The sequence below is a fragment of the Lycorma delicatula genome, chromosome 4 (genome assembly GCF_047948215.1).
Source record: "Lycorma delicatula isolate Av1 chromosome 4, ASM4794821v1, whole genome shotgun sequence".
NCBI classification, from domain to species: domain Eukaryota; kingdom Metazoa; phylum Arthropoda; class Insecta; order Hemiptera; family Fulgoridae; genus Lycorma; species Lycorma delicatula.
Genome location: NC_134458.1, coordinates 60512488 through 60655600, shown reverse-complemented (window position 1 = coordinate 60655600; position 143113 = coordinate 60512488). Strand labels below are relative to the sequence as shown.

At 30.8% G+C, this 143113-nt stretch overlaps 1 protein-coding gene across 10 annotated transcripts; it reads right to left on the bottom strand.

Annotated features, from left to right (window-relative positions):
* Positions 1-21840: 21840 nt before the first annotated feature.
* Positions 21841-115869, bottom strand: LOC142323445 (SAGA-associated factor 11 homolog). 10 transcript variants are annotated; one of them, XM_075363064.1, is made up of 4 exons: positions 115536-115699; positions 70906-71414; positions 31648-31757; positions 21841-24888 (listed from the first exon to the last, which is right to left on the bottom strand). In XM_075363064.1, the coding sequence occupies exons 2-4, from the start codon at positions 71303-71305 to the stop codon at positions 23524-23526; spliced, it is 1875 nt and encodes a 624-aa protein (XP_075219179.1). In that variant the 5' UTR covers positions 71306-71414; positions 115536-115699; the 3' UTR covers positions 21841-23523. The 10 variants fall into 10 exon arrangements, with proteins under 10 accessions (XP_075219179.1, XP_075219186.1, XP_075219180.1 ...); XM_075363071.1 differs by lacking the exons at positions 21841-24888; positions 31648-31757; positions 70906-71414; positions 115536-115699 and adding exons at positions 92465-93192; positions 95720-96003; positions 107559-107688; positions 115796-115869; XM_075363065.1 differs by lacking the exons at positions 21841-24888; positions 31648-31757; positions 70906-71414 and adding exons at positions 92465-93192; positions 95720-96003; positions 107559-107688 and having other exon boundaries at positions 115536-115693.
* Positions 115870-143113: the final 27244 nt, after the last annotated feature.

Below are 143113 nucleotides of genomic sequence, written 5' to 3'. Positions count from 1 at the left end.
GGTAATTGCACTTATTCTTGGTCTGCAACTTGGTTACACAAAGTACTGTTTTTTTTGTGTGAATGGGATAGTAGGGACAGAAAAAACCATTTCATTAGAAAAGAGAGGTCTAAATGCAAATCATTCATTCCTGATCAGAAAAATGTGAAACATGACCCATTGCGTAATCCTAAAAATGTGTATCTACCTCCGTTACATATCAAACCAGGATTAATGAAGAATTTTGTTAAGGCCATGGACAATACTCCAAGTTTTATGCACTTAATACAGAAGTTTCCTAAAATCAGTGATGTAAAAATTACATTTTTGTTAAGGCCATGGACAATACTCCAGGTTTTATGCACTTAATACAGAAGTTTCCTAAAATCAGTGATGTAAAAATTAAAGAAGGAATATTTGTGGGCCCACAAATACGATCACTAATGCATGATGAAAAGTTTGGGGAACTATTGAATCTACTGGAGAAAGCAGCTTGGCAAGCATTCAAAAATATTACTCAGAGTTTTTTTGGGAAATCGAAAGGTGGAAAATTACTGTGATATTGTCTACTAACTTATAACATCATAAAAAATTTGGGTTCTAATATGTCCCTAAAAGTACACTTCCTGCACTTGTACCTAGATTTCTTCCTGGAAAATCTTGGCGCAGTGAGCGACGGGAACACTTTCATCAGGAGATTTCAGCTATGGAAAAAAGGTATCAAGGCAAATGGAATCGTAATATGCTGGCCAATTGTTGGACCATCAAGTGGGATGCTCCACAGGTCAGGTTATGCATAACCACAGGTCAGAATGTAGCAGAAAATTGTCATTTCTATTTCTTACTTTCTAGACGAGTCAGATGTTTGAATATTGTGTAGTTAAGAATGCAGAAAGCATTAAAATGTTTGAAATTATAAATGCCTTTCTCTCAGAAACCTTGTGTGATGGGGGAAAAACCAATATCATATTTGATTTCAGGGGAAAAATTAGTCACAAAATCACACATTTTTCTTCCTGAAACAAAAAAAAAAGTTCTTTTTTGTTCCCCAGTGTTATTTGATTTCTGAACTTGAAGTGTATTTCATAATTTCTGTGGTATATAAATAATTAACAAAAATACTTATGACTGTAAGAGTCTTCAGACCGTATGTCTTAATAGTTATGCAATTATGCTTACATATGTTGTTATCTTTATTATGAACAATTTATTTTCTTGGACATCTATAACTGGAGTTCAAGAATTTTTATGGTACAGAAATAATTGTTAAGGAGAATTGATAGTATTTGTGGCATGTTATCATAATGCAGGTTATGTTTCAAATTACTGGGTTTTCCCTTTCCCTTGTATCTATGGACATTAAATCAGTATTTTTGTAAAATGTAATATAAAAAGGGCAGTTTCTAAATTTCTTACATTTAACACCCAGAATTCTGTATAAAACATTCAGCTATGTCTGATTAAGATACGATCATTTGAAAGTACACCTAAGTAAACAAATTAACAGAAGACATTGATTCTGAAACATCAGTAAATAAATAAAGTGTTATTATTTCAAGGAATATTTAACAGATGAATAAACAAATTATTCTGTTATAAGCATTATTTATATTTCTTTATTGATTAATGTAGAAATTGCAATGAAATTTTTTATTATGGTGTTGAACCGGTTTATAAAAAATTAATAGTTTATTAAACCATATTTTTGATCTATTATTAGAATCGGTGTAGAGCTGGCATGTCATCTATCTAAAATGATTGGTGTAATGTAATTAAATATAATAAATAAATATAGACATAATAAATAAAATATATAAGTAAACAGAAAACATCCTGTTGCCTGTTTTATATAAATAATAGTGGGAGTTTATTTCTGTGGCTGATGATATTATTTTGATATAGATATTATTTTCCGTGGCTGACGGGAGTTTTCTGTGGCGGATTCTTTTGTTTTATAATTGAACTCATATCTGTATTTGCTATGACTTAAAGCTCCATACATACATACTCATTTACATTTTAAGCTGTATGCACTCATTTCCTAATTAAATATGCATTTGCAAAATTATTTACAATAATAAGTAATTGAATATTTACATAAAAAGCAAAAACTTAATTAAATACTTGATGTATAATTAAGTGTGCAAAATTAAATTTTTATATCTGTTTTTCCATTTAATTTGTAATTTCTCTCTGAAAAGCATTTTAATTTTTTTAAATTTTGTATGAGCGTGTTATATTTTTTATATCGGTAAAATATTTTTCCAAACTATTTTCTGCTTTTGCTTCATTATAGAAGCACTTCATTACTGAGTTATATTCAGTATTTTTACTGTAACATTATATTTGAAATATTCCTATCTGATGGCTTAAGAGCATTCTTGATGTTGATATATTACCAGTGAAATGCTAGATTCTACTTAAATATTTAAAAAAAATCTTTCTTTATTTAGTGATACTAGTAGAGGTCCGGTTTTAGACAAATTTTCATAACTTGAATCGATCTACTTTTTCATTAAATTTCTCTAATGTTTGTGCGCTACTATCTTAATGTTTATTGTCACTATGTCCTTCTTTGAATGAGTAAGTTGCACATCTAATTTAACAAAAAATTAAAAAAAGACATAGTTGATGGTTTTTGTTTGAGTGTAAGATAATTTATTAATAGATTCTGAAGAACCAAAAGTGTTGAAATTTTTAGATAATATTTTATGCTAGTTTTTAAAAATTGTGTTTGTTATTTTGAAGCCTTAAGAACAAAAAGTAATTTTCTTACCACTATTTTTATTCTTTGCAGTCTGTAAATTTATTCTTTTAAAAGTCTTTACTGACTTGCTATAGATTATCTTAGATTATTTTTTACTTTGGATATTGTACAAAATAAATCCTTTCAGTTACTGTGTGCTGTTTTATATTATGACAAGCTGTAATAAGAATTAAAATGGATAGAAATCTACATTGAAGGTACACCTGCAGACTCTAAAAATGTTAAATATATAAAAAAATATGTTCGATAATTTTAAAAATCTATAGTTTTAATTTTTATCCTGATTTATTTTGGTTGTTTTCAATGAAATGTGACTTACTGTTTGTCTTCAGAAATTAATTATTCAAATAGCCTTCCTTATCTTTCTTAGGCAGATTATAAAGTTCAAAATTAAACTGCATACAAATCACTAACTGTAGGTAGGAAATCCAAATTTTTTTTTGAAAATGAAAGTTTTACTTGTTTCTCATACTGTGAACATAAATTCGTGGTTTACTGCACAAACTGTACTTCTACAAGTACATTAAATGGTTAAAATCGATGTATACAACCATGTGTACTGTAGAAAGGATACATCTGCTGTTGTAGTTTCCTTTCTACAGTAAAGTGAATGCTTTGATAATAGAGTGGACTATTGTCTGCATGCACTAGTTTTATTTATATTGAAAGGTCTTATTTATGAGTATATGTTCATTTGTTCTGTACTAATTTGTAATTGTTTCTTGTTATTTAATACAGTTTAACAGTATTTTTATTTTATTAATTTTTTCTCTATTATAATTTAAAAATTATAATCACGATCATCTGATCGTGACAATTGGAGTACACTGGTCTGCAAAATGTAAAACACGTGTTGTAAATATGGACAAAACATAAAATAAATTAAAAACACCATAACTAAACAAAACATGATTCTATATTGCAAGTAGAGCGGTGCATTTATTTTGTTAAGACTTACTTAATTATAGTAATTTTAACTTTGAAGGTTAATAGTCTTTTTAACTTAAATCCTTCCATTTTGATTAAATTAATTCATCTTTGATAATATTATTATTGGAATAATACAAACATAATATTTAAAAAAAATCTAGGATAACTCATAAAACTTACACACAGTTCTGGAAAATTTATTCCTGAAGAAGAAGTACCCAACAAATACAGCTGTAAAGAAAACTGTTTAACACAGTTCAGTCAAGAGGAAAAGTAAGAATGTTTTACAAATTTTAGCTAATGAAGTCTAAGGATGAACATGATTTGTTGTTGCAAGGTCTTATGCAGTGTTTGGAATCAAAACAACATAAAGAAGGTAACAAGAAACCAAACCTGGTATCACTATAATATTATGGGACATCCAGGAAATTGTTATGTAAAAATGGATTTTTATTAGAATATGGAATTTCAAAAAAAAAAATCTGAACATCTTATTGCTTTACTTAAAGAGTATAAGTCTTCTTCTTGTAATGTAAGAGGTAAGAATAATAGTGGAAATGCTATTGCTATTAATGTTGTACTTGCTGTAGCCATGCACACTGAATAATTTCTTCAAAACAATCACAGTATAGATTAAAGGATTATAAATACCTTGATTTATCAATGTAAATCTAAGTAATGTATGAATTATTTAAATTTAAACATCCAGATTATAAAATAAATTATAATTTTGGTATTATTTTAAACAAAAATATGATAAGATTTGTAGATTACAAACAAATACTTGCATAAAATGTGAAGAACTGAATGTAAAAATAAAAAAATGGTCATTTATAGAATAGGCTAGGGAAACAACAAGGTATGTACATCTACTCCCTCTGTACCTAGCTCTTATGGACTTTACCAAAGGTTATTTTCAGTTCCTCGACAATGACATCTTTCAGTTAAGCCTCAGCCAGGATGCCACCGATGTGAATGCCACAAGTGACATTCCCATCAGTGTACTACTAACATAAACTCCAAACAGAACACATCTAGTCAAGTCTCAAACAAGACTGAATGACTTTCTAAGAACGAAGAAACTGAACTGTACCTATCCAAATGGTAAAAATGAGTTTAACACACACTGAATCATAAAACACAACACAAAAACACTAACAAAACATAACAGTAACATAAAACATAACTAACGAAAAACAGAAAAATGTATAACCAAATGGAAACAAAACCAGCAACAGTTTAGCAAACCATAAAACCAAACATAAACACAAAGAAGAAAAGTCCAAGCAGAACATCATACCCCTTCAGTGTTCCTTTCTTTTGCCAAATATGTATTAAAACTTTCTATGATCATCCACTTCTTCAATTAACACTGAGATCAAGTGTTGACCTGATAATATTAAGTCGACAAATGGTCTCCAGTGCATTAAGTCATACCTAGCACATTTGTATATCACATGATAAGCATCGTCCAATAATCTGTATTGTGGACACATACCAGAGTCTACCAGGCCGAATTCCGGTAGTCTGTCCCAAAAAGCACCATGCCCTGAAAGAAATTGTGTCACGTACTTGTTTGGGTGTACCCTAGAGGTGTTCCACAAATCAACATTAGGGAAAAGATCATGCGTATAACGCCCACACTCATTTGGCCTGCCACAGGGCAATACCATGCTGTTCTATCTCCTTTATTTTCTCCAAAGTCAATAAACCTGACTTCTTTGACTTTCACCCGTCAGTAAAAGTCACTCATGGAGATATTATGAATTTTAATAACTTGTGGAATCAAAACTATAAAAAAATGTCGTAGTGTACAATCTTATGGAAAACAAGTGAACCATTCTGAAAAAGAAAATTTTCAAATATCTACATTCCATTATACATGAAATGTTATAAATCAAGTAATAAATGATAAATTCAGCGGTACTCTAGTGTAAAAGGTTCATTGGAGGTATAATGTTTTATGAATTAAAGTTAAGAAACACAAAAAGATCATTGGATTTACCCAAATCAAGAGTATAAAAGCAAAACGCCAATTACGAAAAGTAAAATGAATGACATTCAGAAAACCTTGTTTTATAAACCTGATACACATATGCAATTTTGAATTAACATTTTGGAAAAAAGACGATGGACAAGACTAAAAATTGTTCATTATTTGTATTTTAATAGTGTTATAGTGTTAGACACTGCTGGAAAGAGGTGTTCAAGAAGACAAAAAGTGTAGGTGTAAGAAGACAAAAGAAAGTGTAATATCTTTTATTACACTGATAAACATCATTTTTGTTTCCTAACATGCGATACATGATTTTAATGTTTTTTGATGCTGAAAACGAATATGAACTCAGAATTTTTCTATTACCCACCATTTTTGAAAAATTTTTAAATTTTAATTAAATGATTTTTTTTCATGTAGCATTTTAAGCTCCTATATTGTATTTTGTTAGCTCATTTTTTATTGTTTAACTTTGTTAACATAATTTGTAAGCTATAAACAAACAACACTAGACAAAGAATTAAATCATATAGTCACAGATTATGACATATCTAATACTGAAGAGTGAGCCTCCTCATGGACAAGATTAATCATGTCTGTGCAGGTCAGAACATGTAGCTGAAAATACAGTTGTGTTGTTTGTATTAAACACTGGATTTAGGAATGAATTAATTTTGTTCAGTCTTATTGCTGTCTTAAGTTTATTAACAGTACAGTGTCATAATGCCTCAATGTGTAAATGATGTGGATGCCTTTTGTTATGTACGTGGTGAATTTACTGTAAAATCAAATAGAAAAACATTACACCTTTAATTAGAAAAGCATATTATTTGTACTTTCAGTGTAAAGTTGGTGATCAGGATAAGATGTGGGCTCCTCATATAGTATGTACTAATTGTTCTGTATATTTAAGAGGATGGCTGAAAGGTACATGGAAGGCTTTGCCATTTGGTGTACCTATGGTTTGGCGTGAACCAAAGGATCATGTAACTGATTGTTACTTTAGTTTAACAAGTGTGTCTGGAATTTCTAAAAAATCTTGCAAATGGAACAGTTGAGCTAGGGATAAACATTATTTTCCCAAAAAAATGGAAGAAATGAGACAACTTAACTCCAAACGGGAAAAATATTATTCATGAGCCCTTAGTAGAACCCAAAAAACATTTTTACCCCCTCTCCATGTCAAGCTAGGACTAATGAAAATTTTATGACTAATAAAAGGAATGAAGCAGGATAGTCCTGGATTTTTGTACATCAGGCAGAAATTTCCAAATGTGAGTGAAGGAAAAGTTAAAGGAGTATTTGTTGGTTCTTAAATAAGAGAGTTGGTCAAAGATGATGTATATTTAACTCGATGTTAAATAATGTAGAAAGTACAGCTTGGGCATCATTTAAAGACGTTTGCAAAAACTTTCTCGGCAAACAAAAATCCAACAATTACCATGATATTGTTAATCAACTTCTTACTTCACACAGAGCTATGGGAAGTAATATGTCCTTGAAAATACATTTCCTACACTCGCATCTGGATTTTTTCCCAGACAACCTTGGAGACGTAAGTGATAAACATGATGAATGTTTTCACCAAGACAATTTGGTGATGGAAAGCTGCTATAAAGGGAAATGGAATACTAACACGCTAGCCGATTCTGTTACACATTAATTCAGAATGTGCCTGAAGCTATTTATAAAAGAAAAGCATCAGCAAAATCATTCTAACACAGGTATGGCCATGCAAAATTATAAATTTTGCAGATTTTAACTATATTTTCCCATAATTTTTTTTAAAGCATAATTTATTTAAAACTAAGGGTGATTGAAAAATTGTATTTATAGATCTGTAATATACATAAAAAAGCAATTCAAGAAATGGCATCACACTCAAAGAAACATTAAAAAAAATTTGTTTTGCCTATCAGTGTATTATTTTACTTGTGTTGTAGTGGAAAATGATAATGAAGAAGACTAAAAAACTGTCTGTTACTTTAATAGTACTTCGTATTTTACATTTAAAAGTAAAGTGATATAATACATGGTATGTATGCTAACTGATAAAAACTGATTGTTGTCATGTTTTTATGTTTGATTTCTGCAGAAAGAGCATTTCTACATAATATGTAATATTTAATTATAATTAAGTAAAAGTATTTTGTTAATGTTATGATTACCTACTATTTTCTATACCAATCAGGAATGTTTGTATGAAGCAATATGTTTTTAAACAAAATACAACTAAAGTTATTATGTTTTTGCATCTTGTGTAAAGTCATTGCCCTTCTGTGGTTAGCTGTTTGTATAGTACCAAAATTTTATTTTCTTTACAATAATATTACCTAATGCAAAATTACACCTAGAGAGCAAACTCTGAAAATATTTATATTTCGTGTTTAAACCTTTATTTCTTTTTTTCAATTAATTGACATTTCAGTCATACCATCATCATCATCATTTCTAACTTAAGACAGTTGAAGTAAAAGAAGAAGGTACATGTAAGTTTTTATACTTTAACACTTTTATATTTGTAAAAAAAATTTGCCATTAAATAGAAAGTGTAGCCGAGTCACATGTTTTCCCACTTTGTCACAGTTTATCACAGCTATGAATATGCAACTGACATATAGTCTGCCTTTACTCAATTAAAATATTATCAGGATATTAAATAAGAATTTCCACAGAATATTTTAAAAATAACAAATTTTAATATTGCTCATTCGTTACAGCAGTTAGATTATTATAAAATATTAGTGTTTCACATTATAATGTGTGTATGATTTTAACTTCAGTGCATTGTAAATTAACAGAAAAATATTACATTTTCTGTTTCTAAATATTACAAAAATTAAAATTTACATGTATTACCTATTTTAATATTAACACTAGCCTTGAATATAATTTAGGGTTTCCTCATTTATAACTACAGTGTATTAACCGATCTAATTGTAAGCATTTTGTGTACATTAGTTGTTTTAGCAAATTATATTAAGCAGTTTACTTTCACAAAATATATACATTTTGATATATTGCTCATATTACAAGTTATGATTTTTTCTTAAATTAAAATACTTGTGTTTTGTTATAATTTCTTTATCTATTAATTATCTTGGAATTGCCATATTACTTTTATTGTGATACGCTTACTATGCTCAATTTTATGTTAGTTCTGGCTGAAGCAACCCTCTATAAAAACACTATTTTTAATTTTGAGTGGTATTGAACACTGTTATTAATTTCCGATGGCATGTAATTACCTGCTACAGAAACTAGCTGCACATAGCATCGTTTAACTTCAGTGATCCACAGGATATGGGATATTAAACCTAGCATTTGCCATCAGCTTTAAACCTTATTTCACATCTGTTAATTATTGTACTACTGAGACATTCCAGGTGTGCAGAACCATCAGATATGAGACTGTGTGGTTAACTATCTTACCCAGTAGACAAAATATATCATATTTGGTTTAGCTGTTAACTAATGTGAGTCAACAATCTGTGTATGTTATGTATTTAAACTGATCCATTCATTATAAATGTTTAACTACTTAGCTTGATTTTTCAATCTTTCATCAACACATGGATATTAAAATAAAATTTGACATACAGACACAACTTTTTTGTGATAAAAAAATAGTACAGTATCCTCATTTATCTATGTATGTCATTTTATAACTGAAATCTTAAAAAGATAGCAACTGAGAGGAGTTCTTGACAGTGTGAGAGGATTTCTTGACAGTGATCTTGAAAATCATTAACTATATTTAAAAATCTTCAAAAAAAATTATTGATAGGATTAAAAATCTTAAAAAAGTTATTACAATTTTTTATAATTAAAAAACTTTGGCATTATCTGATGAAAGTCTTGCAAACTTTTAATGCTTGTATGAGAGTGAGTAAAAAATTATCTACACTTTTGCCATAAAACTTCAAGGTTGTCATACTCAGGTACAAGTTATGAGAGCGAGTCAAAAATTATCTACACTTTTGCCATAACACTTCAAGGTTGTCATACTGCCTTCTGTGCATGCATGCTTATAGTTGATACAATTTCAGTCACATGTGCAAATTTGATTTCATCACATCAATTGCTTTCTGGCTATTGTACTGTAAACATGTCTGCTCTGCTAGCAGTTTGCACCAAGGAGGAACAACAAACAGTGATCCGATTTCTCTGTTTGAAGGGTGTGAAAGGGGCTGAAATTCATCACACACTTTTATCACAATATGAGAACAGTGCATTATCACATAAAAGTGTTTTTTATGGATCAAAATTTTAAAAGTGGCCGGACAAGTATGACACATGAAGAAGGAGCAGGACACCTGTCAACCTCCATCATGGATGACAAGATTCAGCAAGCTTGAGGGATAGTTCTGGTGAAGAGGCACGTTACCGTCAGTGAGGTAGTGTATTCTTTGAACATCAGTCACATTTCTAACTATCAAATTATCCACAAAAAGCTCAGCTTCCATAAATTCTATGTGCAGTGAGTACCAAGCCAAATGTGGTTCATCACTATGAGCCAGAATCGAAACGTCATAGTATGGAAAGGAAACATCCGGGAACTCTGATGAAGAAAAAATTCAAGGCTGAGTCATTAGCAGGAAAGGTTATATAAACCTTTTTTTTGGGGTCACAAAAGGGCCTATACTGCAAGATTTCATGGAAAAAGAGACTACAATTAACAGTGCGAGTTACAGTGAAATGTTTGAAAACAAGCTGAAGCCAGCAATTCACAATAAACACTGAGATCTATTGGAAAGTTGTTGTTTTATGACAGTACTCACTTGTAGAAGGCTTATCACAAACCATGTTCAATGTTCAAACCATCAACATGTTGAATTTTGAGATACTGGAACACCCTCCCTACAGCCCAGATCATGCTCCCTTTATCTGTCATCTGTTTGGGTGACTCAAGGATGCTTTGTGAGGTTGTCAATTTTCCACAGATTTAGATGTGCAGGAAGCGATGCAAAAGTGGCTTTGTACCAAAAGTGGCAAACCAGAAACCTTCTTCTTGGAAGGAATATGCAAGATTGTGAACCTCTGGACCAATCATATTGACAAGGGAGGTGATTATGTAGAAGTACATATTGAACCCCTATCTTTCTGTAAATAGATTGTAGTACGAAAAGTGTTGATAATTTTTAATTTGCCTTGTATTTCATGAGATAGCTGAAATGATATTTATTTCTTATGCTAGCATACTGTTATATGTTCATCAGGGAATATTAAATTTCAGAGACTCATTTTAGAAAGAAACATGAAAAAAATTCCTTTGAATTTAGTAGTGGTGACAATTTTTTCAAAATAACAGTTTAGATAGCTTGTTTTAAAAATTGTATGATGAGTATACTGTGATCTCAGGTTTCATATCTTAGGTTGACATTACTGAACATGATAGCATCGCTTTAATTAAATTAAATTTTTTGAAGATTTGGAGGTCTGGTTTTACCCAGTAGGCACTTCAGTTGATAGTTCAGCTTTACTCTTTCATGGAGTTCTTTTACACTAAAATGCCCACAGAAGGGCAGTACACTACTGAAGTCTAATGCAGTATACAGGGTACATTGCCAACTGTAGTTCTGTGCGCAATAGCAGAAGAGCTGCTACAAGGGGCCAGCATGGTTTCACTGATGGGAACCAGAGTGTCAGCTGACCTGATTGCCATGGCACTTGCGTAAGGAAAAAGTAGTTAAGAGAAAGATAAGTAGAAGAAAGAGGAAGGTTCATTCAGATTAATCCAAAGAAGTAAGGCAAATTAATCTGCAGTAGTTCTATCTCCAATCAGGTTGGCTTATTGTCATCCCCAGGCCCTAGCATTATGTGAATGAAATATCTGGTTTAAAAATATTAGCTTTTTTCAGGGTTTCTTTCTAAAATCTGAAGTCATCCAGAAATATAAAGAAGAAATTATAAGTCATCTCTTGAATTTCATAGAGCTGTGTGCAGACCTAGCCTAAGGCAGTTTACACCCTGGCAAAATAATGCTGATGCCTTCCTTCCTGGGAACCAATGTTCCAAGGTTTTTTTTTAAATTAAACTTAAGTTAATTTATATTTAAAAGTGTATACTTCTTTTAATTGAGGTTATTTTTAATTTATTGAAATATTAATTCTGATTCACACTCAATATCTATAATTAATCTTTTATTTTAAAGATCTACTCTCTGATCTATTTTTAATACTCTATTGATTCATATACAATGACTACGCAAGTAATTCTTATTTCTACTAAAAACAATCAATAATTAAGAAAAATTTAAATACCAGTTACTGAAAAGGTCTGAGAAAATTTATTAAAATTTCTAAATATGTTTTTTAGAGAAATTCTTTATTCTGGAATACTATAGAAGCTATTATGCAATATACCTGATGTTTTCATACAGATAAAAACTTGAATTTATATCAAAATTATGTGAACTTAAGTTTTTAACATGCTTGAAGTTATAAAAATAAAAATATAACTAAATAATTTTAGATACTTTACAAAAAAAGTACATTTAGCTATTTTTTTGTTTTAAATTTTCTTGTTGCTTAATGAGCTTAATTGAATTAGTTTTAATTTTGAATGGGTGTTGAATTAACGTAGATGATAGAAAATAAGTGTTGTTGAGACAAGGAATTGGTCTGTGGATGCAGCTTTGAGTTGTTAAATCTAGAACTGTTCAGACTCATAGCATAAGAAGGTTTCAACCTGAAGTGATAGTTGCATGAAATACACTTGAATAATAAACACTTTTTAAATTCTAATAATGTTTTTGATAGAGGTATGGTTAGAGAAAATGAAAATGGTAGGATTTGGAATGATACATGGGTCAACAAAATTAAGGAATTTGAAAGCTGTTTGTAAACTGATAACTGATTTTTATGTTATTTTGTGTGCTGATTTCAAATATGGCCACCGTTTTTTTCTATCATGTAAGAACTTTTTACAATACTAAAAAAAGAAAATGGAAAAATGGCATATTGTATATGTATTCCTTTGGAAAACTTATTTATAAAAAAATAATAGGACTTTAAGAAAGAATTTTTGCACATTTTCTTACCTCTACGAATACTTGTACTGCCTTTTTCTTTTCCTTTCAACGCTTCTCATGCCACATTTTTTGTTGTAGTAAGCTAGCAGATTGTTTCTATGGATGTACTAACAGTAGTCTCCAATCATGCTCACATTCCACCTTCCCTGATATCTGCGTTCCATTTCCTTTATTATCTTGGTGAAATCTTTCACCCTGTTGTTCACTTACAGCACCAGGATTTTCAGGGAAGTAATCAGTATGAGAATACAGGAAATGTATCTTCAAGCTCATCGAACAACCCAAGTCTTGGATTTCCATTAGCATGTTTTCCACTATACACTTAAAATTTGGGTCCTTATTGTTCCAACAAATTTCTTTATTACTTCTTTAAATGCTTTCCATTGTTCTTTTTCAATATCCTCCATTTTGGTCTGAAAGATTTCATCTTTAAAAAGTTTACAAATATCTGGACCAGTGAAAATGCCTTCTTTCACTTTGGCTTCTGACAGTTGAGGAAACTTACGGCATATGTATTTATAACACTCTCCTTCTTTAGATAGAGCCTTTACAAATCATTTCATCAATCCCAGTCTGATGTGAAGAGGAGGTAGGAGGCCTTTCTGTGGATCAACCAAACTTTACCATATTACATTTTACTCCCAGGTTCTAATAATACCCTACGTGGCCATTCTTTTCTGGTGCAGTGTTCTTTCTTGTCCTGGCTGTCCCATTCACACAAGAAGCAGGGATATTTGGTTTATCCTCCTTGCTGCCCAAGAAACATACATTTAGGTCACCACATATTATCTATTCATGATCGCCATATTTCAGTTTAGACAGAAGTAATTCTAAATTCTTGTAGCATTCTTTCAGATACAGGGAATGTCCTACTGACACTGAAGCTTATTCATTGCTTTTATGATGAATAATAGCTTTGAGACTTCTTTTGGATGAGTCAATAAACAGCCTTTATTCATTCACATCATACTTTATCTTCAACTGCTCCATTACACCAGGAACATTGTTATAATAAATTAATCTTCCATCTTCAGAAAAGTACAGAATAAAGAAGTCTCTGTTTCTGTTCCATGAGAAAGAAGTGCCAGGGGCCAATAAGTTTTTTTTTAAATCTAGATCCTAAAAGTTTTGCTGAATTTTTAAGAAGACTTAAATCTCTGACCATGTCATTCAGTTCATGGTGTGAAAAAAGTTGTAGTTCAGCTACCAGAAATAAAATCGACATCATCTCATTACGATTGTCATCATCCTGCGACTCTGTTTCGGAGTTGTTCAGTATATCTTCTAGTTTTTCTGGAACTGAAGGTACAGGTACACCAGAGCCGTGAGGTACAGCGCATATTGCCGAATAACAATTTGGATACACAATTTCTTTCTTATTTTTTAGACTGAACCCTTGTACATTACAAGAACAAAAGTAGCAATCATCACTGTGATTTTGTGGTTCTCTCCAGTCTATTGGTTCTCCAAACCGAAAATACTTTTTTTTTACCTTTTGTCCATTTGTGTAGTTCTTCCACACAAGTAGAACAAATGTTTTATCTTGGTCACCAAGTTTTATCCCAAAATTGGCATAGTACACTTTTTTAACAAAGTCTGTAATACTCTTTGCTGTTTCTTCACCACAAACTCCTCTTAGTTAAACAGAAGGTACAGATGAATTAACACAACCCCTTGAAGCCATTTCAAAATATAAAGACACAAGGACAGCACAAATAAAATAACTTCAAAAAATGAAAGAAAATTAAAACATTATAGAAGGTCTAGAAAACTATTTAACACTAGCAAAACCTTTTAACACAATGTTCTAATTGCAACTGATTTATTTTTTTTCAGTTGAGTGGAGGGAAGTAAGAATGCGTGAGTCATCATCTTAGCTAATAGCTTGACAAAAATTACTCATGCAGTCATTCTAATCATATTTCATCATCTTATTAGTTACTCATCTTACTGTATCTAACCAAAATTATGAACACTACTTGAATTCATTCCATATAACCAATCTAATAGTAAAGTATCAAAAAAAATTAACACATGCCTAATTTTTTATTCAATGTTTTATAAATAAAATATACTGATTATCAATTTTGAGAATATTAAAAAAATTGATTTAGTGAAAAAATGGTACGTGATGGAATTTTTTTGACTACTTTTCCTGAAACCAGCATACAAAATCTATAAGAATCAGTTATTAGTTCTCAAACAACTTTTCCATGGTTGACCTATGTAATTAATCAGAGCATTTTTTGATTTTTGCCAAAATTTGACAACTCATTACAATGAAAATTATTTGTGCATTTTAATAATTTACACTGAGCAATAGGTATATGAACTGGTGTAAAGTAGCTACTGCCTCAAATCCTATATGAGATTTTTTATAACTGGTAGAAGCTAATAAAGAAGAATGTCCTGCATTTCCTAAGGTGACTGTCTCACTCATCGTACCCTAAGGACCAGGGTGGCTACATATTCTTGGTTGACATGCAAACTATAAGCTTTTATCATTTTGTTAACTTTTCAGTTTAAAATTATAAGAAGGTTGTTTAAGTTAGAATAAAAGGAATAATTAATTCTTTTTTTGTGGAATGTTTAAAATTGTTTACTTATTATTTTTATAGATTCTGATAAACTGAACGGTTATAAAAGACTTATAGAAGAAGTTTTGGAGGGTAATGTTTTCCCAATAATTAAGTGAGAACTTGTATAAATTGTCATTGTAATCCTTTTTATTTATTATAGAAATTACTGTATATTTATTTATTGGAATGCAGGAAATGTGTAAATGAAGAACTTTCTGATTTGGCAGGTCTACTAAATAGTTTTATACAAAGAAAGCTATTCATAACATGTTTTGTTCAAGATTTAAAAAAAATACACTTCTTGGTTTAACACGTGTAATATGAGATAGCAGCTGCGGGACATGAATCTTGGATTTATGTTTATCAATACTTTTTTTACCTTGAAATTTTTAATTTCTCAATCCTTTCTCCTAAATAAACACTGGCCATGAAGATGTTCAGCTGATGATTTCTTCTCACAAATTCAAAATTACTTGAAATGAAGATTTGAAAAGGAAAGGATTTTGTCCTTTTTCTTTCAATATTCTCTTCTGTGTTGAAGTAGTCAGTATAATGTATTATTTCATGTCAAAAAAAAAATTATTTGTTGGATTACACTGTTTCAGTCATTTTTATGATCTATACAAGTAAAGCACCTAATGTTCAAAGGCAACAGAGTTGTTTATTTGAAAGTAATGATGTTCAAGTAAAAATCATAAATATATAGTCAGTCACTTTGGTGAATAGAGTAAATGTGTTACTTGTATGGCTATAATTTCGTGAGGGTGTTAATTTTGATTTCATTTTATTTAGATACTGTGTTCTGATATGCAACAGTATGTTTTGGTCTTGGTAAGAGGATCCTTACAAATGGATCATAAACTGGATCCTTTACAACTTGATAATTCTACAAAACCTGGGACATCTTGTGCAGCAATATTCTGAAGTTAAAAAGTAGAAAGCTATGAAAAAAAGGTAGTGAACAAAACCATGTTTATTAAAATGTTTCCCATTGATCACTGAAATTGATAATACAAGATGTAATTTCCCTGCAAGTTGAGATTTATTTTTGGATGTGACCACAGCAATTATGCCACTTGTGTTGTTAAAGAAAGCATCAACAAACTGCTTCTTTCACATTCCCTGTTATGCCTGATGGGATCTTGTTATATTGAAAATGTCTATACTGTTTACAGAATTGATTTTTGTTTATAACAGGTCATATACAATTTTTTGATAATTGCATGTAATATAAAAACAGTATTACTGGCATATCAAAAGAGCAGTATTGGCATTTCTTTCAAAATCTGTAACATTTTATTCATTTAGTTATGATCATCGCTTAAGTTGTTTATTGTGATAACACTGAATTCTTCACTATTAGACTATTATGGTGTTATATAATCCTTTGTTACAGCTAACTGATATATTCTTTTGTAGTGGTGTTGCCTGTACACAGACTTTGATTACACTATGTGATTGCTAAGCTTACTTTTAAAGTTTAATTTTTATTGAATAGTTCCCTATATTTTATATAAATTTACTTAGAGATGTAAAACAAAACTTTACTTTTATGCAAGTGCATAAAATTTGAATAAATTTTTATAATTTACACCCTTCTATTTCATTTCATGAACTAATACTGGCATAAAAAGTATTATTAATATAAATATGTTGCTCCGGTAATTATATGAAACTTAATGAGTATATTAACATTCATTTTGTATTTAACCCAGATCTATTACATCTTTCTCATAATATCTTATCTTACCTTCAAAATATGAAAAATCAGAATTAAAAGATATAGTATTGACAAAGTTGCATTCATTATGGGTTACTGTAATAATATTTCATTACAAATAATTTTTTTCTAAATTAAATTAAGCAGAATTTTGTTTCAAGGTGGGAATTGCTTTAAAAGTAGTTTTTACAATCTAATTATAGAATTACCTAAATCCTTAGTTTAGAAAACTTGTGGGAGAGCAAGTTTTGTACTGTAGGGTTTTGGACTTTATGATTTCAAAGTACTTAGTTACACATTTTAAATTATCTGCTCAACATACACATACAACTGATACACAAAAAATTACTGTTGTAGAAAAATTTGAAAGCTGAAAAGAAAATTGTGGTTCAAAAAATAAATAAGGAGTAAAATCATTACAGAAATAATCAGTGAAACAGTATGTAATACTAATGGACAACTTAATATTTGTGCACAACTGCTAGGATACAAACTTAATGTAATAATAGCTGACTACTAGTTAGTTAATCTCAGTTAAGAATTATCTGGTTATAAAAAAAATATTAGAGAGGAGACTGATTTTACCCTATATCCATCTTTGGTTAATCTTTGTAGGCATGCTTATAAAATGAAATTTTTTAATAAAATTACTGATTTCTTTAAGCTAATATTATTTTGTTGTTTGTATTATTTTACATACTCTAAATCAGTCAATGTTCTGTGTTTATTGACAGAAACAAAACATATATTTTTCTCTTCAGTATGTTTCTCATACTGAAGAAACATACTGAGAAACATACTTTATTGCACTCATGCTTTATTGCATGAGTGCAATAAATGATTATAGATATCAGTTTGATATTATTTATGTGCTTAACATTAGTATAAAATGTTGTCAATCCTTATCAAATTTCTGTATCCCAGTTTACCCAGTAAGTGTAAATAAGATGGAATGCACTGCTTTATTTTTGTTTTTTGTCTTTACGTAAGTTTTTTCTTATGAACTCATATTCAAGTGTAATTTTATAATGCTGATTAATATTATAGTTATGCAATTATTCATTTACTTATTCTTAACTAAAAGTAATTTATTTTATATTTTTAATTGATTCATGTAATATTTCAAAGATGTATAGACATCCAATGCGGTTTTCTTGATTCAGGGCACATATTTACATTCCTTCATTTCATTTGGTGAGTGTGCTTATAGCTTGTTATATCTCGGGGTTGTCAGAGCGGAATTTGTTATTAACTAGAATGGTGGTGAGGACAATAATGAGGAGCTGTTAACAGAAAAATATAACTGGGTTCTGACCAACCTCCCACATGCAAAGGGAAGTTAGCTGTGATGCATTATTTTTATGTGTAGTAATTTATTTACTTTCATTTACTTTTAGTGAGTACAGGCTAAAGGCCTGTTACAGTTATCTTTTTTGTAATAAAAGAAATGAAAAAATTGTGTAGTTATAAAAAAATACAAAATTCGATCAAAATTCAGACCCAGAACCTTTTGATTTGTATTTATATGTTTTTTTAACTTTTAAAATAAATTCTAAAATAAATAATTTCTATTATTTTCCAAAAAATTAGGTTTATTATTTTTGTTAGGCTAGTTTGATACTTGTTATCTATAATTTAAGTTCAGTTTGTCTGTTACTGGGATAATTGCTACAGTTGTAGGTGAGCAATTGTGAAATAAAAACGGCTCCTGAAAATTGCGTAGAACAGATGTTCTCAAGAATAGATATCCTATGCCATGCGTGCTAGTTAGTCAAGGAGTGAAATTTTCATTCTCAAAAATGTTACTGACATTCAGCAGTCCTAAAAGTATAAAGGTATAAGCAATACCTTCACTGCTTTATGTTCTAGTACTGAATATCATTACTCTCAAGAAAAGGCCTTTTGTACCTCAAATGTTATATATCTGTTAAAGCTATGTTCAACCAATACTGTAGAACAATGTATTACTGTATACTTTTTTTTAGTTTTGTTCTTTTTTTTAAATAAGACCGGACCATAAATCATTATTTTTATGGGATAATAAACTGTTTATTTAAAAAATATCATAAGAGCTTCACGTCTTTATTTTAGTAGTCTGTGATCACTGAATATTTCATATCTTAAATGTAGATTGAAATGTACGCAATTATATTGTCTTTGATATTGATATGAGTAATAGTAAAATTATAAGTATTTCTTTTTTATTGATGCTGAAGTTTATGAAGTTATTAATTATTATCAGTGTAAGAAATCAAAGTTTAGTTTAATATAGTATTCAAAATTATTATTTTTGGAAACCAGACATTGTTTTGGCTTGTACAACATTAGACTGTTGTAGCCATTAACGTCAGTGATTGTTATAAATAATATGTTAGCATGATACACAGGAAATGTAAAATGTCTGTATTAAAACTTGAATGTAATACGATACATAATAATATATATATCAATGTGTAATAAACATTAATAAAACATTCCAAATTTAAAAAATATTATTATCACTAAATGAGAAATTAGAATGACTTAATGTTTCCTTTTTTAATAAGACATTTTAATGATAAAATATTGGTTTTGATTTATAAAAAGCTTATTTCGTTATTTAAAAATAAAATGATAAATGATTTTTTTTTAAGTATATTCTAATTATAGGTGCATTACTTCAATATTATATAAAATTTGCTCATTTAGCTTGTGTTAGTAAACAATGAAGGCAATCATGCTTGTTGAATATTGTTTCTTATGTTACGGATACTACTTTGTATCAAAACTGAAAATGTTGGGTATCAATGCCATGAGGTGGTATTGTGTGGTGCTATATCATAAATTATAGTATTAACTCTATTTATAATTATATTCTATGAAAAAAGAAGCTCTATTTTGTTAAAAAAAATAATTTTTAAGCTAATTATTTAAAATTTTGCTTAATATAAGTATATTAATTTTGTTTTAATGTCCCAGAAATTCAGTACAAATAAAATTCAATTACACATCATTAAGAGAAAGGAATAAAACGCTTTTGTAATCTTGATAAATATCTTACATCTTATATAACCGAGTGCAATGTTTATGCAGTAGCACTTCTGACAGGTTATCTGAAGTGATGGAGTGAATTTTTTTTATATCTGAAAGGCTGTAATTAGTATAATAGGTTTTGAACAATAATGAGATCATTTTTTTGAAAATGTGGTTTGTAAAAGAACCTGCATTTGTTTTAAAGTGTAAAAATATTCCTACTCATCATGTAGGTCATTCTGTTTGTTTTATTAAACTAAGTAAATATTTTCTGAAATTATATATTTTTGTTAGTCAAAAATTGGAAATTTGAAAGCGATCATAAGAATCTGAATTTGGGAAAAGATTTATTTACAGTAAGTACTGTACAAATACTGGTTACAGGTGACCAGACACATGTCACAAGTTGTTTCCAAACATTACATAACTGTTCTCACAAGTAGCAAGCATCCTGTATCAGGCTTACTAGGAAAAGTGAAGTGGTTTCTCATTGCCTTCTTCACTGAACTGAATATATTATATCAGCATACCGGTTGGGCTTGGGATGCTATATTCATTATACAGTCACAACGGGTGTATAGTGAATTTAATTTCTCTTAGAGAAAGAAACTCTGAGCAAAGCCTAACAATGCATATATATGTACATAGTTTATAATCTACATCAGCAGAATTCGTGTGTTGTAAAAAAAAAGATGAAATATGGCATCATAATATATCCTTTTTTAAGATTATTTCTTAAGAATATTTGCTCATGAATAATTAGTCTATGCTTTATGAAGAAAAAAATATGAACACCTGTAGATATACTTTCTGGTTGTTAGTCTGGTGTTAGTTAATATTTTCTGGTTGTTCGAGACTCAAACTGCTGTTTAATTTCTCTCTATTTCTGTCATTAAATTCAATTAATGTAACTCAAGTTTACATTAGCAAGTTAAATTATACTTAAATTTATGTAATATATATAGTGAGTCAGATTAAAAGGGACAGCTGATTTTTAATTATTTTATAAATAAAACCCTAAAGTTTTGGTGTTTGATTTTTCAGTTAAATCAAAGGTATCATTTTAAAATAATTCATGTTGTGATATTATTATCATAAAGTAATTGTACACTAAACACAAAAAACCACATATAAACATTAGTTGTGTGTGATGCAGTTTTCTAGGACTGAAAATTTCTAATTATTATTGTTGCATATTTTTATTTGATGTAATAGCAATGACTACTATTTTAAATATAGGAACATATATAATCTTACTGGTGAAACCAGATCATATTCAAAAATTAATTTTTTATATAATTTTGAGAATGCTTATGTTAAAATAATTAATTTTTATATGGGATCTCATATGCCCAGGTTTCCCAGAGATAATTACAGATTTTTTGCTTTTCTTTGGCCTTTTATCATTGTTCCAAAAAATACAAATTTAGTAATAAATAGATATTTTGATTTCCTCTTGAACTACCGGAAAAGCTGACTGAAATTTGTTATGCTTGATTCATTAACTTGTGATCTATTCCATTTGTTTAGCATTGTTTTAAAATATATATATAACATGGAAATTAATGAATTGACTAAACATAAATTACAAGGAAGATTTTTTAATTTTTTATGAGGAACACTTCTTTGGAGACATCACCCATAAATACTGTATACTGATAAAAATTATATCGAGACCAAAAATAAATATTTATAATTAAGAATGATCATAATCCTTTATCGATTTCTCCCTCTTCCTAGAAAATTTAACCAGTCAGTAGAAAAAGCCGTTGCAAAGAGCAAAGGAAGTTTGCTCTTTGCAACGGCTACATTTTAAAGGCGAGAAGCAAAAAGAGTTCAAAGTAAATAATGACTATAAAAAGAAAGAAACTCAAGTGAACATCTGCAAAGAAGGAGCAAGGTAAGCTGGTCTGAAGACAAAATGCAATTCATTTTATTTATTTTTGTGTTTTGCAGAGTTAAGATGATGTTTCTGTAATAAGAATTTTTAATATATATGTATATATCTTCTATCTGAATGTGGATCCATTAAAAACAGAAAATGGTTTTTAAGCTAATATAATTTGTTTTGTATCTATAAAATTTTACACGTTTATAAGTTAGTCGATTCTTCCATAAATATAAACTTTCAAATTATTTTGATTTATCCTCACTATATTTTTGTCTATGATAATCGGTGATGAAATCGATTTAACAACGATAAACATTTGAAACGACAAACCGACTTGAATTTTATATATATAGTGCCTTTTTAAAAATTTACAAAAAAAAAATTCAGTTGCATTTGTGATCGATCATCTTCGGTGACTGTTACTGCTCTTCTCTTCCTGGCAGTCAGCTTATGTTATTCCCGGTATTTTCTTTTTTACAGGCACACATAAATTTAGAATAAGTTCGAAAAATGTGTTGGACTTGAATAGTGTCTTGTCTCATTTAACATACTGATGTGTGTTTGTCTATTTAGTGTATATGTACTTTTAGAATATCAAGGGTTTTGTTAATGTCGTTAGATTTATAATTTGTCTGCCAGACGGCCATTGTTGACTACGTCACTACGAAGGGTTTTAAAATCGTGCATCGATCTTTGAATCCGCGTTCTTTTTTATCGTTCTTAAAAGAACGATCAGAAAAGAATTGATGCAGATCTGATGTACAACATCATGCGGGTCGGAGAGGCCCGGTTTGTACAATCCATCCGCAACGGCGATATCTTTTTCCGGTGAACCTGTTTTGTGTGTAATCATTTCGCTTGTTTGTCGTTCTGAAGGCCACTTCGCATCCAGATTTTTTGAATTTGTGATTATTTTCTGCGAATCTGTGCGCGATGTAGTTTTTGTTTTTTGTATACGAGTATGTAGATGAGTATGATGTTATATACGTTTATGTGCATTAGTGTCGAGTTCTACGCGGTCGTCGGATGACACGAGTGTGCCGAGAAATCCGCGGATCATACTTCTAAAAGACGGCCACAAGAGCGTCTGAAAACCTTCTTAATTAAGTATTGAAAGCGTTATAGTTATAAAATCTTATTCGGTTTGTGGTTTAAAAGGTTTGAGGGTTAATAAAAGCTAATCTGCTAATTAAAAAAGTAAAATATAACGAATAGTTATTGGCATCTAGTTTACATGAAAGGTCATGTCTACTTTATTAACTTCTAAAGAACGCATCGTTTAATTAAATGCTATATTTTGAAACCGGTGTATTTTAATAATTGCGATCATACTATATCCGGTTTAAATTAATATTTTAGTTTTAAAAATGCAATTTTAAAAATATATGGCGTACAAAAATTAGTCCTGTTGCTATTTACAAAGATGACTATACTTACGGTATGATAAACATACTAATCACTTACACTCGGTTTGTTAAATGTAGACAAATCTTCCTTTTTCTTCAAATCACTTCGTTCGTTTTAAGATACAAATTTTTATGACCTTCTTTAAGAAGCCCGAACCGTTGTCATTTTTAATAATTCTACATAGTTTTTTTTTCAAAAGCACACTTGAATCATGTCCATAACATAAATGACATTTCTGAACCGTATCTGTAACTATTTATTATAACCGGAAGCGATACCACAATCAAACATGTACCGCTCGGTCGTATTATTTTGCTGTCGGCCGTCGTGTTGCAGCACGTATAAGATGCTTCAGCGAGTTTAGGGTAGTAATCGTTCCAAAACTTTGTAGCTTTATAATTAAAGGTGGAAGGATTACTCATCTCGATATTCTTATCGATAAGGAGAACACGCTGAGTTTCTGGTGTGAAGGGATCCCATTGAACATTCCTACCTCTATCGGCGGGATTTGAAAATTTTGAAAAATTTCCCCATAAACTCATTACGATGTCCGTTAGCTTTCTGTCTGCGTTATTCCATGTTATCGGAGAAGCAAACGATGTCCAGTAAGGCATACCCCAAATAAAGGGTAATTCTAACATGTGCGGTACGTTCATCCAGTCTTCGAGTTTTATAAGATCATTTAGTTCAGTTTTTAATTTGTAATCGAAACGGTACAGGAAAGCGGCTTTGGATTTACTCACGTACGTCGCATGTAGAAACGAACCGGCCGCGTAGTACTTTTCTGTTGAAAATTCTAAATATTTCTTCTTGAGTTCGGATGCATCTTCGTTCAATAAGGGAGGGCCGTAGAAAAAAATCACCGAATTGAATAGTAGATCGTAATTTAGGGTACACTGTACCGTTGAATTGCTCGTGATTTCAAAAATCGTATCGGCAGACATCTCTTCCATAATCTGGCTTTCAAATAGTTGTCGGTTAAAATCTTTATCTGTCATTTCCGCAAAAGTCAATGCTCTTTCCATATCCGTAAAGCCGGTCATGAAATCTACCTTATTATATTTATCCGACATTAACAGTTCTAGCGGATCTCCCGGTAAAAATGATGCCGAAGAGTCGTTCACGAACGGAGCGTCGATTATTGGACCCCAGTTCGCCAAGTTGGTCGTTTCTTTTAATAAATCTTTTTCCGGAATTTCTCGAAGACAGTTTAAGAGTTCGACGGTCGGTTTGAGTTTACAATTAAATTTTTCCGCTATTTCTTTTAAATAATTATCTTTTTGCGGATTCCGAATCACACCTTGCGTCAATGCGCTTCCACTCATCGCTATGGCTCTAGTAAATTTTTTATTGGATAAAGGTGAAAGCATGTGGAGCGCGACGCTTTCTGCACCGGCACTGTGTCCACCTAAAACGATATCTTCTTTTGACCCTCCGAATAAATCTATTTTATCTATTACCCAATCTATTGCAGCCACTTGATCTAGCATTCCGAAATTTCCTGGCGCAAAACCGTCTAGAGTAGTAAAGAACCCGAAGACGTTGAGTCGGTATGAACTTGTCACGACGATCACCTGAAAAATTAACAAACAACTTATTTTCTGCATAATTAAAACATTAATAATTATTTATATAAGCTGTAAAATTAGCATCGCTTAAGGAAGCTTAAAAAGGGTAGCATCATTAAAAGGTTAATTCACGGTAAAAAAAAAAATGTACTCGTACAATATAATAGGAAGTATTTTTATGTAATGTTAGCCGATACTTACATTTTTTATGGAAGACAAGAGGTCATAACAAGAGTGCAAACGAAAAAAATAGAGGGAAAGTTTTAGGGTAATGAAAACCGTAACGATTTAGGTCAAATAATTTGTGTGATCGAACGCATTCACAATTTAAATATTTTACGTCTACATTGTTTTTCTGTATTTAAAGAATCTTGTACAAGGACGGTATTACAGTATACTAAAAAAATATAAATGATTTTATATGATCGTAATTAAAATATTTTTTACTTCATCGGTTTTAATTTTATGATTTTTAACGGGAGGTCATTCGTAGTTGTTATCGTTACTCTTTATTCAGAAGGAGAGTAAAAATGAATAATGATAATTATAAAAGATTATATAAAAATTGTAAGAGAGAGAGAGAGAGAGAGAGAGAGAGAGAGAGAGAGAGAGAGAGAGAGAGTGAGAGAAACATCAATTTTGATTTTGCCGCTCCATTGAAATCGGTTAAATCCTGCCATTGTTTGTACGCGGTTTTAGTTCTGTCTTTAAGTGCATACAGAGATGATGGCTTAAATCTTGATATTTGTTTAAGAAAAGCACCAGTAAAATTTTTCTGATTGGGTAAGCCATAAAAAAAAAAATAAATAAATAAATTAGAGGTTCGGTTATATCCGATCCCTTCCGCAACTTAAAAGCGGGCTTGACGCACGGTCCTCCATTACCCGAGTCAACTTGTTTTTGTCGCTATTACTCCTGGATCAATCATGTTAAAATTTTGGAGTTAAATAATATCTACATTCACGATTTCGAATATTTTTACCCGATCACGACAAATTTTTTATTTAAAAAAGTACACTTGCTTTCTTAATACTGTTACTTTTGGAAAAATGGAAAGTGGAATTATTTTACTTCCGCAAGTAAATTTACTTCTGGAAATGGAATTACGCTTCCAGAAGATGTTTATGGAGCTATTGTATAATTCCTCTTTCATGGTGTTATAAGTGGCACTGTTGTCATTAGCGCTCGTTTCTGAGCTGTTAGTAAAGTTATTAGGGTAGTAAACCCCTTTAGTATGCGATCGAATGTTATTCGAGCCTGTGTTTTTTAGTTTATTATGTTGCTTTTGTAGAGAAATAATTTTATATTTTCGAATTTGTCAAGCTAGGATTTTTTTTTGCCCGCACAGAAAAGCCAAAAGGGCTTCTGTGTGTTGGGAAATCGTCTCGTAAAATCGTATATCCGATTTCTAGGAAGTGATTTTCAAAGGCTGTTCTATCGTGTGCCACGCTCGTCTGTATTCTTTGTATCTGTGGATCAATGTTCGTCCAGCCTTCCCGGTGTAGTATTCAGTGCAGTGGTTTGGAGTTTAATTTGTATACTCGCCAGTTGACTCTTTTTAAAAGTTTTGTAGTAAAATTTCCTACATTTGGTTTTGAAAACTACATAGCTTTATATTTTTCTATTTTTCATTTCATTTTGAGTTTTTTGTAATATTTATACATGTGCGTGAGTGTAATTTATATTCCCTTACGTGTTATTTGTTGAATTCATCGTTTAGTTTTCAAAACTTGAAAGATATATCCTCTAGATCGTACGACGGGCGATATAAGAGAAATGTATTACTAACATCGGCCAAACATTGTAACATCGACGTTACAAGCAATTAATGGCAAATATGCTGCTGAAAGAACGACTCCCATGTTCTTAAAAAGCGAGTCATTTTTTAATTCTGTTTAAATAAACTTACCCGCATTTCATAGAAAAAACCAAATGTTTCTTTTTAAACTTCAATTATTTGCTCGATGTCCATCTAATCTCCGATCTTCGTATTTTAATCTACATAAATAATATATGCCCGTTACTTACAACTAAAGAACTATGGAAAATTTCACCATTTGTAATAAACTGGAAAATTCTAATTTACTTCATATTTTTTAGCGGTAGAAGAGAAAACGAAAAATTACGTTCGATAAGGTGATTTAGATAAGGGCTTATGTTTTTGTGGCGTTCGTGTTGGTAAGAAGAAAACATTACACACTTGTAAAAATAAAGAATATTTCGTATTTTCTGTTATGTATATCACGTGAAATATTCTGTCACGATTTTTTTACATTTTCTATCTGCTGTGTATGTGCGCACACACACACACACAAACTCAAACATACACACACACCAAATCGATGCATATGGCTTCGTGTCCGTCTGTGAGATTCGTGTTTTAGATATACCGTGTCGTGTAATTTCATTTATTTGATATTTTCTTCTGTAATTCACTACTTAAAATGCTTGCGTAACAGTGAAACATAAGACAATAAACCTAATTATTTCACGGTAAAATATTGGCCGTCCGTCTTAGGAATAAACGTTACAGCTTATGGAACACTAGTAAACAGGAAAGCGATGCTTGTATGAGTTGAGGACAAAGAGGTTAACCGCGTCACAACTACTGGACTCGGCAAAACGGAATTATTGGGATTTTTAACTATATTTGTGAGTAAAAAGCAATACTTAAGCCGTTTACCGTGAGGCAATTGCTCCAGATTTCTGATCTGAGCAGATTTTTGAACACGGCCTATCGTTTGGCATACGATTTTCATTCGTACATTAAAATATAAGCTCTATTACGTTGAAGTATTTACTTTTTTCTGGATCGCTAATACTATATGAGTGATGAAAAGCGTGCTTTTAAGTAAATGGATTTAGTCACCTGTTATTTCTTTGAACGGTCGCGTTAAATTAATTTAATTACGTTACAATAATTTAGTAAGAAAATATAATCGAAATAAATAGTGATATTCCTGGAACGTCTTGCCACGTTTTATTTTGCTTCAGATAACTTCGTATTTTGCAGACACTCTGCCTGTTTTCTCTCAATTGTAATCGAAAATAGATTTGGAAGATGGAACTAGGTTATCGATTTTAGGAACACGAAATGGAGATTATTGCGCGATTAAAAAGGACGCGATTAAAAAAATGAATAAAAAGTGAATTTTTACAGTTTAACGACAATTCTATTCACTTAATTTAATATAAATTAGTTCAAAATTTAACTCTTTTCACGGTCAGAACGAGTAAATGATACCGTGAGTCGATAAATATGAACGAATAGTCTTTTCCTGCTGCCACGGACTATCAGGTTTTCTATTTGAGCGTTCTCAGACGAATTCGTTAGGTTACGGCATGCAAATTAGAGATAAAAACTGAACTTTACATTAACTTCGAAATCTATAACGTGTGCCTTTCTCGTTTATAGCTATCTGTAGGAACAGAACGGCAGGTCGAACGCCCTGAATTATTATCAGAATATCTGATGTATTGTTTTCTTTTATCGCGAACTTCTTTTACTTTTATGAGAATTCCTACGTGGGTTTTTATTCAAGCAGTATGAGAAGCTGTGAATCCGATTATAGCCTTTCTTCTATAAATATATGGAAGTCGCACACCATATGTATGTCGAGTATTGAAACGTTACACGTTACTCGACATCAACATGTATTTTAAACGATTGTAAAACTTATCGTAAATTTAATAAACGCTGAACGACAAGTAACACGAAATTCGTTTAGCAAAACATCCTTGCTAAGGGCGTTTGTCACTGGATACATAGACACTGCGTACGGTTGCCGGATTAAGGTTCTTTTCGCGGGTTTAAAAAACAGGAAATCAAATCCTCATTGAGAAAGTTACAGACGGTGATCGAACGAAAGCTCTCGTAATATCGATACGTAAGGCGTTAAAATAAATACAGAGTTATTGGGATAATATGGTGTAACCGATTATTCGTTTCAAAATCTAAAAAAAGAGAAAAATATTCTACCTGCAATTTTAAGGTGACACAAAAACCCTACAGAACCAAATACGATCGGTACTGGATTTACGTTAGGGTTACGTTTCTTTTATCAATCCAATTGATAAAAATTATGATATTATTTTATATTATGATGTCTTTGTTATTAAATTTACTACGTCGAAATATAAGTAATTTGTTGTTTCAATTATTTAAATTGCTTTCCTTTTGTTCGTGGACGAGACAATAAATTAAAATCTTTTGAGTAATTATACCCCAATAAAATGAAGTCGGCAATTTAAGTTTTAAGTTTACAACTCGATACTTTGTGAAAGTAATAAAAAAAAAACACAAAAAAAGTTTAATACTTTTCTTACACCACAAAAACGTTATCAATTTTTCTTCGCCTCAAAAAAACTTAACTAAGAAAATTGCTTTCACACAATTGGGATTGTTATGTCCCATGAAACGAATTAGAATCATTTTTATTCTTAACATTATGTAAACAAGGACACAGGGACATATTCGGGGTAGAATGAGATGTTAAAGTTAGATAAAGTGTTGGAAGGAAAATACATTTGTGTGTGTAAGGGAGGCCAACACCGCGGTATCCTGCTACACCACAACGGTCACGAACGTCTTAAGCTCTGCTTTGCAGTGAATCTAATCATTGCAAGTAAATAAATAATTTATGTAAAATTTATTTATTTATAATGTATTTAAATAATATATATATATATATATATATATATATATAATTGTAGTCCTCTTAAGATGATACCTTATTTAAGATGAAGGATTAAATTAACATCCCTTAAAAAGAGTATATTTTACACCAAATATCGTCATTTCTTATACATTTAAATTTTTTGGGTTAAAGATAAAACATTAACGCTGTGATTCTTCTTCAGAGCCGTTCGAATGTAAACTATGGCTGCTTTGGCGAGGATAAGTCGAACTTTTTTCAGAGGTCGCATAAAGTGGGTGAGTTAATCGATATCTTGATCGTATTCGAGGTTGCTTTTTAGTACGGGTTTGTAAACAGACGTTGCGAGCAGGTGATTTATTTATTTATGGAATAATTCCATGGATCTGCGCAAATTAACGATAATATATACGTTAAAGAAAAAATCAGAGTATTAGAAAATTTATTACGTTATTCCAAATGTAGCCGTCTTCAGTGAATTCCGAGTTGTTCGAAAGCCGCACTTCATAAAAGTCTTTAAACATTAGCTTTTTAAATGTTTTATTCCGTATAGTTTTTATTCAGAGACGAATTAAATTGAAATCTTTTAATTTTCTTGGTTGAGGTTAAATCGCGATCGTTATTCATCGCCCGGTTAATTTTACATAAATTTTAAAGGCTCGAATGACAAAAATATACAATGACTATAGCATAGTTGTCATTCTTCCATGTACGATAGCCTAATAGATCAATGGTGGTGGTGATGGTGATGGTGATGATGATTTGAATCGGTTAATAATATTCTAAATGAAAACCGTTGTAAATTTTACGGACTTTAGTATTCACGCGCAAACGTAAGGAAAGCTCGAAATGGAAAATGAAATTTGAAAAGAGATTGTTCGAGTGATCCGAAACCTTCGCAGGATAATCCACTCGGGTAAAAGGTATTTTTAAAAGATGTAAATATATATATATATATATATATATATAAAGTACTAATACACGCAAAAAATATTGGTATGTTGAAACCTAATTTTGTATTTTACGGGAGAAATTAGGAGGCCAAAGTTTGGGTTTGCTCAATAAGCACCATAATTTCTACGCCTATTGTCCGACCACTGAGAAGGAATTGGTCCTTAGGCGGCCTCCTTTGGTAAATTACAACAAGAATGGACTCGCTGTACGGATCCCGGTACACTTAGCACGGACTTAACGAGAACAGACGTATACCCACTATATCCACCCAACTGAAAACGGGAAAAGAGATCGGGAATAAGAAAAAGGAGTAAGGGTGGAGAAAGGTCAATCTATCTTCGGAGCTATAATTGGAGGATGATCCGGATGGAGAAGCGAACTGCTCGTAGAGAGTTGTGGAAACCGGACGGTAGGATCAGATTTTCTCCTTCGTATCTGTTATGTTTATAGATATCGATGGTGTTTTCGTTTAACGGCGACGGAATTATTGCAAAAGTAATCCGTCTCTATGTTTTCATATTTAAGATACCGTCTGACTCGCTTCGTACCTTACGATTCGACGCATAAACCGACATCTGGCGTAGAGAGAAAACTTTAGTATAATTAATTTCGATCGTACAGTTTCTCACAGTCTGTTGGATTCATTCTTTGTTATCAGAAGTGAGAGAAGCGACGGATAGATAAAGATCCGATGTGAATACGTTACTCTGTAAAATTCCGTGTTAGCATATGGCGATTTTAAGAGGTGCACTTTAATTTCTTTCAGATAAATCTTCCGCCATTATTTTCGATCTAGATAATTTTTATATCCTAGGCACGATGTTTCAAAACAAACACTCGTTCGGCGTCTGTTTGTCGGTAGAAAAATTAGTAAATGCCATATCAATCGGTTCTTAAAGTATCGCATTTCGCAAACGCAAATCGAGTGATACATTTGTATTCGCGCATATATTTATACAGATATTTTTACCGAATTAAATCCGCTTAAATATCGATTTTAATGTAAAAATCTATTTCGATGTAAGTTGTTTTTATAAGAAATCGCTGATAAACTCGGTATTGGATCTTTTTGGTCGTCAAAATATTTATTATTTGTAATTACTATAATCAAACACTGTTTTCGTATATCTATTTATCATGGATTAATAATCTTTACCTTTTGTTTGACGGCGAAAACAGATGCATCCCATAAACTCGCAGCTCCTACACTGAAATTGCCGGAATGAAACCATATCATGACAGGCCAACCCTCTGACGGCGGATTACCTGTTTAAAAGAAAACATATACAGCAGTAAATATAAAGTAGACCTATTAATCGATTGTTCTTTAAACTAACCTAAAGGAATACGACAAAAAATATTATATCCCCCGATTCGGATATCCTTAATAAAAACTAAAGCTTTTTAAATAAGGTAAACATTCGCTAACTTATCTTATTACTTATCACGACTCAAGGAGTGTAGGTACTTTACAGAAGGTAGACGCTCAAAATTTTTGCAGAAGTTCACAATTATCTTTGCGGATGTTTTTGAAGCCTCATCACTGGAGTAAGACGAATTAATTTCTGTTATCTAAGCGATTGATTCCATCGGTCTAATTCATCCGCAAACATTGAAGAAAAAATGCTTTTGAATAAAAATGCATTGAATAAAAAAATGCTTTTTATCTGCCTTTTAACCTCAACGTTTCTACGTTTTGACACGAACCAAATCCTAAAATATATTCTGTCAACCGCCTAATAACTAAAGATTTCTCGTTTTTCTAGCGTTATTCGAGTGTTTTTAGACAAACTGTTATCCGGTTATCAGGTTTTTCTACCAAACGGCTATTTTAGCCAGAATTGATTACTTATAAGTAATTTAGTATTCATTTTTTTTTTGTCTTCAGTCATTTGACTGGTTTGATGCAGCTCTCCAAGATTCCCTATCTAGTGCTAGTCGTTTCTAATATTCATAAGTACCCTTTGTCCGGCTATTTAAACCGATTCGAATTTCCACCTGAGTGAAAGGCACAAAAGATAATAATCGATCTTTTCTAGTTGTCGATTCTGAATCGACCCGGATGCCACACGTCGAATGTACCGTAACCAGGGATGTTTTGTTTACAGTTTGTTTCGACACCACACACAATTTCATTAATTATGTAATTTTGGCCTGGAGTCGTTTACCTTGTTTAGGAGGTATTTTTAATATACGGAGATACCGATGGCGGGTAAGGATCCCGCCATCGGTTAAATTTCACGAGAACTCGTGAAATTTAACCGATAATAATAATTATCACAAAAGAATTATCGAGCTTAGAATCAGATCCCTTTTTGTATTTGTATTTTGTAGGCGGTAGTCTATGAAGTCTATGAAGAATAAATATCTATTCGCTTTGCAAATCGACATTCAAACATTGAATACAGTATCAGAGCGTAGTAATAAGTAATACAAGTTGAGCACAATATCTTTACCGATGAGCATGAAGCTCGACCGGTCGATTCATGAGAACGGTAAAAGATACCACTAATTTAATTTAATTTATTTTTGAAATTTTTATTCAAAGAAGAAGTACTATAAAAAAATGCTTTTTATCTGCCTTTTAACCTCAACGTTTTTACGTTTTGACACGAACCAAATCCTAAAATATATTCTGTCAACCGCCTAATAACTAAAGATTTCTAGTTTTTCTAGCGTTATTCGAGTGTTTTTAGACAAACTGTTATCCGGTTATCAGGTTTTTCTACCAAACGGCTATTTTAGCCAGAATTGATTACTTATAAGTAATTTAGTATTCATTTTTTTTTTGTCTTCAGTCATTTGACTGGTTTGATGCAGCTCTCCAAGATTCCCTATCTAGTGCTAGTCGTTTCTAATATTCATAATAGTATAGTATTAGTAATACTACTTCATAATAGTATAGTAATAATAATACTAGTAATAATAATAGTATAGTAATAATAATACTACTTCATAATAGTATAGTATTCATAATATTCTAATAGTCGTTTCTAGTATTCATAATAAAAAAAAAAATAAATATTCACATAACTACATAATTAGTGTAACCGTTATTACGAAGTGTATAAACTGGTATCTGAAATAAAATTATTTAAAAGAAATGTTACATTACTGCTGCAGATACGAAAAAGTACAGTGATATGGCGTAAAACATACATTACAAAGGTTATACTGTGGACGCTGCTTTTAGGTCGGTTTGTAGCCTAATAATTTTTTTGCGGAAATTCTGCCCATCACGGGCTCTTACGCGAAACATTTCGTCACATTTTTTTTACAAATATTAATTAATCTACGACATTATAACGATTTCTTATTAACGTTCAAATTTTTTTTCTCTGCTTGTCGAAACGAAAAAACAGTTTCGTTTAATCTGTTCCTGATTGAAGTAACTATTTCTTGAAAAACGATCTACAACTGAAAAATTGTTAGTCCAAAACGCCCGGATTTTCCGAGGACTGAAAAACGTGAGCTATTAGGCGGTTACAGGGTATTTTTTTTCGATTCCCTTTTTACGTATTTTATACGGAAATAAGTTAATTATCTTAAAAAAAGGTTTGGTTAGAAGTAAGTTAAAAAGGGTACTTTTTTTAATTTTTCTGCAACTTTGAAAAAATATCTCAGTGATGAATTGAAAATACGTTGGTCAACAAAAAAAGTGATTTAAGAATAAAACGGAAAGACCGCTCTCGGTTTTTTATCCGTAAAAAATCTAGACCTAGCATAATTGGGTAAAAAGAAATAAAATATAATAAATTACGGGTAAAATTATTAGAACCGTACCCGTTTAATATTGTAAATTCGTCGCGCAGTAAATCTAAAGAAGTTTAAGAAATACTATTAGCGAATTCAACAGTCTTTATTGTTTTAATATTTTTTTCTCACTTCCCACCGTTTGGGGTCGGCCTTCCTAATAGGAACGGTTTTTTTTTCTTTTAATATATTTTTAAAATTTATTTTTTGAAGTAAATTACATTATCTTTAATAACCAACGTTTTGATGGTGGCATAACGCATCGAGAATTTTCTGCGTGTTAATAATGTTTTTTGCCGGTTATTAAAAAACTTTAACGTATTACCGTTATAGCGTACATCTTGTATCTATATTATTTTGTATTTTACTACGCGTATTTTGTAATGATTTATTATACGTACTATTGTAAATAGTAAATGCAATATTTAACGTTTAATTGGAATTATATGTATAAATAAATAATCCGCACTGCCGAATGACAATCAAACCCTTTACGGTAGATTTTTAAACCGTCTAAAAAGTATCTTTCTGCAAAAAGGAAATGTTCTGGCTGATCTCCGGGCTTTCTTCGTGTAGTCGAACTGAAGATTTTACGGTCTTGATTAAAACTTTAGACTTAACTTTAAACTTTAAAACTTTAGTCGATCCCAGAGAGCTTTGCTCGGAGACAATTTCGTCGCATACTGAGGTATAATTTAAAAAATGCCAGGCTCAATTTTTTGTTAGAAGCGAATGGGAAAAACATAAAAAAATGAGGGGTTTCTAAATGACGTTTTTTTACTTGAACCGCACTATATCTCGGAAATTAATCATCATCGAGATATCTCTTAGTGCTATTATTCTGTCGGTTAATACCGCTTGAAATAAGGATTAAACGTTTGTTGAAATTCTTTTCTATAGTTTCAAAGGTATGACTGGTGAATGGAAAAACACTTCGTTTTCTACGATGACTGTTTACTCTCTTCTCCGGGATGGTTTCTATAGAATGAATTCATTTAAAATTACAATCGAAAGTCGATTTTTCACCTCTAAGGATCGGTTTAACAATTTAGAAATGCATTTTCATGGAGATAAGCTTTGCGAGTTTCTTGTGCTCTATTAAACCCCAATAGGCTTACTTGATAATCAGTTAGATACAATTATTTCTGTATACCCAGAGTACAAATTTGTACGTGCGGTTACCAATACATAACCGCTGTTGCAAGGTTATTCTACCCTGTGTTTAAATGTAAAACGGTTTAATCGTGTTTAATTGCTGACATGTACTTACCCTTTATAAACGTGTGCTTGTAGGCGTAAATAAGACACGCATACTGTTGAGTGTTTATTATTAAACGGAGTAACGTTATTAGAAGCACACGATTAGGTTCGACCGATCTATTTTCCCCGGTCGACGATGGCGATAAAGACCAGTTTAGTAAAATCTATTCGAAGTTAGTTACGTATACAATTACACCGTAACCTCGGTAGTTCTTTACTTTTCATTTAATTCACCGAGGGCTATCGTAATTACAAGTGAAAAGTCGTTAAGTTTTATCGACTAGTTACCGCATGTATAACGGCAATAAAATTCATACGCGTTTCATTAAATATCTTAATTTATAACGATACATTAATACTGACCTTCTTTCACGAATATTTTACGATATCATAAACGAATACTGTTAAATATTTTTTAAGGAACATAATTTTAAGAAATAATTTTTCGTACATGTGACAAAGAAAGATCGTAATATTTTGTGAAACGATTCCGCTGAAAATTAAAAATAAATTTTCATTTTTATATTTTGCTTCTTTATTGTTTAAAAAAAAGTTAATTATTTTACAAACGGTTTAAAATATTCTGATTTTTTATAAACGAAAATAATTTTTTGTTAAGTCGTTCAAATTAAATGGCCAGCCAATTTTTAAAATTACATGAAATATACAGGTGTGAGTTTGAGAAAAATTGAATAAGTTTACCCTAAAGTATAAGAAATTTTCTATAATATTGAGGATTTTAAAAAAGCTGCAATTTTGCGTTAATTGTCGGTTGAATACATTTATTTTATACTTACAAAGAGCTAGAATAGATCTTTGCAGGAAAAAGATGCAAAAATTTCCTTAAATCCTTACCGATAGCTTTGAAGTAATCGTAGTGCCTGTAGAAATATTTTAGGTAGTTTTCTTACGCAAATTATTTTACAACACTATTCGTAGTTAAGAATATGGACTCAGTCGCTGAAACATTTGTGAACCCTACTTGATTTTACAGAACATTCACTTTAACATTAATAAAATACAGTATCTGTTGTTATTACCTCCGCTTATAGTCGACTCGTCTAAACTATATGCATGATTCCGGGGACGGGTGAAATTGTCGATTAAAGAAACTTGAATCCGTTTCGTTAACTCTATAGTTCGGGAGGAAAATTAGATTTTGATTTAGAATCGTTAAAGCGGTCGACGTTAATTAGTCGATAGTGTGTGGGTTAAAGCGGTCGACGTTAATTAGTCGATATGTGTGGTACTACCTTTCTCATCGCCATCCTTTTCGTTATAGGTGATTCCTTCTTCTCTGTTTTCGGTCGTGCAATGCAGGCCGAGCCTGACAAGATTTGTACATCCCGGAAGGTCACCGGAGAGGTGATACAAGGCTTCTGATTTCTCCTGACACACGAACCCCTTTTTTTTGACCGAAGCGTGTTATGTTTTTCTTTACTTTCCTTATAAACTGTTTCGCTCGTCGTAGATAAATCTAAAACGGCTCTGAGAAAATTCGAAAGACCAGTCCTAGGAAAGATCGCGTTCGCAACCTTGCTTCTACAGATGGTGTATTTTTTCATAAAAATTCCGATTTTATTAGTTTTAAAATTTTATTTTTAGAAAGCCGTTTTTTCATGGTATAACTTTCCTGTTTTTTTTTTTAAATCGAATATCTTATGAAATCGTACGTAAAAATTACTTTAATTTGAATTTCTGGTTTAAATACTCAAAAATATTTATTTATTTGATGAAAGTTTTATAAGTAAATAAGTTATTATAGTACAGACGTTTTTAGCTTATGACAAAAGAACGAGGTGAGAAACTCGGTCGATAACTATGACTGAATTACCGCCTAATTAAAATTTTCTCATTTTTGTTTTTCGTATATCAGTAAAATACGAAAAAAATGTCTTTACTAAATCACGCTTTTTTTCTTGCCTAAAATATACCTTAAAAATAAATTTAATCCATCTCGGTCAAGATGATCTGCTGCTGATGTTCTAAAATCCAAAAGAGTTTTGAGTACAGCGACTTTCCAATACGACTATATAAAAAAAAAAAAAAAAACTTTATAATGTAGTTCTTTAATTTTTTACGAAATAAAAGTAGGTTTTTAAATTTATGTAAACATTCTTAAATTTTCATCTTAAATTTTCTTGTTTCATAAACTAAGAGATTTTGACTTTTGGTACAAAAGAAATACACAGAAAAATATGGTATTATTGCAATTAAAGAAATTAGGCACGTACAAGATACTGGGCTATATAGTGTTATATAACGCTATCTAGCAGACGCAAAGAGAACGAAAATAGAGTACTTCGTTAATAATTAATTGATACGTCTTCGAAAATTATAAATATTACAATTTTAAGTACCTTTCATTCATCAGAAAAAACATAGTTGAAATGTGAAAAGAGACGCCATTAAACGATCGATTTATTCCATTTTTAATGCTGTTTCGTAAAAATTCATATACATGTTTTGTATAAATATATGCGGTTCATGCAAACGTGAAATGAATTGCCTTATTATACCAACATCTAGTCGTCATTTATTCGGGCAAGAATGGCGGTATTCGGATATAACTAAATTTTTAGGAAATGTAGGAAAATTTTTGATATTTCAAGTGGGAGTTTCTTCCAACGGTAAACAATTTTTTGGTTTTAACTCGTTACTTAGATTGACGATATTATTTTTAGAAAGATAATAAACGTATGATAATTAAAAATAGATTTACATTCAATTTTTTACCAACGTCTGACCAAATCGTCTCTAAATTTAACTAGATGGTAATTAAAATAGGTAATTTTGTAAAAATATTCTAACCTTTATTAGGTTAAATATACTTTTTATAATTTAAAATAGGAAAAGATAAAAAGGCTTTTAGAAAAAAAATTAACCGATTTTTTTAAACGAATAAATAATATTGCCTTTTTTATATTTTTTGGTTTTTTAAAGTTCGTTGTAGCATCTCAAGCTCTTTTTGCTTTAAAGTTCAGTTCTCGATTTGAATTTTCTGATAAAATACGAGATGATCCATGAACGAACCGAAAAATTGCTCAAACGCTCTCTTAAGTATGAAAGCAGGTCTTATCATTCGAGCAGGAATTCCGTATTGTTTTCTTCGTTGGGATTTCGGTAAAATTATTGCAAGTCCTCATTAAATAATTCCTCGATATATTTTGAAGTTAAATCTAGGAAGTTCCGCAAATAGGGGTTTGCGGAACCTTAACGTATCCTTATTCACGATATTTTTTGGAAAAGCTCATGTTATAACAAAACGATGTAAAAAAAATTAGGTTAAACGAGGTCAAACTGTGCGTGAAGCGGTGAATAGCTTGCGTTATTTTTTATGAATAATAAAAACAACTTTGACGTATACGGAATAAAATGAATTCCTCTTCGGTGCAAATTCGATGTATGGATGCTAGGTTGTACAACCGAGATCACTGACAACGGTATTTCTCAGAGCTTAAAATTTCCCTACACGAAAAATGTACGCGCGTCCGCTGGTTATTTTTAGTTATTTCCATCTTATTCATATCTGAAATAATTTTAGAAGAAATAAGAAAACGTTTTAAATTTGCGTGCGAATATTTAAGCCTAATAATTGGAAAGGGTTAGTTAACATCGAGTACATTTATTTAGTAATATACGGTAAATGTTAATTCTTTTTAATGGCGAAGGAAACAAAATAATCTTTTTCGAACCAAAGTATTTATCCGTTTCGAAAATTTAAAAGTTAACACGCTAATGATTGCAGTTCTTTAAAATAACATTTATTTGAAATCATACTTAAAAAATTAAGTTTTCGATTCGTTCAAGATAAAACTGTTGAAAGTTTAGTCGATAAAACATCATTTACTAAAATAATCGTTTAATTTTCCTAGTATATTTATGATTTAATGTAATTAATTAGCATGCAAATTTAAAAAAAAAATCCCTTATCTTCCCCGAAGGGAGTTTAAATGACACATCGAATTATAGAGGGATTATTACTTTCAGTAATACTACAGCTAAACCTTTTTGTGACCTATTGTCGAATAGATTACTTTTGGTTCGAGAAAAAAGTATTTTAAAAGAATCAGTAAAGTTTTACTCTGCAATAGACAATACATTCGGTTTTATGAGAACGAGTAATTTAAACTAAATTTTAGGTGAAACGGTGAAAGGTCTTTCATTCTTCAAAAATTTATCTGCTTTGACAGAGTGTACGAATCGGCATCGTTTTACAAGATTTATACATTAGGGATTTCGTCAAAGGGTTACTTCAGCAATTAAAAAATTATATGAAGAAATGGTTATGGTTGTCTGGAGAAGGGAAGGATTGTAGGGAGTTTTCGATTCGTTCCATGTCCAGCAGGATCGTTTTTTAAGTACCTTTTTATTCTCATTATTTATTAATGATATTTGTGTTCGTTTCGATGGAGGAATACGAGATGTAATAATTAAATCGCTCGTATCTGTGGACGATTTATTGTTACGGAATTTCAAAAAATTATAGATGCTTTTAAACGGTTTTAAAATAACTGGAATCTATCTATGAACTGGAAGTTAATATTGCTCTTTTTTTCAACTTAATTATTGTATTTTTTATTTTTAAATAAAGTCTCTATTAATATTATTATCATTACTGTTATTATTAAAGATTAGTTTACTATCGTTTGTGCCGTTTGAAATTTGAAAAAAAATTAATTTTCATACTTATTTATTTCATAGGAGAGAAGGAGCATTAGATTCAAAACATGAATAGCAAATTCTTTTAAATTTACCAAAAGTTATTCCTTAGGTATCATTTATAGATGACATTTTGATTTTTTGAATTATCTATCGTAGATCAAAAGTTATAGGTATTTTTTTATCGCACGCGCGTGTTGAAACGGTGCTGCCGGGTACGTCATATCTCTCCGCATAGGTAGTACGAGGGCTATTCAGAAAATAAGGAACGTTTTGGAATTTTAAAAAACCAAGTACAAGAAAAACTTTTTATTATATACATGTGAAAGAGGGACTAAAATACTACTTTTCAACATAATCACCATACAAATTCAGGCACTTATCATAGCGGTGGACAAGCTTTGAAATTTCTGTGTCATAGAATTCTGCCGCCTGTGATCTCAACCACTCAGTGACGCACCCATCTTGCACAAAATTTGTGGTAGCCTAGCTTCTGCGAAACAATTTCAAACAATAAAGTCCGTGAAACTTGTGGGAAACATAGAGAAAGCTCAGTTATTGTGAAACGGCGGTTTTCACGAATCTTTTCGTCAACTTTGGAGACCAGATCGTCAGTCACAATGCTCGGGACGTCCACTCTTCTCTTTATCGTGAACGTTTGTTCGGCCATTTTTAAACTGAATGCACCACTTCCTGACAGAGCTTTTACTCATTACGATGTTCCCGTACACTTCACACAGTTCCCGATGAATTTCTATTGGTTTGAAGTTTTTTACCAACAAAAAACGAATCACAGACCGCACCTCACAACTGGCGGGATTTTCGATTGCAGCACACATTTCAAATTTGTATATTAAAAAAACGGGCAGATGTTCCCGTTGTCACGGCTGGACGCTGACTGAGGTGCCGAGCACGTGCACACCAATATACACGCGATTGGCGTGCGCCTGGCGGCGTCAGGTGGAAACGTTCCTTACTTCCTGAATAGCCCTCGTATATACAGCGCTACTGTTTATTATGCTAGCTCGTTTACTTTTGATCTGATCCGAATCTGTCTATACATTTTTTGTGTAGAATTTTCCTCTACATTTTTGAAAAATTAAATTTTTTCTGTAAAATCAATATTTAACAACCTACAGCTAAAATAGCGGGGAAAAAACACGGATCTTAAATTTTATTTTGTTTATAAACAGATGTCGGAATGGTAGTGAGGCTCTCGACTTTTAGTAAGTTAATTGAGTCATGCTTGGGACTTTTTCCACTTGGTTTTACCCCTATATTCTTGTTTTGAATCTAATGCTTCTACTCTACAGAGAAATTTGATTTAATGTCGCGCAGAAAATTTTTTTCCATACAAAATCAATCTGTTTTTGAGACGTGAATTTTGTTTAGAAAAAGAAATGCTCAGAACGATAGAAGATTAAGCTTTTACCGAATTTAGGTTTAACTGTCTCGAGGCCAGTCCCTGTGTGGTGCAGGGACTGGCCTTGAGACAGTTGAATGAAGATGAATGTGGTATTCATCTTCATTCAACTCTATTACCAGGTAAATCTTTAAGATCCCTATAACGCCCACCTTTAAAAGTGAGTATAATTTGTACTCTACTCGTACCTGCCTCTCTCTTTTCACTTCTACTGATCCTACTAGCACCGTTTCAATCGACTTTACCCATCTCTCATGATATGGTCTGGCCGATTAACTTTCCTATTCTAAACCTTTCTGATTTAGCTTTGTTCATTCTCTTCCTTACTTATTCATTTTTCAGATATCTCCAGCCTTTATTTTTCCAATCGTCAATTTTTTTTTTATATTCCAAATTCTGAAGTACACTCCAACCGTAACATTTCAAACGCTTCTTCGAGTCGGACTCCATTTTGCCACGTAATAACTATTTATTTCTGTTTAATGCTCGCTTGTATTTAAAATGGAACCTACATATCTATACTGTTTTATTCGTTCAATTTTTCCTTCTTTTGTTAAGATATTCATCGGCTTATTATCGTTTATCTCCATTACATCTACTTAACGTTAATTGTCATTCCGTATTCTATCATATTCTTTTCTAATTTTGAAATTATCTGTTGAATACCCTGTGCTTCTTCTCGTAAAAATATCCACGTCATATGCGATCCTTAGACAATTTCTTCTTTTTCCTACACTGTTTCCTTTATCTTCTTCTGGAGCATTTTTAATCATACGTTCAACATACAAATTAAACAAGGTATCATCACCGTTATCTTGCTACTCTTCCTGGGTCAAACTGTATCCGTTATTTTTTAAAGTTGTTTTCTGATCTCGTATAATTCTTTAATTAATTTTGTATTTTTCTGATCTGTTGTTTGGTTTCGTAATCTTCCTTTGCTTAATCTCGCTTGACATGATCGAATGGATTTCCGTATCTTTAAAACAAGCGCATTCCTTAATCTTTTCTCACTAATAGTTTTTATTAGCTCGATCGCATCTCTTGTCCTCTTTCCCTTCTTGAATCCACATTGTTCTTCTGCGATAGTTCTAACATTCTTTTTTATTCGGCTTTCCGTTTAGAATTTTCAGAAGTACCTTTGATGAATGCAAAATTATACCGATGTTTGTGATTTTGACGTTTTCCTGCATCGTGCTTTTGGAATTAGCATCACGACCCGTAATCGTTAAAAGAAATTTGTTATCAAAATATTTTACGATCTTTTTTTTTTAATAAACTTATTAGAAATAGTAAGTTCGTAAATATTAACTTTTAAGAAAATAATTTAAATGCCGCCAGTATCGAAGGTACATTCGCATGGGCTTTATACTCAACTTTGTATTATTACATAGTGAGCTCGAATATATGCAGCTAAATTGCATACGAGTGGAATAAAAGTTGCCGTTTATCGGTAACTATCCGATTATTCTACATAAGTTTTCGTTTTCCACGTATGGCTTAAATCAGGTTATACCGGAATTCTTAATTTTTCCTTCAAAGATTTATTACAACGGCCTTCTTTGTCGTGAAACTAGGGTAAGCTTTTAAAAGAGTTAATGAAAACTTCTCATTCGTTTTTAGTAATGCATACATTTTATACTAAAATAATTAGCTTATTTATCGAATACCGCGGAAAAGTCTGGAATGAAAAATAATGATAGCGTACCCTATTTCATACATAGTTTTAATCTGAACACGCAAATATTTCGATTGTGGATAATAAAGCATAAGAGTAAACGAGGGGGGGGGAGGAAGAAAAGAAAGGCAGGATGTAAAAAGAGAGGGTAGGACAAAGAGAATAATCGAGTGAAAAGTGATATCATGAGGGTGCGGGGTATCTCGCTAGCTTGTCTCCTCGACCGCCCCTAAAACTTAATTCTAGACTCTGCGACTCATTCCTTCGTATCATGCGATCCATTTCAGTTCTTTTTTCGCTCTTGTATATTAGAAGTCAGCGATTTCCTTTTCCTATGGAATATTTACATTAATTGTGCAATATCTCTCAGATACGGAGGAGTATCTATCATACATGTAGGAATATTTAATGTACTTTTTTGTAATCGCTAGTAAATAAATAAAATTATTTATTTCCGTTTTCGATTATATAACTTATATTATTTACATTAATTTAAGCTTAAATTAATGATGTAAGAGAAAAGTAGTCTGAATTTAAATTACCTTCAAAACTTCAGAAAAATTACTCTATTTAAACTATAATCTAATGTACGCACACGAGTCAAAAGGCTTTCTACCTCCGTATTTATAATACGCCTGATTGGTTAACGATTTATCAAACTATTTTTATACGATTAAATATGTTAGTAATAGGCGATATATATACAAAGATGTGTATGAGTGCTTATCGATACCGGCCGGTGAGAGTTTTTTATTAAACACAAAAAAATAGTCGATGACTCGCGCTCTTGTATCGATCGATACATGATAGATTCAGTTATTAAAACTTTTATCGTTGAATCAATGGTATTTCATACTAGGGTGATCGATCGTAAATCATATTTAACGCATAACATCCGTTAAATTGAAATATATTATACCGTATATAGGCAAAACCGATCTAAATGCGGACTATTCTGAATATATAGATTATATGTAGGTCGGATAAGTAAATTAAAAAAATTATCTGGAATATAAGTGTATTTAAAAAATAAATATCGAGGTTTTAAAGCTATGTGATCTGAATAATAATTATCACATTAAAGAGCCCCGACTACATTAAAAAATTTTCGTTGAAGGACAAAATCTTTTTATCGATGTAAGACCTGGTGAGAACTTAATCATTAGACAACATTAAATGCCTACTGTTTCTATAACATGAAAAATGTATTTAAACAAATTAAAACTGTCAGAAAGTTGATTGGGCGTCCATTATTAATTAAATACTGCATAACGACATTTAGTCCTTTATTTCCATATTTATTTTCTTTTTTTTTAGTTCGATTTATTGTCGTTTTTAGTTCACTTTATTTATTTTTTTGGCAGTCATGTTTTTAATTTTTACAATTGTTTTTAATATTTCCGTATGCGACTTTTCTCAGGAGTAAGAAGACATTTTATCTGTTACACTGGATAAATCCGGTTAGATCGTGGAAACAATTTTAAGGATATTAACGAATACGGTAATGTATGTTTAGATAGAATGACGGCTTACGTTAAAATTTGCTTATTATAACTTATTCGGTGCAAATAGCGAATGGAGTTACGGGTGATATTCGAGTCAACAATCTTTCCATAAGTTTCCCAAAAAAATAGTTGTCAAATTTTTTGACGGTGAACTCGGTTACGAGCTGCCGATCGGTAAAGAAAACTTTAACAAACCCGGAGAAATCTATCGAAGGTAAGGGCGATGCAAGGTCGACTGTTTTCGCTGAATAACGTGAAACTTTTGTTCGATTACGTTGTTCAGAAGAAAGTTTATTCAGGGACAAATTTAACGTTTCGATTATCCAGCGAATTTGATGCGATAATTTAAAACGAGTTTAATTACAAATATCATAGTTTAATTACTTATTTTGCACATCAAAATTTTATTTTCAAGCAAACTCTGCAGACCGATTTAAAAATACTTTTTAACATTTTTCTCTTTGTGGTCTATCAAATTTTCAAATTTCAGTATACATTTTTAGCGGTTTTCAATCTATTTAATAGATGATACATAAGGTACGTAAATATTTCATTCGTTTATGTGTGCATACTTTAAGCCACACTCGGTTGGTTTTACATGTTTTGCGGATAATTTATGAGTTCGTATAACCCGTAAACCCCATTCCAACTATAATTCGAGTTATCGGGAGCTTAATGCTTAAAAAAATACTACGGTTATCGACTCTTTACTCTACCGATGTTGTCGATATCGAATCGATAGCGATCAATAAATTTAATGAATTTGAAAAATATCAATACCGCAAAAAACTAATAATCGTACAAAATTTTACAAGATTTAAAAAATCTATAATCGTAATAGATTTTCAATTTGAAAATATTTGAATTCATATTAGTTCGATTAATTTGCGATAAGCGATCGATTTCTAATTCAAACTTTTCGATCTATAGATTCCTGAATGAAAATAAGTGTACAGTATGTTTGCTCGAGATACGACTGAAGAAAAAGAAATTTACAGAAAGGTGGTTAAAATAATATCCGGTTTTTACATTTTTTCTAGAAGCACGCAAAACAAAAGTTAACGTCACTACACGGAATAAATTACCCTACGCTTTCAATATTTTTATATTTTAAATGATCTCAGTAGCTACTTTAAGGTCAAAGAGAATAAGTGTCCACTGGATTTTATCGATTGTTTTTTTACGAAAAAATCGAAGCCTCAAAAAAAATAGTGTACCGCCTCAAATTTCGCAACTTTACCGCTTCACAGAACAATAATCTGTACGAAAAGTAGAGGATACGATGATGGTTCAAACATAAACAAAGATTCGTTTTAATGAGAATTTTATGAAAAAAACAATGAAATCTGTTGTCTATTACTTTTCAACTAGTCACCGCTCTATAATGCGTAGGATTACATTATTTTATAAAATATTTAAATAAAATCAGTTGAAAGCATATAGCATTTTTCTGAGGGTGAGTCTGAATTAATTTCTGGGTTTAATATTAAGTATAGATCTCTTAGATTTTCTTTATTTTTTAACCGAGTTGGGTAGCATATCTGTATTGGGATTTCTCCCCGGTTTCAAAATTCTGGTTTCAGAAAAGTCTTTCAGTCGCTTCTTAAACGGGGTCCAATTAGCTTTGAGTACCTCGTGATCGTTTTTTAATTTATCATCCCCAAACATTTCTTCAACGTAGGACTAAGTGATTATCGTCACGGTTATCATCTCATTTTCCAACATTTTTATTTCGGATTTCCATAAATTTTTAAAATTCAATCAATTTTTACGAGTTCCTCAAATATAAAAAAAATAAAAAATCAAGGTTATATAAATGAGAAAATATTAATCGCTATTATCGCATTATAAATATTTAATATTTAAAAAAAAAGAATAATCGTCGAGGTATTAAACGGATAAAATCAAAGAGCGAAATAGAATAGGATACAAATGAATTAATCGAGAATGAAAACGTTGTTATTGATGGATGAAAGAAAATTATTAAAAAACAAAGATTCTTTTAAGTCAAACCGGTAAGGAGAGTATTTAGAGCAGCATATAACAGAGCTCAAAAAAAATTTTTGATTCGCCTCAGTAAGATGACAAAGTAATTATTTAAGGCGTGGCTAAGTGGACACTACCCGATTAAAATTTATAACGTTCTCTGATGTAACAAAGTTTTTTTAATCTTCGGCAGAAAAATTAAAGATTTTTATCTACGAATACAGTTTTACAGATTACGGTACATTTTTTAAAAGACTTTCACTGAAGAACTCTTACTAAAAAGGTATGTTTGTAACTTTTCACCTCGTCAAGGAAGGATATTTTACCGAATTAAGGAGTAGAATTCTAAAACAGAAACGGTCCTTAGAAAAGGCAGGTGTTCCTATGAACCGACCGACGGACGAAGTGAGTTACTTAACAAAAAATCAGTCGAATTAATTTTTTCTAGCAACCGTTTTTTATCATCCTTTTCTATTGCGAATATGCGACTGATAGATCTAAATTAATGGAGATAGATTAGATATAAAAATCGGTACGCGTTTCGGCTAATTTAACTGTCATTATAATCTAAATTACGAAATTTACGCGGTTATGATATTACAATACAACTTAAACTATAAAAATTACAAGTTCTCCACCGGGAAACCCGGTTCGATAAACTTCATTTCGGTCGAGGTCTCGTTTACGAAACGTAACTATGGCTTCGTATGAGAATCTACTGTTCCGATTATCGTTAACCTTTGGGCACATTTATTATTGCCGAGATGAAAATTTAAACGGGTAAAGACAATCGTTTTGCGTTTACTGAACTCTGTATGAAATAATTTTGTTATCCCGTCGGTAAGAAATCAATGTTTTTCGTTATTATTTCTTATTTTTTTCTGGATAACTTCTTCTTTTAATAGAAAACATTTCTGAATTCTATCATGTTTTCGGTTATAACCTACGCTAAACGGTCGTTTAAATAAATACTAAATGCGTATGTCGTTCTTGATTTTTACTTTTTACAAACAGTTCTTAGTTATTTTAAACTGATCATCCGCTTTTAAAGTGAACATGTCAGATTTCAAAAGGAATAAAAACTGCAGTTTTTACGACTGTATTTGTACTACAAAACATATTTTTTCCAGAAATGCAATATTTTTTGTTTATTTCATAAATATATTCAGAATTTTTAAAAATATCTCCTTTAACATTTTGACTGAAAAAAAGAAATTACGAAGTTAACTTAATTAAAAAATTATACTTTCGTTTTATCAGATTATTCCAGTACAATAATTATTAGTTTCTGAGTCGATAGGTGGTGGTAAGTGATTATTCTCATGAGTGTTAAAAAGTCGATCTGCTCAGAGGGCTTCACGGCATTAATTTGTGAGTGGTAGAGGACACGACGGACACGAATCGGTGACTCAGGTTGAAAAGTAACTGTGATGCGGGTAGTGCCGTGGTGGCAACGAGTTGGGAGGACTAGAAGGGTGCGGTAAGTTAGAGTGTGGAATGTTGCGTGTACCCCGTCTTTGTCTATTTGCGCGCGACCTCCAACACTTAACGTCGGCCAATAGTACTTTGCACTGGTAATGAATTTGTGTTTCTATCGATCGATTAGTGTGCTTGTAATCGATAAATTTTCTTTTCAAATTATTATGAACATTTTATTTCGGTCTATTTGGGACAGTTAAATAAACTGTTAAAACTGAAATTCTTTTTACCGTCTATAAAAATTGGCTATTTTGACGTTTACATACTTTATTTAACAAAAACTACTTAATACTTAATTTACTTAATTTAAAAGTAGTAAGTTTGATGATGTACAGCATTAAACAATGTTATCTCGCTGTAAAAGAAAAAATAAATTAAGAGAAATTAATTTGAACGAAACGGTCCCGTGATCTCGGCTTCTTGTTTGAGGGTACAATCGTCTTATATTGCTTTCCGGTAAAACGGCCGCACTTCTTTGCATTATGCTGGACGCTAGTGCTTTTCAGTTTACTTTAAGCGACTGATTCCTAACGACCAGCGGAAGTTCCCGTCCGTTTTAATGGAAATTCTTTTTCCTTGAAAATCAATCTCGGTGAACTCAATGCACCGGTTCTAAATTTCAATCAGTTGCCCATCTCCCGCCTGCGGAAGAGGCTTTAAAGCCTCGCGATGGAAGCGTGGCAGCAAGAATGGCGCGCCACGACTAAGGGAAGGTCCTTGTATAGATTTATACAGGATCTGGGGGATGGTATCTCCATCGTTTTTAAGGGCAACGGGAGCCCGAGTGCTCTCCAACCATATAAATTTAAATCAATATTTGTCTTGGTTCCGTCCGGCAGTTGATGAACTGTGCGTCTGCGGGGAGGTCTAGTCTAACGGACACATAATGTTCGACTGCCCAGCTCTTGGGGGGGCCAGAACTCAGGCCACCCTGGAACTTAAAGATCAAGGGGAAAATTGGCCACTCACAAGCAGCGAGTCAATGTGGTGAGAGCCGTATTGTCGGACCGTGTAGGAGTTCCTTGATACGGTTGATTTGTTCAACCGTCATCAGTAGTTTGCCTAAGGGAAAAGACTCCTACCGCGCTGCTGTAGGAAGCTAACCGAGAGATATGGCTGGCTACCAGCCAGATTAAGGCTCCAAGCGCTTTAATGGTGGACAGGTACTTGCTGGCATTCAGCGGCCTAAGTGGAAGCGAATTGCTGTCTTTGACGAGATAAATTTAATTATTGATAGTCAGTCATATATGTTTTAGTAGTTGACGGGGTGCGCCTACCCATTTTAGTGATATATGACAAGTGGCGGTGGGACGCGCAAGCGAGTGTATGGTATCACGCTTATTCCGCTCACGCTTTTAGGTTAGCTATAGGAGCCAGTTAGGACACTGGTCGCTAAACTGTTTCGACGCTCAGTAGCCATTTGTGGCACAGACATTCGGTCTTATGCTTTAGGGCGACCGAATGGAGTGGTGGCGGGAGAAATGCCAAGCAAACCAACCAATCTTTCCTTGAAAATCGTTTTTCCATTCTGTCGATAACTGAAACGATCTACGTATCGTAATCGTGTTCTTAAAACGTTTAGGTTGGTGTAAAAAGATGTCCTATCTCTACCGAGAGCCGAAATATCAATGTTTTTTTAAATGGGTCCTATAATGAAATCGACCATGGGAAAAAAGTTTGAAAACTCTTAGACGACAGATTTATTGTTAAAAAATACTTTAAACACTACTTTTTTATACGGTATAATCTCTTCACGAAGTTACGGAATATTAAAATTATACTAACAAAAACAGATAATTCTTACGCGTAATTTGTCCTAATTATTGTAGGTTTTCTGTAAGTAAATTGAAAATCTCAAGAAAACGTAGAAAAGAACAATTTTTAATACAAGATAAATTTCAATCTTTCCGTCGAATAGTTCGTAAGGTATACTTTTTAAAGAGAAATTGTTCTTTCGCGACATTTATTTAAGTAATATTTTTTAGAAATTTTAAAAATGAATTCATCACAGGAAATTTGAAGGCTTTTACACAAGTAATCTCAGGTATGGGAATTGATCGCGTGCTCGACCAGGATTTGAAACCGGAATCTTACGATAGAAAGTCAGAGACGGTGGCACTCCGACAGCTACGGTATAACACTTCCTTTTTTATCTCTGCAATACTTATATACGAGAAAATTGTAGAAACGAAACGGAACGCAAGGATAGCGGGATATTTATGCATCTTCCTACTAATCGCAAAACCTGGATAAGTCCTTTGCTGCTGTATCATTCTTTTATCGGGCGGGTAATTATTTATATAATGGCGGTTATATTTATTTTGTTTTATTAATGGGCGGAATTATTTGCTGCGTTTCGATCCTTTAGACCGGGAAGATATTGTTTGGCCGGGGCTGACTTCGGGAGACTAGCCGCGTTTGAGCTTCGTTCTCCCGGCGTGATTCCCCTTCAGTCCGTCCCCTGAAGTCCTTTCGGTGCCAGAGTCTTCTGACTCTAGGTAATTGTAACGACAAATGTTTGGTTACCATTGGATCTAGCTCGGTAGAAGAATAGTTTATTTGCCCGGCTAAAATTGGAGTACCAAAGTATATTCGTTTATATTTGCGCTACATTTTTGCTTAAAAAAAAAAAAAAATCAAAAGACGAGTATGTTGTTTCAATGAGCCGAATAAGAATAGGTGGAGGATAACTGAAAGCAATCGTTTATAACTCCGAGGCGAAATTAACCAGAAAGATTTGCTCTTAATTGTTAATTTGCCCATATGAAGACGATGAAGTTCATTAATAAACAAATAGGAAAAATTACCGAAGAGATAAAGATTGTTCAGGAATTGTAATAGGAACTGCAACGCTGTGATCGGAGAAAGACAATAGAAGAAGTAGTGGAAAAGTATAGACTGGGCACATAAAATGAAAGAGACTTAGGCATTTTTGTAAAGAAAATTAAATTTTCATAACAAAACTTGTTTTTAAAACGATAAAAGAAGACAGTACACGAGGAAATCTCCAGAAGAAGAAAACAGATATCAAATTTACTATATTAACTGCAGGAGACGGATTAAGAAATGAGATTAATAAGGCGCATCAGTACCAGGAGCCGGCATTGATAGCGATCGTATACTTCTGGCAGCAGGAATAGAATTAATATTAAAGCTTAAAAGAGAAAAAAGTAGCTAAACGGAATCTGAAAAAAAACAAATATTGGAAAAAGAGTATTACAAGAGAAGGTAGCTTAAGAATTGAAGAGAAGAAATTCAGAAAGTAATAGTGCAAATGACTCTCGGCCGAATATGAAAGATGCTACAAAAATAGTAGCCCCCTGCTGAACAAACAACTGTCATGAAGAAGTTTCTCTATTTTTCTTTTTGAGATGGTTATTCTGGCCTTCTACCAATCTTTCTTTGTTCTTTCGCACTTTCTGTTGATCTCATTTTTTAATTTGTTATTTATCGATTCGATGTTTCAATTTCATAGGACAGAACTGATTGATAAACGACAACGGCGGCTGAGTTAAAAATGTCTACGCAGATGTAAATAAGATATCTTTTTATATCATTTAATTCAATAATTTTCAGAATTAAATGCAGAATTTTTAGATCAAATTGGGAAGAAACCAGTCTTGTACGGGTTACTTAATAATTTTTCTCTTATTATGTTTAGTGACTGATCAACAAGAAATTTTTTATTCCTTAAGTAACAAGTCGTGTTAACTTATTAAAATTATTTACATTCTTACGGTTTCAAGTTCATATGGTTGACGTTTAATTAGCCTTTTAAAAAAAATCGAAGTTTTTTTGTCGATCGTATACGTTAATTTTTGTAAATTTATTAATCGGAGCGGCTGAGAATTATAGCCTTCATGGTTACTTTTTTATATTTCACAGAAATAAAAAGATAAATTTAGCGACTTTTGAATCTGTTTTCAAATGTTTTTCGTTACATTTTGAATTTTTGAAAAACGGTTTTGTAACTCGGACTGGAAGCACACAAAATAAAAGAATATATTTGTCCGAAAGTTGTGTTTTCTCGGAAACATTCACTCGATTTTAATAATTTAAAATAAAATTTTTATCGACGACGTTCGTCTGCAAACTAGTTCTAATTAACCCGTTTAGTTTTCTAATCGATCCAGTAAGATAACACTTGGGTAGCAGTAATTTTTTCGAGTTAAATGGTGGTGCAAGTACAGTATAAAAGCTACTCCGTCTTAGTCATTAGGTGAATTCTCTATATAAATATACATTACTTTGGTCGACACGAAGTGCTTTTCCTCATTTATATTTACTTATATCTCGGTAATTATTCAATTTTACAAACACAAATACGCGCGTGCATGTGTAGCCTCAAACTACTCTATGTATACAGAACATATATATATAATATATACACACCCACGCATCCACACTTAAGTACCACACGATTAAATTACTCACATAGCAATTAGTTACGCCACCGGTAATGGAGTCTTATAATTTTACCATTTGTTGTACTTGCATTAATAAGAATGTAATTAATCGAATCCTAAACAGATTATAAGTGATAAACCAGTTTAAACTGAATTAAAGACCGCTAAGACAGATTTTGCAGGCTAAGCACGAATATTTTCTTTAACAATTCAAACGTTTTTCAAAAACGAATGTAATACATTTATTTTCGTGAATACTAGTATGTTATTATCCCGTACTTTAAACACTTACATCAATATTCATAAAATTACTGAAATAATCACTTTTTTCAATTTGAAATGCTACTCATTATTGGTCGCCATTTAGGCATATTATTGGGTTCTTATTACGAAAATATATTAAAAAAAATTTGTTCTGAAGAAAGCCTATTCAAAGTTGTTTTGACGAACTCCATCATGCTTACATTTACACTTATGAACTTCTTTAGGGAACCTCTACGAGGTTGCAAAACATCTGAAACTACTTTTTTTAATCGACCGTTTTCAAGAAATCTTCATTTTCGTTATTATCAAGATAATAGAACACATCAGGTAAGACTAACAGGAGTATCTAAAATTCATTGACATTTAACTGTCGTTAATTAAAGTGTTTCGGGAGAACGAATTTTTACATCCATTTTCAAATGTTTTTCATAACGTTATGAATTTTCGGAAAAGTGTTTGGCTGATTAGTAACTGGGATCGAAAGCACGCAAAAGTTAAAAGAATACAAATGAAAGATGAGTTTTCTCGGAAATATTCAACCGATTTTCACCGAATAAAAATAAAAATTTAATTTTTAGCATATTTGGTTCGTAACATGAATGTCATTTAAAACCATTGACTTTTTAAGATAAATCTAATGAAATTTCTCAAATACAGATTTTTTCAGTTGCCAGTGGCGGAGGTGCTGTTACCATGGCATCAGATGATGTCACCGGGTTTTTTTTTAAGTTGGCAAGGCAGGTATTTAGAATGAGTCGAAAAGTGTGTTCGACTTCGATCATGTCTGTTCATTTACTATGCCTCCATCATGTATTATTGTGTGCTTATATGTTTTATAATGTTTGAACGTGTTAAGATGCGATCTTTTTTGTGTTCGTGTAGAATATCAAAATCATAGTAATGTCATTTATGGACGGGTCCAGGGAGGGGGTCTCTGTCAAGACGAGAATGGCGTACGAAAGGAGCTCTGTAGCCCTGGGATAGGGCCCGGGGATCTCCTGAGTCGGCTTTGGGGTTCGCCTGGGCCGAACTGGCCCCGGGAGTCCAGGGGGAGGAGCCCCGACCGGATATTTATATATAAAATCATACAGTGTGTATGTATATATTCACACGACGATGGAATTACTCGTATATAAATATTCGCATGGTGACAGACATTCGCTTGTACCAAACTCGTCTTTGTATATTAAACGGCCTTAATTTCGAACAACATCACCGATCCGTTCCCTGTATTCTGTTATGATTTTTTAAAACTCGGGTTCCGCTGTAGCTCGACTTCGTCTACGTTCAGGTCTAAAGGTACTTTAATTAAACATATTTAAATCGTACGATACATGAAATCGAGGTATATAATTTTTCGTTTTTCGATAGTTAGATCCGTTCACGATTTAAATTATTTATATAACGACCAGTAACTTTATAGTTAAAGTAAAGACTCATCTTTCGTCGACTTTATCTTCTCTCTACACTCTTATATTCATTTCTTAACTATATAATACGTAGATTGATTCCATCATTCCTTCCTACGTGCTCTTTACTACTTTTAATATCTACATCCCCACCCACCGGGTTAGTCTAGTGTTGAACGCGTCTTCGCAAATCAGCTGATTTCGAAGTCGACAAAACCGATTTCGAAGTTGAATACTAGATCGTGGATACCAGTGTTCTTTGGTAGTTGGGTTTCAATTAAACACACATTTCAAACATGGTCGACCTAAGACTGTACAAGACTACACTTCACTTACACTCATACATATCATCCTCATTCATCCTCTGAAATAATTAATACCTGACGGTGCTTCCCGGAGGCTAAACAGGAAAAAATCTACACCCCAATTTTAGGTAGATTTCTTATGAAATCTGTAAATTGTAATGGGTACTACGATGTGACTTCCGGGAAATTTCGACATATCTTTGCGTTTCACATCCCCCACACCCCAAAACCACCGTCAGCTCAAAATTTTATTTATAAATAATATATATATATATATATATATATATATATATATATATATATATATATATATATTCATTTTCTTGTGGACACGATAACTGCCGTAATATTGCGCCAATCCCTTTCAAATTATTTTCTAAAAATAACTCGACCCAAAATCTCGGTCGAGTTCGTTAACGGCCAAAATCGGATAATGGGAGTGGAAATGGGGAAGCTTTTTCGAAATAAAATAAAATATCGCTATAACCTTGTTAAGTAAAATATCGAATTCGTTTAGAGTTCTTGCTATTCTTTGGACAAGAGCCTAAAACTTATCTAAGTAAATTTTTTGATATCACCAACAATTCGCCCAGGGGGTGGAAAAAATTGGGTTTCGAAGAAAAAAAAAATATCATACCTCCCTTAATAGGCAAAGTATCGAATCGGTTTAAAGTGGTCGTTGGTCCTCTAAACATTACCTAAAAGGTTTGTCTGAAACAAGTTTTGATACGACCAACCCTTACGGTAAGGTATGACCAAAATGTTGCTGAAATTATAAGATGGGGCTTGTCTTACGCTAAACAGGTGAAACTTCTTTTCACATTCAACCATTGTTGTATTGAGTAAATTTGAAGTTTTTCTTAACTTTGTGGTGAAAATCTTTCTTATCCCCTACTTAGCACCGGTGAACTCTACCTCCGCCTTCCGGCGTGCTGAAAGGGATTTTTTTTTCAGGGCGAAAAACAGTTTCGTGTTATCATCGCCCGAACACGATATATTTATTGTACAAAATAAATGTTAAAAAACTGGACAATTAAAAATTAATTAAAAACTAGAAACTCCGAAACGCAAAAATACGATTTCAAAGTAAAAAGCCTGTAAGGCATGCTAAAAGCGAAATAACACAAAGATATATCACATTATATATATCAAAACAATAAAATCGCCATTTGCATTACAGCATATGGCATGAATATATGGAATACACTACAGTAATTTATATATTTGAATATTAACGGACAGCCCTAAGAAATCGTACAACAAGATAACAACATTTCATTATCCCCTAGAATAGTTTGCATGTTAGTCCCCTTTAAACATGCTATGCAATGCCGTGTAACAGATACAATCCACAAGGGTATGGTGCACCGTTAGTTGGCAGTCGCAGCGAGCACAAACTGGTGCATCTATTTGAATCATCAGATATCCTTGAGTGAACCTAGTGCGTCCTATTCGCCAACGGCAGATAATAACCTCCACTGGACGGTTATTTCTGCACGAGAAGGTCCACGGTAACACAGTGTTCTTAACTGGACGAAGTTTATTGTTCACGGTAGCATCCCACTCACTTTGCCACTCATCATTAACTACCCTCTTCAGGAAACAGACAAGATCGTTAGAAGCAACGCAAGTGTTAAAAGGAGGCTGAAAACAAGCCTCTTTTGCCGTACGATCTGCACGCTCATTGCCTGAAATTCCTGTATGCTGGAGATCCAGCAGAAGTGCACTGTTGTATTACGTCTAGTCACTTGCGTACTAATACACTGAATTTCACAGACAACAGGGTGCCTGGAGTATACGTCACTAATTGCCTGTGAGGCACTTATGGAATCTGAGCAGACGGACATGTCGAAATTTTGGGCTAACCAAATATACAGCCTTATTAATGGCATACAGTTCTGCAACGAAAATATTGGTGATGCTGAGAAGGCCAGAAATGTATGTTCTGTTGCCAATCACAAAACCACAACCAACAGAATTAACTTTCTAGAGTCGTCCGTATAAACTATAACAACAGGATTGATGCTATTTGTGATACTAAAATTAATTTTGCTAAATAACCGGATTTGTGTTCTTTTGATTATACTGACAAAGATCAAAGCAGTAATTAACGAGAGAAGGTTGCCAAGGGGGCAAATAACATGGAGCAACATCAAGCGCTGGAGGTAATTGTTTATTTAGAGCTAAGAAAAGGCGGTGAGCTCTGATGCCTAGTGAAACAGAAGATCTCAGCTGTTCTTGGTATCGAATCAGATGTTGATTAGAGAACACCGCATGGAACGTTGTATGATTTCGTTGTCCTTTAATACGAGCTACATAAGTGCAGATCATTTGATTCCATCTATTCGAAAGTGGTTGCTTTCCGCACTCCACCAGTAGATTTATCACAGGGCTTGAACGAAAAGTAACTGTAGAAAGACGGATGAATAGATATGGACAGAATCTAGCATTCTTAGATCGGCGGACCGAGTGGATGAATAAGTCATACAGCCGTAGTTCAAGCGGTAACGGACTAGAGTTCGATAGAAGCGCAACATGCATACTCGGCCGGCTCCCCATCGAGTATTAGATAAAACTCTCAGCATGTCCAACATTTTTAAACATTTTACCTTCAGATTATTTAAATGTGTTACCCCCGTTAGTCGTTGGTCAGACTACATTCCTAAAATTTTAATCCGTGCGCTTGCCTCAACTGGTTTACCGTGTAAAAACACTTTGAGGGTTAGCATCTCCCCTCAAGCGTGAAAAACAAATTAATTTCGTTTTAAAAGATTAATTACAAATTATAATAAATTGTTTTTTTTTTTTTAATCTATATTTTCTTTCGGAACAAAAGTACGACCTTTTATGTAATATATATTATATTATAATATATTTATTAAGAATAGTTTATTCGCTTGAAAACTGTTAAAATTTAAATGAATCGGTGTGATTAGAGACAACTTGAGTCACTTAGTGAACATTTTACAGGAAAAGAAAAAAATGTTTTGTTTCAAATCCATAAAGGAAAATACATTTTTTAAATGTAACATAGCAAAGAATGATCTCTCAACCATATGGTGAAGAGTTTTTAGACCGAAATGTTTTGATAGTTTTGTCAAAAAAAAGCACAACGATTCCAAAAAAAAACACCCAAAAATCATAGAGACAACAGTCTCTGTAGAGTTCGAAGCGAGCAGTATTTCTTATCTCTAATGATTTTATTAGTCATTCAAGTGCCCCTTACTGTTATCGTTTTATCGACCTGTTGATTCGTTTCGATTTGTTCTATTTGTGTTGCTGAATAAACGGATTACTATGTCTTTATTTACTAATTGTGCAGAATGGAAAAAGGAAGTTACATAAATTGATAGAGGTAAACATAACCTTATTTGCGACGGTTGTAACCGTTTTGTGTATATTTCGTAAACGGATTTTTCTAGAAGGGTCATTACGTTATTGCAATCCCACTCGAAGGGAATAAAATTTTTCAACACAGCCTGTGACAGCATTTTACTCAGCATAAACCTATTCACAATATGAAGGAAATTATTGGACAACTACAGACCGAAATCACCGATCTTTAAAAACACAATTTCGACCCTTGCCTTAATATGCGAGTCTCTCGAGATGTCTGAAACATTATACATGAGGTTATGAAGCTTCAGGAAAGATCTCTTAACGTCATATTATCCGGTGCGCCTGTGAAATCGACTCCCACTGAGGATATTACATCCATAAAGAATTTAATTGATGAAGTTGTCCCGGGTCAGAATTTAGTTAGATATTTCGGTAGACTGAGCGTGGTGATAAGCATAGATTTGTCAATATTTGTATTGAAGATTTAGAAATGGCGAAAATATTTTTCAAAAACTTCAAGGAATTTAAAAAGAGAGGTTTCTACGTTTTCAATGATCAAATTATTTCTCAACGGCAGTATCTTACCAGTCTGCCACAAAAATTGCAGACTCGATCGGGTAGCGGTGAAAAGAATTTATTAAGAATTCTAAAAGTATTCCTCGTATTTTATCTCATTCAAAAATTAAATAGGTGTAACGGGGAAGTTACTACAAACTACGTTTTTCTACACAAATATGTGTTCTCTTCATGCTAAATACAATGAACTTCTGATTTCAATCTAATCAGTAAGACTGATTATTATACTGATAACCGAATCATGGCTTAATGTAGATATCCTGACTACGGCTTGTTTCGAGTCGACTGCGCCAACAGACGGGGAGGAGAAATCTGTGTTTATAATAATTACGGTTTCGAGAGGCAAGGAGGAAACGTTCACCTCAATTTAATGCTATCACGGTTTAGCAATATCGATGTCATTGTCTTTCACTACGTGATTGCCTGTAAGGAATTTTATCTCTGTTGTATTTACCGTTCACCGACCACTTCTCTCTATGACGATCATGATCTATTTGATTTTATGAACTCCATTGCTATAAAAGACGTTTTTTTGTTTGGTGATTTCCATTTTCCATATATCTAGTAGAACAATTATAATGCAGTAAACTGCATGCAGATCATCTTCGAATTTATTTTTTGGTGCAACTGTGGATCTCGGTTTTTCGTAACTTGCAATACAGGGAACCAGTGTACTAATCAATGAACCAGTCATCTTGCTTTGCCTTGAATTAACGAATAATAAACCACATTAACATGGTTGAAATTTACGTCTGTTAGACTGAGCGATCACATTGTCATCGTGGCTCATTTTCAGACTGTTGTTCCCCTATCGGTATCTGCGACCAGCCGATCATGGCTTAATTAAAAAGAGGATATTATGTTACCAAAAATAAGATATTGAAAGAGACAGACTTCAATTTTCTAACAGACATAATTAATGATGAGTTGGCCTGGTCTAATGTCAATTAGATTATTAATAACTGCATTTCTGTCCGTATTCCCATGACAAATAATAGAGTGAAATTTAAACAGGCGTGGATGAATGCTCAGTTCATTGATATTGTAAAAAAAGAAAAAAGAATTTAGGTTAAAACCGACCGAATATCTAAAAATAAAATTAATATATATTATTAAATTTGAAATTCACGGAAAGCTTTCCTGTTAAACTTTAAAATAATCATAAAATTTGAAATAAATTTAAAATAAACGCGTAAGCGGGTTAAAGTATAGTATGATACAAATAAAAAAAATAATTTATTGAAACTCTGCGTAGTTTAATTAAAAAAATAATTAAAACACATGAAATTAAAAAAACGTAAAATACGTATTAAGAAACTGATATTAAATCAGTAAGTTATTTAACAACCGTCCCGGTGGCATAGGCATTAGCGTGCTCGCCTGCTACACCGAAGGTCGCAGGTTCGTTTCCGGCCTGGGTTGGGAAATTTATCACGCTTCATTTCCTGCGCAGTCGCTAATGACCTTGCTGGTCAATACGTCTTAAAAAAAGTTATTGCATGAAAAAAATTTGAAAACAAGTGCTATGCGTTAATAAAACACAAAATATTATGTACAGGTAAGATTTGTTTGGTTTTACTAAAATTTGAATATCATTCATTAATTTTTATACTGCTTTATTTAAAAAAAATAAAGTAATGCATTTTTGCATAAGAGTAATTTTAAAAGTAATTTTTTAAACATTATATATATAATGTTTAAAAAAATTTTTGATTCATCATTAGGAACATCAGGAGATTTAGTAGGATAGAAAAATTTATTGTTATGTTGTGATAATTTTTCCAAGCGTTAGGATGTTGCCAAGACGTGAATTTTCGAAAATACGAATTATACCTTGTAATCTATGGTTCAAAAGAATGTATTCTTTTATGTGTGCGTTCAAATTCTTAATCTCTTCTCAGAGCAGTTCTACTTGACCGATTGTCTAATTATTATTGTCATAATTATTTTCTTCTTATTTTTGAAGAAACAAACTTGAAAAGTCACGTTTTAAAAATATTCTATTGAATATTTGAGAGGGAGCATATACTCAATTCAATACTCTTTTACTCTGAAGATTGTTACTATAAGCCGGTAAATATTATTCTGCCGACAAGTACTCGTGTCTGATGAAAGTGAATATCAGGCCTTTTTCGGTTTTATTACAGTTTATTTATAAAGGGTTTTAGAGAAAATAAGTTATTAAATTCTCATTTCAAAAAATGTTTGAAATAAGCTATTTGACAGTCAAAAACTATTTTTGGAAGGAAATTTTTTTTTATCGATCGATCGATTAAAAATTTATTTCCATTTGGTGATAATGGTGAAGTCGGTACTTTGGCTTAGGTTTAAAGCGAGTCTACTTTATTCTTCGTGGATCAGATTATTTTGATACATAATTGTACCTACACAATTTGTTTACTTTTTCTAAGTTTATGTTTACTTTTCTTACGAGAACTTCCCAATATTTTTCACTACAAAGTATTGCACCATCATCAGTAAAATATATAATTTCATCGTTATCTAATATTTTGAAGAATCAATAATGTATATTATAAATAAAATCGGTCCAAGTGCTGTACCCTGATGAACACTTTTTTTATTGAGCTTTTTGAAATATAAAGTTATTAAACTAACTTTAGATTTTACGCTTCAAATACAGATGTAATCAACAAATTTTATAAATCATCAAAAAGTAAAATATTATACTGCATTTTTTGTTATAGACTCGATCTCTATGCGGTGTCAGTCATTTAGGAACCTCGGTCGAAACGGAGATTCCGATACCAAGCCCGAACAAACAGGATGATAATGTAATAATATCGGTATTTTCATTACCTGATGAGGAAAATCGTATAGAAAAGTTAATCCTCATTTCGTTTAATCTGTAACAGAAAACCAATAGAAATATTCGGTTAAGTCACCTGAAACGGCAAAGTTCTACCGGAATGAAAGTCAGTTGCAACCAGTAAATGAACTAAATATTGAAATATTTTTTATTGTTATTTATATTTTGAATAAAATAATGCGATAAATCAATTGTACAGAAAACATTCTGTATCAATATCGACTTATGTATTGATAAGCTTCAGCGTTCGGACAAGTTCAATAAAGAACAAGAACTTGAGATCGGGGCTATTTCAACGTGTAGTGAGGGGGCAAACGGAGGGGAAATTCGCAAAAGAAGAGATATATTAGCGGATAAATAAATTCTTGCCGTACGAATTACGGCGAATGGGTAAGAAGTTACGAGAAGCGGCACAGCGATGTATTCCTTTTTGGTTTTTCCGATGAACGGCCGGATCGCGGTTCGTATCTTGTCGGTGAAAAAAAAGCCGGTTTGAATATGACAATGCGATTTCAGAAAGTAACGAGTACGAACATAAGGATCTAACTAGTATTTTTACATAACGAATATTTACATAAAAATAACCTAGAAAAGTGACACAACGTGAAATATAATTACAAAATTATTCATCATAGATTTATAATTTATAATCTTATTAGATTAACTATTTATACGTTACATTATTAGCTGCTGATAGTATAACGCGTTAAAGAGAAAGAGAGATTCATCGCAGTAGAACTCTAAGGTAAAATCTTGATATTGGTGAATACAAACATAGATGCACAGAAAAATGTCTAAAAGTATAAGGGGAAAAGCCCTCATAAATTCATCAATAATTTTCGGATTTCCTGAATATATAGATAACTACTTATACGTTTACATGAAATAGAGGAGAAAACTATAACAGGAATTACAGCTAGAAAAGTTCATGTTTGTAAACGTGCCACCTTTGTTGAAAAGAATAGGCACTTGTTCTAAAAAAAAAAAAAAAAAATATACACCTCTATCGAATAGTCAACAGAACTAACTGTTTTCGTGTAATCGATACAATACTTCGACTAAAGAGAAAGCGTTTTATTACTTTGTGGATGAGTTTTTAAATAATACTAACTTTTAAAAAAATTTAGTTATTTGACGTTCAGAAACGAATATGGGGCTGACGTTTTAACAAACGTTTGGTACTCTTTCGGAATATCCCCCTTGTAACTTTTCTATTTTGTTTTTGAACGAAATATGACGAATCGTACGTGTATCAACACAACCTACGCTCGCTTCGCTGTCTAACCACGCCTAATCATCATCATTGTTGTATATAATTTGTTTTTAAAAAAATTTTTTTTTTTTTTAACGTTAATTAGACGAGGTTAGCGAGCGTAGTTTATGTTTGGTTAGGTTATGTTGATATCAGCATCACGTTGGGTAAGGGAGTGGTCTTTTAGTGGGACCCACTGCAGTATGCGGTGAACCCCATACACCCAGTATGAACGGGCTACTGGGTGTTTGGTTGGCGCAAGTTTTCCCACTTCCGACGTAAAACAAAAAAAAGAAAAAAAAAGGTTATGTTGATATATGTACGATTCATCTTACATGGTTAAAAAAAATAGTTTTTAATGCTTTTGTGTTAACTGGTTATTTTAAATAAATTAATTTACATTCATTTTTAATGGATTATGTTATTGCACAATATTACAAATACAGTATATATCGTTAAAAAATATATAAAACTTTTTGAGGGGGGAAATTCTGAAAGAATGCCCGTTTAAAGTACGTCGGACTAATTTTTGTTCGATTAGCCTGATCGATTCGGAGAAAACTCGGACGGATTGGGTCGTAGTTGAAGTCGGAAAAAATACGATCCCGATTTGCTGATATATGATTTCTGATTTTTTTTTTAAAGGCGTCGGTAAAGGAAACGAATAAATCTCTAGTCAGAACGGAAGAAAGATTTAGGGACCGTCGGATCGAAAGAATAGAACCGGTCTCGGAATCACAGTTTTTAAAGTAAATTAAAATTTTATTTTAGGAGTGGAGACGTATTTATTCGACGAGCATATAAAGAATTATATCCGGGTGAAATTTAAAAGGAAAGCGCTTCATCGTCATCAAATCGTCGTTGTCCAGATAGGGAGGGAGATTTTACTCCGTATAATACGACGGAAGATGAAAACATCGATCATTTTATCTAGGGCCAATTTCGTGTTGATTTAATCAGGAAGCAATTCCTTTCTACAAATAAATTAAAAATAATGTTTAATTTTAAAGGCTATTCTTTACTTGTTTTATATGTACAATTTATTATCTAATAATTAGTATTACTGCTTATGTAATGAAATTTAAATCGTTGTTTTCTATTTCTGTTTTGTTAGGGAAATTCCTTGTTTACTATGTTTAGCATAAGAGCTATCCTAGCTGTTGTTTGCAGTAGTGTGATTTTATTGCAGCGTGTGCGATTGTGTTAATACAGCAAGGTATTGGGCAACCCACCGGGTTGGTCTAGTGGTGAACGCGTCTTCCCAAATCAGCTGTTTTGGAAGTCGAGAGTTCCAGCGTTCAAGTCCTAGTAAAGCCAGTTATTTTTACATGGATTTGAATACTAGATCGTGGATACCGGTGTTCTTTGGTGGTTGGGTTTCAATTAACCACACATCTCAGAAACGGTCGACCTTTCTTTTTTTCCTGTTTACCCTTCGGTAATTACCTTTCAGATAATACTTCAGAGGATGAATGAGGATGATATTATGAGTGTAAATGAAGTGTAGTCTTGCAGTCTCAGTTTGACCATTCCTGAGATGTGTGGTTAATTAAGACCCAACCACCAAAGAACACCGGTATCCACGATCTAGTATTCAAATCCGTGTAAAAATAACTGACTTTACTTGGACTTGAACGCTGGAACTCTCGACTTCCAAATCAGCTGATTTGGGAAGATGTGTTCTACACTAGACCAACTCGGTGGGTTTCATTGTCTAACCTTATTTAAATGGTTAGATACTGATATAAATAAACAACTTATCTAACTTTTTTATTCAGCCGAAAGATGTTTTATAACACATTAAAACGTGTTAACGCAATGAATATTATTTTTATTCGAATTCAGATCTTCTTCATTCATGACCATTGCTTACGCACAAATGAATTCTGTAGCATTAAGTTAAAAACTATACTTATTTATAAAAACTAATTATCGCGAAATTAGTTATAATAATTAGATAATTAACAGATAATTACAGCTTATACTTTTCTCTTTTTTCATATTTAGCGCTTCGCTGAAATATCTACTTCATCAGAACGGATAAAACTATATGGCTAGATTAAAAACATATCTTAAAAACTTAAAAAAAAAAATATGCCGAGATATGTTTACCATCTCGGTCGCTAATGTAAAATGAACTATTCTGCAAACAAAACTATCGTTTGTCGGTACCATAATTTAAATAAATTAGTAAATCTAATTTTAAATCTAATCTGAATATTTTTAATTAAATTCAAATTCTGAATATTTTAAATCCGATCATAATATACAAGTTTTACTTTTCATTAATTAAATTATCATTGCTATCTTCTTAATAATGTATAACTTTTCAAGAGGAATTAAATTTATTATTATTTATTTCCAACATTTCCATGTTGCCTATATTTAAAAAAAAATGTATGCTTATTACCTTTAATGTGATCATAATGATTAAATTACTAATTATTATATTTGTATGTTTGTAATTACATTTTAATGAAAGAGTTGTTAAATTTCTGTTTGTAATTCCTGTAAAGAGTATTTTTTCAATTGTTGCTCTCCACATTGCATTTTATAAACTTTGATTGTTATTAATTATTTTATATGATCATTTTATCGTTTGTTTTAAAGAAAATTCTATAATTAACTGGTTTCTTTAATAATTTTTTAATTAAATTAAGACCGAGCGTATATCTAAAACCAGAATTATCGGTAGCAACAATTATTAATAAATGATACACTCGTACTGCCCCCCAAAAAAAAAAAATTGCAACATATTCTGTTATTAACAGAACCATAAACTATGTAACAAATATTATCGGGTTAAATAAAGAATATGATTTAATAAAATACATGGGGCTGAAAAAGGTTCATCATAAAAGAATAAGGCACGAATTAAAAAAAAAATAAAAATAAAAAAAGACTTACAGTTATATTGTTTATTTGTCAAATTCTCCATCTCAAGTAGTTTTGTTACATAATCAATAAATTTCAATATGCGCGCCCTTCGTCGCTCGGCAAATATCCAATCGATATTCAGTTTCTGCCCGTACACGATGGTATGATTGTAGTTTCTTCTTAATTCTTTCCTTTAATGTTTCAAATCACATAATTTTGGCGAGTAAAAATTTTTGCGAGGGATTTAAATTTGTTGTTATTTATTTCTTATAAGCCCGCAAGAAAAAATCACAAACGGTTAGATCCAGACTCTTTGGAGGCCAGGATATATGGCCTTTTTGGCCATATCCTTCTCGGTCTGTCTGCAAATTTCTAATTCGAAGCCCGGCTGATGAATGCAATAAAGTGTGGGGGTACACCGGCTTGATGGAATGATAGTTAATGTAATGTACGTTGAACTAAAATTATTCAATTCAGTTCGGCAGAGCACAAAACATTGTTTTTTTTATCAAAAAACATAATAAACAAAGAAACAGACTAAGCGACTATATAAAAACTGATACAGCAGTTAAAATGACTATTACACAAATTTTTCGGGTTGATGCTACCGATTAATTTCTGAAAATGTCCTTGATGCCTTGATCTAAGCTACTGAATCCCATCAAAGGAGTTCGGTAGCTCATATTATAATGATCCTGGACAAAGAACATCGATAAATTATTTAGCAAATGTCAATTCAAACACAATAAAATAAATAAATTTATAAGATTGAATGAGACAGAAAATAATAAGTTTTTTATTCAACCCGTTTTCAGAAATATTCACAAACATATGTATGTATGTATGTATATGATAAAAAAATTTAATTACACTGATCATATATCTGAAAATAAACACGCATTTTCAAATATAAATAACATGCAAACATTATAAATAAATAACAGATTTAATTCTTTACTCTTGAGAAAATACGTAAAATAATTTTAAAATTTAGATTTACAAATATGTTAACATTTTAATACCGATATGAATATTTCTATTATTTGCCACAGATTGTAATTACTGGAGAATAACTAACTAATTTTACATCAGTAACTAAGGGGGTAAACATACCTCTCTAAATTTTAATTTTGTACCAGAAAGATACGTTTCTAATCTACTGTATGTACTTTTATACATTTTTATGAAGCGGAGATTTCTGCAGAACGCTGAACGTGAAAAAAAAAGAAGTGAGTAAATTGAGAATTTTGTTTTAATAAATAGTTATATTCGGTTGCATGGGTGCAATTCACTAGACTAATTATTAATTATTCTTATATAAAAACAACATAAATGAGCTAAAAAAAACAAAAAAAAGAAAAAAACAGTGTATCATTTGTTATTATACAGCTTTGTATGAAATTAGTAAGAAAGACGCGTAATAAAAACCGGTTGTGATAGAATAAAAAGATTCCAAAAAAAATTGAGAATAAATACAACGCGCATCGTGTAAAATTACTACTCTTCATGGAATACAAAAACTTTACAATAGGTTTTTAGTTTATTTAAAATTTTTAGGAACTAACTTTCTTGCTTAACATAAATTCCTTTAAATTAATTTAAAGGAATTTTATTGAAATTGGACGGGTCTATTTTATGGGACTCTGTAATTAAGGAGGGCTGATTTATAATTTCATAACAATGGTAAACGCGTAATAGTTCATTTCTTTCACGAACGGGACGCTTCGAGAACAAAACTGTTTGGAACAAATAACCCATAGAACTACTCTATGTAACCCGCAGAAGAGATAGAACTGATGGTGTCCCTCAATTCCTTAAAACACTCTTTGGTAGAAAATTATTTAAGTTTAAAGTTATTCGGTAAGCTTTGATAGGCGGCAATTAAAATATTTAAATTTTTGTAGGTGGGTCACTGTAGAAAATCGATCCGAAAGGGATGCCAAATTACAAATACTTCCGACTTCAATAAGACAAATTACTTACAACTTGCATATGTTAACGTATAATTCTGAATGTATTTTTTCACAAGATGGGCATACCGGATCAAATTTTTATTAATAAACTTCTAAAATTTCGTCAAATAATTCCGACGATTCTCATTCACTGAAGAAACACTTGGAATTGAGAACAGTCCATTTAATTTTTACTTTTTTAAACAAAAAGAATCGTTCTACATTTTAAATAACTTAAAACTATGTTCGACACCTTTGTAGACTGGTTATAGTAATTTCAGGTTAGAAGCTGTTTGTTATCGGGTACAATTAGTTTTCACTAACAAAAAGTGTTCCTTTGAAGCAAAATAGACCTCGATGTTCATCGAATTGAAAATTAATACTGTCATCTATCCTTCCGTGACAAAAAAGATGTTTCTCTAGTTACATTAATTACTTTTTAATCAAATTTATTTAATTTGTTTTTTTTTTTTTAATAATCAAAAATACTTTTTATAACTAATGTTGATACGAAACAAAAACCAGTTATTTTATAATTCATTTAATAAAATTTAAAACCCATTTAATCAAAAATATATTGTTAATCGATTACTTATTAAAGCTTAAAATATTTATAAAACAGTATTATATTACAATAATAATATTTCGCGGTAATATTTGCGATATCTTAAAACCTGTGTATCAATCCTTCCTTACAGTATGTTAATCCGGCTGTAGAAAATTAAGTCAGTTGGAAATTAACTTATAGTAAACAGCATAATTCTTTTTTAACATGTTATGTAGATGTATGCAATTTTAAGCGGTTAATAATAATAATAATAATAATACACACACACACACACACACACACACACACACACACACACACACACACACACACACACACACACACACATATATATATATATATAAAATTAAATAGTACGTAGTTGCTTACAGATATTTATTTTTTCTAAATATGAGTAAAAACGTTTTACGTACACCGTAAAATTTTCTATTATTTTTAAAATTAAAAAAATGAAATGTCATACGACAGAAGTTTTAACATTTTAGGACTAGTCAGGTCACTTAATTTTTTTTTATTATCCTATAATCTTAATTATTTTTACTTTAATTATTTTATTATAATTAAGGTTCGACACAACAATTTCCTAGTTCATTTTCATTGAACGATTTAATTTTCAGAACGCTTTTTGGACGGATCTCCAGAAGAAAAAACTTTCCGAGAAGCTCTACGCCCGGCGTCAGAATATTTCCTCGGATACATTTAACTTCAGTTATGTCGGTACCATTTATACATTTACACGACTGATCCGAGTATAAATACGCTACCAAATATTAACAAAAAAAAGTAATAATAACACTAATAATAGTAACAATTCGATTCCTTTGGCTTATGCTGTAAAATTAAAAGTCTCAGAAAAAAATTTCTCTACATGACAAACATTTTTAAGAATATTTTCACTAGAAAAATCGTTAATTTTTTAAAATTTTACAAAATTATTATACTTATCGTTATTATTAATGATAATATTCGATCAAAAATTGTTTTTTAATATCAAAATCATCGAGTACACCCCATGTGCCATGTAGAATAAATTAATAATCTTGGAGTGTTTACAAGAGAAAGAAAAATTAAAACGTCGTTTAAAAAAATGTATAAAATTTAGAAAATGCGGATTAAAAAAAGGTAATAACATTTGTAACTGAATTAATTAAAAAAATAAATAACAGATCAAATTATGTTTACGATATGGAAAAGCTAATTAAAAAAAAAAAAAACCATCTTTTTTTTACCGATAATTCATCGCATCTCGTAAAAAATTTAAAATTATCATTTAAGAAAATTAAATGATCATTTTATAAGTGAATTTTAAAAATTTAGTTGTGTGTCATGTAGAGGCGGGTGTGTGTGACCGCGCGCACTCATTTCCGTTTTGAGTTGACAGAAAAAAAGAAAATTTTTTTTATAGAAAATTAGTGAAAGCGTTTCGATACAGCATTAATCTACGAGCGTGGTGTTTCCCGTAACGATAAATTAAACGCGCTTTAAAGGAACGATTCGGTCGGTACGGGGGGTTAACTGAACCTGTACGAAGTCCGAAGTATTATGTAGTTGCTCGTATCTTACAATTTTCAGCCAGCCGCTTTCTTCTTACCTGTTTTATATGGGTATACATATGAGTACATGTTTTTCCCTTTATTTTTATTCGAATCTGATCGACGGTTACGATCGTACCCTCAAAGGAGGGTTATCTGACCCTTCTTTTTAACGACTTTAAAGGATTAATCAATTTTTGTTATAATTATAATATATATGTAATGCAGTAAATTCGTGAAGAATTGAGGATGTTAAGAAATTCTTTAAGTACTGAAACGACGTGTTTAAGAAATAAATAAGTAAAAATAAAAACATGCACAAAAATTAACAAAAAAATGTTAAAAAGTAGAATTGCCCCATGTTTTTACATTTTGGGAAAAATTAAATTTCTTAGGAGTAAAAATAAACTAATTAAAATAAATATATATTCAATTCGTTTAATTTAAAATGTTTATAACCACTCAAAGAAAAAAAAATATATATTTTTTGAAAGTGTTCGGAATCAAAATTAGTTTTACACAGTTCATCTTACTAAACTGAAGTTTTACTATTTTCAATAAGAAATTTGTAATCGGCCGGTTCTTTACAACTTAACTACTCATATATCTGATGTAGGAAACGTAAAACATTTTGTTGTACATAATTTTTACAATTTTACAAATGACTGGTGAATAAATAGGATTAAATAAAATTAATATTTTGATACGTTCACATTTTACTCGTAAAGAAATTCATTAGTTACAATTACAAAAAAATGACTGAATTTACGACCGAGTTAAATTACTTAACTGAAAGTTTCCTGAATTTAATTCAAGCATCTACAGTAAATATTATTAACGTTATCGTAAACTTTTAAACGAATCATTAAAACTTTTACCTCCGTCTCGCTAAGGTTCGTTTTATTCACTAGAGATATAGAAAAATATTGTTATTACCCATCTCGTTTTTTAAATTACGCGAGTTTTGCATTTTTTTTCATATTATTTAGTGCTGTGATAATTTTGGTGAGTTCCTTTAAAGATACATGCTTCAAACTCGTGTACATATATATAAAACATGCATACGGTGCGTGAATACGTGCATTAGGTGTACTGTTCATGTAAATTAAAAAATGAAGTCTATGAAATAAGATCCGAAATAATTTCTAATTTGGTCCGACAAACTTACTGAAGATTTTATGCGTCGACAGTAAATAAGTTCATAAAAATTTCATCGAATCAAGAAGCGTATTTTTTCTTGATTCGATTCATTTTTTTAGGGTTAATGTCAGACAGACTACTCTTAAATAAAATTATTTTTTATTATTAGTGTTTCAAAGCGACCGATAAAGTGCGATTTCTTATGTATTTCATTATTTACAGACCGTCGGGTAAGTAGATGTTAAGATAAAGACAATCTTCTGTTATCTCCAGATCCGTATCGGCAAACAGTTTATCGGCTAACTTTAGCCGATCGTGTCGATGAAGTTCCTCTCGATCTTGCATGCAGGAGGGTCCGAATAGAGATCCGTTCTTTACACCCGTCCAGCTGACGGGCGGATCGGTGACCGGTGGGGCGAATCTTTTATCTCCTGTCGGACTGTGAGCGAAAGGGATGCCCAGATATAGCGTAGAACGTTGAGCGCGTGTGACGGTCACTTCTTTGCCGGATATTTTGCCCTGATCTCGCACTGTGACCGTCGGAGCATCCCTGGAGGTTCGTGCACCCAAGCGACCGCCCAGACACCAGGCGACGGTGATTAACGGCCACAGCCAACGACGCATACTCGGCCTCGTGTGACCCACGGTGCTCTGCCGGTGGCGGCGTTAGCGGGCGCCCTGCGCGCATCCTGGCCGGCGCACACCTATCCCCACCGAACGCTTACCGCCATACCTGAAAATAAATGAAAAATTTCATTGTTAGTTCTCACTATTCGACCGCATCCGATCAAAATAATATTTGCTCTCGTGCTCTCGAACGCTTTTCTTTACCCCTTTCTCTTCGCTCTCTCATTCACTCGCTCAATCTCTCTCTCTCTCTCTTTCTCTCTCGTTCTGTCTTTCTATTTTCTAAATCGCTTACAGTTAAGAGACAAACCATAATCATCATAGTTTTTAACTAAAATTGTTAGAAAATTTTAAGGAGAATTATAGTAATCTTTTCAAAGTTTACTAGTACCTACAGAAATTTTATTTCTGCTATAATACTAAGTTATAGCATACGAATTATTATAATTTCATTTGAATAAAGCTCATAAGAACTTAAACCAACGGTCTTACAATGATTGTTGAATTCTTGTAATGATTGTTGATTCATGATATTTTTCCATAAACCTTTTTCAGAAGTAAATAGTAGTTAATTATAATAGAAAATTTACCGTTAAATATCGACTGAGGAAATACATTTCTTGATTTTATCTTTGAAATCAATTTTCAAGTCTCATATATGAATTGTGATAATCAACTACTGAGATCGCTAAAAGTATTTCCTTTTAAAACGGCAGCCGATCTGATATGTTCCGACAGGAGTTCGTAGAAGAAACGATGACATCTTTTTTGTGATCTGTTATGAAAACAGAGGATTTAAATTTCAATTTTTGAAATCGAGCTTTATATCGGATTTGTAGAGAGTAATCTGCCGAAAACATTAATGCGTTTATTATCTCTGTATTTTGAACGATTCTTTTATTATTGTAATTGTTATTTTTAATTAAACGGATCTAAAATATCCATTCCGAGAAACAGTTTTAAAAGTTCGTTTTCCTTTGAGATTAGAGCAACAAATCGAGCGTAAATTAAAAGAATAAGATTTAAGCTACATAAACAAAATTAAATTATAAAGATCCCGCGTTCACAGGAAAGTGCACACAGGTCTTCCTTTCAGCCACCGATGCTATTACGTAAAAAATGTATAAATGCAAAACCCCTCACCAACTCTTTCATTCACCGGACTGCTAGAAAGCTGAAATTTACTGAATTAAGCAGAAGTTCTGAACAACGACTCAAAGAGGTCGAATTAAATAAGGGAGTGAAAATGGGAAACTTAGAATTCAGCGGGTATGTTCCAAGAATACCAAATCAATTGAAAAAAAAAACCCGGAGTATCTCGCTTCAATTAAGATTGATTTAAGACTGAAATTTGTAATAAATATTTACGCTGATAAAGCTCAGGATAACCTTTTCCCTAACTTATAAAACTTACTTAAACGCACTCACTCACTCACTCCTTACTTAATTACCCTAAAAAGAATAATTAAAATTAAAGTTGTATTTTATAACCTTGTATATCTTCATAGAGATATACGAATAAAAATTATAAAACAAAAAATGAAAGACAGTTTATCACTTATAAAAATATAAGAAATAAACCCAAAAAATATACCAAAAAAAAACAAAAATACTACGGGTACTACGGAATAAAAAATAAATTAAACCACAAAAAATAAATAACCCAAAAAATTTTGTTTAAGTGCTTAATTTTATTTGATTTTTTTATCGTATCAAAGATACAATAGAAGCTTAAACTGTTGTTAAAAGTAATTTGGCTTTGCTTCTCGACCATATCATTCAAAACGTTATTGGTTCCGACTTCCAAAACATTTGGTTTCAACAATATGCTGCCCCACCTCATTCTGATCTTCGTATGGCAAATTTTAAATGCATTATTTCCTGGAAGATGGATTGGCCGGCGAGATCACCAGACTTTTCACCATCGGACTAATTTCTATGGAGCCACGTAAAAAGTATGTTTATCATAATAAGCCCCAAGATATTGATGATTTCCAAGATGTTCGAGAATCAGCACAAAATATCAATTGGGAATCGTTGAATAATGCATTATCATTCTTTTACAACCGACTGGCATACTATCAAACAACAGAAGGAAGCCATTTCGAACATTTATTAAAATGAAATGCAAGTGAATAAGTAAACGTTTTGCTTAATAAACCATATTTTTTAAATAAATCTATTCGATAATATCTATTTAATCACTTTTTATAAATTTATTTGTTTTCGATAATAGTACCTTAAATTTTCAATGTAATTTCTTTCAAAATCCAAATTTTATTCCGCCACCATTCTGGGTACAGATATCGTACCAACTTTTTATTCTTACCACGTTTTTCTTGCCTTAAAGAAACCTTTAAAATGATGTAACACTCAAAGAGTGTTACTATTTAAAATATTTGAGTTATAACCCCTGGGCCAACCCCCAAGAAGGGGTTGAGATTCTATTTCTCCTCAAAAGGTAAAGTAATTGACCGATACTTCATAATGAAAGTTACAGTATTCTATCTGAAACGGTTTTAAAGTTGTTGATGGATTTCCATACGTTTGACTCGTTTTTAGACTGCGGCGGTAAATCGTTTACGAAAGGAACTGGAAACCATTTGAGTACACGGTTCTCTTCTTCTGCTCCGGCACGAAATTCACTATTCTCGCGAACGACTGTGAGATTTTCGCGAGCGATTTGTTACAAAAAAAAACATACACGCTTTCATTTTCCTTTCTATTTTCTGTTTTGTTTCCTGTATATTTATTTTTTTATACGATTTTTATTTATATTTTTATACGATAAAAATAAATAAAATCAAATCAATTTTTACAGAATTAGTAGAAGAAAAATCAACAAATAAATTCTTTAGAATACATAAAATAAATATTACAATTAAAATAATAATAATAATAATCCTAATTTGCGGGCATTATAAAATTAGGTTTTTCCAGTGAGCAGGACTATTGTGGAAAAAATCATTTTTACACTGGGTATCAACCCCTCATTAGTTCTGACCGCACGACAGACTAAATACGAGCACACTTTAAGAAAATGTTAAGAATTTATTTAGTATTCAAAATACTGCACTCTGCATCGACGAACTACTGATCTATAATACCGAGCTACTGAACATCTTCATAGAAGATAAACTAAATGTTATAAATTCTTAATAATAAAAAAAACAAAAAAAAAAAACAATTCTATGCGTCGTATTTTACATGATTACTCCACTGTATTAAGAAGTGATCAATATTAAGGACACAAAAACAGGATCGAATAAAATTTTAATTCGATCTATTATAAATTTTGTCCAACTAAAATTGAAGTCGAAGACCGCTGTACAGAGTGTCCAAACGACAACGAAGATGTTTTGCCTATCGATAGTAAGGATTCCTATCTTTTTAAACGAATAATAAGTTATTTATTAATCTAATTTAAAATTATTTTACTTTTAATTATAATTTTGATATTTTTATTTTGATATCTATGTATTTTTTGTGGGTTTGTTTTCGTATAGGTTGCGATTTTATGTGGGTCTCCGCTCCTCCGGCGAATCGATAAACCTGAATTCGCTCGGTATTCGACCCGAAAGTATATACAAACCGCTTATACGCGAAGATGTGCGACCGTGATCGTATCACAATATTTTTGGAAAGAGTGCGACGCAGGAAATTCGTAAGGGTTATCTATAAAAGCGAGAGCATGCTTATGCAAAATTACTACCGGTGAACAGACACTGAGCCACCCAATTATAAATTCCCATGCATTTACGTAAATATTACTCATTCGTCCATCAGAACAAGTTTTTCATGGGTAAAAAAATAAGATATTAATTTATTCTACAATCGGAAGGTTGGATCATGTAAGAGAAAAGCGCTTCCGATTATCCGGGTATAAATAAGGTGAAAAATCTAAAAATAATAAAAAATCATTTCTATATAACAGAGTTATGAAAAAAAAGTTCTCAAAATTTTAGTGCCAAAAAAAATTATATACATTTTATTTATTTATTTATTTATTTATGTAAATTACCTTTAATGAAATATTAAAATATCGAGTCGATAAACAGGTTACGAATTAAAGAAAAATAAAAATCAAATCAAAAGAAAGTTAACATAAATTATTATTAGACCGAGATGTTTGTGTTGTTCCTTAATTTTCTATTTTTATAATTCTTACTTCTTTTTACTTTTCATCTATTACTGGTCATCCTAAATAGTTGCCAAACATTTTGTTCTTAATGTAGCCTATAATGTAGAAACAAAATTTTACGTACAGGCTAATCAGCAGATCATTAATATTAATTTTTTTTTTGAAACCGAATGCATTTAACACTAATTGAAAATGAAATGCTTTATGATACAATCTTTATTAGAAATAAACAGTAAGTCAGATTATTTGGAGTAAATCGATAAATTATGTTTCATTAAGAAATTTAATGAAAAATACATATTGGAGTTAGCGATCGAAAACAAAACATTCTAAAGTAATTTTGAATGCAGTGATATCACTGAAGCAATAAATAAATTTAAATAAAAAAAATTAAAAGGAAAGCGAATTTTTTTTTAAAATCAGGTCTTTAGAAAGACACCGACGAATTTATAACCGAAGTGTCTAAATTCAAAAAGTCCGAATCGAATAAAAAAGTTAACTCGCTAAATAATTTATACTGCTTAAATTATCTTCCTAGACAATTTGCCATTTCTTGTCCAATTTGCCTCGTATAATTTAGAGTAAAATTAAGATTTGTTTCAAAAAAGGCCGATACCAAGAAAGTTTAAACGGATTATAAATATTTCTTACTTTAAAAAAGAAAAATAAATCGAATAAATAGTTGAGAAAAAATAAATTACAATAAATTTAAATTTTCAAAATTAAAATATTTATATCAAAATCATATCATATAAATAAAATTTATCTTTAAAAAATGAAGCCTAAATCTCTAACTGTATTTCGGAAAGTAGATTAATCGGTCAGAAATAACCCGCATATTAATGGGATCCATTTCTTGTTCCGGCTATCTTTGGTATTATTTATTTTGTATCCAAGGGAGTAGAGTGCATCATTACACTCGTTCGTTGCACTAGGCGTATTTTATAATGACGAGTTTTTTTAGTACGAAATTAAAGTCGTTAAAAATTAATAATTTTGTGTAATTTCCACCTCCGAGTATAGCGGAAAAAACATCACGATTTATCATCGTATAATTTTGTTACAAACATGTTAGATACCTAGTTATTCTTCAGTTACAAATAAAAATTTAATTGTGAAAATTACGGTTTATGCTGTTGAAACGATCATATAAGTAAGCTTTCATACCGCTACTTTTGCTAAAAAAAATTCCATGTTCGTGTGTTTTATTCATTACATCAATTTTTTATGTGAAAAATTTCTTGTAAAAAAAATAATAAAGATATCCAAGATTATAATACAGGGACAAGAGCGACACCCGTGCCGAGAAACAAAATTACTCTTTTTTTCTAAAAAATCTAATAAATTGAATGAATAATAAATGAACTAATAAATAAAATAAATCAAACGATATAAGAAGCTGTAAAAATTAAAGCGCATTTAAAATAAAACTATTTTTGCCGACGATTCGATCATCGGCTTGAACAATAGCTATCGAACAAACGAACGGTTTGCTGCTTAATACGGGTAAAACGCGAGTCGTTGAGTTCCGAATACGGATTTGAAACAAAGAACATATTGATAGCTTCCAACAATCGAATGGTTGAAACGTATCCAGTACTGCTACCTTTTTACGCCTTGCGGTGGACAAGATACTGACAGAATGATTGCGTAAAAAACTCTTCAAAAACGTCATGTTATTAACTTTACCAAGAGTCATGGACAGATTTTTGCTAATAACGGTCTATAATGTATATGTTTTAATCGATCGTTAGCCAGTTAAAATATAATTCTCTGGTGGAATAGAGGTACTCTGTCATTTAAAAACGCATTATAATACTTTATTAATAATAAAGGAGTTATAAATTTCAGATTCCCGTGTATTTATTTCTACTGACTTTATACTTTTTGTTTGTAATAATATATTAACATTTAAAACAAACTTTGATTTGTATAATTATAATATTCATTCTTATTTTTAATATACCTCATTGAAAACTTTTCGGTTATAGAAATCCTTGAAGAGAACCGATCCCGGATTCGTTAAGCGCTCGGCCGACAAACAGTACGAATGTCTTATTAAGAGCTTCGGTTGGATATTCTAATTATTTTTTTCTCTTACCGTCGAGAGCTTCTCTATTATATTATATTATGTGATAATAAATGAAATAAAATTTTAATAAAAAAAATTTATTTAAGAATAATAATAATATATTTTTTCGACGAATCCTTTCTTAAAATAATATTTTGCCGACATTTAAAACGAGTTACATTCAGATCTAGAGAAAAATTCCATCGAGTCGAAAATAAACTCGATTATTATTCCTAATAGACTTCTATAAAACATTTTCCTTGCTGTAATATTCCCCGGACGCCTTATAGGCAGGACGAGAGTACGACTACGTTAAACTTTAAAAAATTCAAGATTAAATTTCAATCAAGTGAATTTATGTAACACTTAATGGATTTCGTTTGCGCAATTAAAAGTGTGTGCGTGTATTTATATGTGTGTGAGGAGAACCTTATAGATAATAATGAGTAAACGTTTATGCCGGATGTTTATTTACCTTAAACTGTACGATGAAAAGACAAACCAGTTTGTGTTAAATATAAAAAAAATGATGACGTTTCATTAGTAGCCTATGTGCACGGATCCACCGACTCTTCCATAGTGATAGCATATTCCGATGCGGTACAGAGTTACCCGGGACTTAAGTCATCGATAATTTTGTGCCACTCAGTGTCTGTATCCACTGTGTTCGTTATAGCTTAATGCCGTGTACCGTTCGGACGTCATCGGTAACTCGTATTCTTTATTCTTAACACCGACCTACATCTTCTCCACTCCTAAAGATATTCTTATAAATATAAATAAATATATATATATATATATATATATATATATATATATATATATATATATATATATATATATATATATATATTATACCCCGGGAAAGTTCCAATATTTTTAGTTATAATTTTCAATTTCTTGACAGAATGATTCATACAGCGATCTTAAATATAGATTTTTGATTACTTTGCCGTTTTCCAACCATTTTCTGAAATATTTCTGGCGCATTCATCGCAGAACTCGTACGGAATCCTATTATCCCCCGAGCACTTTCTTATTTTAAAACTTCTTTACAAAAAAAAAAATTAAGGGAGGTATGATTTTTTTTGTCTTCGAAACCCCAGTTTTTCCACCCCGTGGACTAATGGTTGATGATATCAAAAAACTTTACTTTTATATGCCCTTATCCAAAGAATAGTAAGAACTTTAAACGAATTCGATAATTTATTTAATAAGAAAGTTACAGCGATATTTTGTTTTTTTCGAAAAAGCTCCCGGCATTTCCAACCCCATAGTTCGATTTTGGCCGTTAACAAACTCGACCGAGATTTTGGATCGAGTTATTTTTAGGAAACAAATTGAAAGTGACTGGCACAAAATTACGGCAGTTATCGTGTCCACAAGAAAGTGAAAAAAAAAAAAAAATATATATATATATAAACTTTTGCGCTGACGATGGTTTTGGGGTCTGGAGGAAGTGAAACACGAAGATATATCAAAATTTTCCGGAAAGTCGAACCATGGTACCCATTACAATAGGTAGCTTTCTTATGAAATCTACCTGAAACTCCTGTAACCATCTATTCAGTTCAAATACACAGGTAAGATAAACACGATTCGGGATGATGTTACAGTTCTAGATAACGAACAAACGAAGGACAAATTCTGACGACCTCACGAATTTTCTTGTCATCTATTAAATCGCTGTTACCTCGCCAAAAATTCGCTGCTTTAATAGCCGGTTTAAAAAAAAGTGAAAATCAAAAAAATATATTTTTACTTGTATATAAAATCAATCTGATATTCCACAAATATTTCAAACAGCAAAAATATCATATTTAATTAAAAACTGTAAATTCCAAATCAGATAATATCATCTACATCGAAATCAGAAGTATAAATTAAAAGATACTCAGAATTTTTTAAGCTCCGTTAGAGTTTTTAAGGTGGGAGAATTACTTCGGGGAATAAAATAAATTCAGGTATAACTGAATTTAACTGTTTTCGGTATCACGGATTCATTTCGTTTTTTAAATTATTCTCACTATATTCTCCCTACCCCTCGGCTATCGATTGATATTTACCCGTAATATTATTGCGATTATTAAATGATCAGTAAAAAATCGGTCCGTTATTTGAAATGTATACAATTCTTCGATCTCTCAAATTACTACTAATTTTTAATTTTTTTGCATAAAAAAAATTGTATTTTTATGCAAAAAAAAAAAATGTTTGCATCAAAAAATGTCTCGTAATTACAATCACGTACATCCTGACACCCGTGGGGAACGACTCCCGCTTTGTGACGATCTCGGTCGCCACACCACCCCCTCCGTTCCTAGCCCTTAAAGGCTTTAGCGGAGGTCTTTTAAACATTTTAAACTTGAAAACTCGATACAGACATCAGTTTGGCCTCTGTCAGGATGTCACTGATGCAAATGCCTCGGCAGATATTTCTAACAATGTATTTACACAACCTACTACCGCCTTCGCGTGGCCTCTTCCAACCACGATCACCTGCCATAACTTACAACCTTCAACTATCAAATAAACCGATTCGCGGAAACGCGATCCACGCGCCTTCCTCTAACACCAAAGATTTCACAAAAAAACTCTTCCTATATCTTTCTTCAGTTAGACTATGCACTCATAGCATTACTTAATTGAATATTTAAACAATAAAGACTCAATTTCACAATCACTTACAATACAAATCTTACAGAGTCTCGATTACTGTTATTATTGAATATAGGATAAAAATGAAACGACAACAGGCTGCACCTTATCCGCACGCTGATCGTTTTTCTAACGTAGTAGATTTAACAGTCGATACATCATTATATAAATTAATTATTTTATTGATCGAATTGGTATCACTCACTTTTGTAGCGATAAAATTTTCGAATGAATTACGAGTTAATTAGCTAATAAACAAACCGGAATGATTAATTCATCACTAAAAACTGCAAGATTTAATACGATCTTCTTTCGAAAATTCCAACTTTTTATCACTCAGAACTCTAAAATAATTAAGAGCCCGAACAACAAGCAGCCATTCAATATTGTTCTTCTTCTGTATTATATTCTAAATATATAACGGGGGGATTGTTTAAACTAATGACAATTTTTAAATGGAAGTGGGGAGATCACAGAAGCAATGGAAAAATGGAGTTTGCGAGCATGGATAAACGAGGATTTGAGAAATCTGATAATAAAAAGTATAGGGATATACGGCCATCGCGATTAAGGTAAACGGCAGATTAATTCATATAAAGCCGTCAAAATATCTATAAATAATGTCTGTAGTAACACACGCTACTGCAGAGATCACTACATTATAACAAAAAAAATAAGGGGGGGTGTGTCGCTACAAAGCTATTATCTATGCGATGCTACGTAGTTCGTTCGTTAATACTGCTGTACAATCGAACATTTATCGCTTCTCCAACCCAAGTCGGACAGAGAGTACGACCGCGTTTCAAATGAGAGACGCCTTATTACGACCAGGTCAGTTGAAAGTGGCCTTCGCGCCACCATCAGACCGATAAGGGCTTAGTGGACGACATATTACCTGGTAAATCCCATCCAAATAAAAACAAAATCGCCATAAAAATTTACAAACTACGCTCAGTACGACTTGCGGACCGCGGTCGATCTATGACCAAGGAAGCAATCGGATATCATTCTATTTGAATAATGCAAATGTAAACTAATATGTCCTTTTTTTCTCTCTGATAAGATTTAATGAAAACGTTTTTAATAATGAAACAATTAAAATAATTTATGTATAATGATAATATTTAAAATAACACGTTAAAGGAATTTTATACATATTTTTATCATACAGTGTTCATAAAACTGTTTCAAGAATTCAGGGGCTGGTCCCCCATATCAAAATGAAAAAAAAAACTTTGTATCAACATATGTCCGGAAACATTTAATTTACCGGCTACCCGCTATTTTGTGTTTTTAATCAAAAAACTTATTTCTTACGAAAGGTTAATAGAATCGAGCCGAAATTTTGTATACTTCTAGGGTACCTAGAGGTTTATTTGTATAAAAATAATGAACCTGATCTCTCAATCGGTTTCAAAATGGCGGCCATATAAACCTTTTAATTGTTAATATCTTTGCAACCGCTGATTTATCTAAATGTTTTACAAAAAAAAAAAATATATATATTGAGCTTTTATGACAAAGAAAATGACAGCTTATTTATTCAAATCCGTCCATAAACAACAAAGTGAAGGCAAAAATTTTTAAAATGAGTCGCTCTAGATTAAAAAAACAGTTTTCATTTCCTCCCGAATAAAATGAAATAACTCGACACGATAACTCAACTGGAATAATTTTATTAATGTTATCATGTTACTATTATGTGGTTGTGTATTTTACTACTTTAGTCTACGGTTGTCAGTCGTAAACTGTTTGTTTTTACTTCATAACAAAGCAGTATAAAATCTTGTAAGATTCTTCATGACCTAAATTTGAAACCGTGTCGTGTAACATCTTAAGAGAACAGACAAACCTATTATTATTGTGATTGGCTTCTTAACAAAATTGTCGATGGAGAGATAGATCCCGATAATGTATTTCATGTAAAACTAGGAACGGTTTCATTTATTTGGGTATGTTAATTCGCTCATCATTACGTTCAGATGACTGAAAATCCTCATCGGGTGTTTAAGCGTCCACTTCTCTATAAAAAAATTATTTATTAAAAATTATAATCTGGTAATCGCACAGTTCGGTCAATATTTTTTGCCCGGACTGTCATTAAAGAAATGTACCGTACAATTTTCGAAGAATTCTACTCTCCGTTAACAACAGATCGTTAAAAAGAGTACGGCTTCTTCCAACAAGAAACAACGTGTTGCACATCAAACGATTCACTGGGACGCGTTCATGCGGCTTTTACAGAGAACGAATTGTTAGCAAAGGGCGGTATTCTCCTCGTTTCCCATATTTGTCTAGTTGAGATTATTTACTTAGAGGTTGTTTGAAGGATAGAATGTATGAATCAAACCCCTCCCCCCCACACTATTGATGAACTGAAGGTTAAGGTTGAATAAGAAATCAACGGCACTGACAACACCGTTTTATGTCAGGTGACCCTCCATCTGATCACTCGAGCACAAAACTGTATCGCTGCGCAGGCGCTCACTTTGAACATATTTTGTATATTATATATATATATCAACTTTTGTCAATTAAATACAGAATTTAATTTACGTTTTCACTTTTTCGATTTCATTCATGAAATATTACATTTTTAGTCTGTAGCGATACTGTTTTTAGTTACTTACCTTACACATGAAGTTTTATAAGAAAACAAATAAACTTAAGGTTCGAGTACATATAATTTTATGTAAAATTTCACACAGGGTAATTTTTTTCCGATAAGGAGTTTAAATTGCAATTTTCAGAGGAATACTGGGATCCAAGAATTTTTTCAATTAAAAAAATGTAAAAAGACTTTTTTTTATAATAGTAGTTTCTTATTTGACTTCTGAAGAGGAAAACTAAGGTAACTGATCTTCAATTTAAATCCACATCCTGCGACAATATAATTGTGTTTGGGCGAAATTAGAACTCGGATTTTAAGAAATCTTGCGTACAAGTTCCATGGATCCAACTACCTGTTATTCTTTTATAGGATTTCCTTGTTGCACGTTTTATGAAGGGATTTCCCTCATCTGTTTGTTCCAGCGTTCATCGAAACGTCAAGCTCCTCATCACCGTTAAATATTCATTATGCTTACATATATTTCCGTGTAAAATATAATACTCTAACGTTCCAAAGTCAGAAAGAATGTTCAAGGTACACAAATTGACTGACTGACGCCCGTAATATGGGGAAAAAACACAAAAGATCACCTATTCCTATAAAAATAACAATATCCACCTCTATCCAATCGGACGACAGAACCGTTTTCGTGTAACTTAGCGCAATATATCGACGTACGAGAAAGGTCTTCATCATGCTTTCGTTGTCATTTTTCAATTAATTATCCAGCCGTTTCAAAGATCTTGTCACCGATTTATTAAAATAAATATAGATACAAAAGTAAAATTAAAAAAGTAATTTTTATTCGCGACTTCTTTTTAATTTACGACTTCTACATAACACAGTATTTATTGTACTGCTAAACTGACACTGAACTGTTCCGGTAAGTGCCTTTATCATACGAGCATAGCAATAAACATTCGAAAGCACAATTTCTAGTTTTTAAAGTTTTTATGATACAAGTAATGTTAATCCGACTCTTTACGTCTACAAAAAAGTAAAAATTATCTGGACCGCTATATTCCAATCGAAGTAAGCGGAAAAATGAAAAATTAAATCGAATTATCAAGGGACGTCGCTAGCGCTCCCTCTGGTAAGTATGACAAGGAGGCAGCGACGCTACCTCTTTAATATAGGGTTTTTCGACACCTTAAATAAATAAGTAGTGCGGATCATAAAGTCATAATTGTTCCTAAATAATCTTTTCGATAAAAAAAAGAATGATCAATCATTTTGAAAATAAATTCTTACCTATTACTATAAAAATGCCAACTTTTGTTACGAGTAACAATTTGTTGTCGCGGATGTGTTTTTGAAATGCTCGATCGAGACCAGGAAATACTGTTAAGATTTTTAAATAAATGTAAAAAATGGCTTTCTCTCTTCGTATACGTACTCAGGAAGTAAATCATATGTTAAACGTTTTTAAACGAATTTAGATTTATAAATTACGTTTATATTGAAGTTTGTTTATTTTTTATTTGGTCTAATAATTACATTAGCTTTAAATTTCCTTTCTTTACTTAAAAATAATCAGTGCCACAAATACATTAAGCGATAACCTTGACTCAATGTTAAAAAAATAAAATAAAAAAATTAATAAATAAAATTTACAATTCAAATGAAAGAGTTTAAGAATCGTTAACAGTCACAAGGGCAACGGTATCAGCATTCAGAAAAATATTAACGAATTATTTTATTTCACTCACGAATCTAAAGAAAAAAAGATTTTATATACAGTGACCACAACGAGAATGGGTTTCTCGAAGGGCAATTTTATTGAAGGATTTAACGATTGAAGTTTGGCGTGTATGTATGAAATTTACTTAAAAATCCGTTTAGAAAATGAATTCAAAATCCATTATTTATAATATTCGCACGTGAAGTAGAAAAAGACTGTATAAAGACCGAGGTCGTTTGAAATCAGAACCCTTTGCGTGTAAAGGTAGCAGTGGTGCGCTCAGCAAACGGCACTAGCGTCGGCCGGAGACCCAAAGGTCGTAGAGTCGTATAGGACGCCTTCTGCACGCTCGTTAGCACTTCTACCTTAAACTGTCAGCTATACATTAATTTTATGTTTTTTCGAACGACTAACGGTCCTAATGTAACACGTATATTTCCATCCGAACATTAACAAATAAAAAACTACGTTAAATCTGTGTATTATATGCTTACGCGTACTAACAAAGCTTGAAAAATTATAAAAAGATAAGCGAAAATTATAAAAATATTAGTTTATCAGACAAGTTCATTTAACGTACCTCGATGTTCTCAACGGGCGACCGATGCAGAATCTTAAACTTTTGACCGAACATAACATAAAATCGAATTCTTATAGGCTATGGTTTTATATTAGTTAAGTCCCGTTTCGCTGCTCTTCGTGAACATTTCGGCGAAAAGCAAAATGACAGATCTGCAGAGAAAAGATTTTTAACTTTTGTTAAGAGATATTTTTAATTCAAAATCTGTATTATTTAGATGTTGGTATTTAAGTTTTGTAAGTGTGCACACATCTCTGAGATCATGTTGATTGCATTCATAAAATATGCTAGTCAGTCCTTTATCAGAGAGCTATTAATTCAATTTTCGGTGATTATGAGCCTGAACGTCCTCAACCTTAATCTTTTTGAAATTTAAGTACGTTGAAAAATATGTTATAATTAATGAAAATACAAGTTTCAAAAGTCGGAAGAGTGAAATTACCTTACTTTTCTTCCTCAGAATCTGTAATGGCAGTAGCGTTGTTGGGCAAATCCATCATATAGCCAGGATAAAATGAAGCTGTCTACTGGCCACATAAATAGGTATATTTAACTTTAATTAGTCGAAGTTAGCGAACATAGGTTATGTTTCGTCAGGTTATATTGATATAGTGCGCGATACGTCATTACACAGAATCAACATAACCTTCGCTTGCTAACCACCTCGTCTGATTAACGTTAAAAATAAAAATTATATACAATAAGTTATAAGTATAGGTGATTTTATTTTTCTATACGCAAGCAACTGGTTTCAGTAGGGATCCCGTATAACCGATATTCTTTTTTTATACGCTTGTAAATCCAAATTACTGTTTCATATATTTTTTCCCAAATCAATTTTTACTTTTAATACCGCGAAGAGTTAGCTACACCAGTTATCACACACGGCACCTTACTGCCTATCATACAAAAATATATTCTTCCCGGCACAATAATTGTTAGCGATTGCTGGAGGACATGTAACTGTTTGCAACACGAGGGCTATCAACATTTAGCGATGAACCACAAATATAATTTCATATATCCGGACACGGAAGCTCATACAAACACAATCGAGCGTGCATGGCGAGAAGTGCGTTCAAACGTTCCTCGGTAGGAAATTGTAAGCACCACTTGCACGGGCATATACAGAAAATACAGGGTCTACAAGACCTGAGTACATCATTTACGGTCCAGTTTTGCTTCACTGTATCCTGACTGTATGATGGAGTTGCCCAAGACAGCTGATAACAACGCTACTGCCATTACAGATTCTGAGGAAGAATAATGAGGTAATTTCATTCTTCCGACTTTTGAAACTTGTATTTTTAATAATATATAACATATTTTTTAACGTATTTCAATTTGAAAAAGATTAAGGTTGAAGACTTTCAGGCTCACAATTACCCAATCTTCCTACGTTAATGGATCTCTAATTAGGATAATTAAGAATAAAACTGATACGATAAAAGATAAGCCGCATTCCTTGCAACACGATGAATACTAACACCTACAAGCTATGAGGGAACAGCATCTTGAAAATATAAATTTTGATAATTAGGTAAAATCTTAATGTTAAAAACACGTTTAATAAACTGGTTCCTGTAGATGCAGATAAACGCAAAATCGTTTGCCGAAGATATGCAAATTGGTGTGATCGAGTCAGAAGTACGCTGTTATTTAATACATGAGTTCGATTTTAATGAATAATGGGTTCAAACGAAGGAAGTTTAGTACACAATTGCCGATACGTGTGGGTGAAACCCTATAGGCTAATCTTTGCTTACGGTGGATCGATACGATTATACGGGTACGATAAGATGATCGGAAAGGAACGTTTTTTATCGAGCAGTATTTTGCCGTGAATAAACTTATACTCGCACATCGAGGAACTTGCTGGAAAATTCAAAAGCGGCAGTGACAAAAACAAGCTATTGAGATATATGTTAAAAAGTTTCGAGATACGGGTTCTGTTTGCGACCGAAAACAAGTTAGAAAAGTTTTTATGCGAAAAAATCAATAAATTTAATATTTGCATAACGACAAAATATCATATAATGTTGACATTTCTCTCGAGAAAAAAATTGAAATTTTTACCGATTTTACAAACAAGAATGTATAGACTTTTGGTTTAATAAAAAAATGAAGTATTATAAAAAAACAATACAGTTTTATAATATCTTATAGTCTATTATTTAAAAAGTTTTTTAATACAAGCTATTTTTTCTTAGAATTATTATTAAAATTTATGCAGGTGTTACTTTAAAACCATATTAAATCCATACATTAATTCAAATCTTTTAACATGAAATAAAAATATATATTCTTAGTTAAATAATAAAATCTCTGATCAGGAATAAAATCGTTAACTACAAAGATTATTTTTAAAAAAATGATTTGCAATGAATATAACTGTTGAAAAGTAAATGATAGTCTATTTAAAAAAAAAAAAATTATTTCATCATATAAATATGAAGTTTATGTTTTTATTTTTGCTGTTAATGAATTTTACTTTAATTTTAGATAACAAAATATTATACAAAAAGAATAAAATTATTTTGTATAATGGATAATCTTGTCGATGATATTATTTTGTAATGAACTTTTTTCATTCTGCCAATAAAAATTTTTAAGATAGGTGTGTTGCAGAATATTTTAACATTGGATAAAGCAAATATGCTCTTTTTGATTGCTAAAAAAAAATCACACCAGCGGGTGTTGTAAGTAATGGGTAAAAATTAAAATAAGATATAACTGAAAATGTAATAAACAATAAAAACAATTTACTTAAACAAAAAAGAACACTTATAAAGCGCTCAGAAAATTTCCTACTAGAATTTATAAAAAAAACAAAAAACCATTATAGCCTTGATTAATTTGTGTTTAAAGTTTATCTATATGAGAATGTAATTTGTGCAACTACAAGTTGATCAGCAGTTTTCGTGACAATTTTATTAGTTTGTCTTATTAAAAAAAAAAAATATGTAAGTAGTCACAAACAATAGCGAGATAATATCTCTGGATCAAACCAGACAGTTAGTTTGCGATTATGCCATGTTCCACTTAACCATTCAAAGAGGAAACTGGACCATAGTATGTATGAATTAGCGAGACAAATAATTTTATTTCACAAATGTACCAACTAATTAGCACTTTTTTTGCATTACAGGGTTGCAAATAATATTTCAAACATAGTTTGTGGAACAAAGAACATAGATTTGTCGACTCTATCTGTGCTAATGATATAGAGACTGGTACAAAGATTTGGTCTCTATAATGTCAATGAATATATGGATCAGTATAGCGGAGGCCAGTTTAGCACTCATTTATAGGAGATGGATAGCCAGAAAATTGAATTAAAGTAAGTGTTGGACAACTGGAAGAAAATTTATGAGAAAGATATTTGCATTGAGTTTGGAAAATGTAGATGACTGGCTTTTGAATAAATAAGCATAAAAAATATATTTTGTAATTCATTTGTTAAGAGCATAATTTACATCCATACATATAGTTTCCAAATATTAAATGCTGATTTCACTCATCGATTCCAATTCAATGATTACACACAAATAAATATGATTGCAATTATAAATAAATAAGTAAATCCAGAAAAAAAACAAAGAATTCAAGTTAAAAACTTTTTAAGAAATTTTGATGGAATTCCTGGTGTACATGTATATGCATACATAAAAATACCACTTAATATTATTTATTCTAGAATTAAAATGATGAAAAAATTAATGGTATTCAAAAAAAGTGGTGAGATAAAAGATAGGAGAGGGGATGATGTGCCAGCGTAAAAAAATGATTAAAACTAACTTTTAAAACATAGATAGGAATTAAAATTATCAGATACAGGAAAAAATGTAGTGCAGGAAACAACTTTTATAATTTTACATGTACATTGTTTATGAAATACACCTTATCCATCATAAAAATACAGGACTGATGATACGTTAACACAGAAGTAAAAAGCGTTAACTGCAGAATCAGAATTTGATCACTGTATTCAAGATTAAAAATGATAAGTAACAGAGCACAGTAGAGACATTACTGAACACGACTTACCTTAAACAGACAACCTTAAAATAATATTCAATTCAATTTCAAAAAATTTTCAACAATTTATACTTCAAAGAAATTTTAATCATAATAAAAAAAAAATTATACAACTAATTTAAATATTTATACATTACATTCAGAATAATTACTATTGTTTAAAATCATATTATTGATTAAACAACATCATTAAAACTGATAGAACAAGTTACAAAATAAAATAAAATTAAGCACAATATACCATATTCCACAATAATAACATTTTATACCATAAGCACAATATTGAAATTTTATAATCAACATGTTAACAAAGTCATCTATCTATTTTTTTTTTTTTAAATGAACTCATTTCAATTAGTAGCTAGAAAATAATGACTAATTTGCAAAGCTGTAAGGATGTTATTAGCCAGTAGATTTTCAAAATTTTCACACAATGCGGTTATACTTGAATATCTTTTCTCTTAATCAGAAGAAAATGAAATTTATTTTATTTATACATTTTAAATGCGAGAGATCACAATGAAAAAATTGGTTTTAGGGCCCGGTCAATCACTAAAGTATAACACTTGTATAGACCAGCAGTCACAAAAGTTGAGTGAATTGAAAGTCAGATTAGTCATTGATGACTAATGTGTACAGGTTGATCATAAGTGACTAACACAATAAAAAACACAAACAATTGGTTATTCACAAAAAATACAAACATAAACAATTAAAAAAAGGAGAAATTACCTCATTTAATGACAACGGAAATAGGACTAACAAAATAAAATTAGCAGACAATAAGCGGCAGCAAAGTTAGCTTACAGCAAAACAAACATAAAAATATTACAATTATTTTTTTATCCATAAAAAATGATCATAAATTAACAAAATCATTAGGAAAAAAATTATAAATTTACAGAAAAATCTAAGAAAAAATGTTTACAAGAAAAGAATTTTGAAAATTCCTTTTTCCAATGTAACTCGTATAATTATAGGAAAAATGTATTAAATGCTAAGGTTTTTTAAATACATACAACAAATTAAATTAATTTATAACAGGAAAATTAGCTAATGGTCATACACACTTTGTGCATTCTACACAGTTTCAACTCGGGGGAGTAAATATTTTAAGAAAAGAAAATTTTGATGACAGAAGTTGAGTATAGGCATAAATGTGCCCTCAGTGCAAACTCGGGGACTGAAATCAAACCATTAATGATCATTAAACAAACCATTAAAAAAAACAATTATACCACAATTATAATTAAATTATTTATTAAACAGTGAATAACTGTAATTATATTTTTAAGTATTTTAGCTGGACATATGTTTCTGAACAATAAGCTTAAAATAGTGATTTATTAATTTGTATGTGTAATAATATTTAGCTACTTAGAGCTTGAAAATAGTCAATAATGTTTATATTCATGACTGCTTGATTAGTGTAGTGTATACACTTCATACATGAGTATTGTTATGCTTCCCTTTGGATATAAATTTCATGTTGTCAGGTTATGCAGAATGTATCATCTTTACGTGTAAGTGACAGTAATACAATGCTTGGTGGTGGATAAAACATGCTTATTCATACCATGCTGCACACATCAGTTAGGAATCTACAAGATTATTTGTGATCGGTATTTGAATGTGCTCTTTTAAAGTATTCTAATTGGAGAGGAGGTGTGCTATAATAGTATCTTAGACTTTGCTTTAACTGGCTATTTCTAAATGTCCCAAAAAGGCTGTGTTCATATAAAAACAAGATGAGTTTATTAATAATAATTTTCAATAATTTAGATCGATTCTGTCCAACCTGTTTTCCTAAACTAATCAAAATTTTTCTTTCTGAGCAGTGTAATTTAGTTGAAAACACAGCTAATACTAAAAATACACATTCAAATCAAAGTTGGATTCTTATATTAAAGTTTTTTCGATAAGCACATTGATATGTACATAGCCTTAATTACATCTAATTTATTGAACTTAACAAGGCCCTTCCCTGGTTTGCTCAGTTTTCTACATAAATAAACAAAGTTAGTTATATGCCTGACAATCACAGTGTAAATATTGATACGAAAATAATAATAGAATCATACATCACAAAACAATTCTAATTATAAAACTAAAACAAAAAACTAATACTTATTAAAATGCAACATTACAACTAGATTAGACTAGTTAAACATAGAAGTATGCAGCAAAGCTGAGTTGGCAAAGCAAACTGGCTATTCAGTGAACTACTATTCTTGTATATATGAACCTGATTTCAGTAGTAGTACATCATATGAAATATACCGTTATAGAAATTTTTGTACAAATATCCATCGACACAATTCATTCATTTACGGTTTATTTACTATACCATTTTTACATCTTATCTCAGAAACACCATGATGTTCTAGGTCTTATTTTTGAAAGCAGAAACTTCATTACAACATTTGTTTTATAATCACATTATGAGATAATATATACTTTTAATATTATGAAATGAATAATCTTTTGTTTACACTTAATGATTGTTGTGCAAGCTGTGATTTATTAATCATTAATTCAACTAAACAAAAAACAGTAAAAAAAAAACATGAATTTGAAAAAAATGTCAGTACTGAAAATAAATGCAATTTATATTTTACACAGTGGATGAAAGTTTTATTACAAAAATTTTGGTAGACTGTGGTGTAGAACAATAATTAAGATGAAATAACCATGTGTAATAAAAGCAAGTCTATGGGTCTTTATAAGACTGTCTCTCTAGCACGGCATAAACGGAATCAGTGTTCAACCCTCATCTGCATGAATGGTTAGCTTCATCATGTTATATATAGTTACAAAACAAAAGTAACAGTAAATAAAAATAAATGTAGTATGAGAATAAAAATGGAGATTTAGAAAAAATCAATATGATAAATAGAATGCGACTATTGTACAGTAATAAATTATAATTTATACTAGAAGATAATATGACAAATTTTCTAAAACAAATTCAGCTAGTGAATCTCATGTGATTTTTCAAGTTTAAACTGTATTTTGGTATGCTGATTTATGAGTTATGGTATTATTTCAATAAAACAGATAACTTCATTATGTCTATGACTTGCACAGACCTAACATATAATTTTTATATTACATTTAAGGTTTAATGTGAGTTTATAAATACTGTAATTATATTTATAAGACAAACAATTTATAGAAAATGTAATGAGTGACTGTACAATTTATACAGTGAGTCATGTTTCTTCTTATTTATAAAGCTGAAATAAACATTTAATTAAAATCTACCAGATAAAATTTTGAAATATGCTGCAAATAATGGTAATATTTTAAATGCAAACTGTGTTGCATGAAGAACACAAATGACAGAAAATATGAAAACTGACTGTCAATAACAACGTGGTCAAGAATAAAATATAATCACTCCAAATGCAAAAATACATAACAGGAAAATAAATCAGAATCTTTAAATACATTAAATCTTTAAATTTATAAAAATGTTAATATCGCATTACATTTCCTCACTGTTTTCACTATACACAATGTCTTTGTTTGTTTTTTTCTTGTTTTGATTTTTACCTCGCCGAATATTATTTTTATCTTGACTTTTCTTTGTTTCGATTAGTTTTCTCTTTTTTGCTTTTTCTGGTCCTGCAATCCAGTCATCATCATCTTCATCACTCATTCCTCCATAAGCATTTCTTATACAATTGTTTGCAATTCTAAGACTAGCAATACGTGCACTACTACGTCCTTTACCAACACAATTTTGGAGATGTGTAGTAAATACAGATGCTGATAAAGGTCGCTGACACCTTGGACAACGACATATAGATGATTTTTTAACAAACTGTTGCCCAAATATATCACCGTCATTGCTTTCTATAATAGAATATAATTTAGCATCATCTTCTGAAATAATACACTGTTCTTGTATACTCGTCCGTTCAGCTCTGTGAACTTCAAATACTACTTCTAATATCGCTTCCTCAAAAAGGTAATTTAATATTAATTCAGGAAGAACATCTATTACTCCTTCAGAAGAAATATCTTCTTCAAATTTTTTCTCTACTGTTGATAGCCAATCAGATGTTGAACATTCCCTGTCATCCATTATGTTGAAGGTTCCTAAAGCAAATAAATTTTTGATTAATTCAGCAACAACAAAACATAATATTAAAATATAGTAAGTGCTACCAAAATAATACTGACTTAATGAAGTTTATATTGTTCAACATGGGATTAAAAATATATTAATAACTTATTTAGTTAAGTGAGTTCCTAATATACATACTAAAAGTAGATAACTGTTAGACCAAATGATAATAAATTAAATGGAGTGGTAATCATGGATTGCTTATGTCATATACTAAAAACAGGAAAGGTCTGCAGGGCATCTCATCATTATGTTTAATGAGAAAGAATAACTAAAAATGATATAAAAAAGCCGGTAAAGATTACAAAACTTTCTTAGTGCTATCCCTTATGTTCAATAAAATTTAAAAATGGAAATAATACAATAAAATTAAGCAGTTAAGCAAAATTAACTTAATTTTACATAAAAATTGTAGATAATATTATTATTTGGCTTTTACAAAAGCATTTTAATTAAATATAAGATTATTAATCATTATAATCTAATGATTATTATCATTTATAATAATAGTAATTTATTATTATTATTTTAAAATACTTATTTTTATACTGATAATATATTTAATATTTTATAACCTATTATAAAGTTATTATTAATAATAATGGAAGTAGGGTTTTTATTGGTTTGGCTGACCAGGTACAAAAATCAGATTTGACTCCCAATAAAAAGATAAAAATGTTCACTACAAAAAAATCTGGCTCCTATTTTACTACCTTGAGCAAGTTTCTGTTTTTCCTTAAAAATTAAACAGTATGAAAAGTGTAATTGAAAAAAGATCAAAATCTTAATAAAATATTTTGGGCTCATTTGAACCCCTAGACCAAATGACAATTTTTATCATCAAAATTATACTACTTATTTAAAAGAAGTTTAAAAAAAATAAATAAAAAACTTTCAGTAAAAAAAAATTTGAATACCGTTTGTTGTCCTTGCTTGACAGCTACCTCATATAACATTTTTAATAACAGCCACAAGTTGAAAACAGATAAAGTACCACAAATTATAAAAAATTCAAAAAATGTTTTTAACCCTTAAATTGGATCCCATGTGACCCTTTTTCTTTAAAAAGTTCCCATATTGTCTACATTAATACAAGATAAAATTGGATTTTCAATCTTGAAAATTAAAGTTTAAAAAACTGATACTTTAATTACAGATCCTATTCAGTCCCCCTTGTTTGTTGGGGTGTAAAAGTTTATTTATTAGAGCAATCATTTACTTCCATAAGTCAGCCTGATTGTCAGTGGCAATATGGTAAATAAATTTATTTCAAAATTATAAAAAAATACATAAACACTCATGAAATTATTTGTCACATTACAAATAATAACTGAATTTATATGCTAATTGAAAACTATACTGTCAGTATTATAATTCCTTTGAACCAACTTGTTGAGAGGCCTATTATTGTAGAGTTTTAATAAGGATGTCCAAAGTGTCTTAAAAGAGACAGTAGACCATGCATGCTGATAAAGGGAATTTTTCTTGTTATATTCTGAAAAATACAACTAGCAAAAAGAAATCACCAAATTGGATCAATTCAATAAATGTGTGGTGAGAACAGATCACATAGTTTTCATATCAATGAAAAATCCTAGCCAATGCTTCTGCCTTTGTACTCCAAATTAAAAGAATCAGGGTTTTACCTGTAGTGTATCCAATTAAATAATATATTAAAAGATTAGCATTCAAGTAAAAAAAATTGAAAATTGCCACAAACTATTTATTGAAAGAAGTTACATTTAGGAGAAATAAAAACTTTCTTAAGAATTATATAAAGGTATAAAGATATGAGTAGACCATTGTCGTATTAGAAAAACACATACTATCATCTCATGTAACACAAAAAGCTCAGGTAAATGGTAGTATAAAAGAATACAACTCACATACGGAAATGGCAAAGGTGAATTAGCAAATTATTATACTTGCTGATAAGGACAATAGAATTTATACAAAATGCTCTGTTGATGTGGAACTGGAACTTTGTTTGGAGATTACCTTAACCAAATATATCAAAATAATTTTATGATATGAATGGGAAACCATTTTCTCCCAAAAAGTTTCAACAAAAACCCATTATAGTAGTTGGTAATACCATTTATTATAATATTCAACTGAATAAAGTACCCACACCATAGGCTTACCATATTTTTTTGGGTCCAATTCAGGACATATTTTTGAAATTACTTAAAAGTCTTAACAGTTTACTGAAACATTAAACTTTATTTATTCAGTTGAATTCTTCACTAGACACGACTTTTTTCAGAAATGGTTTGTTTTAATTACATCATAAAATTCACAAAAATAAAGTTCGGAATTAATTTTACCATTTAGCAGATGTTTAACAGTAGATATTGAAAGTCTACCCCTTTCTGCAGACCAAATGTTCCCTATACTTGAAAAAACACTCTCAACTGGAACAGATGTCCCAGGCAAAGACATCGCAAACTCAACCATTTTAGAAATATTGCAACATGAAATATCAGTCTTTTGAAATACCTTAAAAATTGCTTTCCACTTCTCTTCAATAGTATCTGGTACTTTTTCAGAACTTGAACCACAATCTACCCTTTGGTTTTGCATTACCTGGTTCAACGATGTACATTCATCAAATAGGTCATCAATATTTATAGAACCTTTTATAATTTCATTAACTTGAGCACTCTCTTCAGAATATGTCTGAAATGCTTCTGTTGCTGTGATAGAATTAACTTCCAATTTTGGAACTACATTATTAAACAACTGTAGAGTACCACATAAAAGGTTCAAAAACAGTTCACTTCCTAGATTAAAAAAAAAATAAAAAATAATAATTTTGGGTATTTGTCACAAGATAAGAAGTATGATTTTAGGCCATCAAAAATGGAAAGAATGCTTTCTATTGCAGGTAACAAACTAAGGAACCTTGTGTTTTGTTACTCTTACTGTATACATGTGAAAATATTTAAAAATTTTTATAACAACTTCTTCGTCCAGGGGGTGGAGAATCACATACTGTTTGTACTGAATTGTGTACAATGTGGGCTGAACAACTAATTCCTAAAATAGGCCTATCTAAATCACTCTGAACTTTTCTAAATACATCTTCATTCCCCTTTCTCTTCACACCACCAAAATTACTGTTAGTGCTATCAGCAGTACAACAAATCAACTTTTCTTCAAGTCTGTATTTTTTCATACACTGCAAAAGATACTAAATCAAAATTTGAGCAGTTTCATCTGACACTTCATCAAAATTTAAAAGTTTAACTTGAATTCCCTCCTACAGACTGAAATATCTTACAACAATCGGAACAAGTTTTACTTCACTTCTGTTTGAGCTATCCATTGTTACTGTAACATAATTAATGTTTTCCAGAGAATGCAACACATTATCAAATATAAATGGTGAAATAACATTAACAATAATTGCCTCAGTTTTGGTTCTAGCAAATGAAAATTTTGGGTCATGTGATTTTTTAACCAGTTTAGATGTGCAGTCTGATGTTTTAAAACTGAGTTCGTGTCTAGCAGTGTGGTATGAAAATGTAGCTTTTTTAACAGTACACTCCAGATCACTGTTATTATTATTCCCATCTTTGGCTTTAAAAAAATCTCCTACTTGCTGAAGCAGTAGCATTAATAGCATTCCTATGTTTAGCTGTTTTCACATGGTCTTCAATATCATTCTTTCCTTTATGTGCAACAGAAAATTCTCCAGTACATAGTGTGCAATAAACATGTTCATTGTTACTGTCATTACACAATTACAAAATTTGTAATCCTGTTGTAGGTTAACATTAAACACACATTTTCTTTTGCCCATTACTAAATGATGAGACAAAGAACAAGAGATAAAATGACCAATAATGTGTAGACAAGTTACTTCACACAAGAAAACAACATAACACACTGCCACTGTTGAAAAATGACTGAGTAAAAAGTTGTGGCATAAAAGATATTGATGCTATAACAGATAAGACTTGTTATCAAACAGCACATTTCTGATGAAAGTGCTGAGTAAAGATTAGTATGAAACTTGAGAGAGAACAAGTTCACAAATTTCACCACAAGCAGGTTTATGCTTGCAACATAAATATTTCAATGATCATATTCAGGTAATAATAGAAAGAAAGCCAAGTAATGCATAACTTTTGTCAAGAAACTGATAATTTATAGTAAATCTTCCCACAAGAAATAGTTAATATGTGAACATGCTATGTTTCGAATAGAAGGTTATTCCTCAGTTATGTATCAATACTACCTGCAGATTATGTCACTGCTAAATGTCTGAGGAAAAAGGCAGGTAGGAATCATTTAATAATTTATTACACACATAAAATTCCCTACCTAACAATGATCTTACATTGAACAAATCTAGGTTGATGAACACATTTAGCTTTTACTATATCATTACTACTTCTTTAATAACTTTAATTATGTTTTGTTTTTATATTTCAATGATGGACACAGTGGACTGGAGGAATCTCCATTCCATGTATGAACAAAAACAGATGAAGAAGAAAATAATACTGTTGAAATAAAATGTAAAAAGAAGAATTGTGTCAAATAGTAGTTATCTTGCAGAATTACTTGCCAGAACATAGCTTAAAAAAGAAAAATATTTCAACCAGTATCTATTTCTCAAAAACTAAATAACTCTGAGCACTTATCTTTTGAATATATGCTTTTAATCTGTTTATTTTTTTGGCTTTTGTATTACCAGTTTCCTACCTAGTAATGCTGTCTTATTGCGTGGCAATATTTGTCTGTGAAAATAGATGAGTTTCCTTTCATTATTTATTGTAATTTAAAGCTGCTTTTTTTTTTACAAAAAAAAAGTTTCTGTAGTGTACAAATTGCATAAATCTTTATCATATAATCATTTTTAAATACAGATTTATAAAAATATTTGTTTCTAAATCACCAGTCCAGTGAATACAAATGAGTACGTTATGTGTTTTTTTTTACTTTTCTGTTTTTATGTTTCTCAGATTATATACATAATGTTAAATTCATCAGTAAAAATAGATTGAAGTTTTGATTTTAAGTGTCACCCCATGCTTGAAACTGTGATAAGTCCCAAGTTCATATTTTATTAGAATTTGTTCACAATAGATATTCCTGCTGGAAGTTATGTTACAGAATGATTTATGTTCCATATCTTTTACAGCTAAAAATAGGAATGCTATGGATCTTTAAAACTGTTTAATATTTGTTGTATAAATTACAATGTTCAACAAACATAAATAACATGATACAGATATTATATGGATATAAGTGTGGACTTGTATACATACCTTTAGACTATGAAACACAAATGTTTATTTCATTAAATTCTCTAATAATTTACTGAAAGCCAAAGATATGTGACTGTGCACAGTTGAAATATTATGAATTATCAATGTCTAAAGAAGTGCTGCTATCTACAGCAGCTTTTATGATTGTGACATTCTCGTATTCTATATGTGGGTTGATCAAATTAAATTTACTTTTATATTTATAAATGTAAAATCTTTCTAAAATGTCAAAAAAACTCTATTATTTGTATTAATATTGTATTTCTTAATTTCCAGTACTTCTAAATTTGTATTGTATTGTATTAATATCGTATCATAATGTATTGTATTATTTGTATCGTATGTATTAATATCGAATATTCAATGTTTATATTTAATAAGATGATCAGAAACATTAGAGAAACCCAATTTTCTACTTTTACAATATTTAAAGTGTTCTTTAATATCTAAACTAGATTTGATGAACACTTAGATATTATAAAAGTAAAAACTGGATTTTTCTAATGTTTCTGATCATCTTATTAATAATACACATTCAATATCCGATATTCATACAAATTTAGTATCTTTTAACAATTTAAATCTCAATTTTAATTTTAATGTGCAATTTGCAATGTATAATTTTAATCTTAATGTGTAATTTGCAACAAAAATTTGAAAAATTATAGAGCAACTGATGAGAGGTACTCATGAAAGTGCACTTGCTTGGCTTATGGAATAAGGTAGGTGTCATCCTATTTTACTTCATTTTATTAATTCTGAACTTGGGTTGATCGGATTAATATAATTTGTATAGTTCACATGAATATGATTTCTGAAAGGATCGATTTTAGAAAAATAACGTATATATATATATATATATATATATAGATTTTTACAGATTTTATATATGAAATCTGTATTTTCACTAATTTACCAAGAGTACAGATTTTAATGAATATAATCTCTTATAATTTCAAAAGACAGTTAGGACTCTCCAGCATCATTTGGAATTTTTTCATGCTGTGCGCCCCAGTTTTCATTCCCTTTTTTTTGCTCATTTTATTTTAATATAATTTAAACAGTAAATTTTTAAGAAATGAAAAATTACGATTCTGTAACTGTTATAGTCACAAGTATCTGTGAGTCTACCGTGGATTGTAACAGCATTATTCATAGCAGTTCAAATTAAATTACATTCCACATAAATATTTGTATTATTTCTAAAAATTTGACTTTTTTAGCAGTACTTTTTTTTTAATGTGAATTTTGTTGTAATAGTATTATAGGAAATGTGAATAAGAGTGCCCACAACTCAGAATGGCAGAGTAGTAACATTTTCATCAATTTCAGTAGATGTTTGGAATGTAATAGAGTTGAATTTTAATGGAGTAAGTCACAAAAATAAACTCCATATTAATGGAGTTCAAGAATGATGATGAAACTATTTATATCAGTTAATATATATATGAGATATGTCAATAAAGTTCATGGACCATTGCTATAAAAATCATTTATTGAAAAAAGTAATATAATTATACACTGCATCCTTCAAAGTACTCCCTCTGATCTATAATGAACTTCTCCATTTGCCTTTTCCAAATCCGTTTAGTAGGTGGGTTGTTCAAAGACCATGGTGGTCGTTTTGGGTAAAAACTGCTTGACAATAATGGCTGTATTATTGTGGTGAAGCAACCTGATTAGTCTTTCCACAAATTGGGTCTCTTTTTGCAAACTCTTTCATTCAGACATTTCATTACTTCCAGGTAGTAGGCAGGAATTAACTGTGACCATGTGGAACTTATTCTTGGAGCACAATTCCAAACAAGTAAAAAAAAAACCAGTAGCATTGCCTTGGTTTTTGACTTTGACATCCTGGCTTTTTTTGTCTGTGGCTCATTTTGTTTTTTCCATTCCATGCTCTGCTTCTTTGTCTCAGGAATGTACTCATGAATCCAAGTTTTGTATCCTATTATCATAATTTGAAAGATGTCTGCATTCTCCAACTAATTTTGACAAACACGCAAACAATGTTCCTTTTGTTCACCTGACAAGTTTTTTGGAACAATCATTCCACAACATTCAGTCATTTCCAATTCTTGTGTGAGGATGAGGTGCATGGTTTCTTGTTTGATTCCAGTAATCTCAGTGACATCTGTGACTGTGAGGCAATGGTTTGTTTAAATTTCTGCACAGAAACATAATTTTGAACAGTGAGGGGGGGTGGCGCCCCAAATGTTCATAGTCTTCTGTTGAAGTTCTCTCCTCTCTGAACCTTGCCACCCATTTGGAGACCATCTTTTTACAAGATGGTCTCCATAAACAGGATCTCTTCATTTTAAGAATCCCCAGATGCAGTTTCCCCTCTCTTTCACATGGGATTTCATCACAACTTGCAGCTCTTCAAAATAATGACTGATTTCCATCACCACAAAAGTAATATACATGTGTATAGAAACAGAGCTACACTCAGCATGATGTCAAGCAAACTGAAAACAATTGAATGAAATGCAAACAATCAGTGTGTCACTGCTGCCAACATCCCAGTGTTGCCATTGCGCTTATAATAAAATGAGTCCACAAACTTTATTGTCATACCTCTTAGATATCCTAGCAACAATACAAGTGTTTTTAATTCTGAATCATATCATCATATTCCTGACTAGTTAAGAAGCTGGAACAATTGTTTTTATTGTGAGAGATATAAAAATGCATATTTAAGATACAAATACAGATAAATAAAGACATTCTATTTCTTTAAAGTTTGAAAATAAGGTTTTGTCTTCTACAGATGCTTTTATCAGAGTAAGCCGTAGTGGCTATAGTTTATATGTTTTGTATATTTGTTAGAACTAAGAAAAATATATTACACTAATTGTCAACGCTCTATTATTGCATAACAATTCATTTTGTCATTATGTTGGTGCACAGTTGCGTCAAAACTGAAAAGACAGATGTGAATACTTGGCTGTAAACTACAATAAATTATTTTGTTTAATGAAAGAGGAGAAATAGTCTGATGTTTTGAATAATTTAAATAGTGATATAGCAATAGATACATTTATTAGAACTATACTGAATCCTAAAGCTAGTAAGTGCAAAAAAATAATCAATAGTAATTCTTCTAAGTTGAAAAATGTTTTTAAATAACATTTCGGTAGTTTCAATTAAAAAAAAAAAAAAGAAACACTTCTTGGTCTTGTTGTCACCTAAACAATAAAAAATTAAAAAAGACTGCTAGAAAAGTATCCAAGTAAATTGAAATATGTAATCTTACTGTAACAAAAACTGAGTTTTACAAGACATTGGCTTTTTAGGATCAGATAATAAAACAACTTGGAAGACAGTAATTGAAACTGAGAGTAAAATAGGCTGCAAGAGAAAAATAAAACTAATCAAGGATACCGATGTGAATGTTGATATAAATAAAGAACCTTTTTTTCCTAAGTGAAAATATTTTTAATAATTAATTTTGTAATGAAAAATTACCAGAAAACATTGATCCTCTGGCTAATGGACCAACATTAACTCTTTTTACTAAGTACCACAGATTGTTGGAGGGTATTTTGACAGATTAACATTAACAGAGATGTGGATATGAAGGTATTATTGCTAAAATGTTTAATTTGATCAAAAAAATACATATTTTATGTCCTTAGCCCATACATCTGATTTAAACTTAGAGCAAGGAATTTTCCTAACAGACTTTAAGAACACTCTGCTAAGCCCAGTTTATAAAAAGGGAGATAAAACTCTACTTATATCTGTGATTTTAGAATTTGCTAAAATTTTAGATGAAGTAGTTAAATATCAACTGAATATTTTATGGGGGAAAAAATGGAATTATTTCAGAAAGCGAATGTGGTTTTTGTAGCAACATTAGGACACAAGATTCTATTATTTAAATTCCAACATATTGATGTCTATAGACCAAAACAAAAGGGCTATTGCTATTTTTTTGGATTCAATAACGGCTTTTGGGTAATTATGTATTAGCTCATCGACAATAACCATAATAATCCATAGGAATATCTTACCATACATAAAATGGGGTCGTTTTTCTTCATGACAACGCTACTCCTCATTCAGCTCATGTGATAAAAAAATTATACAAATTGCCCAGTTCATAATAAACTCACTATTTTGTTTTAATAGATGATTTCCATTAGTGGTGCTGGACCAAATTATTATTTTTACTATTTATTTTATTTGTAATTTAAATATCAACAATTGAAAAAGTTCCAACCCACCAAATTTTTATGTTAATGTTTCATTAATTTCCACCCTCTATTATAATTTAATATTTTCATTACATTGCAGTTGGCAACTTTGGAGGTTAGTGGTAAGGTATAGGAATGTTGTTTTTGTCTGTGTTTACTCCTAGTACAGAGACAGTTTTTGTTCAGTGAGATCGTGTGTTTTTTTAAATACCTTTTACTTTCAAAATTTCAAGTTTTCACTGCATATCTTGTAAGACTTTACCGGATAAGTTTTCTTACATTTGTCGGTGTTTTGTATTAAAGTTACAAGGTAGATCTAAAACAGAAGAACAGAAAAAACTTAATTTTCTGTATTTGGTTGTAAAATTGGGATCAAGATAAAAATTGGGCTTCTCATGTTTGTTGTGTAAGCTGCTTTATAATTAGTTCAATGTAAAAAAAAAAAAGTAACAGAAGCTCTATGCTCCTTTGTTATCCTTAAAATGTGGTGTGATTCGACCAATCATTTTGATGACTTATGAACACAGAAAAATATTAAAAATTCCTATAATTTATTATGTTTATCATAATTGGTTTTTGTATAAGAAAAATAACATAAAATTAAACATCCAAATGTGTTATCTGCTCTTAAAGCAGTTTATCTTGGATAAGACTTACTGATACAGCTTCTGCCACTGAGATGGATGATACTACCATATCAGAGCTTAGTGGCAATGATAAACACAAGTTCATGAAAATATAGATCCTTCTGAGAATAGTTGTGATGCTGCTTATAATTCACAGATAACCAGTGAACCATGCATCTTACCTGCTGTCAAAATTAATTACATGATTCAGTGGGTAACTTTTTTTTTTGTCTTCAGTCATTTGACTGGTTTGATGCAGCTCTTCAAGATTCCCTATCTAGTGCTAGTCGTTTCATTTCAGTATACCCTCTACATCCTACATCCCTAACAATTTGTTTTACATATTCCAAACGTGGCCTGCCTACACAATTTTTCCCTTCCTTATTAACCTGTCCTTCCAATATTAAAGCGGCTATTCCAGGATGCCTTAGTATGTGGCTTATAAGTCTGTCTCTTCTTTTAACTATATTTTTCCAAATGCTTCTTTCTTCATCTATTTGCCGCAATACCTCTTCATTTGTCACTTTATCCACCCATCTGATTTTTAACATTATCCTATAGCACCACATTTCAAAAGCTTCTAATCTTTTCTTCTCAGATACTCCGATTGTCCAAGTTTCACTTCCATATAAAGCGACACTCCAAACATACACTTTCAAAAATCTTTTCCTGACATTTAAATTAATTTTTGATGCAAACAAATTATATTTCTTACTGAAGGCTTGTTTAGCTTGTGCTATTCGGCATTTTATATCGCTCCTGCTTCGTCCATCTTTAGTAATTCTACCTCCCAAATAACAAAATTCTTCTACCTCCATAATCTTTTCTCCTCCTATTTTCACATTCAGTGGTCCATCTTTGTTATTTCTACTACATTACATTACTTTTGTTTTGTTCTTGTTTATTTTCATGCGATAGTTCTTGCATAGGACTTCATCTGTGCCGTTCATTGGTTCTTCTAAATCCTTTTTACTCTCGGCTAGAATTACTATATCATCAGCAAATCGTAGCATCTTTATATTTTCACCTTGTACTGTTACTCCGAATCTAAATTGTTTTTTAACATCATTAACTGCTAGTTCCATGTAAAGATTAAAAAGTAACGGAGATAGGGAACATCCTGGTCGGACTCCCTTTCTTATTACGGCTTCTTTCTTATGTTCTTCAATTGTTACTGTTGCTGTTTGGTTCCTGTACATGTTAGCAATTGTTCTTCTATCTCTGTGTTTGAACCCTAATTTTTTTAAAATGCTGAAATATTTTATTCCAGTCTACGTTATCGAATGCCTTTTCTAGGTCTATAAACGCCAAGTATGTTGGTTTGTTTTTCTTTAATCTTCCTTCTACTATTAATCTGAGGCCTAAAATTGCTTCCCTTGTCCCTATACTTTTCCTGAAACCAAATTGGTCTTCTCCTAACACTTCCTCCACTCTCCTCTCAATTCTTCTGTATAGAATTCTAGTTAAGATTTTTGATGCATGACTAGTTAAAATAATTGTTCTGTATTCTTCACATTTATCTGCCCCTGCTTTCTTTGGTATCATTACTATAACACTTTTTTTGAAGTCTGACGGAAATTCCCCTTTTTCATAAATATTACACACCAGTTTGTATAATCTATTAATCGCTTCCTCACCTGCACTGCGCAGTAATTCTACAGTGGGTAACATGGGACTACAAAAAAGCAGACTGAACTTCTCATCTCTAGAAAGCAAAAAGAAAAAAGAAAAAATGGAAACTGTTTTCCGATGGAACAAATTCTTTGGAAAATGAAATGCTGCTTTCTCAGTGTTTTATAAAATTGAAAGAGTTCTATGTGTATGTTTTGACATCAAGTTAATAACTGAACTAGGAATTTAAATCTACAGAATGACACCTTTTTATTGATTAATCTAAATGTACCCTAAAAACAGTATTACTCCACAATAGCAACAAGAAGACATCTACACCAGTTGCTTATTTAGTTTTTGTGAAAGAAACATACGATTACAAAGTTGCTATTCTGAATAGTATAAGAACGAGCAGTTTAATTAGCAAGTCTTTGGGGATTTGAAAGTCATAGTAAAAGTCATAGAAAGTCATTAATGTGTCTTCAAGATAGTTAACAAAATATTGTTGTTTTTAATATTTAGGGTATATTTATAACAAAGCAATATTTTGTAAAGGCTAGCCAAAGAGATCTTTTGAAGTAGATGATCAAAATGTCTTATATGCCCTTCTTGCTGAACCTGGGAAGAGTCTTCTTCCTCCGCTTCACATCAAGTGATGATTGATGAAAAATTTTATAAAGGCCATGAATAAAGAATATGAAGGTTTCCAACATTTAACAGAACCTTTACCAAAAAAACATGAAGGCTAAGTTAATGAGGATATTATTTACAACGACTGATATTAGAAAAATGATTTATGATCCAGCTTTTGAAAGAAAACCAAAAAGAATTAGCAGCACGAAAATGATTAGTGAAAGCGATAAAAAAATTTTTAGGTAAAAGAAAGAATAAAACAAAACCCTACTTCAGGAGCTTCTTAAGGCCTACTACGCCATGGGACGTTAAATGTTGCTAAAAAAATACACTTTCTAGATTAACTTATCGATTTTTTTCCAGGAAATCTGACACAGTTTGCGATGAATAAGGTAAGAGATTCTAACAGGACATTAAGGCTGATGAGACACAGCAATGATGGGTGACCACTGGTTGCTATTAAAAAAAGATCTGATTTCACATAAAAGGAAAAAAATAAGAAAATCTTATCATATTTAAGGTATGTTAACATTATTTTTTTTTTTTTTTATGTAGCCTAATATGTGCTTATGTAATTAAATAAAATGTGTGTTCAATTATTTTTTTTAATATTTTTTATGACTAGTCCAATATTGCTATTAACAAAAAAAAAAAAAAAAACAATAAATGTTACAGTTTTTTGCAATTATTTTATAATTTTGCACTGCAAAATTAATTAGAACCAGATTACTTTTTTTATACCACTGTTAATTATATGTATACATAAAGCATCCTGTTTTCATGGGACTGGATGCAAAACCTTTTTAAAATAAGTAAGAGACTATCATTGCTTCAAATTTGTAGTATGGTGGATAATTAATGATATAAATCACAAATAATTGGATTATTATAGTACTTTAATAAAGATGAACTTTATAAAATTGCAATGAACACTATCCACGCAAAACCGTGCTTTTCAATCAATGGTATTTTAAATTGAAGAATACAATAAATAGAATGAATTTCAATAAAGAATTCCCATCACACATCAAACTAGAATATGTTACTATAAAATGAAAAACTATACTTACTATTTCAAAAACAACAAAAAAATTTTCAGAAAGATTCATAATAAAATTTACTTTAAAAATAGCGGAATCAATAATGAATTATATTACTCATATTTATAGGTATAAACCTAATAAATTTATCAGGATATACAATCCATAATCACATTAAAAAACAAATTCATGAAGAAATGCAAAATTATAAATTATCTATCTAAATAATTATACATTATATAAACTACATTGAGTATGATAGGAGTGTAATTCCATGAATAACAAAATAGAAATACATCAACATTTGTCTAGAAAAATAGAGAGAAATTGTAACATGAGAAAATAAAAATTAAAAAACATGACTGCCGAAAAAAAACATTGCTCTTCTATATAGGATAATTACTAATATATAGGATAATTAAAGTGTGCAGGTAACAATTTTATATATAGTATAATTTTTTACTACACCCCTTCCCTGTAACATAAGGATTCCAATTCGGGGTCATGCAGATTAAAATTTTTTTAATGACAATGAAAAGTTAATTACCACTAATGCTTTTAAAGTTCAGTCTAATTGAAAATAACATAACTAATATAATTAAAACTACTTAAGTATGTACTGAAATTGATTTTAATAAAATAAATGATGAAAATAAAAAGTAAATGTCATCAGTAAATAAACAGAATCATAATAAATAATATGATTTATTAGTAAACCTGATATTTTTCAAAAAAAGAATCAATTAAACAATAATGATTCTATAATGTTAAAATCTGATAAAACAGATGCACCAGTTATTATGTATATAAAAATGTACATTAAATTAATTAACTAACATATTACAGACAACTAATTTACAGGAATAAAATATATGGCAAATAAATATTTTAAACTAATTAGCAAACAAAATATTTGCAGGATAAAAAAAAAAATTAAATATAATAATCACCTGAAATACCACTTCAGACTTCCAGATAAACTAACACTCAAAATTAACTTGACTGGACTTCAAAAATTAACAAATCAGGAATCCCCAAGAGACCTCTTATTGACTTAAAAACTACTTTTTTTCTTTGTCTCTAAAATAACAGATAAATCCTTACAATAAAAATTAATTTATCAAACACATTAAATATAACAAATTTTTATGAGTACATAAATAAATTAAAATTATTGATGCAAATGAAAACACAAAAATGATTGATTATAACATCTACAATATTCATCTATGCAACATTATTAATCAAATCATATAAATAATAAAAAACAAATTAAAGAAGAATTAAAAATGACCTGATTTCATAAAGAAATAGACTCATTACTATTATAAGAGACCTAACGACAGAACTATTTTGAATTTAATTAAGCACCATAAAAAAATTGGAAAAGCAAAATGTTCTTGTACCATTTAGTAAACTTCTAAAACTAGGTGGCTATTCTGATTGTAAAAACAATTATTATCAGTAGATAATGAGGAAACAGAATATATAAAAAAAATAATATAATCTTCATAAATTTTGGACGAAACTTTTCTCTCCTGCGTTTATTAAAAAAAAAAATATCAGCAGAAATTAAAAATTTTTCTTTTTCAGCTTTTACAAGCTTATTCAGATGTTCATCAAGTTCAAAAAGCTGGAATGCCATACTTAAAAACAAGAGTTATGTCAAATGACAACTGAAATAAACTGGAAAACAAGAAAACATTAAAAAGCTGTTCACAAAAGCATTTTATTTAAATTCTAAAACTAGATGGCCATTTCAATTGTTAAACATCATCAGTAGATAAAGACAAAAAGTACATAAAAAAAAAAAAGAGAAGAAAAATTATGTCGTAGATGACCACATTGAGTACCCGTGATTTCTCCACTACCTGCATCACATATGAAATTTTCTATGGTACTTTGAATGAAAACTAATTTGTATAATGTTCACACTAATATATTTTACGGGTAGATTATGCTATCTTTGCACTGTAAACAATCCATTGTTACATAATGAATACATAAAAAAATAAATTCCAATAATAAAATTGTAAAATTTATACACGAAATGGATATAAACAGAAAAATTAATATGTAAAATGTAAACTATGAAATAAATAACAAAAACTGAACTGAATATTCGAATTATGGAAAAACAACAATTGATAAAAATTCAATTTACTAGCAGTCTCTGAAAATGAATACTTACACATACACGATACATAGTTAACACAAAATAATTAAAATGAACGTAGAAATAAATGCAGGTGATTCAATGCAGCACAGAAATACTTTTAGCTGATACAGTACATTAATATAACCAAAAAGCTAGCAAAATTTTTTATCCATATTTCTGCTCCGAGGGTAAAATACAGCCACTCAGAAATCTTCATGCCCAAATTGAGGGGCAAATTTGGTGGTTATACAGAATGTCCCATGAAGAAACAGAGAAACTTTAATGTCATATTCTACCGGTGAAAGTATTGAAAATGGTTCATATAGATACTGGTCTGGAAACGCTTTGTTTTCAAGTTGCGATTAGCGAAAGATTTCGCCTGGATTTCAGTTCTTCTAATAAAAAAAAGCCTCATTGTAATTTTCGGGAACCAAGTTAAGGAGTAAAGTCGGTGATTTTTTTATGCAATTTGAGCTGGGAAATAGGATAAAACAAGTCTCAGAACTATAACTCCAGTAGATTTTAAGATATCCGAAGTAAAACACAAAATTCGGTGTCGAAAAATAAGTTTTTAGGTTTGTAGTACAATAGCTTTGTTAAATGACTGATAAATGCGGAAGATTTGGTGACAAAACTTATACAGCCAATTAAAACTTTTAAAAATCGATTTTTATTGAAGCAAACAGACGAAAAATAGACATAAAATCGTATTATTTTTTCTGTACCAAATAAACATTCTTCGGTGTATCAACATTTACGAACGGAAGGGTCATTAAAAACGCGTTCGTTTTCTGTTGAACGTCAAGTAAATCGAGTTAATGATGAACAAATTGTGATTCAGAATATGCAGCGCAGCCCAGGCAGTAGTACAAGGCGAATTTCATGTCGCATTGGTTTGTAAAAAAAAACAAAGCATGGCGCATCTTACGAAAAGAAAATCTTTATCCTTTCCGCCTGCATAAGGTTCAAAATTTTCGGTCAACTAATTACCCCCACCGGTTAAACGCCTGTCATTAGCTTCTAGACAACGCTGATAAGATAAATTCAAATTTATTTATTGATTAAGCCACTTTTATGAGAAACAGAGTCTTCAATTCTAAAAATAATCAATTATGGAGGGAAGACGATCCACATGGTTCTACGGCAACTAGTTTCCAACACAGATTTCACATTGTTTTTTTTGTGTGGCATTAATTATGGCAAAATTCTGGGACCGTTTATTTTCAATGAAAACGTGAAACCCTTATACGGAAAATGCGAACGTTCATTCGTTGAAAAATAATTTTACGGCTTTGTTTGGAGGTTGTACCTATACAAACTTGATTGCAAATGATTTTACAGCACGATGGCGCAACGCCACATTTTTCTTTAATAGCTAGAAATCACTTGAATGCTAATTTCTTAAACTGGATTAAACGCGGTGGAGCAATCGATTGGCCACCACGATCACCTGACATAACGCCACTAGATTACTTTCTTTCGAGCCATATGAAAACGATAATACTAAAGAAGAGTTACCGGTTAAAATACGAAATGCTATTGAATTTATACGAAACGATCCTGAGATGACACGGAAAACCACCGGAAATATTTTACGTCGGGCTGAGTGTTGTGTACATATTGAAGGAGGGAATTTCGAACAATTACTGTACAGAGGTTTGTAATTCTGTTACCACTTATCATTTCATGTATTTTATTTTTCTGTTTTTCTATATTAAGAATAATACTTATTAGGAACAGAAAAATAATACGATTCTCCGTCTATTTTTCTTCAATAAACAATCGATTTTTAAAAGTTTTTATTAGCTGTATTTACATTATTTTTCTGCAAGTTTTGTTACTAAATTTTCCGCACTTATCAGTCATTTAACAAAGCTATCGTTCTACGAGCTTAAAAAACCTGTTTTTTAACACCGAATTTTGCGTTTTACGTCGGATATCTTAAAAACTATACTGGAGTTAAAGTTCTGGGACCTGTCTTATCTTATTTCCCAGCTCAAAATACATAAAAAAATAAAAAATTTTACTCTTTAATTTGGGTCCAAAAAATTACACTAAGGCTTATTTTTATTAGAAGAGCTGAGATCCCGGGCGAAATCATTCGCTAGCCGTAATTCGAAAACAAAGCGTTTCCAAACCTATATTTACATGAACTTTTTTCATTATTTTCACCGGTAGAACATGTCCTGAAAGTTTCTCAGTTTCTTCATGGGGCACCTTTTTGGGATTTTTTGTGACGTTCCGTTAAGACGTGCGGCCCTCAACGTGCACAAACCTTTCTGAAGTCTAAATGGTCATGAACGATTCGAACAATAACAGCTCTTAAAACATCAGGAAAAAGAAGGGCCACGTCGGAAATCGCTGAGTGACGATATTTTCTGATTTTATCATCGACGCATTTCAACAAGTCCTCGGTGATTATCGAGCGCCTCCCCGAACGTTCTTCATCATGCACATTAATTCTGTAATTTCTAAACCTTTCACACCATTTTCGAGCGTTTCTTTCATTCATTACATTATCTCCGTACACAGCAACCAACTGCCTATGAATTTTCAGCCGGCTTAACGTTTTGATTGTTTAAAAACACGTATGACTCCACGTATGTCGGCGGCAACATCGATTTTCCTATTCATTTTATAACGTAATAACTCACACGCAATCAAACATACTACAACGCGACAACTTACAGATAACAGTGCAGTGTGTACATTACTACCGTGGCCATGAACCACACAGGTTCTCCAACCTTAAGGAGAGAAATTTCCCAGTGGTCTTTACTTTAGAGGTATCCCTCGTATTTTGTTAAGGGTTATTAGTGATATTTTGAGCTGAAACAGTGCATGGATTTTATTTCAATATTAAAGAGAGTATTATGTAAGTCTAATGTAATCATCAGAAAGGGCAAGACCTGTAAATAATCCACTGGGTTGATCTAGTGGTGAACTTATCGCAAATCACTGATTTTGAAGTCAAGAGTTCAAGGTTCAAATTCTAGTAAAGGCAGTTACCTTTTACAGATTTGAATACTAGATCGTGAATACCAGCGTTCTTTGGTGGTTAGGTTTCAATTAACTACACATCTCAGGAATGGTCGACCTGAGACTGTACAAGACTATACTTTATTTACATCCATACAAAATCATCCTCAGAAGTAATACCTTATGGTGGTTCCAGAGGCTACACAAAAAAAGAAAGTAGATCAGTAAGTGTTTATTACTGAAAATCAAAACTGTAAAAGATTAGGTAACTAAAGAAGGATAAGATAAAACCTGTGCTGACCAATACTATATGCATACGGAGATTGAAATCTTAAAAAATAAAAATAAATTAAAACAGTTATGTACATAACTGAAGATTTTCCACGAAAGTGTACTTGAAAAAGAAACAACTTGGTTAGTAAATTGGTTAGAGCAACGGAAGAGGGTGAGTTTGTGAGTATTAGTTCTGACAAATTAATTATAAAAGACTCTCAGAAACGACAGAAACAGAGTATAACAAAAAAAGGAACTAAAAGATTACTGAGTAATACCATTCCTAAAAATGAAACAAGGATCATACAGATTAATAACTTAGGAAGAATGAAAACTAAACTTAGGGGGAGAAATTGAATAAAATTAATCAAAGTACAATAAGACATGCTTTCTTCCATGAAAGATCCCATTCACTGAGTGCAATTGAAAAACACAATTAACATACGACTGAAACTAGGCACATTCAAAAAATCATCCAGAAAGCTTTATCAGCAAAGGAGAAATGATACACTATTTCAACCCCAATAAACAATCTTTTTTAAGGAAAACAAAATAAACAAATAAAATTAATAGTACTAAATCCACCCTGACAATTGGAATTATTAATGTAAGGTCATCCTTTCAGAAAAAAGATTAACTGAATTGAACATACATTATCTGAAACAAGCATAAACATTTTGGGTATTTCAGAGGTAAGGCTGGGAACTGAGAGAATAATTATCAGAAAGTCTGGATATTTATTTGTGTACTGTGGAATAACTTTTGGACAGGGAAAGTTGATTCTTAATTAAATCAACTTTAGAGAATAAATGAATAAGATTTGAAGATAATACAGATAGAATAGGTTTATTTCGGGTGAAAACAGTAGGAGAAAGGACATTGACATTAATTCAAAAGTTTACGAATGTCCCACAAACAAATCAGATGGAGAATTCTATGGGAGTCTACATATGGTCTTAGACAACTAGTGAAAAAAGGGATACAGTTATAATATTAGGAAATTTTATCAACAAGGTTGGGAGTAAAGAGGTAGAGAATGAAACTGTGATGGGTCCTTATGGGTATAGACAGAGGAAGAAGGTTAGTCAATTTCTACCACAAAGTAAACTTTTCATAATGAACACCTTTTTTTAAGAAACACAGGGGGAAAATGGACTTAAGCAGACAAGTTAACAACATTCAAGTTAACTTGAATGGCCAAGTTATAACAGAAATATGCTACATTCTGGCAAAAGATAAAGAAGTAATTACCAGATATATTGAAGTAAGCTCCAATTTCAAGTAGTTCACAGATCCCAGACTAAGTACAGCCTAATTAAAATGGGAGAATATCGTAAGACGTACACCAAGCTAGAACAATATGGTTCAGATTTATACAGAAGAAAACACTCAATAAATTAGAATTAAACTAGAAGAGGAACTAACCAAACTGGACCTGAATTTATATCACAGTTCAACCTTTTTATAATACAATAGAAAACATAATAAGAATTTTTCGAGGTATACCATGTGAATCTATTCACCAAAGCAAATTGTCACAGCAGTTCAAACATTTAATAAAGCAGAGAGATGATATGCAGAAGATAAATATTCTGTTAAAATTAATTAAAAACTTTTACTTACTTTCTTTTTTGGATTCTCTTTTATGTAATCTCACAGAGATCACTGCTATTACAAAATGGATTTTTTAAAATAATATATTAATTAAAAACAATTAAAACTTAATTCTGTAAGGGTTATCTGTTACTGAAATAGTACAGTATATATAAATAGGGATTTCAATTTATTACTGTAAACTTGATATCAATTAAAACTTAGAATTTATATTATTTATAACACTATGCTTATAATTAGGACAGTTTTTATTACAAATAAAAGATTAATATGATTTTATTGAATTTTTTTGGATGATGTACAATAAATGAAAAGTTAATTTTTAATGCTGTTCCTGGTATTAAGTGGTGATATGTTTATGAGCAATCTTGTCAGATCCACAAAGTACTGATACAATGCTAACCTATCATAACATTCTATGCCATCAACAGGGTGCTGATTCCATCAGAATAGTGACAGTCATTGGTTCAGTCTTGAATATGTTTTTACAGAATAGAATAATGAAATACAACGCACCTCCTATCTATCCTATACTATTCTATTTTACTGTCAAAAAACCTCCTTATATAAAAATTTAAATTTCTTATGATATTAGACAATAGGCTACATTATTTACAAATGGATAGATAGCTATCTACTTGTATTAGGAGCAAATAAAAGGTGTTTATTAAAGTAGTATGGCACTGCTAAATTAACCGTTACACATTTGTCAGTAAGACAGTAAAATATATGCAACAGCATACTACTCAATAAATGACTATGATATTCTGCATTAAACCTGAAAGGGGCTATACAAAAATGCACATTACATCACATCTCACAACAGTTACATGTGATTTGAACTGTATCATATCATTAGTGATTCACAAAGAAAAAAAAACAGAATTATGAGTTACAATACTTACCATAGCATGCAATATTTTAATACCCAGTATTACCAAACCTTATCATCAAATTAAAGTAAATAATAGCAGTAAAGTAGCAATATAACATTGAGACAGACGTTATGAAAATAAATAACCTCATACAAATACATAATTAAAACAATCCAGATTAAAATTTACTTTATAGTTAAATATCAAAAGAAATAAGTGTAGGAGTACAACTTATCAAAATTCAATTTCGGTATTTACAGGTTATACGGGACAACTCGTCTGATTAACGTAGGTTGTAGTGCAACATAACCATTGCACGCAACTCGACACAATAAACCTTTAATGTATTATTTGCATATTTAACGTTAATCAGACAAGGTTAGCGAGCAAAGGTTATGTTTGATTAGATTATGTTGATTGTTGTAAAGACGAATCGCGGATGTGTATAAACATATCCTAACCAAACATAACTTACGCTCTAACCTCTTCTAATTAACGTTAAAGTTATATCAGGCGCCAGTTACATCAGTATGTTGCGCTACATAACCTACGTTAAACAGACGAGGGGTCCCGTATAAGCGACAAGTACCTTTTTTCGATTTGGCAAAGGGCATAAAAGTAAACAATTAAGATAAATGCCTTTTACCTATATCATTAAAAAAAAAATAGAAAATAAAATAATTTCGTATATTTATGCTTACGGTTATCTTCCTTAAATCTAAAAAGTAATTTAAAATTTTCTCTCATACGTAAATGAATTTCGAATCAAAAGCTTATAAAGACTACATTTTACAAGTACAAACCAATTCACTAAATTATTCAGTAAAGAATATAAATTAGTAAATAAACAAATGATACATTACTGGAGAATAAATGTACCGAGGTTAGTTACATTTATTAAATGCAGTAATTCATTTTATAATAAAAAGCCTAATGCTGAACTAATAAAAAATTGAAAATATCGTGTAGTTTCTCTAACCTGCAATTCTTAAATGTAAGCGGTATGACGTTTTAAAAGTATTACTTACTTATATTATATTAAGTCAGTAAACATTGTTTTGAGCACTAATATTTAAAAATAACGACCAAAAATTTCAGGAAATTTAAACTTCTTACAAAAAAAAAAACACAAAATTTTTAAAACTCATTTTTTTTAGACGAATGAACAAAGAGGTTATGAAGCAGTAAGTAATGATCATCCACTCTTTGATGATAAAGTCAAACTGAAAGCTAATATTTCGTATCTAATGATTCAAATCGTTTGAAAATAAAGAAAAATCATACAAACCTTATCCAGAAACACTTCGTTTTCGAGTTTATAGTGAAAACATTCGTTTGATTTCTTCTCCAAGGGTAAAATGAAGCCATACTGAAATTCCTGAAACATAACTTAATGGATTCATTTGATTTTTTACCTGAAAATTTAATAGTAATTCTGAGCAGTTATTTGATCGACCTCAATTCTGTTCATATTTTAATATACCGTAGTAGATATGTTTAGGATCAGGAAAACACAAGATCTAAGTGTCGGAAAGCAGGTTTGGACGGCGGGTGACCTGTTCGAGGTCAGTCTGCGTCGCGTTATCAATAATCTAGTCAATTAGCAAACAGTTTTGTGAGTTGCGACCTGTTCAGATGCTAATCTCTTCTGTGGACACATGTTAAGATTAAGGTGGTTATAGGTAATACAGATCATGTTCTTGATCAAAGTCAAATTTTTTCGTATGTTACCGACGTAAAAAGTGAGGATCAATACAAATTAACTGTCAGTAAACAAGGTTTCGTATCCGTAGAAATTAATAATAGTCATCTTTAAAATATTCTTCAAAAACTTCAGCGAGCATTGGACATGCATAGGACAGACAAGTGGCTACATTAGAGCTGTGGCATGTAAGAATGCGTCGGCATTGCGTGTTCGTTCTTGTGTGTTGAATAACTGATATTCTTATTACTGTTATAATTAACTTACCGCAATAGAAAATACCATTGAAGCTGAAACAATAATAAAATGGTGTATGGTAGGTCGAAAGGAATATTTTTGTAGCTTAATTAGAACATTGCAAATGTTGAATGAAAAATCAGAAGCATTTATTGAAAAAGCTAAAGTTGCAAGTTTTAATAATATTGAGGAGAAAGTATTAGCATTATGTATAGTCTCAAAACATAATGCATCATCTGAAGCTTATTTCATGGCCACAGCTTACAGAAATGATCACATACCATCTATGAATATTAATCCAATTCATCAGATAGGTAGTAAATGAAATATCAAAATTCATTTCAAATAATGAAAAAAATAGTCATGAATTAGATCAACAGTCATGTAATCTGTCATGATCGAATAATGACAAAAATTGTATCAATCTTGCTATAAATACTTCAGGTAAACTTATGAATGTTTTGCCAGTAGTTTACAAGAAATCAACAACTTCATATAATTGTGATCAAGATCTGTGCAAAACGAATGATGTAGATTTGATAAATCATTTTGAACAATTTTTGCACTCCACCAAAGATCTCAAAATAAAAACTTTGAATACATTTTTGGAGAACTTGATAAAATGTAATGCTCCTCACTTAAATCCTGCAAAACTTAGTCATCCTCATAGCTGTTACGCCGATATTTAGTCTTGCACATCATCTTTTATTTCTACTTTGGTATTATCTGTACACTTTCCAAATGTCAGATATATTAAAAAATTAGCATATGATATTGTTTTACTAAAAAAAAGATTTCAGAATTAGATAGCGCTCTAAATACAGCAGATGTAACACACACACACACACACACACACACACACACACACACACACACAGAGAGATAAATATATATATATTAAAAGAATTACCAATAGAAAGTGGTATGGTACTGAATCTGATATAAGTGAATTAACAGCTGAAAGTCGTACTGGGTTTGATGTTCTGTTCTGAAACTGGCGATCTTGCAACCTACTGATGAGACACTTGATGTTTCCTCATTTTTCTTTATTTAAAATGATTGTGATTTTGAGTCACAATCATTTAATTTTTTTTTTCTATTCTCTTGAGCCTATTTTATTGTTATTGTATGCATTGTATTTAAGTTGTGAATGTACTTGTGACAAGTTGCTTACTATCCTTTGGGAAGTAAGGTGTTATGCGATGACAGAATAGAAATAAGTAAATACATATATTAAAAACTCTACATTAGTTATTATGTCTCATATTGATGGTTCATTGCAACTGAGTTAAAACATGTTTATATATTATAATTATAATATTGGCAGTGTTTTGATATTACCTGTAAATTGCCTTGTACAGAAATTGTTTCTTCTCTGGCAAGTTTTTCTTATGATTGTGATATGAAAACTGTATGAAGCATAAGAGTCACCAACCTAAGTTTCTTTCTTTGAGAGTAGTAATGTTTTACTACTCTAGACTAAAACACTTTTAGTCTATTTCTTGAAAACCCACTGGGTTGGTCTAGTACTGAACGCATCTTCCCAAATCAGCTGATTTGGAAGTCGAGAGTTCCAGCGTTCATGTCCTAATAAAGTCAGTTATTTTTACACGGATTCGAATACTAGATCGTGGATACCGGTGTTCTTTGGTGGTTGGGTTTCAATTAGCCACACATCTCAGGAATGGTCGGACTGAGACTGTACAAGACTATACTTCATTTATGTTGCTTTAATTCAGGCTTAGCTGAATTAGATCTCTCGATGGACTTAGGATCGAAGAATTTGACAATTCTAAATTAACATAGGAAGAAGAATTTGCACTAATAATGGATTATCAAAAACGGATCGAATGAGAAATCTTTTATAAAAACTCAAAAAAAGTTTGTCGAATATTGTGATGGTTAATTAACTAAATGAAATAAAAACTTTACTATTTCGTTACTTTGTATAGTAAATGTTTGACTGAATATTTGTTTCATATTTTATACATATATGTGCAGACCCAGCAATGCTTCGCTGTTGCTAGATTTGTATATATATATATATATATACACTTATATATATATATATTAAATAAACACAATTGAAAGTTTCATAAAACATTAACAAAATGAACATTACAGAATTTCAAAAAATTTAAGTTTTCACTTTTTCCCTTTTTTCCCTTTTCCTTTTTCCCGCATATAAATCGGGTTGGGTTAAAAATGACATCCTAATTGTCTAAATCGTCACAACTATGCTGTCCAAAAAGTGCTCCCGTTAAAGCCCATCAGGGCTAAGAACAGGACGGGGGTGTGGCAACAGGAAGCGTAACAAGGCGGGTGTCTTCCCTACGGGATTTGGATGTTCAGAAAATAACAATAACCATTTTTTTTAAATTCCAAAAATTTGTTCAATATAATTATTCTAACTTTAATGAGCTTTTTATCTTATTATAGAATTTTAATCAAAATTCCTGACAGAACACACGATTTAAAATTATTTTAAACTTGCTGGCCCGTCTAGTCAGAATTTGAATCCTCGGAGCTCAGGTCAGCCCGGGCGAATCCCGGAGCCAATTCAGGGGTTCCTCTGGACCTTACCCCGTGGCCGAAGAGCACACTTCGCTCGCCATTCCCTTCTACCCAGACGGAACAGACAAATTTTCTGTTTTATTTTTTAAAAATTCTTTAGCAAAAAAAACATATTTTTGTGAAATTTTATCGACCTGCATAATTCATTTTTATTATTAAAAATGATTTACAATTTTTATTATTAACAAATATTAAGTGATTTCGGTTTAAAATTTTACAAGAAAAATAGTGTTGAACGCCGTTTTTCTGTTAACGCCTTCTTTATCGAGTTTTAAGCACTCAAATTGGGAATGATGGAAAAATCGTGTTAAATAAAACGCGATGCATGATCAATTTTATTGCATTTTCCATTCATAATGCAGACAGTAGCAATGATATAATAATAGTAATAATAAACAATAAATAATTAACAATGAAATAACAAATTACATCAACTGATGTCATTTTCTCATTAAATTTTTTCATTATTTAAATAATAAATAATTGCCATAATTACTGAATTTATTATTAAAATACTCAAAACATTACTGTGCTAATTAGGCAAGGTTAGCGAGCGAAGTGAAGGCAGGTTTTTGATTAAATTATATTTATAAAATAAATAAATATAAATTGTTATATTGAGTGAGTTACTAAGATGTTCAAACTGGATTAGCGGGGGAAAATAATATTTTTTCATTTTAAAATTATTTTTATGCCCAAAATCAAGGAAATATAATGGTTGTTCAGGATTGTTCTGGGGGGGGGGGGGCAGAGCCCCTCCAATTGTTACAATATACGGTCTAAATGTAAAATTATAATTTTACGTTCCGATAATTTAAAAAAAATATATAGAAAAAATCGAAAATATTTTTTCCATCTTTTCTCGACTTAAAATTGGTTTTTAACATGATTATTTTTGAGTGATTTGGGCAAGAATTTTCGGGTGGCATATAACGAAAGTACCGAACATAATCGCCAGGTATAAATGCAATGTTCAGCATTTTAAAAAGTTTACGGTTGAAGTATAGAGATATAAGAACAACTGCTGACATTTACAGGAACCAAACTGCAACAGTAATAATCGAAGAACATAAGAAAGAAGCCATAATAAGAAAGGGAGTCCAACAAGGATGTTCCCTATCCCTGGTACTTTTTAATATTTACACTGAACTACCACTTAATGATGTTAAAGAATAATTTAGATTCGGAGTAACAGTACAAGGTGAAAAGATAAAGTGCTACGATTTGCTGGTGATATAGTAATTCTAGCCGGGAGTAAAAAGGATGTAGGAAGAACAATGAACGGCATGGATAAAGCCCTACGCAAGAAATAAACAAGAACAAAACGAAAGTAATGAAATTTAGTAGAAACAATCTAGGTAGACCACGGAATATAAAAATAGGAAGAGAAAAGATTAGATTATGGAGGTAGAAGAATTATGTTATTTGGGAAGTTCAATCACTAAAGATGGACGAAGCAGGAGCGATATAAAATGCCGAATAACGCAGGCGAAACGAGCTTTCAGTCAGAAATGACAGTCATTTCAGAATCTGTCGTTAGTAAAACGCCGGAGGTCAAGGTGCATCAGAAATGTACAAGGAAGCTTCGAGTCATTGTCTGTGATTAGGCATTGACCTCACTCCCAAATACGGATCAGAGCAAAGAGAGAAGGGTATGTTTTTATTAGAGGCTTACTAACTTTGTAAATATGTTTCGAGGACTTTGAGTAAATTGAATTGCAGGACAAAACTGAGGTTGTTGCAGTCAACACGTGTTTTGTTAGCAAGAGGAAAGTATTTTTGGCGTTTAAAGACACAATCAAAAATGATTTGAGTACATCGTCTAATTGAAGTTAGATATAGGGAGAATTTTTGTGTGATACCTTCGGTGTCAGCAGAGGCCGGACCTGATTTATCCCATTTAATAAAAAATATTATGTCTGGAAATTAATTTACAGCAAAATTCATTTTATATTTAGCAATTTTCACTGATATTAATTAACAAATTAATACCTTATTCTGTCTTAGAGAACATAATATTACCAAATTTTTTTTCTTAACTGAAAAAAATAAATATCGGTACAAAAAACAAAAGTTCAGTTCTGTAAATTATTATTGAAAAAAAATTTCTGTTAATTTTCAGCTACATCGGCAATTCTGGTGACGTAATTTGTTTTTATTAAATAATATTTTAATACAGGTAAAAGTAAAAAATCGTTTTGAAATTGGTTCCTTCTTTTTATTTTAAATTCAAATATATATTTTAAAGGAATAAGATTACTATGGTACGTCAGGAGGGATTCGTTAGAACGATTAAACAACTTGACCAGTCAAAAACACAGAAAAGTAATTAACTTGTTTTTCAATTGTTATAACACAGTTGTTTTTCTATTTTAACGTTGGAAAGATTACGTTGATAGTACGTGACTAGTGAGTCGCTCAGGTCTGTAGCGAGTAAACACTCCGATATCATTGACCAATCAGAACACAGAATAGTAATTTACTTGTTTTTCAATTTTGTAACGTCGAAGTAAAAGACGTGCCTCAGTCTAGCCGAATTCATTCAAATGTGCGCATCTCGTCCGTGTGGAACCATGAACAATCTTCTAGGAAACAAAACCACACAATTTAGGACATTATTTTAAGTGAGGGACATTTATTTTATTGCATACAACATAGTTTTATTTATTTTTTAATATATCGGTTTTAAATTAAACATTTCTTTCTTAATTTACAGGTTAATGAAAATGAAAATTTAACGTGGATTTTTAAAAACACGTTGTTACAATTTTTTTGTTGAACGTTTTTTAATGATTTTTTTAAAAATTTAATATATATTATAGATGATAAATAATAATCTTCCATTTTACATAATTTGTTTCATTAAAAAAAAAGAGGGGTGATGTAATCTTTTTTGAAATGGATACATAACATGGCAAAATTTTTATAAAATTAATTACCAATGAATTTTATTCAAGAAAATGCTACAAAATGTATTAATATTTTCAATAATTTTATAGGAATTGCCTAAGTTTTATATTATATCTGGATACATTATTTGTATAAATAGTAATGTAATTTATGTGTACTGAATAGACATGTTTTTTCTTGCGCTTGGCTACCTTTAATGTCTACTGAAAATAAGTATAAATACCTTAGTACAATGAATATCTTGCAGGAACTATCAAATTTTATTGTTTGATGTATGGAACACTATAATTGTTAGGAAATATTTTTTAGAAACTGTATTAAGGAACAGTTTGTATTTTGAATTAGGAAAAGAATAATGTGCAGTCCTATATCATCATATTTAAAATGCACTTATTCTTTTTTAGTTTTTTCAGATCATAATTGTGTTATTTCCCCATTAGAACAATCTGAATCTTTTTTCATACAAAATCATTGAACCAAATCTTACTGGACATCCACACATTTTCACATCTATGTTGTTCAATTTATTTTTTCTGTAATTCTCTAGAAATAAAAGCCAATTATCACTTTTACAAGTATTTTCCATTATTGCAGACGTATTCTTCATTTATTTCTCAAGAGTTTATAATAATAAATTATCTTTTACCTTAATTAAAGATAAAATTTATTTTTGTTTCCTATAATTCTAATTTTTCCTGGACATCAGTTGTAGTTAACTGCATTCATTTTTGGGCCTCTCGATTGTAACCTGATAAAGAAATCTTTTGTAAAGCTGTTTCATTGTGTAATCAACCGATCCATTTTAATTTTTTGCCTAAATTTATTTTAATTTTTTGCCTAAATTTATTTTTATTCTTTCAGTTCACTATTAAATACCAACAGAATATTCTAATCCAAATAAAACTTGTTCTAATCCATTTTCAATATTTTCATTTGATCCATTAATGTTTAGTGAATTGCCAACCTTACACAAATTTCTGAATACTGTAATACAATCAAAAAAGTTTAATTTTCAAGCAGGTGCAAATTTTTTATTTATTCTGATTATACAGGTGACTAGGTAGAAAGAAAAAATAAGGGCATATTTTTAATTACTCATTTTTCTTCTAAATGAATCTTAGTCTATGCTTTAATATATTTTTTATGCAATTCTTAACTTTGTTAGGTTAGGTACTTTAGTGGTTAAGGTACTGATGTCATATACCTCCCTTGTCACTACATTCATATCAAAAAGTTAGCCAATTATTTCAAATAATTTCTTCATTGAAATCATTTACAATTTTTTACTCTGCTTTTTCTTTTCAGTTACAATTATTTTACTGAATTTATTTAATTATGTATAGCCGTTAGTAAAACTTCATACAGGAAGAAAAATACAATCCCAGTTTATATTCATGCCTTTAAGCAAGTAGTCAAATGACCATATACTGTAAAGGTTCCATTTATTTTCATAATAACAAGTAGTAACCTGTAATTTTGTTCTTTACGTGAATTCTCGGGTTTTTAATGTAATGTAATACAATTTTTCAAAAATATTAATAAGCATTATTTTCCTAACCTTTTAATTGAATTTTTAACTTTAACTTCTTTGGAGAGATGAATGTTTTTAATATGTATATTTCATATACAAATTATGTTTACATGGTTTTGTTGGCTCATATACAGTAATTTTTAATATACATAAAATAAAATTAGGTAGCTTGTAATTGCATGTACTTATGTAGCTAGTAATTTAATCCATTTTTATGTAGCTTGTAATTGCATGTTCTTTTTATGTAGCTTAGAAATATAACTGTTTAATCATAAAATTTTTTTTACTAACATTAACTAACTTACTAATATTAATTATACTAATTTAAGTTTAGTTGATGGGTATTTTATGTATATCATTCATTCTGCTGTATTTGAGTTGAATATCTAAATTTAAATGTAATATAAAACACTTTTCAAGTATTAAATTAGAACTGTGTCTTCAAAGAGGTTAAATTATAATTGTTTTTAAGGAAGAGTGTATATAAACCACTTAACAGGCTGTTTATACAATTTCATCACTTTTAAGTTTATTATTTTTACTGCAATTGTTTTTTAAATAAGCAGAATTTTGTGATTTGCTAATTCATAATATTGGCTTTTTTCAATCTTATTTGATCTGTGTATGTAAAACAGCCTCGCATCTTATTTTCTTGTGGATTCGTTTTTATTTTATAATTACACTAAGTAATTTCTTAAATAAATAACCATATTTAACAACAAAATTAATTCTAAAATGTCCCTTTGATTATCTACATATAAACAAATTTATGAATATAACACCCTAAGATCTTTATCTCACCCTAACCATCTAATGTTACATAAATCTATTTTTGACACCATCAAACAGTATTAGAAGTATACTGGTCTTCTGCAGAGAACCATCGAGGAACTATTACAGTATATCAGTCAGGAATCATTTTAGTTCTATTTAAAAGGCCCATGACTATTACCGTTGATAATTTTTACAGGAATGTTAAACCTAAAAATTCACTACATTAAACCATTTGTATGAGCAAACTATATATATAAACCCCCTGGTTTTAGTCTTCTACAGTGTATGACATATCTTGCCAGGTGTTTAGTCACTGAAATTATTAGTTTATTTCTATAAATGTATATTTTTTGTAAACCATTTTCCAAAGCCATGTTAAACTGAAATCGAGCACATTCTCTTTTCATATAAGAGATTAGAATTTGTGATTTAATCAGTACCCATCACCTGCTATTAATCATTTTGCACCTTTCACTGTTCACATATAGAATTTCATTGTAATTATATTTCATATTGTTGATGAAAAAAGACCTCCTTATGGATTACTGAATAATAAGATTTAATTTTTTTTCTATAATCCTACAGATAAAGGTAACTTCAATATTGCATTATTTAATACCCCCTTTTCACTTGGATTGTCATCAATCACAACTTTGATTTCATTTGCTATTCATTAGTAACTTTACCTTCTTTTCAATAATATAAATTATAGACTTTTGCTTTTTTTAAATTCCAACTGGGATTGGCCATATTATGCTGTGAAAATGCATTCTTAAGAGAATCTTAAAAGGGGTAATTAAGAGGTCTGGATGGTAATGCATACATCTGCACAAGTGCAAAAGGGATAAAAAGAAATATGGAAAATACAAGTAAATTCATTATGATTAAAGACTCTCTGAGTAATTGATTTCTTTGAAAAATCTTCTAGTTTTAATATTGAAGATAATAGAAAAATCCCTTAAGTTATATTTCTTCAAATCCATAACATTATTCTGTTGAAATTATAAAACAAAAATCTTCTGGTTAATATTTCCCTAGTTCAGTCTTCTAATTCGGTTTCATTTTTAGAAATACACTTTCAAATTATGTAACTAACAACACACAGATTAGAGTGTATATACAGACAGAAAATTTGATATTCTCTGATATAGTTCAGGGTGTATTATTTTAGATCTTTGCTCAACAGATAGCAAATCTGATATGCTCTGACACAGTTTAGGTTGTATTGTTTTAAATTTTTGATCCACTTAGCAAATCTGACATGCTCTTGCACAGTTCAGGGTGTATTATTCATATCTTAGCTTAGCAGGTACCAAATATGATTCACAATTATTTTTTAAATATAATTCTTGATTACATAGTGACATTGTAAATATCTATGTTGTATGCAATGAATAGTTCTCGCGATTGCCGGGTACATAAAACATTCGTGCCGCGTCAAGACCGTATTTCATCATCCCGATATCGTTCATCGGGTTTCGGTTGGGGGGTGCTGTATATATAAATGTGTCTATGTATTGGGGGATGATATATAAATATGATAATTTAAAAAATATTTTATTCATAATATTTATAAATATTCTATGTTTGTTATGTTTCTTTGTCTTTTCAGCTCATCAGTTTGCTACCAGTGGCTGAAGTCCTCCTTATAAATCAATTTAAATTCATAAAAAATTAAATTTTATAATTTAAATTTATATTTTAATTTTAAATTTAATCAAATAAAAATTCCTTTTTTTAGTTTAAATTGCTTTATAAAATTTTATTTGAAATATTAATGAGTGGGTTTTTAAAATTACCTTTTTTGTAAATTATTTAAATTTTATTCATTTCATTGACAAAATTAGTCATTTAAATAAGTTCAAGAAATTTAAAAAATAAGTATATATATAGTGACAATTTCTTAATTAAATGCAGCTTTTAAATCTGGTTCTGTAGGATATAATATATGTTTATTTTATATATATATATATATTTTTTTTTTTATTTGATATATATTATTTTACATAAGCTTTTTCTTAAATTTTTTTGGTAGGTGTTAATCAAATTGAAGGTTAGAGTATTTTTATATCTAATTACAGTTTTAAAAATTTTATTTTTTTTTAATTTTGAAATATTTTAAATCTTGAATACCCTTTTGCTTTCCCCAATCAGTGTGCAGCCACCTGCTTCAAAGAAGATGCATGCTTGCATGTTAGTTTAATTTTTTCAAACCAGGGTCAGCTGATTTTAGAGGTGCCATAATAAATTATTTCATTTTATTCGCTAATTTTTTTATTAAAAAAATTAACTTACTATCAAAATTAACCATTTTTTTTTGTGGTAAAATCCTAAGTAGAATGATTATTTGAAATACTCCATCTAGCATAACAGTAATCCAAATTACTTCAAAATTTAATCATTTTTGTATGTAATATATTTGCCTTGCATATTAAAAAGGCATGAACTGATCCTGGTTTTTAGTGTGTAATTATTTATTATTACATATTTATTTTGAAATTGTGGGGGAAATAAGTGATTGGTGTAAATAAAGTTTGAAATTGAAGTGCGATCAAGATCAAAGTGTGAAATTAACATTATCTTCCTCACTACAAAAATTTACAAACTATAAATAAAAATGAGACTTGAAGTAATACAGATTACCAGATTACATTCCACATCTCATCAACTCTTCACTTCATGCTGCATTCTATTTCTTCAGACTACCAGATCGATGGATTCTTTCAGCTGCTCGATGGATTTGATCTTTGGATTAGCCGTGGCGATAAATGTAAAGCTGTGTTGCGAAATGGTAAAATATTAAGGTACTACTAATTCTTTACTACACCATATAATTTCATGATAATACTAGTATCTATTAAGACTCCATCCGTTTATGTAATGTTTAGCTTCAGTTAGAGCAACCAAGTAATGGAGCTACTCACTCTGTGAATTCAACCAGCCATTATCACTTGCCCTGTACCAGGGGCCAGGGGCCAAGGTCAGGGCATTATTCCTCTGTGGCTAGTCTAGTGGTTAACTCGTTATTGCAAGTCAAATGATTTTAAAGTCGAGAGTTCTAAGGTTCAAATCCTAGTAAAGATTTTTAAATGGATTGTGGATATTAGTATTCTTTCACGGTAGGGTTTCAATTAACAACATATTTCAGGAATAGTCGATGTGAGACTGAACAAAACTACACTTAATTTGCATTCATACGTATCATCTTCTGAAGTAATACCTTATGGTGGTTCCAGAGGCTAAACAGAAAAAGAGAGGGTCAAGCCATTAGTTTAGACTCCAGTTTACATCATTGATAGGTAACTTTCTCTTTTGATACTGCAGTTACTTTTATTTCTAAATTTTAGGTAGATCTGGCATTAAATGTCATGCGAAACACAGAAATTTTGTGTGGCAAATTACAACATAAATGCAATAAAGGAAACAACAGTATAATAAAGAAAAGAAACTTAATAGCATTACATATCAAGAAATGTTTATATCAGGTCAATGCCTAATTTTTTATGATAAATATTTTATTTGAAATATAAACCACCAAAACACAGTAATTAGATAAGTTAAACTTGCCATATTAATTTCCACCGACTGTTTTTTGCAGTACCCTGCATCTCCAGTATGTATTAAATTCTATTTTTATTACAATAAAACTTATTTGTTTTAATGACATCTCTTTTTTATGATAAATTATAATGTTATCTATTGTGAAATTTTAAATGATATTAAGAACATAAATAGGGTATACAACGTACCCTATTGTACAGGTACAACGTATACCAAAATGAAACGACTAGCACAAGATAGGGAATCTTGGAGAGCTGCATCAAAAACCAGTCAAATGACCGAAGGCAAAAAAAATGAACATAAATGTACTTGTGAAAATATTTATAATTTACACAAAAATTAATATAAATAAATTAAAAAGAATAAGATAGAATTTAATAGCAAGTGAAGGTGTAAGATACTGCACAAACCGGTTATTGGAAATAAATAAGGTAAGTATAAATAATCTAATTACTGTGTTTAGGTAGTTTACATTTCATATAATGTTTAATTTTTATACATATATATATATATTTATACAAATTTTTATGAATTTTGTTAGTTACAGCAATGAAACTTCATAAGCTTATTATGTACATTTCTTGGCTTACGATATTTCAAGAAGACTCTTATTCATATTTTTAACCTTTCTAATAGTATTTTGAGTATTTATCATTTAACAGTACATCATTTGATTTTTTTCCATCATTGTTAATAAAATTGAAATACAACATGTACTTATAATTTAACTCAATTATTCTCTTTGTAGACGACAATTATTCGTTTATAATGTAAAGAATAGCCATGAAAATCAACTGATTTTGTTTGATTTCATCGTGTAAAATAAATGAAATAAGAATCAAATTATTGTCGTGACAGTCATCTTTTCACTTAGATACCCCCAAACTTTTAATTATAATAAAAATGAATTTTATGTATGTTTACAGACAGAGAATGGGTTTTGGTAGATGAAACAAAGCAATATCTTCATTTAACATATTATTTTAATAGAAAATATACAGTGTAAAAATTTAGAAGTGGTTTCACAAGTTTTTTCTTTTTTGACAATGGAAATTCTGTTTAGTCCTTTATTGTTTTGCTTACTTTGGCAATGAATCTCTTGCCTGATGGGGGTTTAAAAATTTAATGAAACCATGCTTGCACCTCTTTGTCAAAATTTGTTGAATATACTTATAAAGTAGATGGCACATAAATATTTCATGAATTTTAAATACCAGAGCAATCAAAGCAAGTGGAAACCTATATAAAATTGTAAAAAATAATAAGAAAATAAATGATGCATTTCATTCTATAAAAATATTAAGTATGATTTTAAAAAAAATAATATAAAAATTAGTAAAAGGATCAGGTGGTATACAGATATCCTGTATCAATTTTTGTTACCATTCAACATTATTCTTAGCTGAAAATTTTAGCTCGGCCAAGTAGGTTCATATAATACACATTCCTGGATGCGATATAGATTTGTTACCATCTACATCAGTGAACCTTAATTCAGAATAGTGTTTTTGCATCTATTCTTGGTAATGCGCTCTGATCTTGTACGAGAGGAATCCTTGCTGCTTTAAAAGGGGCTTAGAATATTTTTGAGCGAGTTGTCTTGTTTAGCAATCTTCTATGGATTATTCCTTTCTAACCTTCTAACTTCCACTTTTTTCCTTTATTTTCCTCCACCTTGACCTATTAAAAGGGTGTTTCTCAATGATTTCTCAATGGATATCTAACGATGCGGGGTCCGTAAAAAATTCAGTGTTCTTTGTATCTATCTAGTCTGGAGGAGGGTATAGCTTTTCTTGTGTACTTACCTAGCTAGCAATTCTATTTCTGTAAAAAATGTCTATATAAATACTTCTACCTCAGGTTAAATATTTAAGGAGTAAAAATGGACCACCTAATCATTCCTAATAAATATTTTTGTTAGAAAAATTTCAGTGCTATCATACATGAAATGAATTTAATAACTAAAACAAAACTAATTAATTTCACAACCGCTAATTGAATTTGTCTTATTTTCTTTTGTTTCAGGTAACTCAACGGTTCATTTAATATTCTAAGGGAGAGCTGCCATGTAAGTGGCCCTCCTTACATTGTGGTACTCCCTTTTATTGTAGGATAATTTTCTACTAAAGGTACTTACTTTTGTTATTATTGTTTAATATTATAAATTTTCATGTTAAAAATAAGTTGTGTAGTTTTTAAGGTGATAGTATAATATTCTTATAAGATCGTGGTAGGTGCCTAGTCCCAGTAGGGTCCCCTGATAGGAACTTTCCTTTAGGTAATTTTTTATGTCTATTTTTGTGTATGTTTCTGTTTCAGGTTCAACATAAATTTTACATTAAAATTACTTAGATAAGCAGTGTAACTTAAGTTTTATGAAAATAGATATAAATTTTGTATATGCTGAGTATGTTTTTTCAGGTACGATGTAGATAATATTTTATTATTAGTTAGTTAAGTCGCGTCCGCGATCCCAATGCCTAGTCCCAGTAGAGTCCCGTGATAGGAACTTTCCTGTAGGGAATTTTTTATGTCTACTTTTGTGTATGTTTCTGTTTCAGGTTCAACGTAAATTTTACATTAAAATTACTTAGATAAGCAATGCAAATTAAGTTTTATGAAAGTAGATTTAAATTTTGTATATGCTGTGTATTTTTTTTCAGGTACAATGTAGATATTATTTTATTATTAGTTAGTTAAGTCGCGTCCGCGATCCCAATCCCTAATAGGGTCCTCCTCCCTAAGGGGGAGGTTTTTTAGTCGGTGAGAGCCCGACACTACCGTCTGTTGCGGGCACAGATGGTGGCTGGTAGAGCTTTTTCCTCCTCCTACGCAAAACAAAAAAAAAAAAAAAAAAAATTGAACAGTTCATATTAAGTGCATTACTAATCTTTTTGCCAAGTGATTTTGAGTTGTATGTTCTGTACCGGGAGTACTTTTAAATTCATGGAAGCTGTGACAAAAAAAAAATGGTTACTGATTCTCAAATGTAATATTGAAAGCGGAAAATGATTATGGAAGATAAAGAAAATTTTAGTTAAAGTGACTATCAACCGCAGTTTCAAATATGGATTGAATAAAAAGTAAGTACTGTAAATGTCTAATAGAATTTTTAAAATGCAGCAAAATATAAAAAAAACACATCTAGAATTGGGCATGGTGATTTTAACAAATATTGGGTGTTGAATTCAAAACTTATAAAATTTTGTGTAATACATTGCATTTTTAGATACATACGATTTATTTACCAATAAATACATAATCAGTGTCATACCAATATTTCAAAAAAGTTATTATTTTTGTGTATTCATTTATAATTTGTTTAAATCAGCTAAGTTTTTGTTATTCAAATACAGATGAATTGAAATATATTCAATACAGTTTTTAAACGATTAAATCATTGGAACTAAATTTTTAAAATAGGTTGACAATTGTTTTTTCACTTGTATGATGTTTTATCAGTTTCTCTAAATAAAAACCAACAACAGTCATCAATCATTCTAGCATCCCATCTTCCTTGTTAGTGATGCTGACAGAAACGGTCTCCCTGCTCATCACTGACAGAGCACAAATTTTCAGGAAAAAAGTCTAGGTGAGACTGTAGGAAATGAATTTTTAATGACATCCTACATACTAAATATTTGTAGTTTATTAACCATAAACATAGTTTTCATCTTTTCTGTTGCCTAAAAACACCAACTATGTCTCTGAAGGACTTCCTTATCATGCTAATGATAAGCTCACTTCTGTTATTTATCATGCTAATGTATGGTAAATAACAGGGCTCGTCGTTTCCTGTTGAACCGTTCAGTTACTGAGCACGATATAAAAATAACATGAGGCACCCAGATTTTATCTTGATCCCTGAGTGCGCAATCAAAATTAACAGGCAGTTTTTATCGATTTATAAATAAGTTTTTCTTTGAAATTTATGCGTATATTTACCTTTAATGTAACAATAACTGTCTGGATGATTTGAGTATCCACAAACTTTTACAAAGGCCATGTAGTAAATAAAAATGAGAAAAAATCTCTTCAGTATTATAAAAAATTTATGAAAATATAGCAGAACACTAACAACTGTGTGAACACAACACACAGTATAGACAATTGAAGCTAGACTGAATAAAATTTTAAGCTCTGTAATGGCAACAACAGATGTCTGTATGATATCATACATGTCTACTTTCATGATACAATGTACACATACTTTATTTATTTTTTCTTTATTAAGCATGTGTGCATACTGTTTAAAAGTAAAAATACAGAAACTATTCTGAATTGTAATTAGTAGTTGATCAAAATGAATTTATTACAAAAAAAACATTACAAATTTATGATTTATGTAAAACCTTAACATAGTAACACAATTTCAATGGCATATTGGAGATCAGCACCCAAATTACAGTAAGGAAAGTTGTGTAACATGTTAGATATAAATTTTGCGTAGACAGTGTTATTTCAACATCTGACAATATGTTTCAATTGAAACAATGTTTTATTTAAATTTAATAAAACATTTAATTATTTAAAACAAATAATTTTAATTAACTATTTTACATCTGCAATGATATTACATTATAAGAATTAATTACATTTTTAGTAAGTAGAAGCAAAGTATATAATGCGCTAACAACAATCAGCTATGTATAATCTAATTACATGTTCATTCACTTCATTCGATTTAATGCTGGTAAAAGAGTACTCGATGAAGAAACACATGATGTTACTGTTCCCAACTGTGAGGTACATTTCGCGAATCATTTTCTGTGACTAGCAGAAGTTGTAACTTCGGTTATTGAATTAAATAATCTGTCATAATCACAATGTAGTGATGAATATTAAGCGCAAAAGAGATAAGAGGTACAATTGCTTTCTATTTCATTAAGAATAATGATTTTACATATGCGACCAGTCCCAGTGGTGAACGGAGGGATGGGTTGCTTGTAGAGCTGAAAAATGTCCTGTGTTTTAGTGGGCTTGGCCTACTCTGTGTAGGAGATGACGGGCAATTGTTTCAGCCTTCGCTTTCCTTACTAAGCCTGGCATGAAATGCTGTTTTCTTGAGAATGCCAATGCCATTTTGTGGGACATGCATGTCGTATCTTGTAGCATTCTTTTGTTAATCTTTTAAAACTGCCAAGTTTTACTTTAGTAAAAAAATAAAACTATCGTGAAAAGTCAACTCTCCAAAACGTACAGACAAATATGGAATGTACATGAATTTTTGTAAGAAAAAAAAAACAATGTCTAAATATTTTATTATTTAGATCACTATATCTTATAAACATATCTGCACTACACTTTTTGTTCATCAAAAAGAATTCATCACTTTTGTTAATCTTTTGTTCATAGCAAATGACTTATATATATGATTATAATTATTTTATTGATTTATTTTTTCGAAGTACAATTTCTTCCTAAGTAACTAGAAATAAAAAAAAATTATCATAACAGCTGCGGTTCCTCTATCATGTTTTAAAATAAATATCTAAATATCAATCAAGTTTCAGGTAATTCTTGATTACAAATCATTGTTCAGCTGTTCTTCTGCAATGTTAGGACAAATTAATAAAAACTGCCAAGTTTTACTTTAGTAAAAAAATAAAACTATCGTGAAAAGTCAACTCTCCAAAACGTACAGACAAATATGGAATGTACATGAATTTTTGTAAGAAAAAAAAAACAATGTCTAAATATTTTATTATTTAGATCACTATATCTTATAAACATATCTGCACTACACTTTCCCCTAAAAACGCTCCACTCTCTGGCACTTGTTGCACCACAACACCAACTTTTGTAAAAATGATTTTAGAAAACCACCACCCACCCATTTCTGAACCCCTTGTTAGTTTCATTATACTGATTAACAGACAAATCTTTATCTTAATAAAGAGATGGTGTTCAAGCAGTGTCTAAACAGGAGTAACAATAAAATCTCCAACTTGAACCGACAACTAAAGCCTTTGAGTGGCATTTAGCGTAAGGTTATGCGTTTTCATTCAGAAGAATAATCGCCATTGAGAGCAGTCTGCACGGTTTGATTTGTCCAAACTCCTTCAATTCATAATAAGATTCTGATATCGCTGCAGTCTCAAGTTCCATGAATTCTGCTAGTAGATTCTTTTCTTCTCAAAATATTGTGACAATCATTTTTTGGTTCAATAATATCATTTGAATCTGTTTACCTTGCTTCTTTTTGATTTTCTGTCTTCATGACTACATCATTCATAATATTAGTATAAACATGAAATTATAATCTACAGATTTTAGTTTCACTGTTTGCTTGCTCACAAAAAATGAATTGCAAAACGCATCTCACAGTTGGAAACAGCAATATCATCAGTCTTTCATCAATTGCTTCTTTACCAGCACTAAACAGAATGAAGAAGTGGTTGAACAAGTCATTACATTGTAAATTCCTGATCTGTGACTTCTGTGCTATACAAGTCATGCGAGATACAAGTGATACCATATGAAGTTGATTTCTTTAAATTTATGATGACACTATACAACCAGTCAATGTGATGAACAGAGTGAAAGGACCAATTTCAGGGCTGAATATCAGCTATAGTTAAGTCAGCTTCGTGCTGGTATGCAATAATTTTTGTGGGAAAGGCATCAGGAAAACCATTAAAATATCCATTTTCCTCAGAAAGCTAACTTTGATGTTCAGTTTTTATTAAGATTGGCTCATCGTTTTTTTGGAAATAGATATCTATCATGTCAGGTTACCTGTTGAGTTATGACTCCTTCAGAGACATAAAAATATTAATTATTATAGTGAACTAGATTCCTTGAGTCTATTAGAATCCCTTATTCCCCAAATAGATTTCATGAATATCGATTACATCTTTGAACTTTGTCTTTGATAAAATTCTGGATTTATCTCTTACGCTGAGGCAATAGCTACTTTCTTAATGGCCCCTTAACAGAGTGATATCTGTCTGCTTATGAGACTTATATCGCAGGCAAATTATTATATTAAAAGCACAACAGACTAAACTTTGATGTCTTGATGAATTAATTTACACTTCTTATAATTTAATTCACCAAATTTCTTCATAACAAAAAGCATAAAGTTAAAGTTTATAATTTTAAGGTGAATTGAATTGGGTTAACTAAATATTGGTAAACAAAAAATTATACTAATACAACTTATAGACTATGTTACTTATTTATAACTTAATAATAACTAAACTGGTAAGTTTTCTTTTTCAGCAATGTTAAATGGAGGATTTTTATCCCAGAATTTAATCATAAATAGAATTGTCATTTTCATCAAATTAGATTGGAGAGGAAACAGTAATAGGTGAGTTTTCAATTTAATTATTACAGTATATAAAATGTGCAATGCAATAAGTAAAAACCATTAAAAATTTAATGCAGAAAAGCGGTAACAAAATGTACATTTAAGAATGTCTTAAGAAAGAATAATTAATTTAAAATGGTAGTGGAAGAAAAATAAAGCTTTTTCTTATAAACCGAAATATTATGTTGAGTAAATGAAAACAGTTCTGTAGTCTAGTTAGATAGAGGTTGATATTTGTATCAAACACTTCTCTGAAAAATCATACTGAATAACTTAACTTCCAATGGAACATAAAAATACTAAAAAATCAAGATATTAGAATTCATCAATTAAGTACCAGTTTGAAAAATAGAAAATAAATAACATTGTAAGAAGAAGGAAGAGAGATCAGAGAATTTACAAAAAGGGAGAAAAATACTGTATATAAAATAGAAATAAAAAATTTTTTGAAAAATCTGTTTTAAATTTTTAATTAAAAACCAATAAATATGAAATAAAATAATAAAATAAAAAAGGGAGTAATTCTAAATCACTTCCTTACATTTTAATAGTATGCTGGAGACTTGTAGGATGATATGCCTTCATACAAGTATTCCCTATCAAATGACTTTAGAATATAATAACAAACAATAAATCAAATGTTTCTGCCAAATCTGTACCTTTCTTTATTTGTTAGTTCACTCATTTTTTTCAAAATTACAATCGGTTAACATATAAGGCAACACTAAAAAGATATCCTCAGTCAAGTGATGTAAGGAAGTGGCCAGTTCCTTCTATTAGATAGACACAGATTTTTCAGTGTTATTTGTCTAAAATAATTTAAAAAAATATAAATCAATGTTGTCAGGGCGGGGAATCTATTCAGTATATATAAATGTAAACAAATACCCCCATACATGGGTGTATCAGAGTCCATCAGAACACTTCACATCTCAAATTCTTATCAAATTGTGTTAAGTTCACATTTCTCTTTATTGGTATGCATTTTTACTTAAATTCATTATCTTAAGTTTGCTAAATTATACAGAAGTATCAGTCTGTCAGATCTCTGCTAATGTGCTTTTCAGAGCCGTGATGCTAGAGAAATGCTCATGAACAAAGTACTTGCAGAAAAGATATATTTTTAATTATGAAGTGTAATCTTTTGAAATTATTTTACTACTGATAAATTTTCAGCAAGACATCAAAGAATTCTGCCGCTTTCTTTTTGTTTTTAAAAAATATATTTTGGTACAATGATTGAAAGTTGCAGTTGTAATGTTGCAAGTTATAATGAAATTTTCAAGAAAATTACAAAATATCATGTTTTTCTTTTTAATTAAAAAAAAAATTCATTATAGCAAGTATTTCATTGCAGGTTCATTATAACAAAGTAATTTAATACTGATTTGTAATGATGAATAAGAACTGCATAATTAATTACAATTGAAATACGTCATGTGTATATATATATATAAATATGTAGCATTAATTGTCTTCAAAAAAACTATAATCTGATAAGTATCAATAACTTACTGAATCAAGCAATGAGAAGAGATATGTGGTATGGTACCTCTAGGGCATTATAGAAAACATTTCTGCGCAATTCCCTCATATATGGCATTATATTAACTTCTCCTCTGTGCTAACTTTTATTACAGGTGAAACATTCTATGAATGTTAAATGTATAATATATTGTAAGGCTTTTTACAATAATAAATTATGTCACAAAGCAGCATGAAAAATACAGTAACACCAGAATTATTAAAAATTACGATAGACTCATTTTCAAATTACAGAGAAATAAGTTTTTCAAACCTAATTATCTGTAACTTTTTGTGGAGTTTCTACTCCACCCATTCAAAAGGAAAATGGGTTAATAATTTTGAATGGTCTGGAATCTGATTTTTTCTCCATGAAAATGAAGAAAAAAGAATAGGGTTCATTCATGTGTTGCTGATTGCAGTGAATTCATTGTACAAAACAATTACTATTTACCAGTATGTACAAAACCATTAAAAATAAAACTTTATGTTTTCTTCCAAAATTGATAATAATTCCAAGGACAGAAACAAATTTATAATCAAAGAGTAAAGAATGGTAATTTTTTAAATGTTTTAATGTACTTACAAAAAAAACTAAAACGATTATGTATATTAGGAGAACAGTCCACCAGCAGGTAAAGTTGATATCTTTAAATGTGCTTTCTTGAAAAAATTATGGTGAACCATGAATAGTTGGATCATTTATTGCATTTTCCCCAGATAAAACCTTTTTTATAGTTTTGTAATTAATAACAAGTCCTATCTAAAAAAAAATAATTTATATTTAAATCTGATACTTTTAAAAGTACACGTTTCTGGGATTGAGTGGTGAAGGTTTTCCATAGGGATCTACTGTTATAGGGTGGTTTTGTAATATTAGAAGGAATTATAAATAATTCCAACTGTTTTTCGCCGGTTCAATTAATCATTCATATATTGCTATCATCCTGGATAAACATAATTCAGTACGCCGACAAATTGTGAATAGAGTGAGCATCCTTGAACTAGAGTCTGAAGAACGTTTTTAGATAGATTTTTTTAGCATTGTCTGTTGTCAAATCCCTTTCTCATTCATTCCATAATCCCTTTGTCTTTAAATCTGTATTTTCCAAAATATTTCATGGGTTTTAAGCTTGATGTCCATTGGATCATTGATTATTATTACAAGGTCATCTGAAAAAAAACCAAACATTTGTTATTCCATGTCATTGTACTGATACTCATTATTCCACTAATGGTGGTGTGTTGTTACAAACAGATAAAGTACTAATTGTAAAGAATCCTCTGGATTCTTTAGAAATAATATTTTCTTATCATGTAATTCTGTTTCATTTCCATTCCACAAATATGTGAATAAGGTTATAGAGTTTTTCTTGTGAAAAAAAAAGATAAATATTTTTGAAGAGCAACTTCTTCTGAAATTTTGCTTTAAAGTAGGCAAAATTATTTATGTTGCAACAGACTTATGGAGAAGATAATATGAACCGTTCATGATGATAAGAATGATATGCTTCACTCTCAACAAATTCACTCAAATGTAATCAGCCGTTTGAATGAAATTGTTTCAGTGATTAAGAGTACATTCCATATGTTTGTAACAACATTAGAAAAATAGTTTTACTTGGAAGTATTGCAGCGATGTAAGGAAACTGTGGCAATGAAAAGAAGCACAGGAAAGATGTAAGGGGTCTACATTATGACTATATTCTCTTGCTTGTAATGAACTTTATTCAAGAACTTTTGATAATGCATCGCACAGTTGTTATACCTCAGCCCCTGAGTTCATTTAATTAAAGACCTGCTAACTCCAAAAATAAAGGCCACCCTGAAAGTAATTAATTCTAGATGGTAGAAGAAATTAAAGAACATTTTTTTGTGGGCTCTGCGTGATGTTCATCAAATAATTACCAGAATGCATTCCAACTTAGAAAAAATGGTGGGAGTAGTTATTTACATTGAGAGAGGATAAGTCCGATTAAACAAAATAATTTTGAAAAAATAATTTTCAAAAAGTTTGGTTTCATCTGGACATACCATATTGTGAAAACCAGAAGATTTATTGCGACCTTGATATTTGTGTGATTTGAGGGAAAGGCTATTAATAATTTTTGGGGTCTTTGTTTTACAGTACTTTAATTAAATAAAAAGCTCATTCTGGTGCTGAAGTACTCATCCAGATAAAGCGTGTCTTTTACATTTTTCTAATAGTGAATTCCCAAGCAAACTCAGACTATAAGTAAATGTAAATGAACATCATGAGATGGATGTATGTACCTGTTAAACCTAAGTGAATAATATTACACTGTATCTTTGTGTACACATTATAATTCTCTTCCTCAAACAGAACTAGTATTAATTAATAGAATGATTCGTAGTGAATAAAAGGAGACAATTCTACTTTAACCTAACCTTTTAACTTTAACCTATTTAAGTAATAAATAGATGATATATTAATATCGAATTGATCAGTCGGTTAAATGATAAACTTTTATTATGCTGGAACACTTACTAAAAACAAATATGACTCATTCTTCATAAGATTTGAATTTTTCCTTTATTACTATGGCTACTGGACTTAATTAAATGGAGAAATCATCTCTGTCTGTTACATGCCAAGATCTACAATCAAAAATCACCATAAAATTGTTTTAACTATACTGGAGAATAACCAATATACCTAGCAGATAAAGAGATTAAAATGGTTTTCAGTTGTTGTTACCTAAATGAATGTTTTTGTAACAGTACTTCTACATACATTGAAATCCTGGATATGACAAGTACTTGAAAAAATCTCCATTTTTTTGTCATACTTTTAAAGCATCAGTTTCTTCTGTATTAGGTAAAACAAATTTGTCAAAACTCAACCAATTTTTTCTCATAATGAAACATTTCTTATACTTTTCAGCACTGACTTTTCCTGGGCTTTATAAAATTTTTTACATTACAAATGCTCATAAAGGCATCTATTTTAGTAATCTGTAAATGTTTTCAGTACAATTATTGCTAAATGAACAATGACCTTGTAATTAATGAAAAATTTAAGTAAAAGAAACTTATTATTTGTATAAATTTCAGTATTTACTTACTAGTATCAGTAAATGAGTTTAATTTCAATATATCCAAGTGAAGTTAACTGCAATGATAGTTACTTTTTTATCCAAAAATAAACTAAATAATTAATGAAAAAAGCTAGCAAAAGTAATAACTGATTTTTATTCATCTTTCTCAGTGTGATAATTTACATTCTCTGCTGTTATTTCATTTCTATCATCCATTCTTTGTATTCATTCTCTTATTTATAAAAATTAGAATGTAAACAATTTATATTTATTAGTACCTTTTTTAAATGCAGTTCATAGTTTCTCAGAAATGGCTATATATCCAGATCACAGTCTAAAAGTTACTTGTATAACTTCAATCTAACCAATCCTAGGGCAGTATTTTCAATTAAATTAATATGAAATGAAAATCGTTTACTTCATAATTAAATTGCAGTATAATTATTTTTAAATTGCATATCTTTCATTTGGTTTTAAATGAAAGACATCAGAAAGATGTTAATAAAGTGTGGGTAGCGTTAAATAAAATATATTTTCAAACATTAATCGAAAAACAATATATTTTTTGATTTGAGAGTATGCTACTCTCGTCAAGTGTACTGTGACCATTTTTGAAACAAGTGGTAAAAATTATTTAACAGTTGGAATATGGTAAGGGTTAACATACCTGAATTTTTTTAATGAAAAACTTGTTTTGCAATTACCTTTAAAATGAAACAACCTTATCCTATACTTTGGTCCTTCTGATGCGTATAATCAAAGCTTACTTTGATTATACCCTGACTTGAGTCTGCTTTGGTGTTTATTTAATCCGGTGTCAAGTGGTTACCTCCCTCCGAAGTAGAATTAATACCGACAACGGCTTTAACTCCGATACGATGTCGAACATTCCCGAGCTGTTACGGAACTTGAGAGAATACATTCCTTTCAGGATCTCTGTATTAACTGGATGATCCGCGAGGAGTGTTCCATAGTGGCTGGTTTTCTTCGCGCCCTTGCGGTGTGTAGGTCTGGAGAGGGAGTTTAATTGAGGTACTCAATCGTGTTAGGATCCCGGGTGGCTAGGGTTCCGGCCTACGCATTGGATTGGTTGGAGGTAGACGCATTGGCATCCTGTCACGATTATATTGGTGATGTTTGTGATTCGATTTGGGGCTCCTGCTGGTGGGGGCGGTCGCGCTGCCGGGGTATTGTAGCCCGTACGACCGGGGGCGTGGCTTCGTTCCGTCTGTGGCGGTCCTGGTTGTGACTTGGGAATGTTGCGGGAGACTCCATGATGGGGCGGGTAGAAGTGCGGGATTTGTCACCGGCTCCTGCGTGGACCGGAATGAGGTTACGTTCCCCTTGTTAGTTGACCTAGATTGGTCGACTTATTTGGGTGCAGGTCTGAATTTATATCTGGCGTAAAACATAATTTTAATTGGTATGAGTGTAGTGCTGATTTAAGTTTGAACTCGTTCGTTTTCTGAGGCGTTCACAGTCACAAACGGTGTTGTCAAATCTTTACTAGGTGTGGGGTTCGTACTTCCGCATTTTCGGTCAGTTAGTTTGTGGGAATCATGTTAGGTTAGGTATGAAGATTGAAGTCTATGAAGATTGGGTTTGAGGTCTAAAGTGAAGGCAAAATTTGATTTGTAATTTACTGATGTGTAAGCTAAAATGCTCTGAAACAAAGAAAAAGCAAGAAAAATTTATAATCGCCAAAAAGAGAAAATTTTACATACTTGAAATGCAACATATAACAGTCAAAAGGAAAAGATATTAAATAACAAAAAATCATACCAAAGAAAAGTAACTGAAACAGAATCTTTATTAAGGATTTTCAAAACTCAACAAGGTCATATGTCAAAAATTATTTCAGAAAAAATAAATATGAGTAAGTTACTGTTATACACAGTAATTTCCTCAAATTAAGAGAAAAGGAAATACATGATAAAATACTTTTGTATTGTAATATATAAAAAAATCTGAGAACTGTTGATCCACTCTATTAATAATAAGAAATAAATACTTATAACAATTACCTTTTTTTTAATTGATGGCCTTCTTTTGTCTCTTATAGCCATCCATCTGCCACCTCCATGAAGATACCGAATCTATGAACAGGAAGCATGGAACACTTACCTTCATGCAAGAAGTTCAGCAGAACAGTAAAGTGAAAAATGTTAATGTGCTACACTATCCTATCTGGAGTAAATCTAATTAATTAGGTTAAATAATTAATAGAGGGACTAATTATTTAGCTGACACTATCAGTATTTAAAGAAGGCCTACACAAATTGCAGGCAATCAAATCTAATAGAACATGAAAAATGTACCTAATGTAAATTAAATATAAATAAAAAAGTACAGAAAATGTACATAGTTGAACCTAATCTTAAAATAGTTATTTCCTAAAATAGATAAATTCTGACGGCAAGTGTGAAAGCAAATAATTTAACTAAAAAAATAATAACTAAGTGCTTATTACATAAATTTAAAAAAAGTTGTCAGTGATGATATAGCAATATCACATATTAGCAATTGTTATCCACAAATATCTTCCTAATTTTTCTTTTAAATGAAATGAAATTTTCATAAAACACATCTATTCTGTTATCATTAACCAAGTAAGGGTTTTAATAAATCTAGCCGCTGGAGATGAGATGGTTTGATTTGAATATTTAATTAAGGTATGCCTTTCATTATTCATATACAGAATCTTGATACCTAAGATGTCAACATTAACGAGTCCATGCATTGCTTTATAAATGTACAAATCATATTGCACTTCCTCCTTAATTCCAAGGGTGCAATGCATAGTTTACTATATTCCATTGCATTTGAATGTTGGCCTGTACTCAGCCTTTGTTCCCGTAAATTCTGAAGGCATTTCCTTTGCACAGCTTCAATCTTTAGATTAGTGAACTCTCTGTTGTAGTTCCAAATCATTGAACAATATTCCAATACTGGCTTAATAATTGTTTGGCAAAGATGACAGATTGTGTTCACTCACTGAAAGTGACTTACCCATAAAAGCAGCCCAACATTCATTCGTGCTTTAGATATGCTGTATACATGTTGTGTAAACAAAAGCTTAGAGTAACAGCTGTTTTATCAAGATTTAGAGGCATTCCATTATAAACTGACTTAATGAATCTTATTTACATCCTGTTGAAGGGCCAAAAATCAATATAAGAGTTCACAATTCTGTAGTTTGACAATATCAGCAAATTTTGTGAGTATTGATTTAATACCATGACCAATGTCATTAGTAAATAAAATGAATAATAGTGGATCCAATATTGACTTGTGGAACACCAGATGTTGCAACATATTCACTAGAGATTTCACCAGACACTTTCACTTGAAATATTCTATTAGAATATTTCTAGCTAATCTAGCTTATGCAACAAGGTATCATGTTGAAAGCCTTTCTA

Coding starts and splice junctions, on each gene's coding strand:
- LOC142323445 (XM_075363064.1), bottom strand. CDS start 71,305: ATGCGTCGTTGGCTGTGGCCGTTAATCACCGTCGCCTGGTGTCTGGGC. Junction 31,758..70,905: donor TAACATCTACTTACCCGACG/GTCTGTAAATAA, acceptor TCTTTTAAACAG/GTAATCCGCCGTCAGAGGGT. Junction 24,889..31,647: donor TTTTCGCCGTCAAACAAAAG/GTAAAGATTATT, acceptor TTAATTTTTCAG/GTGATCGTCGTGACAAGTTC.